This window comes from Squalius cephalus (genome assembly GCF_949319135.1).
Source record: "Squalius cephalus genome assembly, chromosome: 17".
NCBI classification, from domain to species: Eukaryota; Metazoa; Chordata; class Actinopteri; order Cypriniformes; family Leuciscidae; genus Squalius; species Squalius cephalus.
Genome location: NC_137138.1, coordinates 7,658,061 through 7,765,560, shown reverse-complemented (window position 1 = coordinate 7,765,560; position 107,500 = coordinate 7,658,061). Strand labels below are relative to the sequence as shown.

Sequence of the window (107,500 nt, the reverse complement as noted above, 5' to 3'; positions counted from 1 at the left end):
TTTACCCAATCTCGCTTGACACAAGAGCGCTGCTCAACAGTCTGTGGTCACTGTTGTCTGATTCTCCTTTTCATGATGGGTCCTACATGTTCAATAAGACAGATCTGGACTGCTCATCCACTCTATAGTGTAGTCTTCAGCATGTGCAGAGTGAGGCATTGTCTTGCTTCCCAGGAAAGATGTCATCTGGATGCCATTAAATGTCCCTGTACAATCCCAATATACGCCTCCACATCAATGGAACCTTCACGCATATGCAAGTCGAGCATGTTTGCACTGATGCACCCCTATACCACGACAGATGTTTGTCTGGATGGTCCTTTATGACTTTGGGACTGAGAGCTCAAAAACGAGCGGAAACATGGACTCATCTGACCACAGCACACACTTCCACTGAGTTTTGGATCATCTGAGATGAGCTCGGGCCCAGAGAACTCGCCAGCCTCTCTGCGTTGAACAGATGTATAGCTTTCTCCTTGCGTGACAGAGATTGTAATGGCATTGTTTGTTGCAGCGTCAGACTGTTAAGTGACAGCGGTTCTCCAAAGTACGCTTGAGCACATGTGGCTGTATTTAACACATGATGGTTTCTCATGCAATGCCATCGAAGGTCACATCATGTTTCCTGCCTTTCTTCCGGAGATTTCTCTGGATTCCCTGAATCTTTTCACAATATTATGTGTGGTAGTTGGTGAAAGACCTAAATACTTTGCACTCTTGCATTGAGAAATGTGATTTTTGAATTGTTTGACAATTCTCTCATGAAATTTGGCACTAAGTGGTGAGCCATGACCCATCTTTGAGTCTTTTGTGGATGCTCCTCATTTACCCAAACACGATCCCCTCACCTATTACCAGTTCTCCTGCTCATTGTGGACTGTAAAAGAGTTTAACTTGGATACTCTATAGTCTTCTCAATGTTATTTTGCCTCTGTCCCAACTTTTTGGAGTGTGTTCCAGCCATCAAAAGCAATTTTTTTATTTTTTTATTTTACAAAATACAATTAATTTGGCCAGTGAAAACATTGGATTTTATTTTTCTTTGTACTTTTGTCAGTTAAATAAAGGTTAAACAGAATTAACAAATCACAGATTCTTGATTTTATTACATTTAAAAAAAAATGTCCCTACTTTTCTGGATTTGGGGTGATAGATAGATCGACAGATAGAACGACAGACAGAGACAGACAGAGAGATAGACAGATAGACAGATAGATAGATGGATAGAACGACAGATAGATAGATAGATAGATAGATAGATAGATAGATAGATAGATAGATAGATAGATAGATAGATAGATAGATAGATAGATAGATAGATAGATAGATAGATAGATAGATAGATAGATAGATAGATAGATAGATAGATAGATAGATAGATAGATAGATAGATAGAACGACAGATAGATAGATAGATAGAACAACAGATAGATAGATAGATAGATAGATAGATAGATAGATAGATAGATAGATAGATAGATAGATAGATAGATAGATAGATAGATAGATAGATAGATAGATAGATAGATAGATAGATAGAAAAGTGATCTGTAAGGAATACCAATGTGACTTCAAACTTTCCAATATAAGTATGTAAATTACATGCAAATGATTGCGCTCGATAAAAACATTTCCATTAACTCTAACAGAAAAAGTCCTAACTGTAATGGCACTTGAGATAATGCATGAATTAGTTCAAAATAATATTCAATATCACATGGAAGGCATTACTGTTATTATTATTATTGCTGTTGTCGCCGCTGTTGTTGTGAAACCGTGATTAAGTGTGTGAGTGTGTCTGTGAAAGACACATGCTGACGGGCCGTCATAACTTCATGATGGTTTAACGCTGTTGCTCACACAGCAGCACTTGACGTGTGACAGGACTGCAGCTCACGTTTTGATTTATCAGTGAAATTAATTTCTCTTGACATTTCCTGTAAACCTCTATGCTCCTGATTTCTCTGCAATGTGGCGGCTCATCCACTTCATTAAAAAGAACAATAATTCAAAAAAGACAAAACCAACAACACAGGTAGAACATGATCATTTTCATTTTCAAAAGATATTACTGTTAATATTAAACAATAATATTACATTAATAAATATTAATATTAGATTAATATGATATAATAATGTGAAATAATAATGATGTTATGTAGGCCTAATGCTTAACAGATGAATTGCTTGACGTAAAAACGAGCAATATCTTAGTTATTAATTTACTGTCACAAAACTCAAACTCTAAATATGACCTATTTAAAGTTACATATATATATACACATATATAGCTTACACACACACATATATATAATGTGTAATATAGTGATAAATTGATCAAATTTATATACAAAAAACTGTAAAAAGCACACACACACAAACATACAGTATGTGTGTGTGTGTGTGTATATAAGTGTATGTATATATAATATATATATATATATATATATATATATATATATATATATATACACACATATATACACATACACACACATATACACACACACACATATATACACACACACACATTATATATATATATATATATATATATATATATATATATATATATACATATATATACATATATATACATTACACACATTATATATACATATATATACATATATATACACACACACATAAATACATACATATATATACAAATACATATAGATACAAATATATATATATAGAGAGAGAGTGAGTGAGAGAGAGAGAGAGAGAGAGAGAGAGAGAGAGAGAGAGAGAGAGAGAGAGAGAGAGAGAGAGAGAGAGAGAGAGAGAGAGAGAGAGAGAGAGAGAGAGAGAGAGAGAGAGAGAGAGAGTTAGATATAGAGGCCTATATAAAACATTTTAATATTATTAAAGGTTTAAAAATATATATTTTGCATATTTTGTTAGAAAAACAAAGGGTGCCTTAAAAGGTCTTCCATAAGCATCAACAACATCTGTTTAGCATTATATAATGCTTCCTCATGATGCATTAATGCCAGTTATTATAAAGTGCTATCAAAACATGTCATATTCATGATGTGTCCGGATCACTACTCGAGACAAGCCACCAAAGCAAACACCATCGCTTCAATAATAGCCTGAAAGTGGAGGATAAAGCTCACATATACAGACTCTCATATAAAATATCGCTCAGCGTTGGCCCATCCACTCAGCGCCGGCCATAAAGCGCTTGCAGTAATGATCCCCGCCATTTCATGGGGTATTACACCATAATGATGATAGCGCTGCCATTTGCATCCCAACCATCAGCCACCTTCATCTTTACCTCGCACCACCGAATTTATAGAGCGACCATATCAGAAAAAAAAAAAGCAGCCTGGAATAATATAACCCACGCTTAGTGTCACCGGGGGAGATTTATATATAAAAGACAGGGCTCACCGTCATAACTGAACAGTGTGTGTGTGTGTGTGTATTTGAAAGAAAAGGGAAAAATGAGAAGGTAAAATAAAAAGATAAAGGTTGTAGTGAGAATGGAGGGTGAGAGAGAGAGAGAGAGAGAGAGAGAGAGGCGGATGAAGGAAATAAGTAGATGAAGATGTACACTAAAATCCTCCAATGACAGCCCATAAATGATGATAGGGGTTAGGATAGGGATTGGGGGGAGGAGGAGGTGGTGTTGTCGAACGTAAAAATGTCCCTCAAAAACAACACACGCACACACTCCATAAAAGTGTTCCTCGGCAGATAATTCGCAACAAGCAACCTGTGCAAACAGCGTATACACACACGAGCGCAAACACAAACAGACACACAACGCTCCCTTCCCTCCTTCGCACACAAACCCTCAGTGTATTTTACCATGGGAGTTAATGGGAATGAAATACCTCAGTGGATGAGTGCAGATGTGTTTGATACAAATAGTCATTTTCCTATTTGCTGGCTCATTGACTTTGATGAATGATGGGAGTTTGGGAGGACGCATGATGAATGGCAGCACCTTGGCTCCATTGCATGCCCTATTGATTCTCTTTCTTTATTACTGCTGCAACCCAGCTGCATGATGCTCTCTCTCTCTCTCTCTCTGGAAGACAGGGGAGATGGGAGGTTTGGCTTTCTTTAGGGAGCGAGAGGGGGCAGAGGTGCTGTATGTGTGTGTGTGTGTGTGTGTGTGTGTGTGTGTGTGATAGGCTGGCACTGTGGGAGGCTGCTTTTGAGCAGGTACAGTATGTGGGTAGTGTTTAATCGTAAACCGTGACTTTTTTTTTGCATGAGTGTCCATTCTGGCTGCTTTAGCAAAATGTACCAAGTAACTTTGACTCATTAATATATTTTTTTTCCGCTTGAGTGAATTTTTATCATCAACTACATCTCCCCGGGTGACGCCATACATCCGCATCTTAAAGTCACCATGAAATCAATATTGACATGTCTTGTTTTTAATGGAATATTTCGGTATCTATTATACGTGATTTATCCATGCACATCATTATTTTTTTTAATTCATGTGCCCTCTTAAGCTTTAATCAAAATAACTTGCAGGATCTCTTCTCTTCTCTGATGATGTGTTTAATGGCGCGAGGGCGGAGCAACCTGTCACTCACATGAGATCCACCAATAGCAAACCACAACCAACCAAAGATCAAATCAATTCCAGATGGACAAAGATCGTTTCACTCAGATATACATCACAATACAGACAAGAAACGACTATCGCAACTTCAGTTTCGTGTCGACTTTAACGTGAAGTCTCAAGTTGGAGGTTAGCATTATTTGTACTTTTCCAAGAAGGAAATTCCAACTTTGCAAATTAAATGGAACGCAACTAAAACACGCTGCTTCTTTTCCCCCACCTAACATCATCTAGGCTGCACGGGCTATTTATTAATGTTCAATTATATTCATTTAGAGATTATTTTACGCAACTGTTGTACATCTTTCTAATAGTTAATGTGATAAAGTTTACAAATATACAGTAGTGTTCAAAAGTTTAGGGTTGGTAAGATTTTTTGAATGTTTTTGAAAGTAGTTTCTTTTGCTCTCCAAAGCTGCATTTATTTGATTAAAAATACAATACAATTGAAATGTTGTGAAATATTATTACAATTTAAAAGATCCGTTTTATTTTTGAACACATATTAAAATGTAATATATTACTCTGCGATCAAAGCTGAATTTTCAGCATCATTACTCCAGTCTTCAGTGTCACATGATCCTTCAGAAATCATTCTAATATGATGATTTGATGCTCAAGAAACATTTCTTATTATTCTTATCAATGCTTGTTGTACTGCATAATATTTTTGTGGAAACCATGATACATTTCTTTGTTTTTTTAAGTTATTTGTAATCTTTTGTAATATTATTATTATTAGTATTATTATTAACTCCAAACTTTTGAACGGTATAGTGCATAACAATACTTTGAAAAAGAAGTGTTACTGTCAGATACGTCAAGGTGGTCTGGAAGCTGAACTTTAGTTTCCACATTTTCTCATTAGATATGTTGTATTTTGATTGAAGTTAATTCGAGGCAAGACTGTTTAGTGTTGTGTAGGAGTGCTTGAACCTTTTCTAGCTTTGATGGACAGTAAGTTTGAAGGCAAGCACGGTTTATGTGAAGAGACTATAAAAAAAATCATAATATCAATATTTTGTCAAACATGGATGGCCTTATAAGGTAATTGTTCCTAAAATGGAAACACATTAACTTTATAATAGAAAAAAGCGGCAGAGGTTTTATACTTTGCTCACACTCCATATAATGTTATGGCAACATTCATAGATCACTAAAGTGTTACTGTATGAAAATATGAGGCATCATGTGATATGAACATCATGCAAGCACACAGATGCTTGTTGAAGATCGAGCTAATTATGGCTATGACATCTGGATAAAACAATCCTCCACATTTACATTGAAGGAGGGACCCGTGCCATATAAAGACCAGAATATCATAGAGACTTGAGGACGCTGTTGATTTATGCGACCTCCGAGCAATGACACAAAATAATGCAGAAATCAAATTTGATAAGGAAATTAAGTTAAAAATGCATTGAAATTTGTACAGCTAATTTTAAGGTCAAGACAAACTTTGAATTCTAGCTTGGCTAAACCTTGTTTAAAATATTTGAAGATAAAAAAAAAAATTCAAAAGCATTAATGTTTGAAGGTTTATAGGCCTTATGAACAGTGGACAGACGGGCGGACAGATGGAAGGACAAATAGAGCGAATGATAAATAGACCGGTGGAACGATAGTGTAAATAATACCAGTCAGATGAATACATATTGTGTGCGAGTCAGTTTGTGTGTGTGTGTGTGTGTGTGTGTGTGTGTGTGTGTGTGTGTGTGTGTGTGTTCTTGTAGTCCAGGCGGTCCAAGTCTGATGAGACTCAACACAAACTCAGTAAGGCTCCGTCACACACTCTGCTCGGGTCACTGCTGTTGCCCACAGCAACGACAGGCAGCAAAACACACCTCGAAAACCTGCACTGTCAAGCAGTCACATCTGAAAGCAGAGAGGTGGACTGACTTACAGAACTATTCCACAGCTCAGTGCTCCAACACACACACACACAGTGCTCCAACACACACACACACACACACACAGTGCTCTAACACACACACAATGCTCCAACACACACACACACACAGTGCTCCAACACACACACACACACAGTGCTCTAACACACACACAATGCTCCAACACATACACACTCACAGTGCTCCACCATACACACACACACACACAGTGCTCCAACATATATACACACACACACACACACACACACACACAGTGTTCCAATAAACACAATCATCAGATTTGCACAGACACGTTTCATCCTCAGAGAAATAGTGTAATTGTGACCATGTACGTTTACATTATTCATTTAACAAACAGTTTTATGCAGAGACTAACAAATGAGGAATATAACAAATCGATCATCCTAAGGATGCAATTTCTTGTAATTATGACTATCTTAATATTAAGACTTTATTTCTAATAATTTCATCTATTTCTCATGATTGCAACTTTAATTCTCATACACATTACATCTATCAATGTGACTTTACATCATAACTGCAACTTTATTTCTTATTTTAATCTCACAATTGTGGTTTTATTTTTTTTTAGCAATCAGACTTAAAATATACGTCTAATGGACAACAAAACACCCCCAAAAATCTCACAGACTTACACTGAAGGAATAACACCCTAGCAACTGCATAGTGCATAGCAATGAACTTAGCATCGTGGCGACTGCATAGCAACACCCTGGCAACCACCTTCGCACCTGCTCCCACATTTTCTTCAGAACTGATGGTCTTGTAACCCAGCAAATGTTGTTGCGATATGAAACATATTCACATATTTATAAAGAAAAAGCTGCCACATAAAATAACAAATGAATTAAATGTAAATGTACAAACTACATGATGGTGCTCTGACCCAACAGAAGTTCAACCTACATGCAACAGGAACATGGACGTGACTGATGGTCTCAGTAACTGTTAGGAAATGTTATTGAGACTATAATAAGTGTTAAGGCAGACATTAACACAAGTATATATTTGTTTAAAAATGTTTTAAGACAAGTGGTCATAACTCAGGCCAACCGACTTGAAGATATAGTCCATTTTGCAGACACCTGCAGGTTCACATGGCTGTCAATCACTCCCTGACCCCCAGGAGAGGCTGACAGCGGGAGAGGGGTGCGATCGATCACTCCAACTGATTCTGAGTAATTAGCTAAATCACTGGAATCAAAATGACTATTGAACGAGTGTGTATCTGTCTGACCACAGAAAAAGCATGAGAGTCTTTAAAACACCTCACACCAAGAGACAGGCTGTCAGATGCAATCGGTCAGTCGCTAGATTTCCTGCTTTCTGTTTTTATTTGATTACTAGACGGAGTCAGAAGAGTAGCTTATGAATGTAAGACCTCGTTCTGTTGTTGGTCTCGGGACGGCCAATGAGTCCTGCTTGAATTCTGATGAATTCATCGTACTGCGCGTTTAATGTACTTCTGCGTTTACTCAGTGCAACTTACAGTAGTGTTTATATATTACACACACACACACATCTATATATATATAGAACTGTTAAAAATGTTGGGGTCAGTAATATTGTATTTAAAGAAATTAATACTTTTATTCAGCAAGGATGCCTTTAATTGATCAAAAGTGACAGTTAAGAAGACATTTATAATTTTACAAAAGGTTTCTATTTCAAATAAATGCTGTTCTTTTGATCTTTCTATTCATCAATGAATCAGAGTTTCCACATATATATTAAGCAGCACAATTGTTTTCAACATTGATAATAATCAGATTCTTGAGCAGCAAATCATCATATTATAATGATTTCTGAAGGATCATGTGACACTGAAGACTGGAGTAATGATGCTGAAAATTCAGCTTTGATCACAGGAATAAATTATATTTTTTTAAATGTCACAATAGTACTGTATATTTGATTTTTTTTTTTTTTAAATGCAGCCTTGATGAGCATTAGGCTATTTTCAAAAACATTAAAATCTTGTGTATACAGTGAGGAAAATAAGTATTTGAACACCCTGCTATTTTGCAAGTTCTCCCACTTGGAAATCATGGAGGGGTCTGAAATTGTCATCGGAGGTGCATGTCCACTGTGAGAGACATAATCTAAAAAAAAAAAATCCAGAAATCACAATATATGATTTTTTAACTATTTATTTGTATGATGATACAGCTGCAAATAAGTATTTGAACACCTGTCTATCAGCTAGAATTCTGACCCTCAAAGACCTGTTAGTCTGCCTTTAAAATGTCTACCTCCACTCCATTTATTATCCTAAATTAGATGCACCTGTTTGAGGTCGTTAGCTGCATAAAGACACCTATCCACCCCATACAATCAGTAAGAATCCAACTACTAACATGGCCAAGACCAAAGAGCTGTCCAAAGACACTAGAGACAAAATTGTACACCTCCACAAGGCTGGAAAGGGCTACGGGGAAATTGCCAAGCAGCTTGGTGAAAAAAGGTCCACTGTTGGAGCAATCATTAGAAAATGGAAGAAGCTAAACATGACTGTCAATCTCCCTCGGACTGGGGCTCCATGCAAGATCTCACCTCGTGGGGTCTCAATGATCCTAAGAAAGGTGAGAAATCAGCCCAGAACTACACGGGAGGAGCTGGTCAATGACCTGAAAAGAGCTGGGACCACCGTTTCCAAGGTTACTGTTGGTAATACACTAAGACGTCATGGTTTGAAATCATGCATGGCACGGAAGGTTCCCCTGCTTAAACCAGCATATGTCAAGGCCCGTCTTAAGTTTGCCAATGACCATTTGGATGATCCAGAGGAGTCATGGGAGAAAGTCATGTGGTCAGATGAGACCAAAATAGAACTTTTTGGTCATAATTCCACTAAACGTGTTTGGAGGAAGAAGAATGATGAGTACCATCCCAAGAACACCATCCCTACTGTGAAGCATGGGGGTGGTAGCATCATGCTTTGGGGGTGTTTTTCTGCACATGGGACAGGGCGACTGCACTGTATTAAGGAGAGGATGACCGGGGCCATGTATTGTGAGATTTTAGGGGGAACAACCTCCTTCCCTCAGTTAGAGCATTGAAGATGGGTCGAGGCTGGGTCTTCCAACATGACAATGACCCGAAGCACACAGCCAGTATAACCAAGGAGTGGCTCTGTAAGAAGCATATCAAGGTTCTGGCGTGGCCTAGCCAGTCTCCAGACCTAAACCCAATAGAGAATCTTTGGAGGGAGCTCAAACTCCGTGTTTCTCAGTGACAGCCCAGAAACCTGACTGATCTAGAGAAGATCTGCGTGGAGGAGTGGGCCAAAATCCCTCCTGCAGTGTGTGTAGACCTGGTGAAAAACTACAGGAAACGTTTGACCTCTGTAATTGCAAACAAAGGCTACTGTACCAAATATTAACATTGATTTTCTCAGGTGTTCAAATACTTATTTGCAGCTGTATCATACAAATAAATAGTTAAAAAATCATATATTATGAGTTCTGGATTTTTTTTTTTTAGATTATGTCTCTCACAGTGGACATGCACCTACGATGACAATTTCAGACCCCTCCATGATTTCCAAGTGGGAGAACTTGCAAAATAGCAGGGTGTTCAAATACTTATTTTCCTCACTGTATATATATATATATATAAACAAGCCCTATATCTCAAAATGTAATTATTTTTGTAGAAAGCCATTATAGGCTACCATGCAACAGACACATAACGCATCATTTTAAAGAGTCACTAAATGACAGATTAATGTAAAACAAACTCATTACAGACTCCACAGACACAACATGGGCCTGTTAGTACTTTGTCCATCAAGTTTTCTTTTAGTCCACTCCAGCAGTTAACTCAGTAGTACACAAAAATTACCCTCACCCACTGAGAGACCGTGTGTAGTCAGCCATTACTGTTAAACTAAAAAAGCCAGGCTCCATCTCCGTACCCCCCGCGTACCCCATCTCTAAACGACATCAGAGGCGGTGAGAGACACACAGGCAGTAATGAAGCGCGTGTCATGTGGAGATGTAATTACCTCACTCTCCTGCTGGGTGTGCACTTCCTGGGTGAGAGGAAAGATGAATCGCCAAAGTGGGAAAGCGCTGAACCCTCAAAAGTTGAATTCACCCAGCACAGCACCCCTCCCCCCTCCTCCCCCCTCCCCATCCTGCTGGCTGCTTTGGGGAGGGGAATGGTTTGGGCAGGCATTTAGCTAGCTGATAAATGATGAGTGTAGTTTTTGGTGCTCAGGATCCAGGAGATGTGTTTGTTCTGTACTCCTCCGTTTATATGCGTGCGTGTGTGTGTGTGTGTGTGTGTGTGTGTGTGTACACTCAAACTGGATGCTGGGAGTTATTGAGTCACAGCATATGGCAAGACACAAAAAAGGGGGGGGGGGGGGGGGGGGGTGTAGAGGGAAGGGAGAAGGGAACAGGGGTCAAAGGACAGCAAAAATAGAAAAAGATAAGTGGAAGCAAAGAAAATTATGGGAAATAAATATGAGATTTACCACGTTTCCACCGAAATGGTGCTGATGACAGCATCCTCTCTTAAAACTGGCCAAATCTCTTCCGACTTGTGATGGCGTAGCCGACTTTACTCTACAATCTGTCCATAAACAAATATAGCACATAATTACCAGAAAATAATGATCATATATCAAAGCAGAGAAGTAGAGAAGGTACAAAGATGTCCATTTGAAGGCATAAATTATGTAAAATTTTTATATTAAAATAGTATTTTACATTTTTAAATATTATCTTGTATATAGTTTGTAATTTTTTTGTTATATGAATTTTAAGCATAATATTTTAAATATTATTTAAAAATGATATTTTAAAATACAAATATAAAAAAAAAATACATTTACATAATTTTAAATATACATTTTCAATATACAGTATATGTAAAAATTATAATCAATATGTTTACAAAATAGAACAATTGTCATGTTGTACCTTTTCTACCCTTTTATATTTTAATTATATGTAATTGTAATATTTTTTTAATTATTTAAAAATATAAATTAGATATATATTTAATAATTACATATACACTACCATTCAAAAATCAAGTTATTTATCAACGATGCATTAAATTGATCTTGAAAAAAAAAGTATCATGCACGGTTTCCACAAAAATATTGCGCAGCACAACTGTTTTCAACATGAATAATAATAAGAAATGTTAATATAATATTATAATAATATTATTAATAATAATATAATAATATTAATTATAAAAAATAATAATAATTTTACAATTATTAACAAAGAAAACTGTTATTTTATTTGTAATAATATTTCACAATATTACTGTTTTTACTGTATTTCTGATCAAATAAAGGGATAAGAGACTAATCTTACTGATGCCATATTTTTGAACAGCAGTGTATTTTTTTTATTAAACATTTAAAAATGATATAATGCAAAAAAATAGCAAATACATATGCTATTTGTGAATAAATTCAAAGCAATATTAAAGTGTTGCAGCGTGGCTTGAAGTGTCAGTTGTCCAAGAGTACTATCTATGTTCATTTTGCTTTGTAAACCATACTTGGTGATGACATCAGATTGTAAATCACCAAGTTTAAGGGCCCGACGCAGAGTCAGAACCACTTCTGTTTGTGGCAGAAATGTACAGAATGGCTCCAAATTGAGTGCTGGCTCCTGCAAAAAGGGGTAAAAGAGAAAGAGAGAAAATAAGATGGATAAAAGAGAAGTGTAGAAAAAGAAAAAGAATGAGCGCAGGTGGGGTGGGGGGGGTTATCGGGCCAGTGGGTGGAGATCAATTTCCCAACAGCCTATCAGTCAAACAGCTCTACACTATTCTGCTGATTGCACATTTTCAGCTCAAGTCAACCGATTTCCAAGTGTGTGTGTGTGCCGGGCACTCATAACTACAGGTCTGGAGCGAGCGAGGATCTGTCACGATGCTTTATTTCCTGAGGTGCTTAGTGAGGACGGCCAAGAAAGGGACAGTGTGAGAGAAAGAGAGAGAGAGAGAGAGAGAGAGAGAGAGAGAGAGAGAGAGAGAGAGAGAGAGAGAGAGAGAGAGAGAGAGAGCGAGCGCGCTCTCAGGTGAGGGTAACCCGGTCCGCCACCGTTCGCTCTGGGAGAGGGAGGTGGCAGAAAGCCGGTTGTGTCAATGCATTATGCATTAGAGTCTGCGCTCGACTGACAGCCCCTCTGCCGCCCTCGGCTCTAACAGGGCCGCCGCTAATCAAAGACGACACATCCCAATGTCCAGACACACACACACACACAAATTTACTAATCAAAAAGTGTATTTCCTAGAGGCTGTCTCCCAGGAGAAATCCGGCGGGGAGAAATTGGAATAATTTATTAGCTTACAAGTTTTGGTTGACAGTTAGCCCGGGGCTATTTATCTCAGTAATAGAGAACGTCTCCAATGTGGCAAAATTGACCAAATCAAACAGCTTTGATCAGAAAATGAATCTGGCAAGCTTGTCTGTCTTCACGCACCCCTCAAGAAAAGCGGGAAACAAACAAATCCAGAAAAAAAAGAGAAGGAAGACAGGGAGGGAGAGAGAGAGAGAGATACAGACAGAGAGAGGCTATTTAAAACAGATTTTCCAAGGAAAAAAAAAACGTCACAGATGATAAACAGTGAGTTAAATACATTCTACGACAAGAAAGAACACGCGGTGGTGCCGTGACCCGGCTATATTTATTTCAACCAGTCATTTAGTTAGACTTGCTCATTAGGAGGGTATTTTTACATGTAATTGGTGACTTTAATCAATGTGAAAACACTTTAGTCAGGACTGTGTTCGCAAGCGAGCTTTTTTATATGAGGTCGATCACATATCTCTAACTGTTGAAGTTGAAGTTTTGAATAAATATTAATACAGTGGCTCGTTTTAAAGGATGTCCACGAACCGTTCGGACAGAAAACAGCATGTGACAACCTTCAGACACGCGCCACAGGCTTCACTTGTGAGGGACGCGCGGAGCAAAGGGGAACAAATTCGGGTCGAGCACCACAACAAACCGCCATGGCAACCGCTTTTGACAACATCACACCCGGCCTCTATACACGGCAGACAGACACGCTCATTTGCGCGGGAGATTGACGGTTCAAAGGGTCTTGATTTTGACACTGAAAAGGAACAAATATTCTCACATGTTGATCTAGTTTAATTAGAGCTGCGTGCTTTGATGCATGCTTGTCAGGGGCTGCTTGATGTTGCATCAAGTGAAGTTAAATGCGTCTCACTCAAGATGACACAACGCAAGAGAAGTTTGTGTAGGCCGACTGTCGCGCAACGTTCAAACAACCTTCAAGCGAAGACGCTTCATCTCTGTTTGACATTGCTCACATGTTCTTAAAATCTGGAACAACAATGTCCTATATTCAGTCTTAAGAATAAAGGTTCTTCAGTGGTTTTTAGCTTTAGCAATTTTCAATTATAACTAATTATAATAGAGAACGTCTCCAATGTGGTAAAATCGACCAAATCTCGCCCAAAAATTGAGGGAGAGAGAGAGAGACAGGTGAAGAGAGCTTATATAAAACAGATTCACACATTTTCAAAGAAGAAGAAAAAAAAAAAAAAAAACATCACAGATGATAAACAGTGAGTTAAATGCATTTTATGAAAACAAAGAATGAGCGGTGGTGCCGTGACCCGGCTATATTTATTTCTACCTGTCATTTAGATTTGCTCATCTGGAGGATATTTTTACATGTAACTGATTACTTTAATGAATGTAAAATCACTTTAGTCAGGACTGAGTTCGCATGCGAGCCTTTTTATACACGGTTGATCACAAATCTCTCATGTGGTTGAAGTTTTGTTATAATGTTCACTCTTAAAATAAAGGCTCTTCTGTGGATTTTAGCAATAGCAATTTTTGATTATAATCAAACCCTTTATTTTTAATAATATGACACAATGCACACACTATTATCGCTACAACAAAATTCGGTTACACTTTATTTTAATGTGTCATTGTTACAGTGTAATCATATATTTAAGTACTGAGTAATATTAAGCAACTCTATGTACTTACTTTAGGATTAGGGTTTGGTTGAGGGTTAGTGGCATGTAATTATGCATAATTTACTGTCATTACTACGGTAAGTACATGTAACATATGTAACAAGGACACTGTAAATAAAGTGTTAACCAAAATTCCTTATACTCATTATATATTGTCAAATAACGTTATAAAGTTCATTTCTACATATAATTAGTAAACTAATCATCAAAGCACTTAAAGAATGCACATTTTAACTCAAAAGCTATCATCATGCACAACCGTTCAAAAGCGTGGGTACGATTTTTTGGTAACACTTTAGTTAAGGGTCGAATTCTCACTATTAACTAGTTACTTATTAGCATGCATATTAGCTTATAAAGCGCATATTAATGCCTTATTCTGCATGACTATATCTACATCCCTTAATGCTACTACCCATTACCTAAACTTAACAACTACCTTTAAAACTATTAACAAACAGTCATTTGGAGTTTATTGAGGCAAAAGTTGTAGTTAATACTAAGAATTGGACCCTAATCTAAAGTGTGACCGATTTTTTTATGTTTTTGTAAGAAGTTTCTTATGCTCACAGAGGCTGCATTTATTTGTTTAAAAAATACAGTAAAAACAGTAATACTGTGAAATATTATGACAGTTTAATATAACGGTTTTCTATTTGAATATTTTTTTAAATGTAATTTATTCCTGTGATCTAAACTGAATTTTCAGCATCATTCCTCCAGTCTTCAGTGTCTCATGATCCTTCAGAAATCATTCTAATATGATGATTTGCTGCTCAAGAAACATTTCTGATGATTATCAACATTGAACATTTTTTTGGGTGGGAAACGTCATCAATTTTTTTAAGGATTCTTTGAATAGGAAGTTCAAAACGACAGCACTACTTTTTTAACATTATAAATGTCTTTACTGAATAAATGTATTAATTTCTTTCAAAATATATATATATTACTGACCCATATATGCATGTAGAACCCCCGTTTATGAGTGCGGTTCATTACAGGCCCCTCACGCCGCCAGCAGAGTGAAATTTTTCACCTTGTGCAGACTGCTTTTTAAACTACATTTGGACTCGTGCCGACAATTACCTCCTCAAAGTCTCTAAAGTACCAAAGCTCTGCCTAATTAGTATGCATTATCAATTAACGGCCTTAATAGGCGGCAGATTGATCACATCCCCCTGTTTCAGGGGCCGAACAGAGGCGAAAGCTGGAATGAAAATTTCCTCAACCGCTCTCACTCACGAACAGCAACAAAACATCCATGATATAAAACAACTCAACTGCTGCTAAACACGACTGCAACACCCAATAAAGTACATCAGGAAACTGAGTTATTTGAGTTTTTATTTAGTTTTCTTAATATTTTTTTTAATTAGCACTTTTTTTATATCATTTTCATGTTTTTTTAGTCCTTTCTTTATGTGCTTTTGTCATTGTATTCATTGTATTCATTTAAAAATGTTTAATTTTTTTTTTTTTTTTTCAGTTTTAGTTAGTTTCAGTTTTTATTTATTTCCAGTTAATAATGTTAGTGCTTCAGCTTAAACTTATTTCAATTTATTGCCAAGGCAACATTTCTAATTTTCATTTAAGTTTAGGTTTAAAAAAAACAATATTTATATTTCATTTCGGCTTTATTTCAATTAACAAAAACGTTTTTATTCATTTTTATTAGTTTTATTATTAGTCCTGTCAGGAACTACAACAGTAGGCCTACTACTAAAAGTATTATTATTATAATTATTATTACATATACATTTATTAATTTAGCAGACACTTATCCAAAGTGACTAAACATTTATAATAATAATAATGATAATAATAATTAGTGTAATGTAATGTACTTTATTTATATAGCACCTTACATCGACCGATAGGTGAACCAAGGTGCTTTACAACAGATTAAACAACAATTTAAAACAACACACCGAAAAACAAGTACAGTAATCAGTAGTGCAATTAATAGCATTAACATAAAAGTTTTTGTTTACATAATATATATTATATACATGTATACATGTATGTCTCTGTGTATGTGTATATACAGACAAATATTTATACACATATATGCAAATATACACAGACGCACACACATAATATACTGTGTATATCACATAATATATCTATCTATCTATCTATCTATCTATCTATCTATCTATCTATCTATCTATATATATATATATATATATATATATATATATATATATATATATACACACACACACACATATACACACGTATATATTATGTAAACAAAACGTTTCTGTTAGATGTGATTAATTGCGATTAATCAGTTTGACAGCAATAATAATAATAAACCTTTGCTGAAAATATACAGCTTAAACCTGCCTAAAGTGGTTTTCTGGTTTAGCTGGTCTTCCAATCTGGCCAAGCTGGTTTTGCTGGTCTGCCAGATGGTGCTTCTGCCTGGCCAGCTGAGAAGTGCTCAAAACCTCTCTAAAACCATCCAAACAGACCAGCATAACCAGTGAACATTGCAAGACCAGCAAACCAGCTAAGATACATTTAAATGGCTGATAACAACTACAATGAATGAATGGATAGATGGATGAATGGATGAATGAATGAATGAATGAATGCGGTCTGAAATACTTCAATGAGAGCGGTATTAAACGCACACTCAACTAAAATCACGTTTGATCCAAAGTGCGGCCATTCATCAGCCAAATGAGACTCATGTTTCCAGCATACATTCATTTTCAAGACATTGTTTAATTGCGCTGTTTTACATAAAAGTCGCTGAGTGGAGGAAGAGTGTGTGATTTTCACTTACTCTCACCAAACTGTGTCCTCGTTCATCACTCGCACTCATCAGAACTCTCATGGAGAGCCGTTTCCATTAGAAGAAACAACAAAATGTTGTTGATGCTGTGTGGTGTTGGTGAAGATTGATTGACTGATGCATTGATGGAAACCATTCAGGGAAGATCTGGAAGCAAAAGACAATAGAAATGTGACATCCTGAAATTAAGCAAGTCTGCAGGAATACAAGAAATGGCTCTTTACTCATTCTCTCCTGAATATCATAGAAAAATTACACTGTTACAAAACACACGTAAATGAGCCTACTATACAGAAAATATGAATTTATAAATAAATGAATATTCGGCGAAATGTAAAGCCATTATATTGCATGCATTTTAGCTGCAGGTACCAATCATGACCAAGTCTTCATTACCTACTTACATTTGATTAATTTTAGACTTATTTTTCATCTACACTCTGTGGCCTACATTATGCGACATAATATGCAGGTCAATATTGCGAGTTACTGAGATTGCCACTGGCCATTAAATTAAAGTTTGACAAATGACGCTCTCACTGCACACATTTTCAGCTAAACAACTTTGGCCACCAGTTTGAGCATGTTTGGAATGGAGATTTTAAGCTCATTTTTATCATATCAAACATCCTTATTTGTCATCGACCCACATACAAATCAATATTTACGATAATATTTACAACCGTTTGTTTTCTAAAGGGGTTTAAAGGCTGTTGGAGGGTGCCGAGATGTAGGTCTACCTCCACCGCCCTGTTTGAGCTTGCAAAGTTTTAATCTGTATAAATGAATGCATTAAATTGTTTGCTTATTTGAATAAACACCGATACAAATCATTAGATGAATTACTTGGCCTGCTGATTACAACTTATGCATCAAAATGCACTTAATTTTCATTAGGAGGTATAAAATTAGATGATTATTATATTAATTAAGATGATTACAAACAATTATCCTTCCCGAGCACCCGCGGTCCTGCAAACTAGGTCAGCGTGATGATGTATTATTCCTGCACGGAGCCTTCTCTCAGCACGGGTATCCAGAATAAAGGCCTGGAAGGGCAAGTAAAACGCTGGTCAGAAATTTCTTTGTTTCAGCCGTCGTAGGGCCACTGGTGTTGGGTTGTTTTCAAACGCAGGAACAGGGAGCTGAATCCATTACCTGGCTATAGGGCCGCGGACACGCGTCTGATGTCCGAGTAGTTCACGCCGCGTAATACACTGGGCAGAATGTGCTGAGAATTCGGGGAAACTGTGGAATTGAAGAGTCACAAATAATAAGCGTCACCGGGACAGTGACCGGAGAGAACGGCCTTCCTTTACGTCTCTGAGAGCGAGCAATCTAGCTCCAGAGAAAACAATAGCACCATATAGGACTCGCTCGCCATGACTTAAATGACAAAAGAGCATGCAAATTAGGTTAGGATGGAGATCAAATGCATAAACTCACCTCATATAAGTCAGATGCCTTGTGCAGAGAATCAACTGCAAACTGCAAGATATAAGGTAAAAGACAGCAAACATTTATAGGCCTGTGTATAAAGTTAAGAAGCTTTCCTTTCGTTTCATTTCAGTAAAATACTTTGTACAGACAATTTCCATTTGTTTGCTAACTAAAAAGCAACATGTCCTATTCAACCAATAAACTGAAATCATTACTGCAGGCTGTTTAGAAAATGATGTTAAGTTGTCATTAGATCGTTCCTATTTTAAAGTATATATGAGTCTTAACGTAAAAAGAAAAACAGTGCAATATTTTCATTGAAAAGAAAGATAATAAGTGCATCATGATCTTTCATAAAATGAACTATCATTCATAAAAAATAGCATTTTTAGTAAGACTCCACAACAAATAACTAATAGTAATAGCAAAATCAACTACAATGACAAATAAAGTCAGAAAAAAAGCTAAATAATTATCCTGTAACAATAATATTTCATGCTGTAATGCATGCTGGGAGCTCACAAACCTTTAGAAAAAAACAGCAACATTGATCATTTTGAAAGTATTCGTGTAAATTAACTCATTTAGTCAAGATGGGACAACATTTGGTGGACTATTTTGTTATTCTAAAATGTGTTTTTACATAAAAAGTCATTCATATTTATTAGGCCTATCTGTGACTTTATGCAATGGATAAAATGCGACTGGTTATTTATTTATTTTGTACAGTGAAGTTACAACCGTTTCATTTTAGTATGGTATTTTGGCAGAGACTAAGCTTACCAGGGTACATTTCTGAGCCATCTCTGATGTTTCCTAAAGCAAGACCACAAAACCCACTGCAAACCCCACACCTATGCGCGCGCTCGAGCCTGTAGCTGCATTTCAAGCCTGTTCTCGGCACGCTGATGTATATTTCATTGTCCACGGCTTAATTTTGATTTATCGTCCGTCCATAAATTAGAAAAATATGTTTTAGAATTCCATCTTGCGGAAAAGCTGCGCGTGATGCCGGGGGATTGGACGATATTTAAGATGTCAGAGATACATATTGGATTAGCGCGCTTTGTTCGCGCGCCATAGCAGGTGTTTAATCACGGCTGATGCGCGCGCTGAAATGCGTTAGGACAGGAACGGGAGCCGCGTTCCCCGGGACTGCGATAAATCACAGCCGAAAGCAACTAACAATCCCCCTCCCCACCTATACACACACACACACACACACACTTCCAAAAAGCATAAAGCCAATCCTAAAGGCGCGCGTGCACGTAACTGAGGGCAGCAGTCACATAAACGCATTTAATCTCGAACTGTTAATCGGTCTTTAAAGCGTTTAAACTTTTTTTTGCGTATTCCGTATTAATTTTTTACCTTAAAACCGAGCGAGTGCGAGATATTCAGTAGCCTACCTCTGAGAGAGTCCACTTTTTCTAAGAATTTCTGTCAGTATTTTTCTTTTGAGATTCGTCTCGCGCAACCATGTTTGGCGCCCTCAGCATTCAAACGTTAACTATACAATAGGCCTCTACTTTTGTAATTTTTCCGATTACTGAAATGTTTGCATTGCAGCCTATAAGGACTTAGCTCTATGATAATTGCACTAAATCTAATTGTATGCAAATATTAATTTAGACATTCTACTGTTAAGTCTAAAACAACTTATAAAATATTTTCACAAATATACAGTAGGGTACTACAAGAAAACAACAATATGGAAACAAATACTGATTTAAGGGACACAAAAGATATGATTTTCACTGTACACCCCCACATTTATAAATTTCTGCCTTACTAAACCTTACTAAGTTTGATTATTGCCTTAAATTTGTAAGTCAAACGAAAGTTAGAACCTGCAGTTCATTACACTTTTTGACTATTTTGAATATAATTGTGATGAGGAATTCAAGTTGATATTCTGAAAAATCATATAGCCTATTCAGGTACAAAATGAGATAACTGTGACAATTTAAAAAGTTAAATGGATTGAAACAAGGATATTATAACAATGAAAACATTACATGACGTGTGTGTGTGTGTGTGTGTGTGTGTGTGAGTGAGAGAGAGAGAGAGAGAGAGAGAGAGAGAGAGAGAGAGAGAGAGAGAGAGAGAGAGAGAGAGAGAGGCGGTACAACGTTTAGGAGAGCAAACATTTTCAAGGTCATCCGGTGAACTGGAACGAGCTCAGAGAGATGCATGGCGAAAACGGCGCGTTTTGACACGAGCGCGAGGTTTGATTAAAAGGTAAAGTAATGGGTTTAAACACACGCCACGCGCGTGGCGCGCCAGACTCTGTTGGCTTTTCGCAAATTACTTAACGGTGCAGTGATGGAAATAAGATTGTAATGTTTGGTAATGGAAAAGAAAGCCCCATATTCTTTTTCTAGCCTTCTTGTTTTCTGACATACACAAAATAAATTACCCAGGCTAATAGGCATGGCGCGTGGAATTTTTTTCCCCGCACCTTCTGAGGGAATTCAAACGTGTTCCTAGCGGTTTCATTTTACATTCGTTATCTCACGCAATATTGGTTGGAATGATGAAACATCAAACACCTAATGTAACATTAACAGTACTGACTGCTGAGACAAATAGCTCACACACACAAAAAAAGCCCCAAAAGTAACTCAACCTTGAACATAGTGGCTCTGCTGCCTGCGCGCGCCTGGCCTTAAAATATGCCTAATAGTGAAAACCAGGGGCAAGAAAACAGCCATCACAAACTGGAACAAATGGGGTTTTGCAAAGCACAAACAAAGATGATTTAAAGTGCTTCACAAATACGTGCACATGTTAGTTAATACAACCCACAACTAATCATGCAGCCGTGCGCATGGGAAAGGCGTCATGCAGACCCGCAAAACCACGCAGACCCGCACACAATCAACCCGCCACGCAAAATATGCAATTTGCAAACGCATGACTTTGCATGCATTTTGGCTAATTATTAGGTAATGGGGAAAGATGCCCTCCTTCAGAACAATGTGCATTTACTTTTAAATGGTTACATATTTAAATATAGCTAAGTTTAGCACGTGCAGGATTATTATGCATCAGCCAATGTGTTATAAATAGAAACGTTTGCTTATTACTTGTTATAGAACAAAATGTAAAATTATTTCAAAGAGCCCATTACCATATGAGGCCATATGACAGACAAAGCAGAATCCCAGGAAAAGAGATTTATCTAAAAGGTCAAATTATTCTGCGACTTATATGTTTACATATTTAATAGCCCATATTTTAATTGGAGATATGCCACAAATGCAAATTGAATAATTTCACTCAACTAACCCATAGGTTTTAATGAAAGCGAAGATGTCTGAAATGTACATTTAATTCATGGAATACTGAATAATAACCCCCATTAATTAAAATAATGATTAAAAAAGATTAAAGTGATGATAAAAAATAAATCACACTAGAAACAACATGCCACTTGAAGGGGGGACATCTTACCTCATGGGTCTAATTTGATCTTTTTTACTTCAAAATAAAAACTATAACTTTTACTCCTCAAATCCAAAAACATTAATATGTCCACAAATCCCTCATTAACAAATAGACACAAAAAACTTAATACAGTATCATAGAGCACTGTTTCCCAGAGACACAAAATTAGATCAATTAACCTCAGAACTGTTTCGGGTGACTAAATCTGCTCAAATGTTGATATTCAGATAAAATGACAAAATTAAAATTAGCGTAGACATTTATCAAAAGTGCTGAGATGAGATTTTGTGTCATCTATGGTCAGGAGACAAAAAAATGAATGTGACTTACTATGTACTGTAGCAGAGGAGACCGGGGCTAGTTGTCACACTTTCTACTCCAGTGAAAATGTATCAGAGTGGGTTTATTTTTATGTCAATTTATGCATAGACACATTACATAAAGCCATCTAAACATTTCCAACATCGTTGCCCTGGAAAAAAAGATAGTTTATTAAACACACGCTGACCAATAACAATGCATGCTGTCACATTATGAACCTGTCTTGAAATAGCATAAGTAACAAGATTGCCAACAGATTGGCTATTGCAATTATTAAATGCATATAATGACAATATTTGTTCTGAGAACACAGTTCAACCTTCATTATAGAAATGTTTTATATTTTGGTTTATAGTGGTTATTAATTTATTTATCAAACATTATATAATATTACTTCATTATAATATACTGACTTATCTATCTATCTATCTATCTATCTATCTATCTATCTATCTATCTATCTTTACATTTACATTTATTCATCTATCTATCTATCTATCTATCTATCTATCTATCTATCTATCTATCTATCTATCTATCTATCTATCTATCTATCTATCTATCTATCTATCTATCTATCTATCTATCTATCTATCTATCTATCTATCCATCCATCCATCCATCCATCCATCCATCCATCCATCCACCCATCCACCCATCCACCCATCCACCCATCCACATTATCTATCTATCTATCTATCCATCCATCCATCCATCCATCCATCCACCCATCCACCCATCCACCCATCCACCCATCCACATTATAACATTATGGTGTAGGAAATTGTAGAGGATACCATGCACAAAAATGATCCGAATTTAAGACTAACATTCACTTGACTGGACTTTTGACGTAAAACCTTACGCATTGATTTTTTTTTTTTTTACTAGGTCACCACACTGACCGGTTAATCCCCATCAAGCGCCTCTGCTCAGCTTTAGAGGTGCCGGCGAGCTTCAGAAGGTGATAGCGCCATTAAACAGCGATCAGAATATAGCAATTAAGCTGACATTACACTCGCCCAGCGCTGTCCATAGGTGTCCGCCGTTTATCCGGGAACCACCTCCTCTTAATTGCCTCCTAATTCCGTGTGTCAGATCCGTGTTTCCCTGCTGTCCCGCCCGCTGGTCGTGTCTGTGTCTTTACCGTTCTTAACTCCGAGGCGTTACTCAAGTCAATGACACAAGGCAAATTGCGTTTAATAAATGAGCTTAATGGATCACGCGATTGGATTGTGAGCGCAATGCTTCCTCTGGTTAAGCAAAACATTTATATCCAGTTCTAAGTGTTTTTTAAACCGTGCAGACGGGCTGTGTCTCTCACCTACGATTTAAACTCATTATAAAACAGGTGAGACAAATTCAAGAGCATGAAAAGTGATTTAGGATAATCAGGGGCACGACAGTGTCAGTTTAAGCTTGCTTCAGTCAAAGCGACTCCATTTAATCACAGATGACATTAAAGTACTGAGATATGCAATACTTAGCAAAGTATGATGACACTTGTCCAATATGGCATATGGCAGTCACCGTCAAACGTCCTGGTGCGACCACGTGGATATTCTCTAATCTTGCACGCTCACCTAATCGAGAATGCAAGTAAAATGTCAGAGAGATGATGACACCTCTCTCTCTCTCTCTTTTATGGCCACGGTATGTTTGGGTGCGCAAAACAATCTCATCGGACATTATTGATGTTACAGATGTTGTAGTAATCAAATTATCGGTCTGTGAAGGGCCCCCCTCAGTCACCGGCGCGCGCGGTGATGAATTACGGTAAAGGTCATCACGCGGCTCCGTTTTATTGGAAGTTTATATGGTAACGCTCGGATGAGTGTCTGTAGGGACACTGTGTGTGTATGGGAGGGGTTATGTTAGAAGTTCGGGAATATTATCTGCTTGCAAACATGTTCATGTGAGGCAAAGATAATCATAGCCCACAAAGTTCATTATGCTGTCACATTAGCTACTACTTGTAAACATATCTATTTGTAAATGCGCTTTACAGTCACACAACACAACCAATTTTGTGTTCAGTTGTTTTCTAAGGTAGCATCCTTAACAGACACTAAGTGGGCGACTGCATTTCAGTTCACAGCAATGAAGCGAAATAATGCATTGTGAAAAAACAAAACAAAACAAGTAAATGTAATTCAGTTCATACCAGAAAGAGACCATTTTCTTCATTACATCTAACAATAAGGCTACAAATCAGCATGTTCAAAACAAGTAGGCCTAAGTGCTACATAAACATGCTGGCGAGCTATTTTTATTCTTGCAATCACCTCTATTTCCCACTACAATTGGCGACACGTATTGTCCCGTGGACAAATCCCACATTCAAATGCTCATTATATTATAGGTTTAACGGAATGTTACCAAATAATTCAACCATTGAATCCCGACAAAATCTCTCTCAGCAGGACACCTATAATCCCTAAAGGGGAACCAACACCTATAACTGAGCCTTTATAGGATTATCACGGATTACACCACATTAGGGTCCCACGTGGCCCCACACCAAAGGCCCGGCGCCTCATCCATTGTGCGGGACCAGTCTCTCGCGCTGACACTCGGGGTTATTTGTTGTCACTCCGAGCACATTAATCCCGCCACAATTAGGTGTCAGCTCGTGGCGTTCTCTGTTTGATGATAGCCTTGGGCGGCTGCAGCGCTCGAGCCCTAATCAGCAGAGTAAACTCGCGCTATATTTCAATTTGGGGAGGCGCTCTTCCGCGCGGAGGGCCCCAGCACGGCAATAAATAAAGCGCCTATTTACGCCACCATCACACAGAGACATCCAAATGCACTTACCACCGGCCCTCTCATCATGGCCCGCATTCAACAACAGCCATAAATCAGAGCTTTTCAAACGCAATGATTAGTGAAGCCATTTACACACACACAGCGCGCTCAAAAAACTGAACATACACTTCACACTACTCTTGCACATTTTTGGTTTCCATAGGTCTGTGCTGTAAAAGAGAAGCAAGTGAATACAAGCTAAGTGTATTTATTTCAAAATATCTCATTCCAAAAATCTCTTCAAACTTTACATTTGACTATAATACTTTTGACTATAATCTATCTATCTATCTATCTATCTATCTATCTATCTATCTATCTATCTATCTATCTATCTATCTATCTATCTATCTATCTATCTATCTATATCTATCTATCTATCTATCTATCTATCTATCCATCTATCCATCCATCCATCCATCCATCCATCCATCCATCCATCCATATCTCTCTCTCTATCTTTCCATCCATCTATCCCTATCTCTCTCTCTCTATCATCAATCCATCAATCCATCTATCCATCAATCCATATATCCATATATCCATCAATCCATATATCCATATATCTATCCATCCATATACCTATCCATCCATCCATCCATCCATCCATCCATATCTCTCTCTCTATCTTTCCATCCATTTATCTCTCTCTCTCTCTATCATCAAGCCATCAATCCATATATCCATAAATTCATCAATCCATATATCCATAAATTCATCAATCCATATATCCATAAATTCATCAATCCATAAATTCATCAATCCATCAATCCTTCAATCCATCAATCCATCAATCTATCTATCTATCCATCCATCTATGCATCCATCTATCCATTCATCCATCCATCTATCCATCCCTCTCTCTCTCTCTCTCTTTCCATCCATCCATCCATCCATCCATCCATCCATCCATCCATCCATCTCTCTCTCTCTCTCTCTCTCTCTCTCTTTCCATCCATCTATCCATTTATCTACCTATCTTATCTATCTATCTATCTATCTATCTATCTATCTATCTATCTATCTATCTATCTATCTATCTATCTATCTATCTATCTATCTATCTATCTATCTATCTATCTATATTTCCATCCATAAAAGTTTGAATTTTGAATTGTATCTGTCGCTAATTTAATAGTGGCACTATTCGTCATGGATTAAAGTCAGATTTTTTTATGCTACAACAATGCTTAACAATGAGCATACATGAAATATATTTTTATAATTGAACAGATGCGGCACAAACATGTTGGCCAACAATACACATTCTAGCAATCAATTTAAACACCCCAACTTCTAATTTGACCATGAGGAGTCACATGGAGTGATTTCCCCTCTTCACACGGATTACAAAAATCTGTTATTATGGCTAATCTGGCATTAGACATTCAGCACGAGGTGGGCCGAACAGCCCAAAACAGCGCTATTGAGATGTTAAGCAGTGCGTTCTGTCTCTTGTTAGAGTGTTAATTGGGTAAGTGTAGTCCATTTGTGTAATCCCTCAGTTTCTCCTGATCTCTCATTGCTTTACTGCTCTAAACGGGAGTGGATCTGCGTCAAGTGGCGCCCGTAATCTCTATTCAAATATCTCCATATGACAACTGCCTGCAATTAGAGCGCCATCACTCTCTATTTGAGTCCTTCATCCGGGATCCGTCAAGGGAGCGCGGGGGGCCAAACAAAGGAAACGCTTTATAGGGTTTGATTTTCCATGAGCTGCCTCTCAGTGTAATTCTCACGCAGGATCTAGAGGAGGATTAGGCCGCCGTTTCAAAACCTAGCAAGCTGCCTTCTTAGCACTGGGCTCAGATCATGTCAAGTATTTGACTTATAACAAACTTATACTTTTATGAAAGCTACCATTTCTTTCACTTGACCATTGTAAGTTGTAAAAAGAACCAAAATGGCAGTGGCCCAAAGAGTTAAAGGTAGCTACCTCCACACATTTTACTTTTTTTTATCATAGGTAACATGCTTATGGTGCACTTTCTTCGTTTTAAACATTTCACCAATGTATATACTGATGTTACCAACAACAGATCTGCATCCATTTTAGCATTATGAGCAATACATACAAGAAATTAATCATTTCTGAGTTCTAGGATGTGATCCACACTCTTAAAAATAAAGGTTCCTTATTGGCATCATTTGTTCCATGAAGAAGCTTAACATCCATGGAAAATTTCATTGAACAAAAGGTTCTTTATCGAGGAAAAAGGTCCTTCAGATTATTAAAATGTTCTTAAATGGTTGTTTCACTTAAAGGTTCTTTAGGGAACAGAATGGATCTTCGGTAACACTTTACAATGAGGTTTCATTAGTTAATGTATTAACTAACATGAACTAACAATGAGCAATATATTTGTTACAGTATTTATTCATCTTGTTAGTTAATAAAAATATAGCAGTTAATTGTTTGTTCATGTTAGTTCACGGTGCATTAACTAATGTTAACAAATACAACCTTTGATTTGAATAATGTATTAGTAAATGTTGACATTCATATTAACTAAGATTAATTAATGCTGAAGAAGTAAGAAGTTCATTCTTAGTTGATAGCCTTACTTAAAGTGTTACCGGATCTTCAAATGGCATCGCTGCAAAAACCTCCTTTAGGATCCTTTACTTTTAAGAGTGCAAACTTAAAACTCTCTCTATAGACGAACCACACTGAAGACTCGACTCATAATTAAGTTTAATACAGTCTGTTGTTAGAATGTTGCCAAGTCAACAATGTAATACTCTAATAAGCAAAGAAAAAAAAAAAGATCAATCATGATGAATCAATGATTAATCTAACCAAAAGTCAAATTTTTGATTAGATTAGAAATACAAGTATAATTTTAAATCATGATTTCTGACATTACCTGCGATGTTTAACAGTATGAAAAAATGAGTATGCAACATATTTTTATAGAGGGATTTCCTTCTCTGTAAAGATAAACATGATTTAACATTTTAATCATCTATCTTAGTACACCTTTTGATGCCTTAAAATGCTCCCTGTGTAGTCAACTCACTTGCTTTTAGAACAGAGCCTAAATCTAGGATAAGCCGAGGAATATGCACGGGTGAAAAAAAAAAAAGAGTCCCCTCTCTTAACAAAAGTGGCCAGAGCAGCCAATTGAGAAATGAGATGCGCATTTAAAAACCGGAGGCTGGCCGCGGAGGGGTACCTGCTCGCTTTGAGCCCCACGGGTTAATTAATTGGGGTTGAATGCACATGGGCGAGGAGTGCAACCGCGCGCCTGGTGACACTCCGCATCTGTGCGGCCAAGTTGCACGCGTGCGTTTCGTCTTTTCTCCTCGCCGAAAGTCCATTGAGAAGGGGCGCGCAGGGGAGGATTCTTAAATGGTAAATTAGCATTCTGATGAGAGCGCGCGGGGCCCCTGAGAGAGTCAGGAAAAAGGGAGGGTGGCATTAATGACACCGCGCGCACTCCAGTGACATAATTTTCCACCGTAACCGGGCCCCTTCTCTCTCTTTCTCATCCCATCATCCCCGCACGGTGCTAAAAAGACCCCGCTATAGACCCTCCGTCCCCAGGGAATGTGTGCCCTCGGTGCCTCGGGCCCCCGAAGAGTCTCAATACAAATAGCCAATTTGTAATACATATTGTGAGGAGGAGGCCGGTCTGGTTTTGTAAAGCGGGCCGGCAGCAGGATCTCATTTCCAACACCTCTCTCATGCTGTTCACCGAGATTCACCTATCAATGGCGGCCGCTACTCGCACCTGCTCGCGAATTTGGTTTTAATTCGTTTTTCTTGTGAGCACGAAGGGAAATGACTGGACTTTTAAGAGACCAATCAGACATGCGCCCTGGTAATAGAGGCCTTCACACACTCATTTTGGGAAAATATAAAAATGTTCTTCTACTTCACAAAATAAAAGATTCAAAACCTTGATTTCCATCAAATGCTGAAAATGGGGGAAGTAATGTGCGTTTTATTGCAAGGCCCCTATTATGAGCTTAATTTCAAATGCATTTACGTGTTAGGACATTTTTTGCAATTTATTAGATTGAGAGAGATGCATTTTGGAAGCATTACGCAGGCCACATCTCTCCATTTTAAACATCTCATAAGTCAGGCTTTTACACAGAGCCTCTTGATTTACAGGTTGATGGAGCATTCTGATTGTTTGTAAAAGAGAAATTCATTTAAAAAGCCAAACCGCGGACAAAACCTAAATGGGTATTTCCATGCCTTCCGCAAGAGTGCTTTCTCTCAAGAGAAGTATGGTGGTGGATTTAAAGAGGATGAGATGGGAAGAGGAAAGCTCTCTGATAAGAGGGTGGTGGCGGCGCGAGTCTTTATTAGCGTTAGCATGGAGAGCTGCATGCTGGTTAATGAGGAGTACTCAGGGTCTCTGTGAAGCTTTTGTGTCTCTAATGCTACTCCGCTTTGTCTGGAGGTGGATTTAGCCAGACCTTTATAGAGTAAAATTACTGCTGAATAGACCAGTCAAACCATGGGGCCCGGCCCCCTCTGTCAAGAACTCATTCATTTATATTAACTGACTCTGAGCACTAGATTTGAGCATGCAAGTAGATGAAGACCCCAAATCACCATTATTTTATGCAAAAAGTCAAATATATATATATATATATATATGAAGGTAAAAACATATGCAAATATATATATTTGCAAAAATATATGCAAAAAGCCAAATATATTTGAAGAAATCTAGGTAACACTTTACAATAAGCTTAAGTCGTTAGCATTAGCTAATGTATTAACATGAACTAACAATGAGCAATACATTTGTTACTATATTAGTTAATCGTTGTTAATGTTAGTTAAAATACAGCTATTCATTGTTTGTTCATGTTAGATCACAGTACATTAACTAATGTTAACAAATGCAACCTTTGATTTTAATAATGTATTAGTAAATGTTGACATTAATATGAAGTAAGATTAATAAATGCTGTAGAAGTATTGTTCATCCTAAGTTCATGTCAACTAGTTAACTAATTTTAATTAATGAACCTTATTGTAAAGTGTTACCAAAATATATGTATACTCAAATACTTAAGGCAAACTGAATACACACACACACACACACACACACACACACACACACACACACACACACACATTATACACATAAGTATACACATATATTAGATAGATAGATAGATAGATAGATAGATAGATAGATAGATAGATAGATAGATAGATAGATAGATAGATAGATAGATAGATAGATAGATACTACATAGCATAATATGGAAATATAGAGCGTATATTGTCAACATTGTATTAACAAACCCAAACTAAATATGCAGCATTGGTGATGAATTGTTTTTCTATTCCCAATTTTTCTGCGAGACATGTTAATGCACTGAGTGTTTTTTTACGGCTAATTCAGGCACTTGAGGGCTTTCACAGAGCAATCGGGGCTAATTAAGACACTATAGCCTTCACACTGAGCAACTCCTATTACATCTACAGCTTTTACTACATAAACACACAATCAAAGGCCACAAATTTGTATGTGCGCATTTTGCTCGCCAGAATTCAGGAAACACCTGCAAAAGAGGGTACTTAAACCTTAATGTGGAGGCACAATGAAAGGGACGTCGGCTTTCAATGAGAGTTTAATATGAAATGAAAACACCCTCTTTTATGACAACACATTCTATAAAACCCATTATCAGCCAATTACACAAACTCCGTCCTTTACAGAGCAGCTCAGAGCTGAATCAGCCTGTCGGTAGACAAGCCTATGAATGATGATCATGATGATTTTTAGCTAAAAATTATTAGATTTCATTAAAAATTCATAATGTGCCATAACAGCTTTTTTATTGCATCTTAAATCAGATGTGGTGACATACATAATTGCGGTCAGACAGCTAATCTGTTGGAGTTATCGCCTGTGTTTATTTACTATTTTTCCTTTGAATAAACTACATATTAACATTTAGTGGTGTTTACCTGTTTGCTAGGGTGTTGTGAATGGGAGGTTGCTTGCTAAAATACACTTAAAGGGATAGTCCACCCAAAAAAAATTAAGCTGGTAATCATTTATTCCCACTCAATCCAAACCTGTATGACTTATTTTCTGTGAAACACGCGAAAAGATATTTTGAAATACAATGAAAGTCAGCATTCTTCAAGATAACTTCTTTTGTGTTTCGCAGAAGAGTCAAACAGGCTTGAAACGACCTGAGGTGAGTAAATGATGACAGACTATAATTTTTGGGTGAATTATGCCTTTAATACAATGGCAATCACTTTACAGTGTACAATGACACAAATGAGGCATTTTTCCAGTTAACAGATCTTAAATGACTAAGCCACAGCACCACATATACTTTAACTGACCTCTAACCCTCACAATCTGGCTTAAATACTAAGACTGAGTTTTGAAACCTTTAACTTTCCATCAAGGAATGGTCAGATACAGTATAACTATTACTGGAACAAATTCCCACAACCACATCAACTATAGGAAGTTCAAAAATAAAAAAAATTGGAGCTAGTTACATGAGATCATTCAGTCTGTAGTAAAAAAAAAACCCATACTGGACGTAAATATGCAAAAAATACTTGAAAGTACCAACCGCTCACCAAAGGAAACTCTTTTCTGTAGGATCAGCGTGAAACCAAAGGCAGACAGCTGGGATTTTCAGGAAACCTGTTTGGAAACAGTCATTAGTTTTGCAATTTCATTCAGTGAAAACGGTGGTTGAAAAATGGCATAATTAAAGGAGAACTCCGGTCAATTTTAACATTGAGCTCATTTTTTTGTAAATTTGGAGTGCTGTCAATACAGAGAACAACGACAAAAATCGGTGTTGCCTACACCGTGTTATCCTCTTTTTAAAATTTGCACCCTGTTGACTTCAATGGGGCAAGTTTTAAACCTGCTTTTAGCCTCTTAACATCCTTGATGTGTCATTACAAGTGCCCAGCCATGTGAGTGATTCTTTCAGAGTGAACATGGTGAATCTGACTGCAGTAGATGTGAAAGATATGAATAAAAATGATGTTATTTCAGCCAGCGCACATACCTGTATTTACATCCTGTTTTCGGTCGAAGTCCATAGTAATCGATTGCCGAGTTCACGCGCATTGGTTTAGTACGTACGATCATGCGCCCGAACTCGACAATCGACTACTGTGGACTTCAACGGAAAACAGGATGTAAATACAGGTATGTGCGCTGGCTGAAATAACATCATTTTTATTCATATCTTTCACATCTACTGCAGTCAGATTCACCCGTGTTCACTCTGAAGGAATCACTCACATGGCTGGGCACTTGTAATGACACATCAAGGATGTTAAGAGGCTAAAAGCAGGTTTAAAACTTGCCCCATTGAAGTCAACAGGGTGCAAATTTTAAAAAGAGGATAACACGGTGTAGGCAACACCGATTTTTGTCGTTGTTCTCTGTACTGACAGCACTCCAAATTTACTAAAAAATGAGCTCAATGTTAAAATTGACCGGAGTTCTCCTTTAAGCTGTGAATTAGCAAATTAACATGACAGAAGACAGAATAAAGGGTCAGTAAACGTGAAGAGGAAAGATTTGGCATCAGTGTGTGTGTGTGTCTCAGCTAAACCCTATGTGTTCCCTACTAAACCCTATGTTGCCACAAAAATGGCAATATCCAAAATCCTTGACCTTGTGGGGACGTTTTTTGGTCCCCGAGAAAAACAGCTTATAAATCATAAGCCCCTTTCACACAGAGCGTTGATCCCAGAAAATTGCCATAAAATTGCCAGAGTGCCTTCTGTGTGAACGCAAACATGTCCCGGGATTGAGTCCGGCATCGATCCCGGGATGGGGACCTATAGTAACATTGTCCCGCAGTCCTGTGTGAACAAAAGGCAGGATCGATGCCGTAAAGGGCTGTGCCGTAGTGATGACGCTGAAGCGGAGATCGTTCGCCAGCGTAGTGATATGGTGCGTGACGTGCTAATTTATGATCGAATCAGAAATAAAAAAGTGATTTCTCGATAGATCATAAGCAAACTGAAGACGCTGCAGAGACATTACACGTCACGTTGATGTCTTTACGGGATCTTTACGGTATCTTTGTGTGAACGCACGCACAGATTCTGAAAAATCACTAGCATTGCGAATGAACCAAAATCAAACGATCCCGGGACACATTATCAGTGAATTTTCAGGAATCTCCGTGTAAAAGGGGCTAAAGTAAGTTTGAAAATGTAAAAATGCAGAAAGTTTTCTGTGATGGGTTTAGGGGTAGGGTTAGTGTGAGGGGACAGAATATACAGATTACACAGTATAAAAGTCATTCTGTCCTCATAAAACATGAAAACACAATGTGTGTGTGAGAACAAACAGTAAAGAAATTCAGTTTCTCTTACGTTATTTCTCCACTAGCTTGTAATGACCACAGGCAGAAATTACAATTCTCTGTTTCATCTCACGAACGAATCATCTATATGAATGACGAAAAAGAGGAAAACAAAGACGGAAGATGAGGAAGAGAGAAAGAGGAGAAAAATCAGCAAAGATGAATCTGTCTTTCTCGTCTAATGAGCATCTGATTGAATACTTCAGAGGGAGAACATGCAGTCATTTAAGTTCAGCTCCTCAAAGACGACCAAAAAAATCTAATTACAATAAAACAGACATAACATAGCTGTGAAGCAGCCACTTACGGCTAATCATATCAATTACTGCGCCAGGGGCTCCTCAGAGACACCGAGTGATTGTTTGAAGAGAAAAATTGTATTTGGTGAGCCAGAGACACTCACTCACAGCAAACCATCCATTACTCTCCATTCACTTTCCTCTGCGAAACTCCTAACCTGCACACACACACACACACACACACAAGAGTAATCACAGGGAGGAATGTATAGGTTACTGCTGCAATTTATGCTGTCGAGCTGTTTGTGTCGTAACTACGTAAATTGGATGTTAAATGAGATGAGAAACTTAGATGCGTAACAGGAGATCAATGAAAACAAGACTGTTATTGTTGTCCGTTAAAGATGTAGATGTTATAAAGCCGCAGGTGTGTAAATGTTTTCCATTAGGATCACAAAGCTCACTTTAAACTACTTTACACAGCAATATCTACTCGAAAATGATTTGTTCTCACTTTTAAGTTCCCTTCATGTATAGAAAATGATATATATATATACACACACACTATGTTTGGAGTTCATTAGATTATTAAATGTTTTTGAAAGAAATCTCTTATGCTCACCACGGTTGTATGTATTTAATCACAAATACAGTAAAAACAGTAATATTTTGAAATATTATTACTATTTAAAAGTGAATATATTTTAAAATGTAATTTATTCCTGTGATGAAAGCTGAATTTTCAGCATCATTACTCCAGTCTTCAGAGTCACATGATCCTTCAGAACATTTATCATCATCAACGCTTAGTTTTTTTTGTTGAAAAGATGATATGTTTTCTTTAATGAATAGTTCAAAAGAATAGCATGTGAAACGTTGTAACGTTATACATGTCTTTCCTGCCACTTGATTCATTTAATGAATTTTTGATGAATGAAAATATTAATCTTTAAAAAAAATACTTCCTTTTTCCTTTCAATCCACAGGACTGGTTTCAGTTTATGTGGCAAAGCAACTGGAAAAAGTAAATTAACTCTTGCATCAGCAGAGTTGCGGTAACACTTTACATTATGACATATACATTAGACTTAATTATAATATAGTAACTGCGAGTCATTGCTGCTTTGAAGGATATGATTTACATGTAATTCATTTATATCACTCAGTAATTTACTTGTATGCATACGCAATAATGCAAGTGTTTTACTTTACTAAAAAGTGAGACTTTTTTGTTTTTCATTTTTGACGTTAAAGAACATTTAGATTTCTTATAACAGGCCAAAAAAGCATTTCATGAAAAAACAAATTGACACAAAGCAAAAATACCTGCATGCGGGAGGTTATTCATTTATGAGCTAAATTAAACGTATTATGAATTCTTTGAGTGAAGCAATTTTTTTGCTGTTGTGTCTATATTTAAAACAGATTCTGGAAATCCCTAATTAATAATCCTTTTGTCATAATGTTAGATCATTTTAAATACAGATGCTGATTTACATGACAGATGATGGATATTCTTTTAGCATAAAATGTGTCAAAACAGCCTGTGCATTTGAAACCGCGTTTGCCTTTGCTTTCAGTCGGACGTGAAACAATCAGGTGAACACACTCGATTTAGACCATTACAGTCCAAAAAAAAAAAAGAGTTTCACAGCATTCAAGTTCTTTTAAAACACCAAATATATTGCATGTGAACCCTGAAGCCAAACGGAGTGTGATTCTTTCCTCCGAGCAGTCAATATTTCACCCTGACAAACGGTCCTGAACATCAAGCGTAAATGAGTGAACAATAGGTCACATGTCCTCGTCCCTCCCTGCACTTCACCCGCTGTTAACTGTCTTTGTTAGAGCACAACAGATGCATTTGTAAACGCTTGTGGCACTTTTAACCACACAATTAATCAAGAGAGCTGCTTTCCCTTTGTGTTTTTATTGTTTCTTGTTTTCTTTTGTTACAATATCTGCTGTCACGGAGCACTTAGTGTATTTCACCAGCTGAAATCCCCCCAGGCCTCTGGTACTTATACTGAACTCCAGTCACTCCAGTCCAGCTGAACATGCTGTGGGACACATCTTGTGTTGTAAACTACTGAACGCCATATTCAAGGCTGAAGTGAACAATGTTTTTTTGACTTGAAATAGTAGTGTTCTGTGGTATTCATAAAATTAAATATTTGTTCTTTTCTCTTAAAGGGATAGTTAGATTAAAGGGATAGTGTTTAATTAAATGTTAGGTTTTATTAACCACAAATAATTACAAAAAAATGTGTGATTAGTTCATTTTTTTTATCGACCGACAAAATCTATATTTAGTTAGTATATATATAATTTATTTAGCAAAATTCGTACGAGTGAGGTTGAATGAATTCATACGAATTTGCCACCTCGTAAAATTCATATGATTTGCCGTGCGATCGGGTTGGTGCAACACAAAAGTAGATATTTTATAGAAAGTTCATGCTGCACTGTCATTAAAGTGAAATTTGTCTAGATCAAAATCATCTTGTGTTATCTTTGCTATATTAAAGTCTAAGTATAAAACACAGTATCAAAAAAACACATTTCACATGCTATATTACACATTTCACGACAACATTGTTAATCTGACTGTACTTACGCTGTTGAACCGAACTGAGCTGGACGATGACGTAATTTGTTCCAGAACTGCTTTATAGATGAAATGAACTAATTTAATAATTGATGATCTTTACGACGGAACTGAATCAACACTGAACAACAGCCGACATGCTTCATTTCCCTGTTATCACTATAAAGCTCGAAACAATCTTGTATAAAGCGCTATATAAATAAAGGTGACCATATGTCTTATGCTTATAATAATGCATATATCATTATATTATATTGTAGTGCATTATATATAGGCTAGATAACAAGCTGCATTATCCACCTTGTTTTGCAACACAGAAAAAAGTTATTTTCTGTGAATGTGCAGGACTTCTGATTCATTAGCCGCTATGTGAAATAAATAGCCTAGAAGAATAACAGTAAACATAAAACTATTTGCACTACAAACCAGTGTGTTTATAATTACAACAGTATAAGAAATTCCAGTTTGCAATATCACAGATGACACCGGAAGCCAGACACATTCAATGTACAAATGGCCGGAACCAACTCTTATGTTAAAAACAAGGTGGATAATGCTTTATGAATATGTCCATAAGGGGATATACTGTATATTCAGGGTTCTCACTTTATAATAAAGATTTAGCATATGACATCAGTCTGTGGCTAACCTCATCGACATGCATGATGCTTTCAGTAAAGCTCGATAAGAATGACGCATAAAAAAAATGTAGATTATAAAAAAAGAGCAAGAATGTAGAGATGAAGAGGGGGGGTAAAAAAAGAAAGAAAAGAAGAGAAAATGCCAGTTTTATCAGAATATGTAAGCACGTGTGTGTGTGTGTGTGTGTGTGTGTGTGTGTGTGTGTGTGTGTGTTTGTGACGCTGTCAGCAGATCGGAGATACGCTTGAGAAGATTCTGTCTAATAGGAGCTGCTCCCCACGGTCGGGTCAGACAGCCGTTTCCAAAAGCTACTCACACACACACACACACACGCTCTTCCTCCTCCTCTGGCCCTGACAGACACCATGAAAAGCTCAGATTAAGAAGCCCATCATGTTGCCCTGAGCTGCCCACCGAGAGACCACGAAATCAAGCTGTCAGAACAACAGAGAGAGAGACAAAGAGAGAGAAAGCAAAGGAGTGCCAGTGACGAGAGAGTTTGTTCAAGCGTGTCACCAATGTATATTTATATTGCACAGTTTCTCAAAGTAAACGATTAGCCCTTTTTCATTGCAGTGCTTTAAGTGAAGCACAAGTGAGAGAAGTCATAATAAGTGTGACAGTGTCATGTGTGTTGACACCTGTTGTTCTCTTTATTCACATGATGAATATGAGATCTGTCCGACAGCCCTTACAAATATACTAGGATAAACAGTTTCTTCCACAGTATATTTACTAGAATTATTGTTGCTAGTAAAAGCATAATACATTTAATATGAGTTATTTTAAACAGTCCAATAAGCTTTCCAAATCTTTGTTTTCCCACATCTTTATTTTAGAATCAATAGGGTATTTTTGGGAAACTCTGGGTAACACTTTACAATAAGGTTCATTAGTTAACTACATTAGTTAACATTAACTAATAATGAACTGCACTTATACAGCATTTGTTCATCTTTGTTAATGTTAATTTCAACATTTACTAATACTTTATTAAAATCTTGTTAACATTAGTTAATGCACTGTGAACTAACATGAACAGCTTTATTTTTATTATCTAACATTAACAAAGATTAACAAAAACAGTAGTAAATGTATTGCTCATTGTTAGTTCATGTTAGTTAATACATTTACTAATGTTTAATAAAGGAACCTTATTGTAAAGTGTTACCAAACTCTGTTTACTATGGTACATTTTTGTTAAGGGAAATATAGCCTAAATTTCTTTACATTTTTGTTGCTTAAATGTTTCTTGGTGCTAAAAGTATAATACAGATAAAATTAAAGCTTAAAAGTACAGCAACAACTTGAAACCTGTTCATCTAGCGTACACTACCATTAAAACAAAATTCTATTCAATTTTTGTATGTAAAATGTTTTTGAAAGAAGTCTCTTCTGCTTACCAAGGCTGCATTTATTTGATCAAAGATACAGTAAAAACAGTAATATTGTAAAATATTATTACAATTTGAAAGAACTTTCTATTTTCTAATTTTCAAAGAGTTTTCTATTTGAATATATTTTAAAATATAATTCATTCCTGTGATCAAAGCTGAATTTTCAGCATCATTACTCCAGTCTTCAGTGTCACATGATCCTTCAGAAATCATTCTAAAATGAGGATTTGCAGCTTATTTCATTTCTTAACATTTCTATAACATTTCTTATTATTACCAATGTTGAAAACAGTTGTGCTGTGCAATATTTTGGTTGAAACGGTGATAAACAAATTCAGGATTCTTTAATGCATAGAAAGTTCAACCTTTATTTGAAATAGAAATCTTTTGTAACATTATAAATGTCACCTTTAATCAATTTAAAGTCCCCGTGAACCAGAAGTTGCAAACGAATTTTCTCCAGTGTTGTGACGCATTTCCAAGTGAAAAGGAATATTGAACAGAGGGCAGGGTTTTACTCTAGCGCTCCTCCTCTCCATCTCTCACTCATAGCAGACTAGCGGTTTGAGGGGAGTGATTAAGCGTTTCCCAAACCAAGCCGTCAAACCTACGTCATCAGAAAAAGACGCCATTCCAGACCGGAAGAAACTTTTCAGATTTTGATTAAAGATTACCATGGTAAAAAAAATTTACTTGCACAGATTAATTGTTCACCACCAGACCAGTAATATGCGCTAACAAAGTAAATAGGGTCAATTTTGATTTCATGGGGACTTTAATGCATCCTTGCTGAATAAAACCTTAATTTCTTTAAATGAAAAACTGCACAACAGCCTTAGTGTACATGCTTTTGGCAGATGAAATCCACTTAACACTAATAAAAATAAAAATGATTTCTTATACAAGGAGACTTTTGGAAGCCATGCTGTATTGTATCTAAAGGGTGAATTTAGCATGATACGATCATAAAGCTAAAAGTGGAATTAAAAGATCTTTAAAATCACTGAATTTCCTCAGAATAGGAACCGGCCGATTCACTGGAGTTCGTACCCGTTACACGCTCAAAAACAGCCCCGCATCACAAAGCCCACGCAGAATCTTCACACTGTCAGTTACCATGGCAACACACGTACAGCCACGCCACCCGAGCAACCTGCAACATCTCCAGGTTTAATTGAAAGCGCAGTGTTTACATTGCCCTAATTTAAGTCAAATCACGTCGCAGTAGAGTTTAAAAATAATTACTGAAGCACCAGCTGAATGCCTTTAAAAAAACTTTCTAACCTCAAACCGACTTTAACAGAGGAAAAACAATTCCTCAATGCAAGTATATGAAACCTTTGATTAAAGGTGTGCCATGCCTTTTGTCAGAACGCTGTGATGAACTGTTTTTTGAAGTAAATTACAGCACAATCTTGAAGGCCTGCTGCTCAAGAGCTACAGTTAGTGTGACCTCTGTTACATTTCAGATACGCTTTCTTTTATTTGAACAGCTTTTATTTGTCATTACATGTGGAGTTGTATGTTGCTGATAATTCTCTTGATTTTATTAATGTAACAGTGCATGAGCTGGACTGTGGTTTACAGTAGTCACACTCATAACACAAACGTTGCAGCTAAAAATATTTGAGTATCGCATCCACATTCAAATCTATGATGCCCCCAAAAGAAGTATAAGCTGTCAGTTCACTAGATCTGTGAAAACAGACATAATTGACTTCATTTTTCTTTTGCAAGTTTTTGCACGCATCATTTTTAAGTAAATTTCGCATATGGGATTTAAGTTTAAGAAAGCAGAACTGTCAGATTTTTATTTTCTTCTCATTAATTGCTCTTAACTTGAAATATGCAAGTAAGATAACTCATACATTTAACTTAAAATTAATCTAAAGGTAATCTCAAGTTCTCAATTTGAACATTTTTAGTAGTTGAAACTTAACTAGGTAATTTAGTAAATTCTAACATGCTAAATGGTAACACATTGCTTTGAAGAACATAGAAATTGCTGAAAGAGTATGGAAATATAGAAACCCCCCCCCCCCCCCCCAAAAAAAATTTCCCAACACAACAGAAACTTTTCTGAATTGCAAACCATTAAACGCTATTAACATTAATCTTACACAAAAAACATTATATAACACTTCATTTTAGCATTTACTCTCCCTTTCAAGGGCCATAGCAAAGCATGCTGGGAAATTCAGTTCAATTTAAGTTCCTCTAAATTAAAAGGGTCATTTAACTTAAAACAATTAAACAATTCAGATTACTTCAAATGCGTCAGTTTCATGAAAAGAAAGTTCTAAATACTCATAAAAGTTCATTTGTTTGAACTAACCTGTTTAAGTTTGCATGACTCACACCAATTAAATATTATTTTTAGCTTTAGGGTTTACAGTGCAGGAAAAACTGCATATGGATAAACCATTAAAATAATATTCCCAAGAAATTACAAAAAACTGAAAAAAGAGAAAAATGTAACACTTTATTTTACAGTACCCATTACACTTACACTATAGTAATAACATAAATAATGAATAATTACTTGCCACTAATCCTAAACCAAACCCTAATTATACAGTAAGTACACAAGTAATAATTATATAGTAAGTAGTTCAATAATATTACTGTTCTTAACTGTATAATTATACAGTAACACGACACTTTAAAGTCCCCCTGTAGTCAATAATTGTATCCCTTAAAACTCATCTTTGATCACCAAAATGACACATGTAAACGTTTTTTTTTCCCTTGAAAAAACATTCTCCATGCCTTAAAATGCTTGAATGTAACTCTACACCCTTGCCTCATTTAGTATTTGCGGTTTTATGAATATTCAAATGAGCCCCGCCTCCACTCACTCACTCAGCTCAGAGATCCACTGGTTGGCGATCACACAATGACCTGATTGGTTACACGGTAGTTTGTGACGTCAGAAAAAACAGCGATTTCAACCCGTGTTTTTGAGACTGTCTTTGGTTCACTGCAGTTTTAAAGAGAAAATACTCAGCAATGCTGTCGACTTATGAATTTGCATACGGTTTGTCTTAAAGCATATTAAACATGCCAAATAGATAGACATATAAACAATATTAAAAGCTTGATTTTCACCACAGGGGGACTTTAAAATAAAGTGTAACCAGAGACAATATTATCCCCTAATGTTCACTTAAATGTGATATTTAAAAAAAACTAGCTAATATGTAAAATGTAAGTGTAAATAATTGCAATTAAATGCTTAGTAAAATAGTCTAAAAATCTGTGTCCCTAATGTTCTGAAGGGGCTATAGTCATCTATTTTAACAATCATTATTTTTACAGTATAACACTGCATTTCATACCTTATTGGTTAAATATTGCCTCATAGTTTAGAGATTTCACCATTTATTATATCGACAGTATGATTTATAATGATTATGCTATCATCATTATTACACAGAGATAAAAGCCAGGCGGAGATAAACCAGCTAAGCACGCAAGGTGTGCGCATGATGAGTGTTTTTCTCAGGGCGTTTTTGGAGTGCATCTTAACGGCACACTGACATCTTAAGAGCCTCCGGTGATGGAAGGAGATGCTGCCGAATTCTCTCTCGCACGCGCGTGTCCGCTCCATCTCTCAGAGGCACATAAAAACGTCAGCTACACACATCATATCTGGGCTGTGTGTTACTGCAGTGATAGACAACAAGTGCCATAATGCTCAATAAAGATGTGGCTTGTTGCTTGACAGAGGAAAAAAAGCCTCATACTGGCCATAAACTACAAATTCTCTCAGTTAATGGGCAAATGTACTGAAAAAAAATCTCTCGATATACATGCTCACACATGCATACGCACATCGACAGGGCTGAAAGAGGCCTCTAGAGTCAGGAAGTGTGTGTTTATGGGAACAAGTGTTTTATGACATTAACGTTATGATTAATGTGAAAGCATTACACTTTAGCTCACACCATGGTAGTATATCACGGTTTCCACAAAAAGCAGCACAACTGTTTTCAACACTGATAATAATAAGAAATGTTCCTTGCATTTTAGAATGATTTCTGAAGGATCATGTGTGGCATAAGTGTCCAAATATTTCATCATGACATCTTTAGAGCTTCTTTCCACACAGCAATTCAACTTTGCCGCTTTTTTAGACATCTCTTACCTTTTGTTCTTCTTAACTTCCTCACCTACAACATGTTTGTTATCTTGTAGAAAAAAAGCAGCGTTCCCATTGGCAGAGACAGATCCTAGCTTGCAAACTCCTTGAAGGTTGTATTTTGTTGTGTCCAGGACGGCCTGCAATCGATACAACATAAACTAAATCCTTACACGGTATTTGAGAAGTATCTTCACTCTCTTAACACTAATTCTCAAAGCACTACAATACATACCTGTTACCTGCATTTCATGCTAAACGCTGAAGAGAACAGAACCTATAATAATCACAGTACATAAAACTCCTGATTGGCTCATCCAATCAGAGGAAGTGACTGTTCTCATTAGTCTCATAAAGCCAAGCGGTGGTCAGAAGCATTTGCTCATTAGCGTTCCTTTCTTAAGAAATGTATTTTAGAAAGATAGGTGGCAGGAACACATCAGAAGCAATAAACAATTCTACAGTAAAGAAAGACTAGATCCGCTTCATTTAAACCAGACATCACGTCTTGTGGTCATATGACAATAACATCACAGCTAACATCACACAAATTAACCAAACGAGCAAGAACTTCTTAGTTTACATACATTTTTTAATCACTGTAATTATGAGTAAATGTAACTTGTCTGAGAGCCTGTCGGGCTCCTGGAATAATCATTTAAAGGAAGGCACTTCACATGTCTGAACATTTTGCGTGTTTTGATCACACTGAGCGCAGACAGAAAAAAGGTACATACTGCTGACATCATGTTATCTGGGAATTGTCGAAATGAAATCTTCCCAATAAAAAAAAAAAGTCCAAAGAGTCAGTATTGAGCTCGAAAAGAATTTCCGAATATAGATTAGCAGAGAACATTGATGCACTCTTGATGAAAGCAGAGACTAATGCAAGCATATTTGGGGCATAGAGAATGTGGACAGATATAAAGTCTTTCTGTTTTGTGCTTTACACACTCAAAAACCTGACAGGATATCTTCTCAAGACAACACAAACCATCCCAAGTGTCATCATAACCCAAAGTGAGCTCTACTTGAATTATGGCACTGAGCTTGCGAGTGTGAAAGGGTGACTGTGAGCACTTCTAGGGGGTGATGTTCGTCAGGGCCGTTTTAAACTGTCTCAGTAGCATAGAGGCGATCACGGTTTTCTCTGTGTTAACGGTGATCAGAGCATCAGGATCCTTCAGGGCGACTGACACCAGGACCAGAGAACCAGAACTCACCGTCTTACCAGCAAACCTGCAAAACACACACACACAAAAATGAAAGAAATAAAAGAACATTGGATTTTCATCATTAAAACAGAATAGAAATTTTAATTTACTTTAACAAATACTCTTAATGTTATCATGCACAATTCATACATTTATATTATTCCAAAAAGTAATCTTTTCACTACACGTAATAACTTTCTCTGCATCTGAAATGACTCTTCTGTACACAATCAATGAACATGACTTTACTGAAACATGGAACAAACTGTGAGTGAGATTATCAAATAAATTAGAGAAATAAATGGAAGATGCCAGCCACTATCTATCTATCTATCTATCTATCTATCTATCTATCTATCTATCTATCTATCTATCTATCTATCTATCTATCTATCTATCTATCTATACACACACATTTGCATGTACACAAATTATATAAACAAAAACTTTTGTTAAATGCGATTAATCACAATTAATCAATTTGACAGCACTTATATATATATATATATATATATATATATATATATATTATATACATACAGTATACACTATAATATAATATAATATAATATAATATAATATAATATAATATAATATAATATATACAGCTGATATCCAACAAAATGGATATCAGGTTTCCAACAGTTAATAGCAATGACTAAAGTAAGTTAATAAATGCATTCATAAAGCACATAAATTTGTACCATACACATATGTGAGCATGGGAGAGGAGGGGTGGGTGGGTGGGTGGGTGGGTGTGTGTGTGTGTGTGGTGAACAGGCATGGCAGTCTATTATTTGGTCTGATTAAGAAGCTATTAGGGGCCAAGGGACACACTCCTGTCAATCACAGACTCGAACCTGGTAGCCAGACAGCGACAGCGAGCAAAAAGTGGGGGTGTGCACTAAATAGAGTGCAGAGGACAAGAAGACTTCAGTAGTGAAGGAGTAAAGCATAAAACAGTGATTTCAATAAAATCTCCAATGTGTGATATACATGCTGCAGTATTAAAGGAAATTCACACCAGTAGCAAACCATTAAGCAAATCCAATTATGTTGGATGATTTTTGTTGGGGACTCATTTAGCTCTGTCGTTTCACACTTGGAGCGAAGCATACTTAAATACTGCTAATTGAGTAAGTATGCTTTACTTGGCATCCTTCTGCCAGTAGATTTAGTCACTGATATGTAGTAGAAGATTGCTTAATGCAAATCAGGTACAATGGAAAGAACGAGGAATAATTCAGTGTGATGTGCAGTGATACAGCTTGAACAGTTTACACAGTTTGAACAAGTGTATTTTTGCACTACTGGAACACTTTTTGACCAAAGATACTGGGAAAGCCACTATCAATTTTAAAAGGCAAAATAAAAAATGTGAATGGATGTGTTGTCACGGTATGCTGTAAGTCAGTAGTATAGTACTATAGTGAGCTATAGTAGTAACAGTGGTGAACTGTACTAATGAACTGTTCCATAGCGCTGTGGGAGAATTCTTTGTGTCCAGTAACCGTGGTAACGTCACAGACTGGAAACACTAGTGAACGTACTGACAGTGGAGACACGACCCTGTCCGACCTCTACGCCCTTGTACCTCCTTCCTGTCTGTCTATCCTTCTCTCTCTCACTAAGGAGGACCCACGTGCCTGATACACTGCCATCTGCCTCCCATTTACACACCCTATTATACAACAATGGACCGTTTAGCACACACCCACACACACGGAGACCCCTTTTAGCACTGAGAAGCACACATGCCCCCTGTCCCACCATGAGGCCCCTCTTTGACTCTCAAACTCTGTCTCACACACACACACACACACACACAATGGCCACCATTTAGTCATGACAGCATGAGACACAAGGGCCGTCAGAGCAAACTGCTAACCAACTGGAGAGGGCATCACATCTGACAATCAGGACACACACACACACACACACACACAATACCTGACAGATATAGATAGACAGACAGAACGACGAACGATAGATAGACAGACAGAACGACGAACGATAGATAGACAGACAGAACGTCGAAAGATAGATAGATAGATAGATAGATAGATAGATAGATAGATAGATAGATAGAACGACATATGTATATAGATAGATAGATAGATAGATAGATAGATAGATAGATAGATAGAACGACATATGTATATATATAGATAGATAGATAGATAGATAGACATATATAGATAGATAGATAGATAGAACGACATATATATATATAGATAGATAGATAGATAGATAGATAGATAGATAGATAGAACGACATATATAGATAGATAGATAGATAGAACGATATATATATATATATATAGATAGATAGATAGATAAATAGATAGATAGAACGACAGATAGATAGAACGACAGATAGAACGACATAGATAGATAGATAGATAGATAGATAGATAGATAGATAGATAGATAGATAGATAGATAGATAGATAGAATATTAGATGGAATGATAGAACACTAGAAAGACAGACAGACAATCAGAAAGACAGACCAAATGAACGAACGATAGATAGAACATCAGACAGACAGACATATAGATAGATAGACAGACAGATAGATAATCAGACAGACAGACAGACAGACAGACCGAATGAACGAACGATAGATAGAACGACCGACAGACAGACAGACAGACAGACAGATAGACAGATAGAACATCAGACAGACAGACAGATAGACAGATAGAACATCAGACAGACAGAACATCAGACAGACAGATAGAACATCAGACAGACAGATAGAACATCAGACAGACAGACAGACAGACAGAACATCAGACAGACAGAACATCAGATAGATAGATAGATAGATAGATAGATAGATAGACAGATTTTCAGACAGACGGGTCTAGTATTTTGTATCTCTGATGTCAGTGTGCTGATGACACTTTGATCTCTTAAGTCCCTGCGGCACAACTAATGGAGTCAGTTTATAAAAATCTTATTTACACACGAACTTAACACGGCCCAGAGGCACAGTGTGTGTGTGTATGTGTGTGTGTGTGTGTGTGTGTGTGTGTGTGTGTGTGTTTGTGTGTGTGATAACCCAAAGCCACTTGATTTACATGATTTCAGTGGCATCTAAACTTGCACACACAAATATAGACACACACACACACACACACAGAGGCAGAGTACAATTACAGCTGCAGGTCCTGAGACTGGACAGCTATTCTGTTTAACTCTCCCTTGTCTATCTGTCTCTCATTCTCACATAAAATAAACATTCACACACCCACAGCAGCTCTACCCACTGTGTGTGTGTCTGTGTGTGTGTGTGTGTGTGTGTATGTGTGTATGTGTGTGTGTGTGTGTGTTGTATATACGGTGTGGTTCAGGCACTAAATGGGTCATTGGTATTCTGGTCTATCTCCACTGGGCCTCTGAACTGGATTAATTGAGGCTGTGGGAAGAAAAGCAAAGCAGAAGCCCAGCGCTGGCCAGCCGGACCGCTATCGATCCACACACACACACGCTAACACTTGCTCCTAATCAGAGAGAGAGACTAAATGACTGTCGCCTCTTTATTCAACCTTAAAGACTAGACTGGTAAGATTCCTGTTCACACGGAACAGTTATCATTCACTTTCACAGATGAACCTAAACAGTGAAAGAAACATTGCTCAGCCAATTTATTAAATCATATTTTACTGATAAAGTGTCTGCCTCGCAGATTCACAAAGGTGTTGATGCCAATGGGTAAACCACACGAAATCTGTCATGAACATTCAAACATCATATTTCACCCCAAAAAAAAAAAAAAAAAAAAAAAAAAAAAGAAATAAAAGAAATAAAAATTATTATTTACTTATTGGAAAAAAAGTTTTTTTTTAAATTGTGAAATTATATTAATTACAATTAAGCACATTTAGCCAATCATCCTTCCCATAATGAAAAATAAATAAATACATTTCCATACTCTTTACTGCAAAATATAGTGACATTTACAGTACTATTATACCATGGTAGTACATGCTGCATTGCCTGTATTAAAAAACTAAAATATTTATAAAAAAAAAACAATAATTGATTTTTTAGCTATTAAGCAAAAAAAAATTTATATAAAATATATATAATATAAATAATATAATTATATAAAAATTGACACATTAAAATATAACACACACTTATATATTACAAACATATTTAAAATGTTTAAAACATATTTAAAATATATATAAAAAAAATATTATGCATTACTTTATTCTAAATATTTTCTGGGGGAAAAGTATAATTACCCTTAATTATCCTGAACATGTCATTAAAAATAAAATATATATTCTTTATGTTGCCATTTTTATTTTTTTTTCTTTATTTTTACATGTTTTCTTGAGATTCGAAAGCTACTTAGTTCAATAAGATTGGTACTGGCCATCACTGACCCATATCGGTTGACCACTTTCACTACGTTTCTGCAAAGGCCAGAAAACATTTCCTTAAACAAAATCTGAGTCATGTTCTTAAACACTGTAAGCAAATGTTTTGCACCGGATGCACCATATGGTAAAGCCTTATTCTGGTATCTTGTTCCTCTATGTCCTCAAGTCTGCAGAGAGGGTATTAGTCATCAATTGCCAAATGTCCGTGCCAAGTATGTTTGTGTGTGAGCGTGTGTGTCTGTTTTAAGAGTCCTCTGTACTAATAGAGGTTAATGTGAGTGACCAGATGACCAGCTGTCCCTCTCCAGAATGAAGGACAAGCTTCTCTCCTCTTCTCTGAAACAAATTCCACTCACACAGCTGCTAACTAACACACAGAGGATAGAAGTACACATACACTAAAGAGCGTGCATGACATATGACGCAAACGGACATGAAACACTCTGGTCCTGCTGTAGGAGAGCAGAGGACCAGGAGACAGACATCACAAGACTCTTTAAAAGCTGATTGTGATGTCTTGGGAAGACTTGGTGAAGAACGTGCTGAAAGGATCCAAAGACAAACCCTTGATGAATCTCAATCCACATTCTAAAGGAGGACAGATGCTATTACTCACATATAACACATATGCTTCACTTTGTTCTAAAAAAAAAAAAAAGCTAATCTGTATATAAAGGCCTGGTTACAGCTAAAACATCATGCTGCATGTCTTTTTTTTCCTTTCTCAAATAATCATAAATCCAAAATGTAAAAACATCCAATCTACTCCACTTTAAAGTTTGCGTTTTCTTAATCCAGCTAAGTGGTCACACTGTGGCGTATCAATGTTCTATTGGTGATATGTATTCGCAGATCAGAGTTCACCAAACTTTGCTACACAGCTAAACGTCGCATGAGCTTGTGTTTCTGGTCTCCGGCATTCATACGCGTTTGATTCAAGTCAATGGAACGAAAAGTGTAGTGTGAACGCCTCTTATCACTAAACACACACACACAAAAATCATCTTATCTATAATAAGCCCACTGATATGGCTGATTGTTATTGCTTTGGTTTGACTTGCTAAAAAACAAAAGTGAGAATAGCTGCGATTCATTCGGTCTCTGTTTAGTAGCAGAGAGGACAGCATGTTTTCTTTCTGTAATCTAGAGGAGGACAAGGAAAAGAGTTCTGTTTTTCAAGCTCATTTAGAAACTGCTCTCCTGGATTCCCAGCATTCTCCAGCTGCGGCTCTAGACAGAAGCAGTGCTGCCCCCTGCTGCCAAACTAGACAACCGCAACCCACAAACACCCACAATCCACTGAAGAACTGGGTCAATCAGCTCTACCACACAAGCAGGTACCATTAACCACAGAAAAGAGCAGAACTTTGTGCATACATGTTAATAATGACCTCTACAAGAAAAGTATACTATTAAAAAGGTGTCAAAGTTGGAAAAAGAGACCATATATTTCTCGTTACTTGGTAAAAGTGTATGAACAAGTATGTAATTAACATCTAAACTGCATTACAACAATGTTTAAAACCGAACAAACAAACTGAGCCATTGTTAAACTTTGTTAATTGAAACTTTCTTAATGGAAACTCACATTGATCATCTCATTCATATGTTTGTTAGTGTAAAAGTGTCTAAAGGTTTGTAGAGGAAGGATAAAGGAGTTTTTTTCCCAGTATGTCTGTTAAGAAACAGCCGTGTGATTGATGACACGCTCTCATTTGCCCGATTGCGTATTCTAAATGAAATATAGGCCTTTTCCACAGACCTGCAGGCATTGATTTCCACTCAGCCTGTGCGCTGTGTGTCCTTGTGAGGAAGATTTTAATGCTTCTCAAGGTGCTTTCATATTTGCTCATATTTTATAATTAAATTACCCTACATCAGACCGACCCAAAGTACAGACCAAACGTCACTTTGTTTGTGTGCATATATGAGACAGAGACAAATAAGTTTGTCCGTGTGTCAGCAAGATGGCTGTGTGCGTGTGTGTGTGTGTTTGTGCGTATATGAAAGTTTTGGCTGCTATAGTCCTTTACAAAGTCAGATTCAGATTGTTTTATTTCCTTTACAAAGTCAGAAAGACGTCCTATAGTAATTTCTCTGAAAACTGTGAATCTCTGTTAATGTTCGAGAAATACACGCCTCTCTATGCCTAATTATAACTGCATTTTAAGAGAAAAAAACATAACTGACTGATGTGTAACTGACACATAAACCACTTTTCCTTTTTATGACATTCCCAAAAGTAGGTTTTGTCAGTTTTATGCAACTTCTACAGACATTTTTTCTGCAGAAATGTCCTGAAAGTATAGCTAGATAAGACATAAACGAGACAAATTCAAGTCCTGGAGAGCAGAGAAATCTATTAAACTCATTATTTATTTATTTTTTTAAATACTTCAGTGAAGCTAAAAATGGAAATGACACATTTTTGGGCATTATTTGTAAGAAACAGGACATTTTCTTTACCTGTGTATATTCTCTTGATTTGATGGAATCACACCTAGGTTGGCGGCAGACACCACATTTCTGTTCACTGATTGGCTGGAGAAGTTCTCTGGCGTTGTGGTAATTGTTGCCGTTGACTCGTTCATGCCCACCAGTTTACCTGAGCACACAAATAATCATTAGTTTTAGACTTAGAGTAATCTAGGCTCCACAGAGGTATTCAGGTAACAGTTGAAAAAGTCAGCAATTCATATCATTTTTATTATTATTTAGACTCTAGTTAGACTCTAAACTGCAAGAGCCATAATTATGTAAGTTTCCTGCATATATTTGTTGAATATAACAGCAGGTGCTTGTTTATGAAGTTAAGAGATGAAAAATTGAATAGTAAAAAAAAAAAAAAAAGAATTCTCCAGTTTACTCCAAACCTGTATGACCTTCTTTAATGAAAAACAGCAAATGTGATTGTCCATACACACACACACACACTCAAAAGTTTAGGGTCAGAAGTATTTTTTTCAATGATAAGGCCCAGTCAAAAATATAGTAAAGCAGTAATATTTTGAAATATTATTTATTTACAGCTATTACTAGTTCATTTCAGTTCAGTTCATTTATAAAGCACTATTAAAACAAAAGACCGTTGACCAAAGTGCTGTACAATAATACAATTATTCCTAATAAAAGTACTCCAGTCTTCAGTGTCACATGATCCTTCAGAAATCATTCTAATATGCTGATTTTCTGCGTTAATTTTTGTACAGTTGTGTTACTTATTTTTGTGGAGCATGTTTTTTTTTTCAGGATTCTTTGACAAAGAGAAAGTTCAAAAGAACAGCATTAATTTGAAATAGAAATCTTTTGTAACATTATAAATGTATTTACTGTAGGGCTGCACGATATTGGAAAAAAAACACATTGCGATATTTTTTTCCCAACGATATATATTGCGATATTGCGAGCCATCAATCCAGGCTAAAGTCAATAATTACCATTCCATGATATTAATAATTTCACTAATAAAACAAGCTTCATTAGAAGTGACAAAAAGGTCACTTAATATTTTATTCCAAAATTAGAACATATTTCTGTAAGAATTCGGTGAACGTTACGCAATCCAACGTGGCGGCGCTCTTAACAGATGTTTGTTTGTTCATTAGGCTATAGCCTAATTCCTCAGAATAAGTAAAAAAAATCGTATTCTCTATCGATACTGATGATACTGACTCGCGATCTTCGCAGTAGTGAACACGCCGGAGAGAAATGCACATTTCATACAGTTTTATTTTGTTTTGAATGGTTATTTTTAAAAGTAGAGATTTCTGTAGTTAATAGATATATTTAGATAGATAAGCTACGGGTTTCGGTTCATGGATGATAGCTTAAGCTGTTCAGTCGCTGGCGCCTCCGTGTCGTGATTATTTATTGTCTGCTATATTAACTTTTTATTTATTAAATCCAGGAAATTGGATAATGAAACACTGATTAAAATTAAGATACAATTAATACAAAACGAAATTCGTTTTAAAGAAAGGCTTTGTGCTTTCTGTTTGAGGTCTCTGTGAAAGTTTTAAAGCAGTCTTTTAGTGCCGCATCATAACGGTCGCGTCCGTAATGGAGAACTGTCACGTAACATTGTTTTTTCCTCATAAATGCGAACACGAAAAATAAAAGACAAAAGACTTTTTAAAAAAGACAACCATCCACAACTATATAACACTCCAGGCAAAGTACCTCTTTTTGGTCAACATCCTCGTTTTTGGAGCCGAAATAGTTCCAAATAGCTGATTTTGATTTTTGGTACGAAATCATCTTTTTTTTTTGCGGCGGATCCTCTTCGTCGCCCATTTTTAGCAATAGGATTGCCAGTGAATGTTGGCTGTGAGCGGTGAGCAGCGGCACAGCGAACCAATCACTGTGCAGGAACGCGGAACGTGCAAATGTCACCGCAGCAACAAGCCATACAACAAACTCGTGTTTACTGTGTGCTACAGTTCTTTTAATACACCATGAGTGCTACTACCCTTCACATCGCATGTTCCGGCGATGTGACTATCGCTCATGCGTACATCGCGATGTCGATGTTAAAACAGAATATCGTTCAGCCCTAACACTGTCACTTTTGATCAATTGAATGCATCATTGATGAACAAAAGTATTAAAATCACATAAGTAAAAAATTACTGATTTCTATGACGACTATCCCTTTTAAAATCTTAAAACTTAAATCAAGCTTAAACTAAAGGGAACACTTCCAGAAAAAGCTTTTAGGAAACTCACACTTTGGATTTCTAGAAAGAAACATCTAGCATGCATACATGTGCATTATTTCATATTTAACATAACTAGCACAGAACGAAAGGTGTGGGGTTAAAATAATCTCGGCCTCCGGTAAGAGCATGCGATATTTGGACCACTAGACTTGATTAAGACTAACACGAGCGGAGAAACACGGCGACCTTGCAGGACATTAACCGGAGATGGCGTGAATAAGCCTCGTCGAGCGGTAACAAGCACATAAAAGCAGAACGCCGTTGCTTCTCCAAGGAAACGTGTGCGGACAATACAGCTTAATGCATCCAAACTGGACTAAATGAAAATGTTGTGTTTCACTTAAAAAAACACAGACAGACAGGGTGCTTTTCTTTCTGAAAGGCACAAACTACAAGCCACTTCACCGTGGCTTTCAAACGGTGTGAATGTGAGAGAGCACAGTGATACGCAAACACACACGCGCGCACTCGCTCGTTCAGGGGGCAAGGTTTTTGAGAGTGCTCATTTAAAGTCTTAAATCTGTCCATTAGGCTCTATTGTCGAGAAAATGTGGAGTAAATGAATATAGCGTGGCTTATGCTAAAAGCCTTTGCCACAGCACCCAATTAAGAATAAATGATTGGCTATAAAAAGCATCTTACTTCCTGTTCCTCGTCTGTAAATAGTGAGGCGGGAAGCACTCTCTTCTCTCATTAAAATGTGCGCGCACGCGTGTCGTCCTGAGTGAAGGTATAGGCGGCTCTCTAAAAAGACAAGGCAGGAATCCATTGAGCGTAAATGAAAAATCAAACCCGCCGCTTCTTTCGGAGAGCGTCTGCTTCATTATGTCGGCCTAATGTTGGGCCGTAAAGCGGAGAGAGGTATTCGAACGGGCCAGGTGTGTGTGCGTGTTCCCGAAAGGCATCCGAACAAACCAGATGCATGCTAAACCAAGCTTTTCTCCTCTTGGCATCCATTTATTTGGTTTTCCCATGCCTGTGTTTGGTTTTATTAGCTGGAACGGTTTGTTGCCCTAAGGAAGGAGGAACAAATTTGATCAGGAGAAGTTTAAAGTTAATTTCTGCACCACTAACATAACTAAAAAAAACAAAAAAGTAATGACTGTTTTCAAACAGGTCTCCCAGTAGCTAGTCTGTCATTGGCCAGACAAAAAAACACCCCTCAGTTGAGACACTCGCTGCATCCTAAATCGCCATACGTCCCCTACTATAACACTATGTAAAAAGAGAAGTATTTCAGAATTTAAACTTTTTATAAAACAGTAAGGGAAAGGCGTGCTTCTGATGGACACTTTACTATGCTTAGAGGAGTTGTGAATGGCAGCAACACAACTGACAATGACTATGATGGATGTATCATAGTACACACATTCATACTGTATAGAACGGTTACAAAGTAATTAATTTTTCAAAAGAAGTACATACTCAAGAGTATGTGATTTTGGAGGCAGCCATTGTAAGCAGGCAGGAAAAAGCATTTTAAAATTGAAAAAATTACTCAGGACAAGAAACAGTTAAAAGAACCGATTTAAAAATAAATAAATAAACGCATTCACATCAATTAATTCACCGCAAAATAGTTTCTCCAGGCTCCTGCGGAGAACGGGTCACGTGTCAGACCTAGATCTCCGTGGACAACTTCAGTGGAGATGCTCGCGGTGTACATGTTTAGTATATGTGTGTCAGATTTGGCTGTCTGAGCTTTCTGCATCAGCGGTTATATTCAGAGGGACAGTTCGAAGAGCGGGGACAGTATTACATGAGAGATTGTGTGTGTGTTTAAATAACCAGATTTATATGTAAAGAGCTGCTTTATTTGAGTTTTTCAGCGGTGCACGCCTGTCACCAGCACTCAGCCAGTTCATCAACTAAACACTGCACACACTCAAAGTGGTGTGTGAGGGTCTCTGCTTTTCCCAACATGTTTGGGCCAAGCAGCTCTGGAGCGCATATGTGTGTGTGAATATGGGAACGGATCACATGCATATGAGTTTTTTTAAGACATGCTGTTTAGGCTGGCCAATTTATAGATTTTTTTTTATGATATATTCACAATTATTTAAATAAAGTAACATCATGACTTTTCCAATGACTTCATGCTTTTTTTTGGCCTTTGATTTTTTAATGTTAAGAAAAGATGTTTTAATATAGTCTCTTATCGTCGTTTGTAAGGTCAAAGCAACGGAAATCCATGAATCAAATGATCGGTTAAGCGAATTGGTTCAAAACTCTGATTGAAACATTTGTTTGAAGAGTTTTGTCGACTCTGGGCCTCAATGTTTATTACTATATGCATAAAAACAATAACATTCTTCTTTTTGTTCACTGAGTGGAAAACAGCGTTATCTAGATTTTGATTTTGAAACTTTAATTCTAGTTGGGTATAATGGCTGTTTGGTGGAAATATTATGATTCTTCATGCTAGAAAAATAGAAGACGCCGAGGAAATATCACCCTAAGCATAGGCTTAAAATGGCGTTTAAATATTGAGCATCACCCAGCCCTGAGTACTATGTTCTTGAGGTGTTTGAGAGTGGTCCGTAGATGTTTTTAAGAGACAGTGCTGTATTTTTGAGGTGTTTAAGTGTTATTTGTAGGTTTTTACAGCAGCAGTGTTGTGGTTTGTAAGTGCTAAGAGGTGTTTGTATTACCCTGCTCTTTGGTGAAGTCTGCTTCACTCATTGTGATGGGCAGCAGCAGCTCTCCTACCGCAGGCTGGATGGACACGCTGAATTCATCTTCTTTAGTACTGAAGGAGGAGAGAACAGAACCATCAGGTCACTACACACCTGTCCATCTTTTCCCATGTTTCCCTTCTAAATATACACAATACTGTTCAAAAGTGTGTGCTCAGTAAAAGAGTTTTGGAAATGAATTCTCCACAAGGATGCATTAAATTGATCAAAAGTGACCGTATAAACTTTTAAAGTGTTACAAAGAAATTATATTTCAAATAAATGCTGACTATTGAAAAGAAAATCCTGAAAAAATATAAGGATTGTTTTCCAGAGAAAAGAGAAGAAGAGACAAGTTATTTTAAACTGTAATATATATTTAGTGCTGTCAATCGATTAAAAAAATTAACTAATTAATTGAATTTTTTTCTGTAATTAATCGCACCTTACATTGAAGTTTTAATATATTTTTATATTGTAATAATTTCACATTTAATCGCCAAATTAATGTAGAAACAACATACTGTTAATATTTAAAATAACAGTATGTTGTTTCTACATTAATTTGGCGATTAAATGTGAAATTATTACAATATAAAAATATATTAAAACTTCAATGTAAGCTGCGATTAATTACAGAAAAAAATTCGTGTCTAACAGGTAGGATATATACAGAAAATCAATAAAGTTATCAAACAATTCACAAACTTCACTACATAAATGATAAATTAAAAATAGAATAATCTATTAAAACTTATTAAAGCTTTTGTTCTTTGATTATCCTTAATGACAGACATCGCAGCAGCGGGTTTATTAGGCTGCTGTCACTTTAAGATCTGACGCACAAGACACATCCAATGTCCTCATAACTCTGAAGTTCTTTTTTTGCGTCTTATTCTTCATGCTAGAAAAATAGAAGACGCCGAAGAATGGTTTTATATATATATATATATATATATATATATATATATTTTTTTTTTTTTTTTTTTTTTTATCAAATAAATGCAGTCTTGGTGAACATTAGAAACGTCTTTCAAAAACATGACAGATCTTATATATATATACATATACATCTTATATAATTACATGTATGGTATTTATGACAACTTGATGTCGTCTTAAGCTCAGTAACGAGAAAATAATTACCAGAAATACGTACAAATAAAGTAAATCTGGTTAATTTTGATTTCATCTTAACTAAGGAATTGATGTGATAAAGCAGTAAAACATTTTAGGTAAGTTATAATAGTTGTTTACAGTTTTTTAAAGTAGTAACAACATTTTACATCCATGAGGAGAGACTAAAACCCAATCTATTTTGTTTTCGGTCCCCCTCTCATCCCAAAAGAGTAAAAGAATAAACTTATTGATTGTCAGGTTTGCCAATTTTCTTTGTAAGTAGTCAATTAGATGAGAAACAGAACTGTTATTACCATCCCACTGGATCAATCATCACTGATCCACAGATGGAGAGAGCCGAAAGACAGATAGAAAGAAGGAGGGAGAGGGGAGAATGAAAGGCATTTCTATTTTCATATTCGTACTGATTAGCATCCTCACTGTCTGTGGCCTATTGAAGGAAAGAAGACTGTCAGGTACTCCGATAAAGACTGAAATCTGACATTAAAGTCCCATCATGAAGAGCAGCAGGCTGGGAAATAGGAAGCCAATAAAGAGTGAATCCAGGAGTGGGAGAACAGGGTCACCACGGAGATCAGGTGATGAGGGGAAACAGGCTAGAAAAAGATTTAGAGTCCAAATAAGCGGGCTAGGGATCAACGTGCAAAGTAAATCCAGGTATTTCTTTCTAATATGGCATAATCTCTTGACGTATCGGTGATAGAGAGCGGCCGAATCCCTCCTTAAACCGACTCCATGAGCTCGGCTTTTGTCTAGGGCCACAGACATGCGTGCGGGCCTGACCTGTGCCCACTCGTCTCCATGTCATTGAACTCACATTGGCTCCATTAGCACACATAATCTACCGGTCTCTTGCTCGCTCTCTCTCTCCGGCTCGGCTGTTTATGGTGATGTTATTCACGCCTGGCTATTTCACTGTATCGATCACAAAACCCTCCGGCGTAATCGAAAAAAGAAAAAACAATTACAAGCTTTGTGGGGAAGTGTAATCACTCCAAATTAGATTATTAAAAAAATGTAATGCATATTATTACCATTCACACAATTCGGTAATAATTTATTTTTTAAAAACGTATTGAAAAGGGGAACAATTAATTTTGTCTTATTTTGCCCTGTGTAAGGATAATGAACAGCAGTAATTTAATCTGTATAATGACATGCTAGCGGCATCATATTGTGCACGCATTGTGAGTGTCTATTAATGCTTTTGCTGAATGCTGTTTTTTTAGGAAAGCAAACACCATCATACCTCATTCTCAGGCGTGTCAGCGCTACCTGATCTAAGGGTTTTAGTTCCACTAAAGCAGATTGACTCAAGGTAGAGATAGAAAGGGATTTAATGATTCTGGTTCCTCTTAACGATGTATATGATTTGCTGTATAGAGTATGAGGCATATATATATGCAGTATGCAGTGAACTCTTACCATAGCTGGAAGTGTGCAGCCTGTGTGGAGTCATTGAAGTCCACACCCATGGACACCGTTACTGACGCCTGCGGCTCCAAGCGCTCTGAAGAGGGAGAGAAACATCTGTCAGCATGCAGTCAAAAACAAAATCAAAAACATAAGCAAAGCAATGTTTACATATCAAAGAAGGAAGGAAGGAAGTAGGGCTGCACAATATATCAAAATTATTGAAATATCGCAAATGTATATATCACAATATGCATATTGCAACAGCTTGCAATAACTGGGGTCATGAACACAAGTCAAAAAGAAAATCACTCACTGCTCTTGGCTGAATAACTTTTGTAGCTTTAATAAGAATCGGTATATATTTAATTCATACAGTGACGACTAAGCAGCGTTTTATTTTTACATTTGATTATTCATTTTCTGTTGTTAAATAAACCTAATGTGCACTTACCTGAAACCCTAAACCCTGTGGTTTACACTGATGTTAAAATAACACTTCTTAGTAAAACACTGCTGTTCACTTTCAGAAGGTGTAGAGATGTTTTCTTGTCACAAAAAGAATGTGAAACACATGTAGATTATATCATTTTAAATATAATTTAAGTTTATTTTACACACTTTAAGCATTTTCGTATCGCATATTGAACATCGCATTATTTAATGAGTTATCGCATTTTTATTCAATATCGTGCAAAAGGAAGGAAGGAAGGAAGGAAGGGGAGGAAATGAAGGAAAGGAAGGAAGGAAGGAAGGAAGGAAGGGGAGGAAATGAAGGAAAGGAAGGAAGGAAGGAAGTTAGGAAGGAAAGGAAAGGAAGGAAGGAAGGAAGTAAGTTAGAAAGGAAAGGAAAGGAAAGGAAGGAAGGAAGGAAGGAAGGAAGGAAGGAAGGAAGGAAGGAAGGAAGGAAGGAAGGAAGGAAGGAAGGAAGGAAGGAAGGAAGGAAGGAAGGAAGGAAGGAAGGAAGGAAGGAAGGAAGGAAGGAAGGAAGGAAGGAAGGAAGGAAGGAAGGAAGGAAGGAAGGAAAAGGAAGGAAGGAAGGAAGGAAGGAAGGAAGGAAGGAAGGGACATATCTGCTCCTCTGCCCAGAGTTGGTGTAGAGTTGAATTTGAAAGTGAAGCACAGTATAGAAAGAAGCTTCATCTCTTCTCCTCCTTTCACAGCCATGAAATTCATCTTTGTGATGCTTTACCAACACAAGCATGATTCAATTTATGTTATAAAACCCAAACCTGTCCTGTGAATGACTAAGAACTGTTTTGTGAGAGAGAAAGAAACATCGGGAATGTGAGTGTGTTTGGTTCTGATGATAGGATTCTGCTAATCGATACACAGGCTGAAATCATATCAGCTGGATTAATACGGGCTGAAGGAGAGAGAGGAACATGTGAATGTGTGTGTACTGGAGAAATCTGTTAACATTTACCAAACACATAAGACACAACTGGATGGCTTTCCTGAATTCTATCAAATTTAGATGGTTTGTGATTAGCTGAACTGAATTAAAGTTTACGTGACAATCTCAGGGGAAAAAAGATTAAACTAAAGGGTGAAAAGAAGGCAAAGTCCTTCTTACACAGTGTTAATAAAATGCACAATGTTAATAAAATGTAGTATATAATTTAAATATTTATAATAAGTCAATAAATAAATAAATAAATGCCCAAAGTAAAAAACAACTATAATAATAAAAAATAAACAAAATATGACAATAGTAATACTCAATGTACACAACAATAAGAATATCCTATGTAAAAACAACAACAATGGAAGGATGGATAATTGGAGGGATAGAGGGATGGATGGATGATTGGAGAAATAGGATGGAGGGATGATTGGAGGAATAGGATGGAGGGATGATTGGAGGAATAAGATGGAGGGATGTCTGGAGGGATAGAGGGATGGAGGGATGATTGGAGGGATGGATGGATGATTGGAGGAATAGGATGGAGGGATGGATGGATGGAAGATTGGAGGGATGGATAGATGATTGGAGGGATGGATGGATGATTGGAGGAATAGGATAGAGGGATGATTGGAGGAATAGGATGGAGGGATGATGGATGATTGGAGGAATAGGATGGAGGGATGATGGATGATTGGAGGGATAGAGAGATGGAGGGCTGATTGGAGGGATGGATGGATGATTGGAGGAATAGGATGGAGGGATGGATGGATGATTGGAGGGATGATTGGAGGGAGGAAAAGTAGTAGTAGTTGCTGAATAGGCATTGATATGCAAACGTGGCTGTTTATCCTTAATGTGATCATATTTGATCATGATTATGTTTTAATGTGATCAATTTCAGAACGATTTATACTTCAAACTCTTATTTCAAACAAAAGCAAGAAAGTCCAATTTTTCACGCTATGAATGCCACGCTATTCCTTTGCATTACACGGCGTGGTAAGCTCACCGATAGCGCTGAAGCGGTGGATGTTTTGTCCGCTGGAACTCTTCTCAGAGATGTGGATGTTCACGAGGGCTTGCTCACTGTTGTTGCTCAGTGTCAGCTGCAGGGACACCATGCTGTTGCCATAGATACAGGGCTGGCGGGTGAAGCGGTACTGGGCGGACAGACCTTTACCAGTCATCCTGTGGAGCAGCTCATGGGAGGTTTCCGGCACAAACACGGGAGAACTCGCCTGCGAACATGCCCAGGATATGAGAAATGGGAAGAACAATATGTATCAAAAAGAAATTTGGTCATTATGATCAGCAGCAGTGACTTCTGGATAATTTGTGGTACTAAGTAATAATAAAGACTATACTGTGGTCTTAAACAGGTTGATCTAATTATTTAAAGGTGACATGTAATTCTGACCAATGGAAGATGAAAGAAGTGTTTGTGAAAACCTGTATGAAAGTCATTATTTTTACAATTGATCAAAAACCTTAAGCATGCTTAAAATGTCAATGTTCACAATCAAAACATCTTTGTACACACAGAGCGACATGGGAAAAAGAGAGGAGGTACAGTACATGCATTCATTCACTTGCACACATACAAATTGAGCCCATTTCTTATTAAAAAACCTTATTAAGCCACGTTTTAACTTTTCATCTTAATGTAAAATCTCTGAGATACATATAAAGATGAAAGAGAGGCATAAGGCTATTTACATTATGAACACATTAGGGGAAACCTTGGTAAAACGCCTATAGTAACACTTGGTTAAATACAAAAAAACACTCCAAATTCAGTTATCTCCATAATGTTAAAATCTATAATTAGAGCTTTTATTATCCAAATCAAACTAATTAGGTTGCTCAACTATATTAGAATCAGTTACGGTTATAAAAAATATTTTTTCAAATCAATAAAACTTTTTTTTTTTTTTTAAATAGTTCAATGGAAATAAACTAAAAATGTGTAATGAAAAATTGCCTCCTTTCATATTGTGATTCCTCAAGGCTCTGTTTGCGGACCGGTAATGTTTTCACCGCTTTAAACATCTTCTCCTCACCAAGGCTGCATTTATTTGATTAAAAATACATTAATATTGTAAAAACAGTTATATTGTGAAATATTATTATAATTTAAAGTAATAGTTTTCTATTTGAATATATTTTCAAATTTAATTTATTCCTGTGATGCATTGCAAAGCTGAATTTTCATTCATTCATTTATATTTATATATATATCCATCCATCTTCCTCCGCTATATATATATATATATATATATATATATATATATATATATATATATATATATATATATATATATATATATATATCACATTTAATGCAACAGCTGTTGCCAAAAGTGCTTCACAATCACTAAAAGACACAAAAATAAGGAGTACAGAGAAGAAGAAAACGCACAGAACATAGACAAGGTAATGTTTAAACACCCATCATGAAGATGCCCAGGAAGTCTTTAAAATATTTGCTTTTAACATGGCCTTAAATTTCGGGAGTGACTTTACTGACTTTACATAAAGAGCGAGATCATACCAAAGCATCATAACTTTAGTCTTCAGTGTCACATGATCCTTCAGAAATCATTTGAATATGCTGATTTGCTGCTCAAGAAACATTTCTTATTATTCTCATCAATGTTGAAAACTGCTTAGTATTTTTGTGGAGACCATTTCTTTTTAGGATTCTTTGATGAATAGAGTTCAAAAGTATTTATTTGACATATAAATCTTTGTAACATTTCAAATGTTTTTACTGTCATTTTTATCAATTTAATGCATCTTTGCTGAAAAAAAGTATTAATTTCTTTAAAAAAAAAAAATCTTACTCACATCACATATAACCATTATATCCACTCTCAGCAACAAAATAAAAATAATCATCCACAATTGTTTCAGCAAAAAAAAGTCTCTTAGTGCATCCCTTATCACAAACATTCACACATTATTACAATAGTTTGATTTAAAAAGAAAAATCTGTAATGGCCCAAAGAAAAGAAAGGCCAATCGTCATGCCTGAATTGCGTCCTGTGACACCGGCTGCCATCGATATGACGAGTGTGGAAAGACCACTGACGTCTCAATGCATTACTCCTGACTCTCTGGATTCTCTCTACCTCGTGTGACAGCAGAACAGATTGGCGGCTGATGGCAGTTTTCTGGCTCTACACAGCACTCCTGAACACCTGGACAGGGATGACATTTCTGCCTGCAATTTATTTATTGGCTGCGGCTCGGTCTTCAACAACAGCAATCCCAACTGAGCTATGGATTCCATCTGCAACCCAATACTGGAGTCCTCTCATAGAGTGATACCGGATGTTATAAAAGCTAAAAAATAGTGCAATGGAAATAAACTACAAATGTGCAATGAACAGTTGCATCCTTTCAGGTTCTGATTCCTGAAGTGCCTCAAGGCTCTGTTTGCGGACCGGTACTGTTTTCACCACTTTAAAATTTTTAACATTAAGACACACCAACACCAGGACCGAATAAAAAAATATATTTGTTCTGATTTTGCAGAGAAAGAAAAGATGATTTAAATATGGTAAAATGTGTTAAATTGAGCTAAAACAACAACAACAAAAAAACTACTATTTACTCATACTAACAGCTGAAAATGTTATAAAATATTGTAGTTTGATCAAATATTATTATTAAATAATATTAAAAATAGATACATTTGTTTTCATAAAACAGATAAAAAAAATTGTTGATATGGTTTCAATATTTTAACTTGATATTAACATGACAAAATACAGATCAATAATATTACATTATTTGAATTTATTTTATTTTTAATTATTTTAATTATTAGTATTTATATTGTTTATTTTGATATACATTTAAATACCAATTAAATGAACCTATTATTTAATATACAATTATTTAATAAAATAATTGCAGAGCTTCTGTACGGGCCTGCACATCACCTACAATCACCATGACGGATGGCGCAACTGAAACTAGACAAACCAAAATAGAATTGCTTTGAAAACCTGACAGTACGAATGAGTTGGTTTATCTGAAATAGCGTTACTTGAGCACGTGAAGTTGAAAGCACCTTTAGACGTGCCATATCCTTTTGTAAGCTTCCTACCAAAACACACACGCATTCACACAACATAAATTTACAGCCGTGCTTTTGGAGTTGTCAAGCCGGTCTGTGTTGATAAAAGTAGCCATAATGTTTACAGCGTCAGATTTACCACACAGAAATACGCGGGTTGTGTTGTGTCCACCATTTCATGATAACCGCTCCTGTCAGTGTCCTCAAGGACTGGACGAGCCAATATACAACACATCGCTTATGATCACCAATATAACACACACGTCCTATAAAGTGGTCAACTCCGCTGGGCGGTGGAAGAGTAAATAACCGAAAGAAAAGAGTAACCTTGACCGCACCGTCTCGCACACACACGCACGCACACACACTCGGACATGTCTCCTGTGTGAAGGGGAGCTTGATTGAGGGGCTCTATTATGGATGAGCTTAAAGGAAACCTCAGTGATGGATGACAACTCGCTCTAGTCACCTTCACATATCCCAGCATCCTCTCTGTCCAGCTGCCGCCCAATTCTGCTGACAGATGCAAAACACATCCGCCAGCCGGGATAAAGAGGGAGAGAGAGAGAAAGAAAAGCAGAGGAGGGAAAAGAAGGATAAACGGAGGACAGGGGGACATTCAGCAGAGAGAATTAAAAATCTATTTTCTATTGCTGTTTGAAATCTAATTCATTTGTTTATGAGACTGTCTGCAAGAGAAAAATGTCATTTGGTGAAATGGCGAGGTGTGAGTGCAAGCATTGATCCTGTCGAATGTTAAAAGTCACAGTGATTAATATTGAAGGCTGTAAAATAAACGTAAAGGAATACGAGTGAGTTTCATTTGTGTAGCAAAACTCAGAATGGCAACACGTGCAAAGCATCTAACGTTGTGTTTTGCGCCATTGCTTTGGCAAAGCATCGGCCAATCTATCAAACTAAAATCAAATCTGCCATATGGCACACAAATGGCTACAATTTAATTAAGCATATAGTTTGTTCATTTACAACAGAGCAGCTCATGATCCAGTGTTTTAAGCATCTCAGAGTGGCTTGCATCACAGAAAATGCTGCGAACTCAATCTCTGCATGTGCTTAAAGGTTCATCATATAAAGCGATCGGGTCTCTTCAGAAAATTTGGACTGAACCGCTCATTTCATATGGATTAGTGTTGTGATCTCTTTGTGAACTTTTTGAAGCATCAAAGTGGTAGTTGTGTAGCCGTCTATGAAGGGTCAAAATGAAAGCTTTCAGATTTCATCAAAAAACATCTTCATTTGTGTTCCGAAGATGAATGAAAGTCTTTCGGTTTGGAACGACATGAGAGCAAGTAAATGATGACAGAATTTTCATTTTTGGATGAACTATCCCTTCGACGTCCATTTGGGAATGCAACATGCAGGTTTATTTTCTCATTCGCATAATAAAAAAATAAATTGTGGACAGGTAAACCTGAAAAAATTAATAAAAAAAAAAAAAAGAGTTTATAAACCTGCTCTCAAATGAACACACAAACGTTTCTCTGCAGATATACGCCAAAATAAAAGCTTGAGGGTTTAACTCGAGTAAAGAAATTAAGACTTAAGTACTGTAATTGTACTAATGTAAAGTAAAATAGTTATTAATATAGCTATTATGGAATATTTTTTTTATTTTACAGAGCAGATGTATTACAATAGTATATGTCAATCTTAGATATAATATTATAACATTATTTGTTTTTATTATATTCAATTGTTTGGCCTCCTAAAAACACTAGTGTGAATGTGATGTGGACTGAGACAATCACTAAACTAAAACAACTAAAAAAAAGAGGTCAGTGAAATTATAGCATCATAATATAATAGAGATACTATTATAGTTTTTATTCATATTTTGAATTTGTTTTTATTTTTATATTTTCAGTTTCATTTTAAAACTTTAATTTGAGTTTTAGTTTCAGTTATTTAAGTACATAGTTAAAAGAGAGATGACGCCTTGGCAACAAGCTGAAATATTATTTTTTTTATTTGATTTCATTTCAAGTAAAGAAAGTTTTTATGGTTTTAATTTTAGTTTTAGTAAACTACTAACCCTGTATTGAGTCTTTAAAGTCTAGTCAATGTCAATGCAAAGACTTTTATTTTTACTCCGTTAAATTCGGTCACTGAAAAGGGGTTGGAACTCTTAATTTTGCTTTCAAAGTGCACCAGATTGATGCATTTAACTTTATATATCCACATTTAAAAAACAACTCCATGGGACCATGTCCATAGACCCCCCTAGAAAATCTGAGCTCCACCAAACCAAAGTCCCAAAAAATCCTGAGGAAAATACTGAAATGACACAAAAATCAAATCAAAACTGTCCTACTGCACAAGAAAAACGCTAAAATGTGTAAGCACATGTGATTGACAGCACGAGTCTCCACGTGCGTTTCTACCTTGCTGCTGAGTCATAATGAGGACGGCACTGAGCGTGCTCCGAGAAGAACAGGGTCACCGCGGCAACGCCAGCCGGCTGATGGGCACCAAATGAACAAATTATGACGCGGCCCCCGGATTGTGATGGGGTCAAACGCCCCCCAGCCCGCGCTCGCCCTCGTTCGCCCCCCGCTCGCCCTACACTGACAGTTCAATTTCCCTCCAACGCCCCGCATTCGGCCCCCATTCGCCCTGCGCTAATTATGAATGAAAAGTTATCAGCCGGCTCCCCCGGCGCGAGCTTAAACAGTATTTCAGAGCAGATCCGCATGTCAAAATGTTATTAGAAACGGGAGGAGCCGAGGCAGATAGTTCGCACACTGACCCCGGATCGGCTAAATACCGCTGCTAACCATCCCAGAATGCATTGGAGTGTCTCTCTATTTCACACACCGTTATTTCATCCGTACCCGTGCCTGCCGAAGTCACACACACCCACACGCGGCCGTGTCACATGAATATATTTTCATACATCTGCATGCACGCGGCTAAGAAAGACCAGCTGTGTGACGTGACACACCATAATAAATGACCACGTTTGAATGCATGTATGTGCGAGCGAGAGAGATGAGGTTTATCCACCGTGACTAAGATTATAGCGGCCTGTAATGTATTTATGCATAGCATTGACTTTAAATAAGCCCTTTCTCTTTCTCTCAATCTCACCCTTTATTTCAGCTCTGATTAGCCTGCCCGCCGAGGCTCGTGGGTAGTATTCTAATGACCTGTGCCTAACAGCTTCTAGCTGCGCGGCGGCCCGGTCCTGACGAGCCTGTCAATCAAAGCACCCGCCCAACACGGTGATACAGGTCGCCGGGGCAACCCTGCAGTGATGGACAGGAGGAGAATAGGAATTCTGTCAGATGGAAGTTTAAAAGTTTTCTTTCAAGGATCTCAAGGATCGAGCGTTATCAGCAATCATAGTTTGACCACAGTGCTGTCAGTGTTCGTAGTTTAATAGCATGCTCGTATTCTGAAGGTAATATTTTAGTATGACCTTTGTATACTTTTTTGGTGCATTATATGATACAATATAATTTAAAGTCAGAAATTGGGATGTACACAAAACTATAAATTAGTTTGAATGAAATTAATAGAAAACTTGTTTTACACAATATGTAAGATATTTTGAAAAAAGAAAATATGCATTAACAACCCTTCGCTGAGCCCTGCCTTAAAATCATTACTGACTGATCCTACCCATTACTGTTGCTATCATTTTCTCCACAAGCTTTTTGTTCTTTCTCTAATGAGGATCTGTGTGTTCAGATAGTTTTAAACACATATTATTTTTGGTTAACAGTAAAAAGCATTAGTCTCGATTCTAATTCAGTCTTAACAGTTTTTAAATCACTCCACTGCATCTCTCTATTATTTCCAGCCAAAGTAAAAATATCAATTTTAATATCAAATATTAAATCAATTTTAAGCTCTTTCTAAGGTAATGTTTTACTGAAAATTACACTGTTCCTGGAAATCTCCAAATCATTCCTATGGAATGCTCGTCTGAGGGAACAACAGTAACCAAGGAGGGCAGAACTTAGTGTCAACTGACAAGTCTGTCATTAGATTTTGGAAGCTGTGCACTTTTGTTATTCTGCCAAAAGCCAGTTCTGAAAATCTCTGAAAAACTGATCTGAAGCAGTTTACACAACAATTACTTCAAGTCTACTAATATGTTTGGACAAGTGGCTATTTTCGTTAGAACCCGAAAAATTAAAAAAGTACAGTTAGTGTAGTACTAACTTTCAAAAGTTGGGGGTCAGTACTTTTTTTATAGAAAAAGAAAAACAATTATTCAGCAAGGATGCATTGAACTGATAAAAAGTGACAGTAAAGGCATTTATAATGTTACAAAAATGTATATTTTAAAAATAAATGTTGTTCTTTTTAACTTACTATTCTACAAGAAACCCTGATAAATGCATCACTGTTTTCAACATTGATAACATGAAATGTTTCTTGAGCAGCAAATCATCATATTAGAATGATTTCTGAAGGATCATGTGACACTGAAGACTGGAAAAATGATGCTGAAAATTCAGCTTTGATCACAGGAATAAATGACATTTTAAAATATTTAAAAATAATACACAGTTCTTTTAAATACTAATAATATTTTATTAAGTAGTTTGTATAAGTATTTAGATCATATAAATGCAGCCTTGTTAAACATTAGAGATGTTTGTAAAATATGTAGAAAATATCTTACCAACCTCAAACTCTTGAACAGTATTGTAGCAAGCCATAATGTGTCTGAAATGCCAGTTACTCATTAGCATTTATTAACTGTTATTTTTAAATAGGTGCCGACGTGTTTACGATGTAAAAAAACATTCAATTCTCCTTTCAACACAAAAAATGTACGCATAGAGTTAGTGATGTCTTTCTGAGCAAAGGAAAGTGTAAAACTACACAAAGTATAACAAACAATAAGATCAAGGTCCAGATCCCACTAAGAATCTTTGGGTTGAAATATGACAGCAGTGCTGGTCTATAAACACGCGTATAGAGTGTGTGTGTTATTGTCAGGAGGTGTCTGTGGGCCGCAGGGATATTACAGTTCATGTGTCAATCCTAAAAGAGAAAGACACAGATAGTATTTGAGAAGAAATGACCACACATGCTTCATTCATCTCTCAGTGACATCTCTCCCTCCCTCTCGCTCTCTTGACATCCCTCTCTCCCTGACACAAGGCTCTCGCGGGAGAGGAAGGAGCCTTCATACTGCAAAAGGTCAACAATCACATACGCTGACAACACACACACACACACTGGACACACATTGGTGGAGAAGAAAGAGGGAAGGCAATGAAAAACCAATCTATAGCACAACAGGACAAAGAAACAAAGAACATCCAAGACGGACACAAATAAAAGACTGGAAAGGAAATGACAAAAAGGAAGAGGTACGTACAGTCAGTCGGTCATTAATGCAAAATAAACCCAAACAGAATGAATATACAGTTAAGCCCGGGACACACCAAGCCGACGTCAAAGAACTAGCGGTGACGAAAGCCAACTGTGTTGTCGCATCGGCCAAAAAGCTGCGCTTGAACACACCAAAAGGACTAAAGGCTACTGTCGATTAGCACATGCGTTCCTGCGTGTAAGTAAATATCTGTCTATATCAGCTTGTAGTCTATTTTTTGTCCTTCAAAAAGGGAAACTGAAACTAGGACTGCAGAAACCATAAACAAAGCAGCGCTTGCTTAGCTTTCTGAATATCAATCAAGCTTCCAGTCAGCTCATGTTATTATGAAAATATTTGTGTATTCAAATGCTCAGGGATTTACCAATCCTTCCCAAAAAAATCAGACGGCTTCCATCTAGAACTTATTGGGCGGAACACAGCGGAAAAACTAAGCCAAATAAATATACACTTTAGCAGTCATTTTGATACTTATAACTCCATGACCAATCAGAATGAAGTATGCCAGAGAGCTACCCACAAAAAGTCAGAAAAAGGACACACACACACACACACACACACACACACACCTGTAAGGCTGATGCGCCAGGTGAGAGAGAGAGCCCCTGCAGGTCAGACAGAAGACTAGGAGACAGGATGGAGCTCTTGGCTGTGGTCACTGGCACGGGAGAGACTGCAAATACAAAAACAACAACATTAAAACCCATATCGTCACCTCACCATTTTTATTTTTTGACTATGGGTCAACCTTTACATCTGTCTTCGGGTTTTGCAAAGAACTAAATCAATGAAAAGTTAAATATGATGATCCAGAAGCAATCAGGCAAAGAGAACCCACGTCACACCCAGGGCAGACCCAAGTACAGTGAGAGACAGGGGAAGCGAGACCCCCTCGTTTTAACGCTGGCTTTCAGGACTACAACTGGAACATTTCAACTCACTGAATGAGCTGCCAACCTAGTGTCTAGTCTAGCATTTGTCATTGAGTTATAGCCAAAACTGTCTTAAATAGCCTGTGCAAAGCATGAGGTTTAATTATGAGGTTATGTCGTGGATTTTCTTTATGTAATGAGAAAAAATTTTGGTAATGAGATTTTGTAATTTTCTCGCTGTAATTCTCTGATTGGTGGAGACGTCCTTGCAGAATCATGGCTAATGTAATTTTTTTCCCCAGGAATTCTGATGTTAAACATGATTATTTATAAAATAAGTTGAAATAATCCAGGCTGATGTCTTCAACAAAACCATATAAAATCGATTAACAACTTCACAGCTCACAATAGGGCTGTCTTTAAAGGTTTGTAATTTATCATTAAAAATCTATTTCCCGATGGGGAAAATTAATCAGATTTTTAGTTCTGAAACCTGTATGTAGACAGTAGGGTTTGGGAAATAACCATTCTATTACAAAACAATCAAATGCCTCAATTTTACTCAAGTCAAACTTACAGTCGTCCAGGTCAAGGAGAGACACTTCCTTCTTCTCAGCCAGCTGAACATACACACAAACATTAAAGTTAAAACATGGATGGCAGATGTTACACACATACATGTTAATATGCAGAAGAACTTCATATTCAGAATTGTTAGTACTCTCTTGTACTAACTTTTGTAACCGGTTTGGACTGGACAGTTTTAGACTTTGTTTTTCTCTTCTGATCTGTTCCCGAGTCTGAATTTGAATCCAGTTCAGATTCTGATCCGGATTCAGACGAGCTCTCTGACGAGGAGCTCTCAGAGTCTGATTCACTTCCGGATCTGGATTCGTCATTTGCAGCTTTCCCATTCTTCAGCTTCCTGTCAAGATCACACACACACATACACACACAATTGAACTATTTGTTGGAGTTCACTAGCCAAATGAATAACTGCAAAATCAACCTACATATTTAAAGGGGACCAATTATGCCCTTTTACAAAGTCTTGATTTTGTTTTTGGGATCAAAAAGAATAGTTTTTATTTATTTTTTTAATGCATCATTTTGCACATATTTTGCAGCTCCTCTCTTCCCAGTCTGTCAGTAACACTCTGTTTAGCTCCTGTCTCTATGAAGCCCCTCCTTCTGAAAAGCACAATGTGCTCTGATTGGTCAGCTGGACCAGTGTGTTGTGATTGGTCAACCGCTTCAAATTTGTTTGGGAAATGTCACGCCTCTTACCATAATCTCGAGTTTCAGCACTACTATCGCAACTCAACCATCCTTGCCCCTTTACGTTTACATTTTTACATTTATGCATTTGGCAGACGCTTTTATCCAAAGCGACTTACATTGTATTTCAAGGTACACATTTACTTTCTTATCAGTTCTTTATTTTGCGTATGCCTTGGGTGGGAATTTTTTTAATGAGGAATATTGTGACGTATTCGTTCCCAGAATAACCTCAAGACTACAATCAAGGCGTTCACACTGATAAAGAGAATAACTCTCGCTGGAGTGACTTTGTGCTTTGTAACTTTGCAGACAAGTTTTTAATGCTCAAACAGAAACGTTACACACTAAAGAATGTTGAAAATGTAAAAAAACGTAACAGGAAACATTAAAAAGAGACACACTTCACTTCTCAAGAACATCTATAATTCTTATGCACAAAACACTACAATATTTATAAATGCTTAAATACTTATTGATGGGTCATATTTGAAAACCTGTTCAATAATGAACTACTCGAGAACATTTCAGTGTTCAAACATCAAAAGGGACATTGTGTGATAAGTCTGATACAGAGAGAGAGAGAGAGAGAGAGAGAGACAGAGAGAGAGAGAGAGAGAGAGAGAGAGAGAGAGAGAGAGAGAGAGAGACAGAGACAGAGAGACAGAGAGAGACAGAGAGAGACAGAGAGAGACAGAGAGAGAGAGAGAGAGACAGAGACAGAGAGAGATTGAAGAATCGAAGAATTGAATTGAATTCTTCAATTGAAGAATTGAAGAATCCTTAGAATCCAACCACTTCTGGAAACATTGGAAGACACTAAACAAAACTTACCATCAAGAACTAGCCATCCAGAATGGAGATGTTTGGATGAACCACTTCTCCAACCTCTTTAGTGATATAAACAAAAATCAGGAACAAAATGCCCTGTATGACAAACTAAGGGTTTTAGAATCAACCATCAAAGACTACCAGAACCCCTTAGACTCTCCAATGACACTAGCTGAACTCTTAGACAAGATACAAACCCTGAAATTGCAAAAAGCCTGTGGTGTCGATGGCATCCTAAATGAAATGATTAAATACACAGACCACAAATTCAAATTAGCCATTCTAAAGCTCTTCAATATCATCCTGAGTTTAGGTATATTCCCCAACATCTGGAACAAAGGTCTTATTACCCCAATCCATAAAAACGGAGACAGATTTGACCCTAATAACTACCGTGGTATATGTGTAAACAGCAACCTAGGCAAACTCTTCTGCAACATCCTAAACGGCAGACTAGCCCATTTCCTCAGAGACAGAAATGTCCTGAGCAAATGTCAAATTGGCTTCCAACCTAAATATCGCACATCAGACCATATATACACTCTCCATACCTTAATCGACAAACAAATCAACCAAAACAAAAGTAAAATTTTCTCATGCTTTGTTGACTTCAAAAAAGCTTTTGACTCCATTTGGCATGAAGGTCTTTTCCTTCAATTAATCCAGTGCGGCATCGGAGGAAAAACATATGACATCATCAAATCAATGTACACAAACAACAAATTTGCAGTTAAAATTGGTAATAAACACACAGAATTCCTCCCTCAGAGCCGTGGAGTGAGACAGGGCTGCAGCTTAAGTCCCACGCTGTTCAATATATACATCAATGAGCTAGCGAGAGCTCTGGGTCAGTCTGCAGCACCTGGCCTTACTCTACTGGACACTGAGGTCAAGTGCCTTCTGTTTGCTGATGATCTGGTGCTGCTGTCTCCCACTAGAGAGGGTCTACAGCAGCATCTAGACATCCTGCACAGCTTCTGTCAGTCATGGGCACTGGCAGTTAACCCCAAAAAGACAAAAATAATGATTTTCCGAAAAAGACCCAGCCGCCAAGACCAACATCATAGTTTTACATTGGACAACATGCTCCTCGAACACACGCAGGACTACACTTACCTTGGCATAAATATTAGCAACACAGGAAATTTTAAAAAAGCTGTTAACGACTTGAGAGACAAGGCACGGAGAGCCTTTTACGCTATTAAGAGAAATATCCAAATTGACATCCCAATCAGAATCTGGCTAAAAATAATCAAGACAGTAATCGAACCCATCGCGCTGTACGGGTGTGAAGTCTGGGGTCCACTCACAGACCAAGAGTTCACCAAATGGGACAAACACCCAATAGAGACTCTGCAGACCGAGCTGTGCAAAATCTTGCTTCGAGTTCAGCGCAAAACCCCAACAAATGCCTGTAGAGCAGAATTAGGATTATACCCCCTTGTGATAACCATTCAAAAAAGAGCCATTAAATTCCATGCCCACTTAAAAAATAGCGATGAACAGACCCTCCATCACAAAGCCCTGACCCACCAAGAGCTGAAGCCAGAGAGGAACGCCCTCGGCCGACTGGTCTCAGAGCTGACGTCACAAACTGACAATAAAAACATAGCCAGACCAAACCAAATCATTAAAACACAAAAAGAAAAATACCTCAAACATTGGACAGACGCAACAGACAAACAGAGTAAACTGGAATGCTATTTGGCCCTAAACAGAAGATATGAATTGGCAGGATACCTGAGTAAAGTGAGCGACCCTAAACTGAGGAAAGTCTTGAGCATGTACAGACTCAGTGAACACAGTCTGAGCATAGAGACGGGCAGACACAGGCAGAGCTGGCTGCCGAGGGAAGAGCGACTGTGCCCTCACTGCTCAGAGAATCAAGTGGAAACAGAGCTACACTTCTTGACTTCCTGCCCCAATTATACAAACATTAGAGACACTTTCTATCCCCTTTTCACAACCCACCAGAAAGACTTCCATCAGAAATCAGACATGGACAAACTCCCACTCCTGCTTGGAGAAAGCCCAGCGAGCTCAGCCCTGGCTGCCCGGTACGTGAGGTCCTGTCACGACCAAAGAGCCTCCAGCAGGACAGAGCTACCAACTGTATAAATATTAGAAGATTAGACATTTTAGTGCTATGTTTATTTTCATGTAATTTCTATTTTCTTTTTATTATTATTTATTTATTTACTTTTATTGTATTATTTATTGTTATGAATGCTTTGGCAATGTAAAGATTTCTTTCACCATGCCAATAAAGCTATTTGAATCTTGAATCTTGAATCTTGAGAGAGAGAGAGAGAGAGACACAGAGACAGAGACAGAGAGAGGAGAGAGAGAGAGAGAGAGAGAGAGAGAGAGAGACAGAGACAGAGAGAGGCAGAGAGAGAGACAGAGAGACAGACAGAGAGAGAGGGAAATTAGCAGAGGGAACAATGTCTGTTTAATTGTGAAATGATTAGATGGATTAATTTGGCCTTTGGATTTCATTTGCTCAGAACAAGTAGTGGCGCGGACACACACACACACACACACACACACACACACACACACTAACTGAAGTGTGCACAGTTCAACAGCAGCATTAAAGCAGGTTGTGTGTGTGTGTGTGTGTGTGTGTGTGTGTGTGTGTGTGTGTGTGTGTGTGTGTGTGTGTGTGTGTGTGTGTGTGTGTGTGTGTGTGTGTGTGTGTATTAATGAGAGCATTTCACGGTGGTTGAGGATGTGGGCGAGAGCCTTAAATTATGCACAATGATGGCAGAACAGCAAACAAAACAGGCAAAGAGTGCATCATACACAGGTGTGTGTGTGTGTGTTTGTGTATTAGCGGTTTAATTACAGTCTCTAATGAAGGCAGCAGGGTCAACTACAGGAACATTACATCACAACAATCAACAGTGCGAACTGTGTGTGTGTGTTCGTGTGTACAGGATGGAGCAAGTCGTTGGTCGGGTGTGAGCTTTTATGCCTTGAAAATGTAAACATTTGGTTTTAAGTTACAGACTTTTTGCAATTGTTGCAAAAATTCTACTGATTTTAAACGTGTTACTAATGTTAACAAATTGCAAATGCAAATCGTGCGTTAAACTTATAGCTGTTAATGATTTAAATTATAGCTTTTTAATTGAAACTTAAAATGGAATGAAAAATAAACATATTTCTGGCACATAAAAACGTATTGCTAAAAATAAAATATACAGGTTCTTTGTGGTCCGGCCAGTAAAAATGTTGTAAAAATCTGAATTACTTATTGTTGAGTCCTGGCGTGTGTGTGTGTGTGAGAGCGAGCGAGCGAGAGAGGAGAGAGCGAGAGAGAGAGAGAGAGCGAGAGAGAGAGAGAGAGAGAGAGAGAGAGAGAGAGAGAGAGAGAGAGAGAGAGAGAGAGAGAGAGAGAGAGAGAGAGAGAGAGAGTGAGTGTGTGTGTGTGTGTGTGTGTGTGTGTGTGTGTGTGTGTGTGTGTGTGTGTGTGTGCACATATGAACAGATGGAGGGTGAGATTATTGGTGCCACATTTTATTAGTCACGTTTTATGCTGCAGCATACACAATCACACACTGAACACACACATTATTTAAATCCTGCACATATATAAAACCCAAGTTGTACATTGTGTGCACACTTGAGCAAAACACACCAGAAGTCAGAAGACCAAAGTCAATCTCACATACCATCTGTCTATATATTTATGCGCATGAACACTTCAAAATTAGCAATAGCATGTGATGTAAGTATTAAGTACTGGAATTCAATCTTTTGAGCAAACCTCCATTAACCTTAAAGGGATAGTTCACCCAAAAATGAAAATTCTGTCATCATTTACTCACCCTCAAGTTGTTCCGAACCTGTATAAACACTCTGCTAAACGCACAAGAAGAATGTGGGTAACAAACGGTTGACGGCAGTCATTGACTTGTATGGGGACTCAACTTTTTTGTTACCCACATTCTTCAAAATATCATCTTCTGTGTAATGTTCAAAAGTGTGTGGTCTGTGAGATTATTTTATTGTTTCACGTTTACATTTTTAATGCTTTGTTTATGCTCAAGGCTGCATTTATTTGATCAATAATACTGCAAAAACAGTAACAGTGTGATATATTATTACAATTTAAAATAAGTTTTCAATTTTAATATATTTTAAAAAGTAAAGCTGAATTTTCACATTATCCTTTAGAAATCATTCTAATATGATGAATTGCTGCTCAAGAAACATTTCTGTTATTATCAATATTGAAAAAAATTGTTTTGCTTAATATTTTTGTGGAAACCATGTTTTTTAGGATTCTTTGGTGAATAGAAAAAACAGCATTTCTTTTTTTGCAACAATATAAATTTCTTTGCAGTAACTTTTGATAAATTTAATGCATTCTTGCTGTGTAAAGGTATACATTTCTTTCTTACCTCAGTGACTCCAAACATTTGAACATTTATATGACATTGATACCTGTCTTTGCTGGCTGGTTTCTGCTGTTGTAGCTTTTTGTTTTTCTGAGTTTTCTTCTTATCAGTGTCTGATTCACTGGAGCTCTTCTCTGATTGGCTGGAGCTGCTCTTGTTTGAGTCATCGCTGTTCTCCTCACTCTTCGATTCGCTTTCTGATTCTACATGCACACACAAACAGGTTAAGACAAGGATCGATTTGAAAACACATCCTCTTACACTAACCAAGCCAAACTCATGTTTTACCTCCACTGCTGCTACTACTGTCCTCACTACTGCTTTCCTCTTCCTCCACTTCCTCTTCCTCAGAACCAGAGTAGAACTTCTCATCTGATTTGGCATGTTTGGATTTCCCAAGCGCTGGTGCCAGGGCCTCTTTCACCTGCCCCAGGCACAAAGGAACAGGAAATGAGGTCATAATCATTTGAGACGTGATCACGGCACTGTAAATACGCTGTACTCTGAGGCCAGTTTATTTTATAGACATCAGCAACTTTCACACAGTAATCCCAGTAAATTACCGTAAAATTGACTTTACAAGTAAATACATAAATATACTATTCACACATGATCTCTTAACGCTAATTTACCACTAAAGACTGTATGTGTGAAAGGGGCTGTTGCTAACATTTTGTGAAGATTATGCGTTTAAAAAAAAACAAAAACAAAGCAATAATAGAGAAAGGATTCTTACCGGTTCTACTACTTCCACATTTCTCACTGATTGGTCAGGAGCGACAGACGGCCAATTAGAAAGCTCCAGGTACCCAGTAGCATGAGAATTAAGCGAATGAGAGAGTGTGCCAAGCTGAAAACGATCTCGATCTGAAAAACAGACAAATACATGTTGATGTCGTCAAATACGGTGCAATGTCATGGTGACTGAAAACATCTAAGGTTTTAATAGCAAAGCAACATCTGCTAACACAAAACTCAACTCAATGGTAAAACTTTCCAGTCAAGGTAACTGAAAAAGAATAAAGTAAAAAAAATAAAAAAATAAAAAAAGATTTTAAATGAATAAATAACCCAAAAATTTTATGTCATTTAATTCTGCTTTTTTAAAACAGAGGTATTATGAGATTAATCAGAAGTTATTAAACTATATTATTAGAAAATATACAGTGCCAACTTAAATATTTAGTAAATATGTTCCAGATAATATTTGACTAATATTTGTAATATTATTTTCACTGTATGAGGTTAAAATAAAAAAAATGATAAGTAATAATTATTCAATTCAATTTAAAAGAATAATAATCATATTAATTATAATAATGCACTTGTACTATGTAAACAACAAAGCACATCAAGTGGCCAGTAAAAATCTAATCTATTCTAATCTAAAAAAGAAAATACACAACTTCCTTTATAGTTTAGAAATCATATCAACATATATGTGGCATGAAAAGTTTGAAAACAACTCAAACTGTGTTGAACAAGCTGAGAAGTGGATGATACCTTAGGATAGTCAAAAGTTTTGCTGCGCAAGACTAATAAGAGGGCTTCAAGTTTATGCCTCCAACTCTGGGTTTACTGTACTTCTTTGTCATAATAAACAAAAAAGCAATAAGTGTCCCCACAGACCTTCAAGAGACCTGCTGAGTAATTGGTATTAAACTGGCAGAAATGCCACGGCATTCAGATCTGCCCGTGTGCCCTTCTCACAATACACTGGGTCCATCCCATAATAACCAAGGTATATGAACGCATAATCACTCTGGCTCTGCAGAATATAAACATGAGCGAAAAAACACCAACGCGCACAGTAGATCTAAACCAAGAATATTAAAAATGACAGCAGCAGTTAAATGTCTCGCAAATGTTACGGGGTAAATTTATGCCGCATTAATGAAATAAAGACTAATGGCTGTATGTTTCAGTATACTAATTTATTTTAATCTGTGGTAACCATGGGGACAATCATGAAATCATTGTACTAAAACAAAAGCGGCCCCATCAGAGCCAAAATCAGGAGCTGTAGTTAAATTATCAATGCACTGGTTCGGACTATTGATAGGTTTTTTCGGCTAAAGCATGATGGTTCACCTTCATCGCAGAGATCAGGTTATGTGTCGCAACTTGCGTCTTCACGTGACTTAAAAAAACACACACAAAGACATGTCGCTTTGAGTTTCAACACAGAGAAGCATAATCATCCCTTACAAACTTTATTACCTCCTATTAAGAGCGGGACACGCTTTACCAAGCACCGAGAACGATACTCAGCACAACAAAAATTACCCCCAGCGACAGCCGGCATCAATCACACGGAGCGCATCCTCTGTGCAAAACTCAAATCCATCCATGCATCCATCAATGCATCCATCCATGTATCTACAGGAGCAAATGAGTAACACCCTTTTCCTGCTCGTGAGCGTAATTACTCCTGGTTAATTGCAGGTGAAGTGCGTGAACGTACAGGAGGGCGTGTGAGGGGCGGACGGGGCTCCCATATTCCACTGTCTGTTATCAAATGATGCAAAATCCAACAATTCAATTCTGCACAGGAGGAACAGATGGCGTAGCATCCAGATTCAAGCCGCTAATCCAGAGAAGAAAAAAAAAAGTCCAGCTCCGTGGCGGGAAAAAATAACTGCGTGCCGTTTGATAAGATCAGATCAGAGTATTTCTGCATGCTGGATTGATATTACGGATTAGCATTAGCGCTGCTGTCATGGCCTGCGGGGAAGAATTCCCATGATGGTGTTGTGTGTTTCAGCTCTGAAGCCCTGCTGCAGTGGAATCATGTGATGTAATAAGAGAAAGTGGGTGAAATCAATGTCAGCAGAACTCTTAAGTTCGTTTAGATGTGGTGGTATAATTTAGAATCAGAGCATGACGGTAAACAGACTCGAGCAGATTTTTTTTTTTTTTAACTGCTTCAGATGATTTCTCACGCACCAAAGCTTTAAACACGAAAGATATGGCCTAGGGGTTATAGATCTGGGGTGGAAACTGAAAGGTTGTAAGTTCAAATCTTCCACAGAATGATTTCAGGGATCTTATGATTTCCCATGAATTTCCATGATTTGCAATACAAGTCATTATTTTAGATTGCAATAACAAAAAGCAATTTCTAGCTGTCTTTTACTAGAGTACTTAACTACAAAAATATTCACTATAGAAATTTAAACAAGTTTTTATGAATTTTCCAGACCAAAAAATCTACATTATTTGAAATTTCATTATTTTTTTAAATAATTTTTATAGAGATTAGAAAAAGCAATTTCTAGCTGATAAAATATTGTACTACTTAAACTGTAAAAAATATATTCACTTTAGAAATATAAATGATTCTTTATGGCTTTTCCAGGCATGAAAATCTACATTATTAGGATTTTGTACCTGCAGTTTCAGGTGGAGAATAAATAAATAAATAAACATAAATTATTATATTTGAGATATATATATATATATATATATATATATATATATATATATATATATATATATATATATATATATATATATATATATATAATACCATATTTATAATATAATAAATATAAGTTGATCATTATTAGATAGATGGATAGATATATTTTATTTATAAAATGCAGTGTTATTTTACATTTGATTACAGTTTCTGTACCTGACATTTTTAAAACACTGTTCAATAGTATCTTTGTTCAGTTGTATTTATTTGTGTGAATGCTAATTAGTTTATTTGGTCTTTTTTAATTACTGAGTGTTTACTTGTCTTTAATAATGTTTGAAATGTATATTAGTTAGGCTAGTTGGTTTTGCTATGGTATTTTTAAGCCATAGGCAAAAGTTCCTTGTGTAAGTGTTCTTTAGCCTGTTGATTTTTGTTCATGGTATTCAGCTAAAATAAAAAATTTTGCAATAAGACTTAAAAAAATATCTGTGGGGTTTTTTTCCTCATTGGAATTGAAATTAGGAATCCATAAGAAGAATCGTTAAAATTCAAATGATACCCAACCCTTGTAATGCCAGTCATTCATTTTTAAAAATATTTTTTTACAGAGATCTGTGTGATCAAGATGTCACCAACCTTTAAAGGCAGATTGCAAAACAGGAGCCGGTTTGGACGCCATCAGGATCCGACGAGCGTATTTGCTCAGGGCTCCGCTCTTCTCGTTTGGAACAATCAACTGGCGAATGAACCGTGTCCGGTCTCTGATGTCATAGTTCTGATCGTACTTGCCCAAGTTCAATATGTATTGAGTCAGCAATTTCGTCTGTATGAGAGAAAGAAAGTGAGATAAAGCACAGCCAAAGCACACACACACACACACACAAAGTGTGATTTGATTTCACCTGTTTGGAATTGGTCAAGTAGAGTTTGGCAGCCAAGTTGACGATCTGCAGTTTGACAATGTCCTCCTCACTAGTAAAGGTCTTGGCCATCTTTCGCAGGACGTCAGGGGCGATTTTAGGCACGTGTTCACAGTATTCACCCATCAGCCACAGGATGCTGGCCCTCGCCATTGGGACCTAAAGAAGCAAATGGACACCAAATACACAGAACATCAAATTGTAATATTACATGATGTAAATAAAACCCAATCTTGTGTGATATTGTGCACGTCTCTCACAGTGATGTTGTCGAAGAGTTTGGCCATATGTTTGATGATGTCACTGTGCTGTGATGGTTGAGTCTGCAGAAGTTTCTTGATGACCACCACACTCTCCGCGACAACAGTCTCTACAAAGACAAGAAACATGTAAAGACACCAATACTGTATGATTTTTTTTTTCTGTAGTTACTAACTAACTGTTGTAATCAGAGTTTGTGGAGTAACTATGGAAAAGGAGCAATCAAATTGTATCTTAAGTCAAGTCAAGTCAAGTCAAGTTTATTTATATAGCGCTTTTCACAACATAGGTTGTATCAAAGCAGCTTCACAGTAATAAAACAATACATCAATGTTTGTTTCTAATGGAACGTCCATGTTTGGTAATGCTGATCAATAGTATCGTTGATTGATTAGTTAAATTAAATATCCAAATATCCCCAACTGAGCAAGCCAAAGGCAACAGTGGCAAGGAACCGAAAAACTCCATCAGGTGACCTAATGGAGAAAAAAAAAACCTTGGGAGAACCCAGGCTCAGTCGGGGGCCAGTTCTCCTCTGGCGTTTATGAACTAGAGACCGGATTTAACTGTAAGATTAAAAGTATTATATGAATGCCTGGCTGAAGAGATGCGTCTTTAATCTAGTTTTAAACTGGGAGAGCGAGTCTGAGCAACGAAGAGTATCCGGAAGACTATTCCAGAGTTTTGGAGCTAAATGTGAAAATGCTCTCCCTCCTTTGGTGGATCTGGATATCCTAGGTATGACCAAAAGCCTCGAATTTAGTGACCTTAAAGAGCGCGATGGATTATAGGGCGATAGAAGATCGGTTAAATAGACTGGAGCTAAGCCGTTTAGGGCTTTATAAGTCAGTAGCAATACCTTGTAATTAATACGGAACTTTATAGGTAACCAATGTAGTGATGATAAAATCGGTGTTATATGATCATATTTTCTTGATCTAGTTAGAACTCTAGCATTATCTTACTTGCAGTTAATATAATTTACTGTGCATGCAGCTTTACATTTGAGCGAGGTGAGGAAATAATCATACACATGCTCATATTATGTCCTCTCGCTCTCAAATGTAAAGTCTGGGAGTTATTTTAGTGAATCAATTCATTCAGATTCAGATAAATCAAGCTGTTTTTTCATTGAGTCCCCGTGATCCACACATGTAGGAAAATACTGCATATTTTAAACTCAAATACAGTGTTTTTCAAGTTTCATCAGTTGTGCTTAGTGTACACAAGTTTGTATGTGTTAAATGTAATGCTTTCACCCTTACTGAGATCCTCACTGTTTGTGTCAGGTAAACATTGCTCTGATTATACAATTTTTGCCACTAAAGAAATGACTAAATCCAAGGTTTCACTAACTTTCTCCACCCTGCACTGAATGATAACTCAAGATTATTAAATTCAATAACAACGTAAAAAGTACAATTTGTGTGTTATTAGTTATCTATAATTATATCTATATCTATAATTGTGTTTTAAATAAAGATCAGACCAGATTTATTGAGTAATCAGTGCCGAAATTCACAAACGTGAGTATATACATTAAATATCTAATTTTAAAGCAACAGCAAATAACTTTTCCTCTTTGGTCTCCCTACAGGTAGGAAGCGGAATTGTCGATTACCGCTGTCGTAAATAATTTAGCCTAACGCAGCCTACGGTCACACACACGCTCGTTGCTTATCCAGCAACGGCTTTAGAATGAACGATGTCCCCAGACAAGGTAGAGTATGTTGCATGATTTTATGAAAGTATGATGTATTGCGACATCAGAAACCAAGAAAAACTAAAAAATGACTATTGTAACGCTTGCCGTAAAGCAAGTCAAATTTGTAGTTTCTTATGTCTCATTCGAACTACAGAAACGCTACTCGATCTGGCAAACTTGCATAGTGCGGTTATAGCAGATATAGGCTGCAAAGCGAATGCAGAAGTGCCGTTCATCCTGTTACGACTTGATGAACCACTGAAACGATTTTGGAAACATTATTTTAAGGTAAAAAATTATCTTTAGTGTTGCTTTAAATATCACTAGCACTATAACGTCAATGTAGTTAGTTACTTTGTTTGTAGATGAACTAAACTACTGAAATAATTTCAACAACAGTATATGTTATTGTTTATATCCTATTGTTTAAAGGTCAAAATATGTTTTTTGGGGAGTTTTATAAGTCATTGAAACTATCTCCATCTGTGGTGATAATGGCTCTGTCTTTGTCAATTTTGTCTTTACACTATAAGACATAATGAACTTTATCATAGTGCCATCAGGCAATGAGAAGCACTGCTGCTCATAATTGAACAATAACTTTAAAAGCAAAAGGCTCATTGAGTGTGAGTGTTAGTGTATGATTACCGTCTCTGTTGGACAGCAGCAGGACCAGGCCGTTGAGGCAGGTGTCGGTCACCTCAGAGATGTCAGTGGCACACCGGCCGATGGCCTGGATGGTGGCCGCCGCAAACGCCTTATCCTGACTCTTCACGTATGTCTGAAACACACACACACAATTGCTTAAAACTGCCATACCTGTTTTAAATCCTAGTGAGCTGCCTTGCCAGATAGGATTTTTAAGCATCATAAATGTATTCGAACCACATCATTTCCCCTCAAAAGTCTACTTAGAACATGAAGGGTTTTTTTTTCTCTCAGCTTTTACCTCACCCTGCAGAAAAAACTGCTAAAACAAGCCTAAGCTGGTAATTTGTTGGTCTTAGCTGGTTTAAGCTTGTCAAGCTGGTCTCCCAGCCTGACCATCTAAAGTGGCCAAGACCCCACTAAAACCAGTCTGCTAAACCAGCTATAACTAGACTGGAAGACCAGATAAAACCAGCCAACCAGCTTTATGATGCCTAAAATGCTGTCTAGGTAGGCAGCTGAATAGGTTTTGAAACGCAGCCCTCCTTCTGGTAAGAGTAAATCTTAATTCGCAAACAGAGATAATAAGAGAAAACAAATCAATTTAATCTATAAAACTTTACCTGGAATTCTCTCAGTATGGTGGAGATGTTTGCTTCATTAGCCAGGTTAGTTAAAATCTCCAGCTGAAGAATTTAAAAAGATGAGATAAACATCAGATAAACCACAAAACATCAGCAAACAAGCAGATACTCTGCATTAACACTGCGCTGCAACACAAAACAATGATGAAATGAAGGCAAGTCTGTTTTACCTTGAGTGTTTTGATGTGTGTGGCATCTGTAGACCTCACATAGAAGCTCTTCATGAAGGGTTCAAACATCCCCTGAAAAAAATACCTTAGGTTTTACCTGTTCAAATCAGATTATAGTGTGTACCTTACGTTTTTGTTTTGTAATCTCAGTGATTACCTTAAGGCTTTTTACCTCAGCGTGTACCTCAGATACTACATTAGTGTTTAGCATTTTACCTCAGAATTAACCTTCCCTGTTTACATCTCCGAATTTACACCTACTGTACCATCAGATTTTTATGTTCAGTACACCTCAGATTTTACCAAATAATTTACTGGATTTAACTCCAGACATCATTACTTTTGTCAGATTATACCTCGATACCTCAGATTTTCTTCAGACATTACCTTTGTTTATCTGAAGCCTAATATAGGTGTTTTTACCTCAGGAGTGTTTACCTCAGGAGATTTCTTGGATTTTATCACACAAAATATGTCAGATACTACCCTCAGTTTGCTTAAGACATAACTAAAACCTCAGATTTTGCGATTTACTTCATATTTTACCTCTAGATTTCCTTCAGAATTGAGGCCTACTTCTACCTCAGTGTTTACCTCAGATATATCAGCATGCAATTTGCTACTTATTTTACCTCATGATCTCACTCAGAATTCAGGCCTCCATCTAAACTTTACTTCAGTGTTTACCTCAAATCTTACCTAATGATTTACTTCATATTTTACCTCATCAGTTCCCTCAGAATTGAGGCCTACTTCTCATTTTACCTCAGATCTTACCTTTTCCTTCAGAATTGAGGCCTCTCATTTTACCTAAGATATATCAGCATGCAATTTACCTCACGATTTCCCTCAGAATTAAGGCCAACCTCTGATTTTACTTTAGTTTTTACCTCAGATCTTACTTTATGATTTACTTCATATTTTACCTCATGATTTCCTTCAGAATTGAGGCCTACCTCTCATTTTACCTCAGTGTTTATCTCAGATATATTACCATGCAACTTTATATTTTACCTCATGATTTCCCTCAGGATACCAGCCTACCTCTGATTTTACCTCAGTGTTTACCTCAGATTAAGCACTTAAAATAAACTAACACATTTAGGCCTAATTGCTTGTAAATCATTAGCATTGTTCATAATATGTTCAGATTTCATGAGAACTGTGGGATGAATGCTTCGGTGAGTCTGTACCTTCCTCTGAATAGACATGGTGGCGATGTTCTGCAACACAACATACTGAACTTCCCTAGAAGAGCCAAGAGAGAAACCAAAAACAGGAATTAGATTGACAGATTTGATAATAATGATATTTCCATCCCGTTTCTCTCAGTGTGTTACCTGTGGCTCCTCAAGAGTCTCACCAGGGACTTGGTGACGATGCTAATTTCATGTTTAGGGGCCAAATGCCAGTAAAGCTGAGATACTGCCATCACAACCTAAAAAAAGAGATGATTATATTAATGAAGGACCAAGCATTGTAGCATCCAAACACACAATATTATCACGCTTTTTCCATGGTGCTTTTTTAAAAAGGGAGTGAGAGCAAGAGATAGACAGGTAAGAAAGAGAAACAAATTAATGGGAGACGTGGTGGAGAGTCCCAGAGAAATGTGAAGTCAGAGAAAGAGGAAGAGGAGGGTTAGAGAGAGATAGAAAAAGAGATAGATGGTGATAGATTAGGAAGACTTCAATGTATGTAATGATTTTGTCTTCCCCAAATTACTTTGACCCCAATATACGAACAGGACAGCAGACTTCAACACATCAACCACTAAACCAGCAGAGAGAGAAAGAGAGAGAGCTGATAAAGACAGAGGGCACACTGAGTGTAGAACAAAGCAGGACAAGTTTTAATCAAAACATATCACACACACAAACGTCAAAAAACACACATACACACAAGACCTTGAGCTTCCAGGTTGATGGAGCACTTGAGTCACTCTGTGTGTGTGATGTAGGAAGGAATAACATTTTCTGAGCACATTTCTAAGGCTGAGTGTATGTAACGTGATTGAGCTGTGTCTGACACAGCCTTGGTCCACACACGCACACATACACACACTTAAACACAAAACATACACTCAGGTGTGAAGCCCTTCACTATTGCTCAAAGTTGAATAGGAAAGAGCACAAGAGAGGGAGAAAGATATGAGATATGAGAGTATTTGAGTAATATTACAGATAAATTATGAATTAATAAAGCAAAAAGGAGGTTACCATCAGCTAAAAATTAAGCAAACTACAGGAATTACATCAGTAATTCTTGACTAGATGTTTATCCACCTAAAAAAAAGCTTTAAAAGTACAATTTAGACAACTTTCCTACTTTCATCTTGTGAGAGGTGAAAAAGTAGATACAGCCTAAATAGTATTAACTAAATTATAATAAGAATAATAAGAATAAGAATAAGAAGAAGAAGAAGAAGAAGAATACACTATATTAAAAATGACCATGATTAATATTGTTGTATCAACATTTAAATATCAACATTTTGTGTGTGTGCGTGTGTGTGTGTGTGTGTGTGTGTGTGTGTGTGTGTGTGGGGTTCAGGTATTCTCTACATTGTGGGGACAAAATGGAAAAAAATTTGGACCCCATGAAGAAAACAGCGTATAAATCATACGAAAGAAAGCTTCTTCTTTTTTCTTTTTTTATGTAAAAATGTATAAAGTTTTCTGTGAAGGTTAGGTTTAGGGGATAGAATATACAGTTTGTACAGTATAAAAATTCCCCAACCATAACCATAAAAAGTCCCCATAGTACACATGGAAACCCAACGTGTGTACGTGTGTGTGTGTGTGTGTGTGTGTGTGTGTGTGTGTACTCACTGCAGTGTTTCTGCTCTGTAACAGTGGTTTAGTGTTTCTGAGCAGGAGTCTGTGGTCTGGATCCATGATGTATGGTTTGGACTCGTCCACTCTCCTCTCTTCCTCAGAATCGTAAAAGGTTTTCTCGTTATTCTCATCAAACACGGCATCCTACAATCACACACATGATTAATAAACAAATGAATACAAATATCTAATGAATCGAACCAACTTCAAGCCAAAACTGAATAAAGAGGCTACATAGCATAATTTAGAATTATATCAAATATAGTCCTCTCTCCAACACTCCTTCATACCTGAAACCCTCAATGCTAGCATTGAAAAAGATAAAAGAAAATGAAATTCAGATCAGCAATTTCATGTCCAACTGAAACCGCTTTTCTTGATAGCTGAGCTTTAAAAATATGTAAATAATGATTAAATACAATCTGTGCTTAATGATTTAATGAAAGCACACACACTCTAGCTCACCTCTCTCCACGGGCTCACAAACTGCGTCCTGGCGTAGCGTGTCAGCATGTGTATGATGACGACCTGACCCCACTCCTCCACATCCACCAGCATGTTACACAGCTTCCGATAGTTCTTATGGATCAAATCGATCCGGTCTGGACATACCTCCTCAAAAGCCATCACCACGCTGCCGGCAACCAGCTACAAAAAACAAAAGACAAAAAGCAGGGTTTAAAACTGTTAGAAGTGATTCTTTCACTCTGTGGTACAGTAGGAAATTTAAGTTTAGAATTCTTGATTTTGATTGGCTGTTACACATTCCAGTGGTGTCAATCAAATAATTCCATACCATTAATGTTGGCTGTTTCAAAGCAAGATGTTTAACCCTCTGGTGATCATTTTACAATTTATTGAAATGGTTTGACACTTTGGCAATTGCTATGTGAACACACACCAAAATAAAATTTTGAACATAATAATTTGAAAAGGTTAAATAGTTCTAAAAAGTAGTCAAACTTGTATGAAACTTGCCATAGAATGAATAAGGAAATAAGGGAAGAGAATTTTTGGGAGGTACTATCTACAAATCAGCCACAATGCAGAAAAAAGCACACAGCGATGAAGGAGTTAATTGAAAAATAATTTTTTTAAAAATAGGGGGAAAAAAAAGTGTCACACACAAACACACCTCCACAGCTTCTGCGCAATTATCACTCACCCGTTTCTCCTGCAGCAACCCTAAAGTTGTGCTGGAGGTTTATAATTGCAAATTAAGCTGATTAGGTTATATATGCGTCGTAATTACAAACCTCAGTGTGGTCTCAAAACAAACAGATGCTTAGAAGATGACAACCTGTTCTGCTTCCCACCAAGCTAATATAACACACCACTCTCACTTTAGACTAATGAACTACAGTATATGAGAGAGAGTGTGTGAAAACAACACAAAGAGATAGAGAGAGAGAGGGAGAGTTTGAGCAGGTCAGGTGCTTCATTCATCATCATGCGACATCAATTCCAGCTCTGAGAAAAGGAAATTACAGGTAACGGATCACTTAAATCTTTACAAAAAAAGAATGAAAATGCACTTTTTGCCACATTGGACAAAAAAAAAAAAAAAACTATACATATTTCACAGCAGCCATGAATTAGTGAAAAATAAATATACTAAAATGTATTTGAAATACATTTATTTAATGCTAAGTATACTACAAATACATTTACATATGTATGTACTTCATATAAATACCCTGCAATTGCACTTTTGGTATACTAAACTGATATACTTCAAGTCTGCTCAATTGGAAAAACTTATTTTGTACTTAATGCACTTCAGTTATCCGGACATAATGCTGAAGTTCAACTCAAGATATACTTAGGAATGGAACTATGGCAACTATTCCAAACCTGTATGAATATCTTTCTTCTGCTGAACACAAAAGATGATATTCATATTTAGGTGAACTATCCCTTTAAAACTGATGGGTAAAATGTACACTCCTTCATCTACTGAGGTAACAGTTGTTTTTTTGGTCTATCTTTCTATTTACGGTTCATCTTTAGCCTTCTTCTCCCCATCTTTCTGTTCCCATATTACCCAACAAGATCTCCAAGGTAAACTCCATCCACCATCAACAAAGCTCTTACACACACACCATCAACAAAGCTCTTACTTACACACACCTCATCAACAAACCTCTGCTATCTCTGCTGCTTGACAAGACCTTAATGGAAAAATCACACTAAGCAAATGGTTCCTCTAATAACAATAAATTTCCTGTAAAATTATGAAGGGTACAGGACGTTTCCCTGGATCCATTTTGTCATGAATTCTAATTAAGGCCGGGCGTACTGACGGGAGAGGAAACAGGGAATGCTGGGTCATCAGCGAGCGAGGAGAGATAGAGAGAGATGCTGGAACGCCGTCGCTGTGATTGATGCTATGCTTGCCGGTCACACTGAAGACACACACATGCGTACTCATATTTCTTGAGCAGGAACACAAATCGCAGTGAGCTTCCTGTACACACTTACACACTGGAAGCTCAAAGAGATGTCTATTACTGTATGTCACAATAAACTTTTACCAGTGCATATTCGGGAAGCTCTACAGGTGAAATACAGCTCTGCACTAAAAGCCTATGAGGATAAAAAAAACATGACAACGTGAGCTGAAACCCCACATCATGAGCAGACGTAATTCAGATCTGAAGCTGAGCATGCTTTATGATAATGCATCGCTGAGACTTTGTCCTATTGGGGATATTGTGAGGTCAGAAAGCGTTTATTTTACTGTGAGTATTGTTTCAGATAGAGAGAAGAATAGAGATAGGGAGGTGAGATAGGAAGGAATGTGGTGTTGTTGCACCATCTGCTGGTTAAGAGCTGTAAATGAAAAGTGTAAATCAATGCACTGGGTTGGATTAGTTTAATTCAATTCAGCTCATTTGTTTAACACCGCTTACAATATACATTGTGCCGCTTAACTCAAACACACGTCACAGTAGCGAAGAAAAGACTATCGCAACTTCCGTTTCATGCCGACTTAAATGAGAATGGATGGACTTCAGTTAAAACAGATCTGCTTCATTATTCAACACAATTATAATATACACTCTGATTATTTTCATCACTGTGAGAATTAAATCACAACCCCATATAGTCACCCCAGAGAACTACATATTCCTCTCTTTCTGTAGAGTAGCTTGTTATGTATAGGCTTAAAAAAAACTCCTCAAAAGTGGAACAAAAATAGAAATATTTCGAATTTTTAAGTTAGCCATTCTAAGACATCATTTAATTAGTAATGAATTCATTTTAAATAAAAAATAAAAACAGGAACAACTATTCATTTAAAAAAAACATGCATTTTAAGTGCAAAACAGACCATTTAATTCTATTAAATCTCAATTATGTGTACAATTAATTAGCTACTTTTAACTAGCAAGATTATAGTAATAGCTAGAGAATAGAAAAACTGGTTGTGTTTGTGTGTGTCGAGTTATTTTACCGTGCTTTTGTCTTTCAGGAGTTTCTCAATCACTTCGATCAGATGCTCCTTCTGATCAGGGTCCAGGCTGGAAACAAAAAAAACAGAGACCTCTGTAAAACACCCTCATTCATTAGCATTCAGCTGTATGAATGTGTAGATTACCTGTAGAGTTTCTGAATGGCGTGAGCGGCGGTTTTCCGGACGTAAGGTGAAAGGTCGGTGGATGATTCTTTGATGGCCAGCATCATGATGGGGACGATGATGGGAACTCTGATACTGGACAGGACCCTGAGAGCGCTCGCTCTGATCAGCTGATTTGGATCCTACACACACACAAATGACGAAAATTTGTTAAATTAGTGCTAATCTAAAATACAGGCAAAATTGCTATTCTATGCAAAAAGGGGCTGAACATAATGGGAGGAGACTATAGCTATATAAAATAGGGGAGGGGGGGGGGGAATCAAACATTTTCTTATTGTACATCAATATGGCTATAAAATGATAATAATAATTATTATAATCTTAACTATTATTATCTTTATCACTAAAAAAAATATGAAAATTACTAAAACACTAAATATTGCTATTGTACAAAATAAAAAGTTAATATTATAATAATTTTATTGTAACACTTTACAATAAGGTTACATTTGTTAACATTAATGTATGAACTAATAGCAACTAACCATGAGCAGTTTATTTGTTACTGTAAGCATTAATCTTTGTTAATGTTAGTTAATAAAAATGCTAGTGTTAGTGTTAACTAATGAAACCTTATTGCAAAGTGTTACCAATTTTATTTTACATAACTGTAAAATTACTATACTAATATTTATGGCTGTTTTAATTCATTTTCAAATGTTAAACCACTGAAGATGAAAGGGGCGGGACTTACCTTGAGGGCCCGCTGGAAGGTGCTGATTGACAGGAGGGCGAGATCCTGCTGTTCCTCTGCATACCGGACCAGGTACACGTACACCAGCTTCTTCAGCTAAAGCATACACGCACAAATGCACAAAATATTAAATACAAAATAAAAAATATAAAAACAATCCAGCTTTTGTGGGTTCATTTGCATTTGTTTGTGTTATAGTTTCCTACTAAAACACTTGAGGAAAGAAACACAAAACTTTAAGAAGCAGATAATCAAGCATCATCCAATCCCAAACTCATTTTTCATCTTAATAACTCGGAGACTCTATCATGAAACAGTCTGATCTGCTTGTGCTCAAAGGTGAAGGGTCAAAGGTCGGCCCTCCGTTTAATTGCGTCCAGCTCTCGAGGTGACGAGAGGTCATTAGCGATCAGGGAGTCACGGCAACGCATTCCATCATCATCACCACAGCGATTACCAGCCAAATGGAAAAACATCACTCACTTCATAAAGAGAGACATTACCCATCTGCCCCTCTGGTTAATCACATTTACATACAGCGGCCTGCTGATCAGGGATTGGAGCATCCGTGCGCATGTTAATTAGACAGCGGCTAAATGAACCGCTGGCATTTATGAAACAGAATTATATGAGGAACAGAGGGCTTGTTTTTTCACGCAAGTTTGTTGTTGATAGGTCGTTTGAAATAGGGACACAAGGAGCACAAAGAAAAGTGCTATTCTAATTTGTTTGCCAAATCTTTAATAAATCCTAAGAAGTCTGTGAATTAAACCAGGGGTTTTCAAACTGAGGATGTGCCAGGGGATCCATCGGAGATGTTCAGAGGAAAACATAAAAGGCAATTAAAATAAGTAATAAAGTAAATTAAAAAATAATAAATTAAATTAAAAGTAATAAAATAACAGTGATAAAGCTAAATAAAAGTAGTAATACAATTAAATAATAAATACAAAAATAATAAAGTTAAAACTAAAATAAAAAAATAAGACATATCATTCACCTTCAAAACAAACTAAAAATAAACTAAATATTGTATTAAGTAATTATTTGAGGATAATGTAAGAGGATGCTCATATTTCTGGGGGTCATGGCATCAAAAAGTTTAAAACATGATGGTGTAATTTAACAATTGCTTTAGAGAAAAAGAGCAGATAAAATGATTTTTATGCCATAACATAATTAAACCCCCAAAAATAATAATATCAATAATGAACATTTTACTGAAATTCATTTAATCGTTACTTCTATAGCATATTCTGTTCAGCTTGTCTCAGTTAGCAACAAGCGGGGTGGAGCTTATTGAAGGGTCGGCTGAGTGTGTGTGTGTGTGTGTGTGTGTGTGTGTGTAACCCTGCATTGAGTGGACCAATGGTTTCAGCTATAACACCTGTCGTCTCGTATAAGTGTGTGTGTGTGTGTGTGTGTGTGTGTGTGTGTGTGTGTGTGTGTGTGTGTGTGTGTGTGTGTGTGGATCAATGCCAGAGTCCCCGTGTCTCTGAGCTCCAGAGGGCGGCAGCATTCGGCACACAGCTGCCCAGTGCGGAGCGTCAGACGTGGGGGAGACAGAGAGAACGTGACTGGACCCCTAGACCACCAATTACACAGCGGCCCCTCAAAACACCAGCCGTCCTCTTCAGCCTGGACGTTTTTCCCAACCACCTCTCATGTCTTTCCATCATCCTGTCTTCTTTCCATCTAAACATTCATTCTTCATCAACAAGGGCTTCCCTGTCAGATGCCTGATCAAAAATAGCCCCCTGTCCACAGAGGTCCTCACAACTGTCGAACGATTTTCACTCTCAAATCAAACCAGAGCAAAGAACTTGAGGAAAACTGATTCAACACATTTTTGCATGTTGTGTGCAGTTTTGAGCATGTCAAGTGTTTTAAATCTTTTCTTACCTCAATGTTTTTACTTGCAACGTTCTTCACCACTGCTGGAAAAAGTTCAGATGCATTCTTACCCTTGGCAATCAACTGATAAGAGAGATGAAAATGAAGAATGAAGCATCACACTGATGTAGTCATTTTAAATATGATCTTAATACGAGACCTCGGCCTCCCAGAATGACCTACCCCGACTATCCTCTTCATAGCCTCCAGCTTCAGAGACTCTTTGCTGTTTTCCAGCATCTCCTTCAGATCTTCATTTCTGCAGAGAAACAGATGATTCAGTGTTACAGTAACTCACGTTTAAACACCTAGGATGAACCATTTGAGTCACTGACATTCAACATTACAATGATAGAGTTTTACTGATGAAATGAGAGTAGATCTGTCAATTCAGTTCAACTGAATGAATTTATTCTTAGTTAACATTCAGATATTTTATTTAGTAAAAAAAAATTATATATCTGTATTACCCCTATAAATCCCCTATACCCCTATATATATATATATATATATATATATATATATATATATATATATATATATATATATATATATATATATATATATATATATATATATATATATACACACACACACACACACACACACATACAGTATATATATATACTAGGGCTGTCAAACGATTAATCGCATCCAAAATAAAAGTTTGTGTTTACATAATATATGTGTGTGTATGGAGTATAATTATTTTCTATATATAAATACACACATGCATATATATTTAAGAAAAATTTGTTATTTATATATAAAATATTTATATATAATATAAATATATATACACAGTATATACATGCAAATATTTCTTAAATATATACATGCATGTGTGTGTATTTATATATAGAAAATAATTATACACACCGTACACACACATATATTATGTAAAAACAAACTTTTATTTTGGATGCGATTAATCGTTTGACAGCCCTAATATATTATATATATATATATATATATATATATATATATATATATATATATATATATATATATATATATATATATATATATATATATATATATACAGTATATACAGTATATACTATCTATACAATAATATATACTAGCACAGGGCCATATGGGTCAGGTACTGAAATTTGAAAATGATTTACCTGCATGTCATGACATTAACTAACATCACAGAACCATGAACCTAGAAATGTTGTGTTAAATTATTGAAATATTACCTAAGTTAAATACTTTAGGTCAGTCATTTTGCTGACAAATACATTTAGGAATCCCTGGCCTACAGCACCAAAAACACAGAATTCATGAAATCATCTCCATTCAAGCAGATGGATGACAGTCAGACATATTAGATTAGTCTGTGTGGATGCTCGTCATTCCTCTGTCCGTACAACTCTGTCATTTACATAGATACCATGTGAGAGGCACGTTCTTCAGACAATTAATGACATTTGCAATCATGTCAGATGACTATAATTTAAGCAAAAGGAAGTGGATTATAAAGAGGTTCATACCGTCATGTGAGTGTTTGAATGAATGAATTAATTAATGAATGAATGAATTAATGAATGAATGAATGAATGAATAAGTCGACAAGCTAATAAACAGACAGGTTATATTTCGACTTTGAAAATAAAGAAGCAAAGGAAGGAAATCACTGAAAATCACTAGATCTGTGCCTATTTTTTATACTTCAGAAACAAATTCCTTGTTTCAAAGTGATTTAATCTTGCTGGGCATGAAAATCATGACTTTTATTTCCAGAAAACAGGTTTTCTTGGCTTTACTTGAGCATTTCTCATACCCTCTGTTTGGTTTCTCCCCATTACCACTGCTGTGGTTGTTGGTCAGAGCCTGTTCCTCCGAGCTGACGTCTGATTTTAGCGTGAGTTGAAGGTTCTCGGCGGAGACGAGAGCGGTCCGCAGCGCTCCAGCGGCCTCCAAACGCAAGCTACCCAATCCTCCGTTCATCTTAGACATGTACAGAATTACTAAAACCACAAACCACAGTGGTAGAGAAGGTCAAGATGATCAAAAAAAAAACTGGATGCGTTAGAAGAGCCATTTATCTGTCCATCACAAGAGGTTTCTCAGACCTCGCTCATCTTTGTAAATCCATGAAGAAACCATCCAAACAGGATTACAAGATCGATCATTTCTTCAAATCAACCCAGAAGACCAGGTCTCAGAAGCAAAAGCCTAGAGAAAGTTTGACGGGATGAAAGACAACGTCTACAGGTTCCTTTCTCTCCACCGATGCCGTCGAGAGGACCAGAGAGGGACAAGATAGCACTATCCTCCAGTCTGACTCAATCATCTGGTTACTGGCCACGTGCAGCAGTCGCACAACCATCCAGTGTGACCATCACACATTAATTAAATCCATGAGCGCTGAGAGACCAGCGAGGTTACAATGGTTCACTCTTATCATAGAATGAAGCCTGAATTCCCTCTGTTTCCATCCCAGTTCTCCTGATATATGGTCAGTTGCTTCTTGCTTTTGGTTCTCCGTTAGAGTATGATAAAGTCTCAGGTCTCGATTAGGTTGAGAGATGCTCAATCTCAGCAGATCCAAAGCTTGCAAGTTGCGTCCTTTTGAGTGCCAGATGTGACTAGCCAAACTCGGAAGAGGGTAAAAGGGGGGAAAAAGTCCAGCGAGGTCAAAACAAGGCTGGAGGGTGTTCCTGATGTCTGAAACTATCAGGAATGCTCAAATCAAATTAAAATGATCAACTAGATCCAGAGCTTACAAGTTGGGTCCCTTTGAGTGCCAGTTGTGAATAGTAGCCAAACTGAGAAGTGGGTAAAATGTAAAGGAAGTCCAGCGAGGTCAAAACAAAAAGGCTGGAGAGCCGACTCCAGCTGAGGTATTTCTTTGCGGGAGCGGTCGCATCCCTTCAGAGGAAGCATGGAGGCTCTTATCTTCAACCCAAGACTTTCATCACCTCTGCAGAACTGCGTTTGCTTGTGTTCGTAGTTCACGGCAGGTCTGCTTATTCTGATAACGTGAAACTTCCTCTGCCAACCAAGGGAACAAAATATAACAAGTCTGAAACAAAAGTCAAATCCAAATAGTGAACTGGAGGCAGGAGCGGGAAGAATATTTTACGCACATGGCCAGGCAATGTGTTTTTTTTATGTGAAGACCATATTCAACTGGTTGAAAACACTGGATTGAATCTGTTGGATTTGAAAAAGTAACCACTTTCACACAAGCAGTAATTTAGTAAAAAGTCATTATTTACCCTCATGTCGTTGTAAACCTGTAAGCCATTTACACTGGTGATAGTAAACGCAGGCTTTTAAGCTGCAAATTTACGCAAGTCATTATTTACTCATAATCTTCCCTTCCAAGTGAGCTGTTAACTCAAGAACTGCTGCAAATGACTCAGTGAATCAATGAGTTTAACCAGAAAACAGAAGCAGTGAACACAATCATTATTTATTTTGAGCTAAATGTAAGGGGTTTGAGCTAGTTCACAAAATGGATTTAAAGGTGCTCTTAAAGCGGTCACGCGTTTTCTAGGCCGAAACATTTTTTGTCACATACAGCAAACATCTCCTCACTATCCGCTAGCCGCCTGTCCCCTGAACACACTGTAAAAAACGCGGTCTCTGTAGACAGCCCAGGCTCCACAAACGATAACAAAAACAAACTGGCCCAGCCTGGACCACGAATCATAACAAACAGTGTTCCAGCCAATAATCGACAAGAATGATTTGGGGATGGGGGTCAGTGCGTGTGCACATGAAGGGGGGTGTGGAGGAGAGAGAAGCATGAAGAGGGAAGTTAGCTAGAGGAGAGATGTCCTAGACAACGACTAACGTTAGAATTATATTCTCTTGAATTTTGGGAGAAGGAACGCACAAAGTCCCGAATTTACATCGGAAAAGCACGGAAGGGAGGGGGAGGGGACGGGATGAGGAGGAGGGAGGGCTGAGCTAGCCTCCGTTTTGTTTGACAATACTTTGAACGTCAACGAGAAGTGACGTCACCCAACATCACTTAGAGCGCCTTTAAACGATTCGTTCATGAACTGATCTGATTTGTTCACAAACTTGCGTTCATCTCACTGACTCACTGAACATGTTTGTGAATGAAAGTGGTCCGTATGATATTTTGCGTCTTCTAAAGTCGTATAAAAAGCTTTGTTAGAGGAAAAGAAAAAAACTGAATTTGTTATTCTCTGAAAAAATTCCATCCAGTGACTAGTTCCATCTCGACTCAAGAACTGATGCAAATGACTCGGTGAATCAAGGAGTTCAACCAGAGAACAGAAGCAGTAAACAAATCATTATTTTGAGTTGGTTTTCATAATTGGGCCTGTCCAAATAATACCCTCACTTGAGGTCTGTGCACTTGGCCACTTGTCTACTTATTACGTATATCCGGAGTTTGGCTATAGTGTTCAAGCGGGAATGAAGACCGCAAGTGTTTTAAGATTTTTGTTACACAAAACTATCAAATGACTTGAAATACGACGCATGAGTTGTATAGACTACTTTTATTATGTTTTTTGTCCATTTTGGAGCTGAGAGCACAATCAATCATATGGAAAAAAGACCCGTGTAGATATCTTCTATATCATCACAATTTAAATCTAATATATCTAACGTTTTGTTTCAGAGAAGAAAGTAAGTCAGACAGGTTTGGCAATTGGCACAACATATGAAGGTGAGTAAATTGACACTTTTTTTTTTTTTTTTTTGGTGAACTGTGCCTTTAAGTGTGTGTTCTCTGTGTTGTTGTCCCTGTGTGTCATTCTCAAGGCTTCTCTCTCGGTCCTCATGACTTCAGTCTCCTGCTTGCAGTCATGTGAGAGAGCCAATTCAGTTAGGCCTAAATAACATTAAGAATCCTTCCGTTATTACCCTCAACATACACACACACACAACCCATCTTAAACATCAGCTATGGCAGAAAACCATGCTCTTGAATTCAGGAAGCAGATATTAGAAAGCAAACAATACCACACACACACACAATGACCTTCTTAACAACAGAAAGAAATCCATACAATGTAGTAAGAGTGAATAAATAAAGACTAACCAGCAGTGAAGTCTATTTGCGCCATAATAAATGACCCAATTCTCATATGTCCCATCGTATTAAACAATTAACAGGCTCATTAATGCAGGAAACAGTATCAGACTTCCTGTCTAAGGAGGGAAATTTGTCATTCGGTACCATAATCGCAGGAACAGAGCTAAATGGAGTTAAGATCCCATGGGAAGAGGACATAAGGGTTGACGTCAGCCCAGTCTATGGCCTTCACAAAGAGGCTGGAGAAGACAAACACTGAGATAGTCTGGACAAATAGCAAAAACAATACAGTATGTAAATCAATCCAGTGAGATCCAGACAGCATCTTATGAAACACCTCAGTATAAAACAATAATGTTATGACCCAGGCTTAGTTTCACAACTACCTTGATGTGTACTACACCAATAGTACTCTAATATTACAGGCATACTGCCCCCTGCTGGAGGAGGACTGCAACAACCAACTGCATGAGTTTGCAAGACAAAACACAAGACTCAAAGGTTATGCTGACCACCAGAAAATTCAGATTTTTTTTAGGGATGCACAATATATCGGCCAACATATCGGTATCGGCCGATATATGTTCGTTTTAATGTAATCACCCATTATTAATGTGTCACCCTGTGGTCTGTGTGGGTCCTAATGCCCCAGTATAGTGACGGGGACACTATACTGCCAAAAGAGCACCGTCCTTCGGATGAGACGTTAAACCGAGGTCCTGACTCTCTGTGGTCATTAAAAATCCCAGGATGTCCTTCGAAAAAGAGTAGGGGTGTAACCCCGGCATCCTGGCCAAATTTGCCCCTTGGCCTCTGTCCATCATGGCCTCCTAATCATCCCCCTATACTGATTGGCTTCATCACTCTGTCTCCTCTCCACCAGTAAGCTGGTGTGTGGTGGGTGTTCTGGCGCAATATGGCTGCCGTCGCATCATCCAGGTGGATGCTGCACATTGGTGGTGGTTGAGGAGATTCCCCCTTTCATGTAAAGCGCTTTGAGTGCCTAGAAAAGCGCTATATAAATCTAACGAATTAATTAATCGGCCCGATAAGAAAATATGGCCAATGCATTAAAGCCGACAAATAATGGATTATTTCCTTCAGCTGACACATTTCACTGTTTGCCATGAAGTTTTTTTTAATTGCTTGAAATATGATTGGAATCACTTCAAAAGATGTTCAGCACAACTCTGTCATATAGGCTACATAAAATTACAATGAGAACATTATAATTGTGTGCTTGGGACATGGCTTTTAATGGTGAGACTTTTATTTTTGTAATCAGGCTCTTACAATTTCTTCTTTTTTTTTTTAAACTGGATTTAGATTTATCGGCCAATATATCGGATATCGCCTTTCAAATATAAAGAATGATCTGTATCGGCCGAAATGTTCATATCGGTGCATCCCTAGTTTTTTAAGCAATATATTTTTAAGTTTGTTAGTCTTACTGAAGCAAGACTATCAAACACACACATTATGTTTTGCATATTCCACAAAACCTCATCTATTATGTCAACCAGGTAGATTAACAATATATTGGTGACAACTTTTGCATCAACAATGAAAAATACATGACACAAAAGCAATCATTTAAAGGGATAGCTCACCCAAAAATAAAAATTCATCATTTACTCATCCTCGTTTCAAAAAGAGATATTTTGAAGTATGTTGGTAACCAAACATTTCTGGGGTGAACAATCCCTTTAACCTGTTAAGCTTCACCAGTGCGTCGGCGCACTGAAGCGTTTTTTATTTATTTAATTCAAAGTTACTATCAGATTTAATGTTATACCTTGACAAACTATACATCATTAAAAAGATATAAGACTCAAGTTTCAGTATTTGACCACTATTGTATTCTGAGAAACTCATAGTGACAGTTATGTCTTAATTTGTGTCAGGAGTTATGAAATGAAAAAATGAGTCGATACCTTTAATATGAATTATGCGCGTCAGCCGCTCCCATTCATAAAAAACTCTGTGCTGTCGTCATGACAGCGATACACAAAACAACGTCCCTCAGGGCTTTAGCTCAAAAATGTGCAGATTTGGAGAAATATTGATAGATTCTTTTAGATTCACATCATATTTCTATAGACAGGAATAATATTTATTGAATTTATACCCAAATGCGTCAATGTAATCTTTATGAGCGTTTGGTATTCTAATTCACAGTGTTTTCAATTCATACCAATAGCCTGAGGGCGCTATATGCACAGTAATATAGTCCATATATAGAACATGAAGAAGAGCCATGATCATGTGACATTCTAGGAAGCCTCGAACACACACACAGCTAACAGAGATCGGCTGTAATCATGCAGATAAAAGATGTTTTGAAGACAATAAACATGATTGCAATGATATCTGATTTGCCTGTGTTCTTCAAGCCATGCCAGGTATTTTTATAATAATAGATTATATTTATAATGTAATGCTAATCTATATAGACTTCATCATTGTGCATAATACTATCAAATAATATATTTTCTGTCTGATTTTTTTATCTGAAGCTAAATTAGATCACAGAAGATTATTTAAAACATTCGGCTTGAGTTATAAAGTACGTTTTGAGCATAAATATGGTTTTAATCTCATATATTGTCGTGTATTGATGGTGTGCTAAGCTAACATGCTAGCTAGCCCTAACTGTTAGTCACATGACATGGTCTTGAAAAACATTTAACTAAATACAGAGTTTTGGGCTTATTATCTTCAGATTTTAAACATAAAATGTTTAGACATGTGGCTTTAGCTGTAGTGCATTTCTAGATTGCTCCAGTGCCAATTTCAATTTTATTTTCATGAGGATGTTTCATAAAAAATAATTTCTAATAACTTTACAAAACTTTGAAGCTATTTATAACATTTTTTGTCATTACGACAATAATTAATTCTACATTTACAATAAACTGCCAGGTGTCAGCTTTCAAACGAGATCATACTTGTGCTTTTAGTACAAAGGGTTCATGAACTGTATCTGTTTTAGTTTGGGTATGTCATTTCTGGGGATTTTTCAAAAGTGGCGTTGCAGCTTAACAGGTTAAGTTCTCAAGGAATAAAACTGTATGTACATTTTCCGATGTAAAATTGTTTGTGACGACACAACAGCCCACTGAACCGAAAAGGCAAATGACAGATGTGTCAAACTTACACTGGCCTTTCAGTGATGATATCTCTATGAGACTGGCTCCAGGCAAATATTACACAGGCACTTGATCTTATCTAATAATAATATCTATCTGTGGAAACTGAAACCACAGTAAATAAAGAATTAAATCAACGTTTACTAGTATGTTTACTAGTAATTTAAGGAGCATACATAAAAACATCAGCTTCAGTAGTGTGAACGACCATGACGTAGACTGCTTCGTGCACATCTGCATCTGCGGTGTGTGTGTGTGTGTGTGTGAACTCTTACTTCTTGCAGTCAGCGCTGAAGAGGCTGAACGCGGCCCCTCCGCCGCTGATGTTGCTGTTCTCCTGCGCCGCGTCCACGCCGGACTCCACCGAGCCCTGATCGTTATACGACACACTGTTGGCGGACATCCCGAGCATTTACCCCGACTCACAGCGCTCACTACAGCAGCACAATCTTAGATATTCTCCGGTAAAGGCAGCTGTGTTTAAACAATGTAGCGCTGCTATTTTTCACTGAATGAATCGCAAGAAAAAAAACTTTTTGACTCCTGACGTGCAACTTTTCCCCTCTTCCACGCAGAGTCGGAAGTGAGCTGGAGTCACATGACCGTCACATGACGGCAGCGTGACGTAGATCAAACACACACATCACGCTTCATTCCCCCTTTCCTTTACATTGCGTACAATGTATATTTATGCTTTTTTAAAATAATGTACAATTGAATGTGTGTGGTATATAAAAGGGAGGGAGGAACATTGGAAAAAAATAGAGGACTCAAGGCATTTTTCTTTTTTTTTCTTTTCTTTTTTCAACCTGAAGAGGGCAACATGTTTCTACACCATATATTGCAGTAGAATTAAAACACTTTATACCCAAATTTCAAAAAATGTACTCGAATCAATGAACAGCACTAATAAAGCCCCAGTCTTACAAATCATTAACTAAAAAAAGTTGTTTTAGGGTTTAGTTACCCTTTAATATCTGTTGTGAGTTGTAAACGTGTGTGTATTTACTTTTGCATATTTTTTTTTTCAATTATAAAAAAGAAAATCTTCTCTCCACGTTCATAAAAATGAAAATTTTCTCACTTTAAAAATGATTTCAAGCTTTATTGTACTGTTTTGCATAATTGCATAAGTAAAAAGGTAATTTGCTTATAACATTGAATGATGTTGTATAAAGTGGCACTGGTTTGTTATATTTTATTATTTTTATTCTTTACTTCTGAATTAATATTTCTCAGTAGTCTATATACTTCTTGGATTATGGCATTAATAAAGCATTCTCCCTTCTCTCCTGTTCTATGATTATATATATATATATATATATATATATATATATATATATATATATATATATATATATATATATATATATATATATAATCTATCTATCTATCTATCTATCTATCTATATATATATATATATATATATATATATATATGTGTGTGTGTGTGCGTGTGTGTGTGTATGTATATATATTTAGCTATTTTTATTCCTTTGTATACATTTCTTTTTCATCGCATTTGTATCGCATGTCATTATCCACATTAGTTATTAATTATGTTATACAAGCTTTCAAACTATCAGAGGACTCTTTCTGTTTTTAGATGTTCCTTTTTTATTATTAATAATCTCATTTTATGATCCTAATTAATTATTAAACATAGCCCCTGAACGTTCTCTCAAACTCTTTGTATTTTTATATTTGTCTTTATTAATTATTTAACAGAACATTTAACTTTCTTAAAAGACCAGATAATATTTTGTCAGCCCCTTACACACATAAAGTACTGTGATGGTACTATGGTATAATGATGTATCAGATGGAAATACCGTGGTACTTTGATGTAGGCTACTGAATGATTGATTGCCACCATTGCTTTTAATCAACGAATTTCCATGATTTTTCAAAGACTTTTCCAGATATTCTGATTACTAGTTAAAAAATAATAATAATAATTGAGAAAATATCCAGATAATATGACATATAATATATTAATTATGTACGTTCAACGTATGGTTCTTTCGGTAATAACCGCAGTGATGCATCATTTTCCTATTATCTCTGTAAAGCTGCTTTCAAACAATCTGTACTGTCTAAAGCGCTTTATAAATAAAGGTGACTTGAGTTGAACTGATGCTCACAATAACCAGCAGAGGACGACAAATCCTGATTAAAATGTTAGCAGGCGTCTAGTTTGGTCATGGTGCTGCTTCTGATCTGAAAGTCAGTGTAAGTTATGCTTGTTAAATCCATCTCTACATCAACATAAGTGGCCCATTAACTACAGGAACAAAAACTTGACTTTCTAACTTTACTATCAGCAAGTAGACAAAACTATGAAAGCTCATTTCTGCCATGCACATATAACCCTTAGACTTAGTATGTCTTAATTATGTCTAAATCAAATAATTATTATGAGATAAAAAGTTGAAGATATGACATACTAAGTAAATTGACATTAAAAGTCATAATTAATATATAACAAGTCAAAATTATGACATACGGGCCTGGTTGCACAGACAGGGTTTAGATTAAGCCAGGATTAGGCCTTAGTTCAATTAGGACATTATAGCTTTAGAAAAAAAAAAAAAAACTTTACTGGTGTGCATCTTCGAGACAAAACAATGGCACTGACATATTTTAAGATATATATATATATATATATATCTGTGCAAGTTGCTTTCAGTTAAAACAGCTCAAACATTCATTTTAGTCTGGGACTATAAGCCAATTCTGTGAAACCGGGGGGGACAGTCAAATATTAGAAAGTCATAATTTAGATGTTTTGTCTCATAATTTCGACTATTTATCTCATAATTATTACTGTCACAATTCCGACCGTATCTCACTTTTTATATTGACTTTTTAGTCAGATTTTCAACTTTTTATGCTGACTTCTTAATGTCACAATTGTGACTTTTTAAGTCACAATTTTGATTTAGCATGTCATAATTTTGATTTCTTATCTCAGAATTATCCCTTATATGCCATAATTATGATTTACCAAAACATTTGTTTTTCAGCAATGTTTTCTTCTTATGTGGCAGAAATGGTCATCCATATAAAACCCTCACCTGCTTATGCAATGTCACTTTTTTCTTTACTTCCCTTTTTTCATTTCTCCTCACTTCCACATGTTTAACCCTACACTCACCTTTCCATTGTAAAGCTTTTAGAGAAGTCAAGAGTTACTCTTTAAACCAGAGCAATCAGATCACTGTTGACCAGGTCATTGTAAAGGCACATGTTTAAAGTTCTGTGTCTGTGCCTCAGAATATCTGACACAGGTGAGGCTGGATTGGGGGATGTTTTTTTCTTTTTCTTGTAATGTTTATAGAGCAGGAGGCTAGAGGTCTAACAGTCTCAGGGTCAGTTAACAGACACATTTACAGTGAGGGAAGACAGCATCGAGCCGACGTCAAGCCTTCAGGTTCAGATTTCAGAGTGGTGCATCATGACTTCATAGATTACCTCAAAATCAATATTCATGACTGTAAAATATTTTTTAAAAAGAGTTTTAAGGGTTCACAAAGACACACACGCACGCACGCACAGGGTTTCCATGTTTTATGGGGACTTTTCATAGACATGATTTTTATACTGTACAAACTGAATATGAAGAGTTCAGATGCAAAAGCCTCTAAGTGCCATCTGAAATTTTCTTCTAGAATGATCAATTTTATCAAGCTTGTATATTTAAGTAATTTCACTTAAATTACAATTAATAGGTTTGCATTGCCATTTAAGTGAAATTATTGAACTTAAATATACAAGCTTGATAAAAATGATCACTCTAGAAGAAAATTTCAGATGGCACTTAGAGGCTTTTGCATCTGAACTCTTCATATATATATATATATATATATATATATATATATATATATATATATATATATATATATATATATATCCTAATCTCACCTCTAAACCCATATTTTTGATATGCAAAAATATTCCCTGCAGGGTTACCAGAGTCATGCTTTGAATCTACATGATCCTTGTATAGATGAGATAGAAAGGTAGATAGAGAAATACGAGAGAGAGAGAGAGAGAGAGAGAGAGAGAGAGAGAGAGAGAGAGAGAGAGAGAGAGAGAGAGAGAGAGAGAGAGAGAGAGAGAGAGAGAGAGAGAGAGAGAGAGAGAGAGAGTGTGTGTGTGTGGGGGGGGGCGAGTTTTTCCTCTGAAAGAAGCAGGAAACTGAGATGCCATTTCCTGATATTCCCGTTCATGCTTGGCAGTTTGTGCCAGAGCGATCTGACTTCAGCAGAGCTGCACATATAAACACACTGGACATTTTCTTTTCTCTTTCCCTTCAGCAGGGGTTTTCTGGAAAACACGTGAAAGATGATTTCCTGTTGTCAAAGAAATGTTCACCACTTAATCCCTGGAAAATGTTAATTTTGTTGTCTCGTGCACTGAAACCAAACGTGCAAAATGACTGACAAGCAGAGAGCCGCCTTTAAAACTTCTGATATGATTTTTGCTGTGTGATATTTCAGATTCAGTGTTTAATTTGATGTTTTATTTAAAAGTCTTGTTTTTGAGAACCACTTAATTTAGATGTTGGATTGATATGTAGGGATTAGATTTCTCTCTCTCTGTGTGTGTGTGTGTGTGTGTGTGTTTGTGTGTGTGTGTGTGTGTGTGTGTGCTGGTATTGTGTGTGAGCTTGAGTGCGCTGAAGTGTGTTTAAACAGTGATTAGCAGCTGAATGTTGATGAATTCCTGTTCAGAGATGTGGAGAAGAGAGAGCGAGACCTCAGCATTACCTCTTTATCTGTCCCTCTGTCCTCTGACCTCTGTCCTCCCTCTCTTCCTCTGGGGAATCTCAAGACTGTCCCGTCAGTTCATTCATTCTTCGCCAGTCAACCTCCAGTGCTAAAAATCACACTGTGAACACACAACACTTCATTATGCACACTAATTTTGAATACACAAAACAAACTACTTCAACTTCAAACAAAATATTCACAACACACTTCACATTAGCAACACTAATATAACAATGACTATAATGAACAATTATTGGTACACACTTGCCCTATGCACACTAACATTAACCACTTTATGCCAAAAAATATATCATTTTCAGTATTTCAATTATTTATTTATTTTTAAAATACAATTATACATATAATGGTCAAAAATATATTGCTATACAGTAGATTTTCTCATTTATTTACATAAGTGTTATTTTCAATAAGTTTTAGTTACTTATATTTGGGCATTTGTATATAAAAATCTATTAAATATATTTAATATAAAAATGTCTAAACATATTAATATAGTCCAAAATATTGGGGAAAAAATACTCAAAAAGTATTATGAGAAAGGAAAAGTATATTCTTCCTCTTTTTGGCATTGCAAATCAAATAAAGCAAACAACATACATTTAGCATGTATATTAAATATAGTTGGCCAAAAATGTTTTGCTGTATTGGTATCTAGAGTAGATGTACATACAGATGGCAGATTGTTTTTCAAAGCTGTTTTTTTTTTTTTTTTTTTTTTTTGGCAGCCATTAAAAAATGGTAGTTTGTTCTAACATACGTAATAAATGATTTTGCAAGCAAAAATATAAAATTCATTATGTTATAGTAGATAGGTCACCATTGCCATTTTATTTATCTATTTTTTGAAGACTCTGTACTGTATATTTCCATTTTCTACCAACAGGGGGAGTAATACATTTAATTATATAAGTATTGAAGGGATAGTTCCACCAAAAATGAAAATTCTGTCATCATTTACTCAACCTCAAGTTGTTCTAAATCTGTATGAGTTTCTTTATATTTTGTTGAACACAAAATAAGATATTTTTAAGAAATGTTAGTAAACAAACAGTTTCTGGTCCCCATTGACATTAAAATAAAAATGACTAAGGAAGTAAATGGGGGCAAGAAACTGAAACATTCTACAAAATATCTTCTTTTGTGTTCAGCAGAAGAAAGAAAC

At 36.8% G+C, this 107,500-nt stretch overlaps 1 protein-coding gene and 1 long non-coding RNA gene across 2 annotated transcripts; both read right to left on the bottom strand.

The window, feature by feature from the left end:
* Nucleotides 1-18,307: 18,307 nt before the first annotated feature.
* On the bottom strand, nt 18,308-18,820 carry LOC307144660. Its single transcript, XR_013818803.1, has 3 exons — nt 18,777-18,820; nt 18,489-18,578; nt 18,308-18,379 (listed from the first exon to the last, which is right to left on the bottom strand). It is a non-coding gene; the product is annotated as an uncharacterized lncRNA (long non-coding RNA).
* A 24,294-nt stretch (nt 18,821-43,114) lies between these two features.
* Nucleotides 43,115-102,155, bottom strand: ap3b1a (adaptor related protein complex 3 subunit beta 1a). Its single transcript, XM_079847957.1, has 27 exons — nt 101,818-102,155; nt 93,548-93,623; nt 93,374-93,448; nt 91,472-91,567; nt 90,736-90,896; nt 90,592-90,658; nt 87,600-87,782; nt 87,129-87,278; nt 85,638-85,735; nt 85,491-85,545; nt 84,298-84,369; nt 84,107-84,169; nt 83,484-83,616; nt 81,130-81,239; nt 80,852-81,028; nt 80,586-80,772; nt 77,262-77,392; nt 76,814-76,949; nt 76,572-76,728; nt 70,746-70,935; nt 70,588-70,630; nt 69,708-69,811; nt 60,690-60,918; nt 58,285-58,369; nt 55,696-55,793; nt 50,793-50,931; nt 43,115-43,952 (listed from the first exon to the last, which is right to left on the bottom strand). Exons 1-27 carry the CDS (start codon nt 101,952-101,954, stop codon nt 43,796-43,798), a joined length of 3,309 nt encoding a protein of 1,102 aa, XP_079704083.1. The 5' UTR covers nt 101,955-102,155; the 3' UTR covers nt 43,115-43,795.
* Nucleotides 102,156-107,500: the final 5,345 nt, after the last annotated feature.

Bases quoted from the DNA above. Each gene is read 5' to 3' on its own strand.
- ap3b1a (XM_079847957.1), bottom strand. From the start codon at position 101,954: ATGCTCGGGATGTCCGCCAACAGTGTGTCGTATAACGATCAGGGCTCG. The intron at 93,449-93,547 runs GTAGGTCATTCT...CTCTCTTATCAG, and splicing joins CTATGAAGAGGATAGTCGGG to TTGATTGCCAAGGGTAAGAA. The intron at 69,812-70,587 runs GTAAGTTTGACT...TTGTATTTGCAG, and splicing joins TCTCCTTGACCTGGACGACT to TCTCTCCCGTGCCAGTGACC.